The sequence below is a fragment of the Castor canadensis genome, chromosome 1 (assembly GCF_047511655.1).
Source record: "Castor canadensis chromosome 1, mCasCan1.hap1v2, whole genome shotgun sequence".
NCBI classification, from domain to species: domain Eukaryota; kingdom Metazoa; phylum Chordata; class Mammalia; order Rodentia; family Castoridae; genus Castor; species Castor canadensis.
Window position 1 is genome coordinate 192,120,567 of NC_133386.1, and position 144,179 is coordinate 192,264,745.

The 144,179-nt window shown below is 34.6% G+C and overlaps 5 protein-coding genes and 5 pseudogenes across 5 annotated transcripts; 7 read left to right on the plus strand and 3 right to left on the minus strand.

Moving 5' to 3' along the window:
* Window positions 1-7,951: 7,951 nt before the first annotated feature.
* Window positions 7,952-8,878, plus strand: LOC109676754 (olfactory receptor 5T17-like). Its single transcript, XM_074058106.1, has one exon. It carries the CDS (start codon window positions 7,952-7,954, stop codon window positions 8,876-8,878), a length of 927 nt encoding a protein of 308 aa, XP_073914207.1.
* Window positions 8,879-14,392: 5,514 nt separating this feature from the next.
* LOC109676756 (olfactory receptor 8H1-like) lies at window positions 14,393-22,865 on the plus strand (annotated as a pseudogene).
* Window positions 22,866-29,632: 6,767 nt separating this feature from the next.
* Window positions 29,633-30,585, plus strand: LOC109676757 (olfactory receptor 8H1-like; annotated as a pseudogene).
* A 13,195-nt stretch (window positions 30,586-43,780) lies between these two features.
* Window positions 43,781-44,709, minus strand: LOC109702176 (olfactory receptor 5T9-like; annotated as a pseudogene).
* A 4,110-nt stretch (window positions 44,710-48,819) lies between these two features.
* On the minus strand, window positions 48,820-48,941 carry LOC141416698 (small nucleolar RNA SNORA51; annotated as a pseudogene).
* Window positions 48,942-52,254: 3,313 nt separating this feature from the next.
* Window positions 52,255-53,223, minus strand: LOC109676758 (olfactory receptor 5T3-like). The gene has a single exon (XM_020153036.2). It carries the CDS (start codon window positions 53,221-53,223, stop codon window positions 52,255-52,257), a length of 969 nt encoding a protein of 322 aa, XP_020008625.2.
* A 14,147-nt stretch (window positions 53,224-67,370) lies between these two features.
* LOC141421726 (olfactory receptor 8K3-like) lies at window positions 67,371-68,312 on the plus strand. The gene has a single exon (XM_074069135.1). It carries the CDS (start codon window positions 67,371-67,373, stop codon window positions 68,310-68,312), a length of 942 nt encoding a protein of 313 aa, XP_073925236.1.
* Window positions 68,313-90,542: 22,230 nt separating this feature from the next.
* LOC109676752 (olfactory receptor 8K3-like) lies at window positions 90,543-91,484 on the plus strand. The gene has a single exon (XM_074069144.1). It carries the CDS (start codon window positions 90,543-90,545, stop codon window positions 91,482-91,484), a length of 942 nt encoding a protein of 313 aa, XP_073925245.1.
* A 15,637-nt stretch (window positions 91,485-107,121) lies between these two features.
* LOC141421728 (olfactory receptor 8K3-like) lies at window positions 107,122-107,961 on the plus strand. The gene has a single exon (XM_074069151.1). It carries the CDS (start codon window positions 107,122-107,124, stop codon window positions 107,959-107,961), a length of 840 nt encoding a protein of 279 aa, XP_073925252.1.
* An 8,120-nt stretch (window positions 107,962-116,081) lies between these two features.
* LOC141418122 (olfactory receptor 5T7-like) lies at window positions 116,082-118,156 on the plus strand (annotated as a pseudogene).
* The last annotated feature ends 26,023 nt before the right edge of the window (window positions 118,157-144,179 follow it).

The following is a 144,179-nucleotide window of genomic DNA, read 5'->3' on the forward strand; positions in this document are numbered from 1 at the left end:
ACAAAATTTACATACAGAAATCAGTAGCCTTCCTATATACCAGCAACAAAAAGGCTGAGAAAGAAATCAGGCAAACAATTCCATTTAAAATAGCCCCAAAAATAGTGAAGTACCTTGAAATAAATTTAACAAAAGAAATCAAAGAATTTTTAAATGAGCATAATAAACTACTGAAGAGAGAAAACCAAGAAGACATCAGAATATGGAAAGAGCTTCTGTAGATTGGTAGAATCAATATTGTGAAAATGGCCATACTACCAAAAGCAATCTATGTGTTCTATGCAACCCCTATCAAAATTCTAATGATATTCTGCAAAGATATAAAAAATAAGTCTTGAAATATATATACAATCACAAAAGATCTCACTATTCTTTATTCACAAAAGATCTCAAATAGTCAAGCCAAATAGAACTTCAAGACAAAAGTCCATGCATCTATAACAAACTTAACTTCAACAAAGGAGCCAACAACACACAATGGAGAAAAGACAGGCTCTTCAACAAATGCTGCTAGGAACACAGGATCTCCACATGTAGAAAACTAAAACTAGATCCCTGTCTTTCACCCTATATCAAAATTGAATCAAGTGGATTAAGTCCCCAATATAAGACCTGAAACCCTGAAACAATTCCAAGAAGTGGTAGGAAATACACTGGAAGAGATAGGTCTAGGGAATGATTTCCTAAACAAAACTCAAAGGATTCAGCATCTAAGAGAAACAATGAGCAAATGGGAGTACATCAAACTAAAGATCTTCTGTACAGCAAAGGAAACAGTCACCAGACTCAAGAGACACCACACAGAATGGGAGAAAATCTTTGCCAGCTACCCATTCAATAAGGGACTAATATCCAGAATCTGCCGGGAACACAAATAACTCTGTCCCCAAAGAATCAACACCCCAATGAAGAAATGAGCATATGAATTAAACATGGAATTCTCAAAGGAAGAGGTACAAATGGCCAGTAAATATGTGAAGAAGTATTCAACTTCCCTGGCTTTAAAAGAAATACAAGTCAAAACAACACTTAGATTTCATCTCACCCCAGTCCAAATGGCCATAATCAAGGGTAATATCAACAACAAATGCTGGCAAGGATGTGGTGAGACAGGAACCCTTATACACTACTGGTGGGAATGCAAGTTAGTACAACCTATATGGAAAGCAGTATGGAGATTCCTCAGAAAACTAGAGATAGAACTGCCATATAATACCAGTGATACCACTCCTTGCATTTACCCAAAAGAACGTGAGACAGGATACTGTGTAGACACCTGAATGCTGATGTTCATTACAGCACTATTTAAAATAACCAAGCTCTGGAAACAAACCTGATGCCCTGGAACTGATGAATGGATCATGAAACTGTGGTACATATTCACAATGGATATTACTCAGCCACAGGGAATAATGACATGGGGTTTGAAGGTAAATGAATACCACTGGAGGGAATCATACTAAGTGAAGTTATGTTTCCTCATACAGGGAAGATAGATCCAAAGATAAGCATATATACAAAAACTAGCAAGATCATATATACTCTCAAATGTAGAACATGCTTATAACATTGGAACTGCTCTATGGAACTTGGGGAAAGAGGGAAAGGAAAAGAATGATAGAGCATCAGTAATATCTCATGCCATCAGATGTAAAGTACAGGATGTAAGGCTGTGTATTCAAAACTATTGAAAAATGGGGGGAAGGAGGTAAAGAGATAAGGGAGAGTATTTAAAGGATTGAACATACCAAAGTAAAACACAGAGTGTGCCCCCACACACTGCATATATTGAGACACCCCTTTGAAAGTCAACTTAAATACTAATAATGAAAATCAGAACTGAAAAATAGGCAGTGTGTGCAGGGGTTAGTGATACTAGTGGGAAGAGGGAGGGTGAAAGAAGGAGATTAAAATGACAGTATATGGTAGACGGACTTCATGTACCTATATGAAACCTTTTGCAATTGCTTTAAGTGAGGTGAGGAGGGGAGTTGAGGGGGAGAGATGGGGGCAATGTAACTAATGTACAATATTAGTCTAATTGTAATTGTCACTCTGAATCACCCCCCATGAAATGAATATATCCTAATACAATTTTATAAAAAATAAATAAAAGATGAATAGAAGATGCTACCACCATCTCAATAGATGTGCAAAGGACAAACAGCGTATAAACCTGTGTTTGTGGTATATTTATGTAATACCAACCCTGAGGCAGGAGGATCCAGAGATGGAAATATTATGTATTAATGCATGAAAATGGAAAACTGAGACTTGCTGAAACTATTCTAAGAATAGGGGTAGGGAGGGATGAAGGAGAATGATAGAGGGGTGAATTTAAGATATGTTATAAACACTTTTGTAGATGTCACAATGTACCCCCACTACAATAATAATATGACAATAAAAATAAATTTAAAAATAAATAAAAGTAAAAGAATTTTTGTGTCATGTTTATCAGTCACTATCGTTTCACTTACATGTTTTGTCTTCATAGAAGTTCACACTACATTCTCTCTAAAATGTGTCCAACCCATCACAACATTGTACTCATCCCATTTTTATCTTTGTGTCTCTTTTTGGTGTTTATAGACCCTAATATTATTTCTCTATTTTTATCCCACACTGTAAACCTTCAAATGCATTTGTGATTATACATATATAATTTCCTTTTTTAGAGTTCAATTTTGCTTTTCTGTAGAATGAGAAACTATTACTATATGTTGTTTCTACCTTGGAAGCAATGGGAAAATTGATAAAAAAGGCAATTTAGTTATGTGTCTTCCTAGTCTGCTAATGCTAAATGTATATTTTATGGACCTATGAGCACATGTATGTGGTTTTATGTGTCTGTGAGTGCATATGTATTTCACATTGCTGCTTCTCTGTGTATGCTTATACAAATATATACATACTTATGTGTGTGTGTGTCAAGTGAATAATCTATAGATAAGTATTTACAATCATAAAATTGCATGCTTTATAAAATCTTTCTGAGGTTTACATTTTCTTCTCCATATCTCTGGTCTTTTGTTATTTGTCATATTATTTTGTAGTAAGTTCATGTCCCATACCTTAAGATTTCTAATTTTATGTTAAAATATTTTAAGTTCTTTTCTAAGTCATCATTTTAAACCAGAGTGCACAATTAATTCTACAAATATCTTCTTATAATGTCTGTCTCCAGTGCCACGTACTTTTTCTTCACTTAGTAAATCATCATATTGCTTTCTGAATTAGGTAATTGAAGTGCAATCCCCTTGGAACAGCTCCTGCGGGCTTCTTTAATGGGGGAGAGAGTGAATATAAACAATCTCAGTGAATAATGTTCATATTCAACTGAAATTGAATGTGCTATTCCACAGGTATGAGAAATTTCGCACTTTTGCAGAATATTTCAGGAGACCTAAAACTTGATATAAAATGTTATTTTGTATCAAACTCTTCAGCCACTAAATACATGTGATAAAATATTTTAATTTTTGCTATTCAATAGATGACATAGAAATGTATTTACCAAACTGTACTTTATACAAAGTTCTTCCTAAAACTTCAAAATGAGCACATCTTGGAAAGCAACAACAAAAATTTAAAAATACTGAATTTATTTTTGTAGAGATAACTAAGAATGTTCTCAATAAACTATATGCTTTCATAATCTCAATGGAGGATGACAGACTACTTTGAAGTATGATAAATCCAGAATCTAAAAACATAGGGACAAAATATATCAGCCCTCATTTTGATAAAATAAGAAAAGCAATCAATAATTCAGGTTAGTTTGTTCTGCTAAGTGTATAATTTTAGAGCAACTCTACAGTAATATTAACTGCTAATGTTTCCCTCATAAGGCATTTTTTAATCAAAATTCATTTTATTTCACTACAGATGGAGGATGTTAAGGATGTCACATGTAGACATTAACTATGTTCTAAAAGGAGAAAATGCAAAGCACTAAAAAGCATAGGTAATTTGAGGGAGATATGGGATTGAATTTTGCAGTTTACCTTTAGCTTTGAGAGTGACTACAAAAGTGAAACAAAATATTTCAAAAGTCCATTTGAATCAGGAAATCTCAAAATATGGCCTCTCCTAAACTTATTATTCCAACACCAAACCCAAGATATTTGGTTTTTTTCTACCTTCTACTCAAATTATATCTATACATATATGGATGAGGGGACAGGAGTATGAGTTGTTTCCTCATAAAACTTTTTTGTTTTTTAAAGCACAATACATAGAAATAAAGAGACAGAAGAAATAGTCATAATTAAAATAGTAAATCCAGAATTAATTGAATTAGGTTCTGATACAGTAGTGTTTTCATGTGCATTACAAAGCAAATGTATTACGTGTAGCTAAAGCATAAAATATCTGGTATAGTTTTACACATAAGACTAGGGGTTGGATTCTTAAACACAGCAAAAATGCATTAAATTAAATACAAATAAAGAATGAAATATATGATTCAGGAGTCTGGTCATATACATTTTCTAGGGTTTGGTTATAATATACATTTTGTGACCAACTGAGTACTAATTAAGTAAAAGTTTGATGAAACACATTAAAATATGTTCTCACCCTAAATTTATGACCTAAATTGGTACATTAAAATAAATACTTCTGTATATTTTTTCTTTATTTTTGGTGGTACTGAGACTTGAACTCAGGGATTTGAATTTGCTAGGCAGGAGCTATACAAATTGAGCAGTTTCCCCAGTCTGTGTATTTATTTCTTTAAACATATAATTGGTATATCTTCTCATAGGTCATTGGGTGCTGGTTCATTCAAACACATTGTTGTTTTAATGAGAAAAACTCTTTGGAGAGAAAGCCTAATATCACAGATGTTTTAGTCCTGAAGCTTCATGATGCTTCATGCACTTTCAGGTTCCAAATCATTTGTTTCTTATCTTGACTCAGAAATATTGAACTAATGGCAAGAATTACATTGAACCTGACCCTTTTCTTCTGAATGCTAAGCGCATTAAATAGTAAATGCATTTCAATCATATTCAGCAAAGTTTATTTTCTTTTGATTTTTATTTTCTTAATGAATATAATACAGAGGAATAACTGATTTTGATACTCATCCCATATTTGATTCATTTTTACCATAGAAATTCAAACTACATCTAATTGAAACTCTTTATCCACCTTCCTCTTCTTGATAAACATAGTTGGGACCAATCAAATTATCTCTTTTTTAAGAGATAAGCCTATCTATAATTTGCAATTCACATGCAAGTTGTTACTTAGGTATTTATCCATTTACTCACTCAGAAAATCACTAATTTTGTAATTATTTTACCTCATTAATGCAATATAATGCTGCCTTATTCTTCAATATTTCTTGTCATTCATAGGTATGCTTTTGGAGTCATCCTTACTAATGCATTTGACTATACATGTTGTTTCCAGAATTTGTATTTGCATAAACTTTTTAGAAATTTACAAATTGTCTCTTAAAATGGCTTTACTTTATCACCTCATCATCATTTTGTAGTTTCAGAATTTTGAATATTTATTTTTTTAAGTGTATAGGAGAATTTTATATCATTTTACACTTGCCTTTTTCAGATATTCAATGAAGTTAATAATAAGCACTCCCTCTAAGAGATTTTTTTGGTGAATTGACTGTATGTATATATTTATCCGTATTTCTATGGACTTTAGTGCATTATTCTGTAAGACATAATTGTATCTATTGTCATCAAGCCATGGTTTATGTGTTTTCTTAATTTTGATCAGTTTTATTAGACAGGAATTTAAGATTAAAAATATTAAAGTTAACTAGACTTTGTGATTGAGTTTTGTTTGGGAATCTCTTCCATGATGAATCAGACACAAACTCTTCATTTATAATGTTAAATATAGGCAATTAAATATATCATTAGGCACGACTGCTTCAACATTTGAAGGATGAAACCATATGAACTGCAGAGAACAGAGCCATCCCAAAAATAGGAAACAGGCTAGGCACCAGTGACTCACACATTTAATCCTAGTTACTTAGGAGGCAGAAATCAGGAGGACTGAGGTTCAAAGACTGCCCTGGGAAATAGCTTGTGAGACCCTATCTCATAGAAACACAATAAAAAAAAAAGGCCCATGGAGTAGATCGAGGTGTAGGCTCTGAGTTCAAATTCCAGCATCCCAGAACTGCAAACAAAAGAGAGAGAGAAGGAAACAAACACAAGATACAGAGGTAACAATACACTGTGAAAAGAGGTATTCTGTATTTGTATTCATGAGGTGTTATTGAAATATTTAAATTTAATTTTAGGAAAATAACTTTTAAATACATCTGGACTTCCAAAATTATTGTTTTTTTGAAAATATTGATAATGACATCCCTTGGGAAAGAGAATGACTTTTTACAGTCATAATTTAAATATTTAATAAAAATAAGCTAAAGAAAATGCAGGAGGAGAAAAAGAAATATGGTACATAATTTGAGAGTAATTTTTGTGTTTCTCTGCCTTTATTCTTTCTAAACATCAATGGATATATTTAACATTGATAATTCTTCAACAAAATTCTTTCCACCTTCTCCAGAAGACTGTTGGAGTGTGACTTCCTTCTCTTTCTGTTCTGACACTGCTGCTAATCCAAATGCTGGTCCTCTTGCTGAAGGAATTAATGCTGGTCTTCTATAAGGAGGTTGGTGAGTGCTGATGAATTGAAGTGGTGTACGAATTATCCTTGGCAGCATGTCATGTGCCCTCAAGACTGATCCACATTTCCTATGGTTTGTGGGACACAAAAGATTAATCATTATGTGAATGCAATAATTCTATCCTCTAGGTAGTGCTGTAGTTGAGACCAATAGTAGAAACTGAACTTACACATAGGTTATCATTTGATATCCTCTTTGCTTAAACGTAAAGCTAATGAGCAAAGATTTCCTTCATTACATCTTGCTTCTCTTCCTACTTTATTATTCTTAAAGGTTAATTATATATCTAGTAATGAAGATTTTATTTGTTATTTTAACTTTTAGTTAGTAATAGTTATGAATTATCTTGTGGCTTAATATAGTTACTTAGTTGTTATTTCAGGAATCCAGGAACAACACACAGAAATAAAAACTTTAAAGAAAAAATCTCATATATTCTATTTTTAAGAATAATTCTACTGATTTGTACCAGAGATTTGAGGAAGTGTGAAAAACTTGAAGAACTAGCAAGAATTTATATTTTAAGAAGGATTGAAAATGACCTATGATTTGGTTGCATAAAGGTAATGGAATGCCAAGAATTTAAGAAAAAAGATACTGAGGAAACATGCTATCATATAATTATCATGATCCATCTTCTCCCTCAAACAATTATCAATTCTACAAATACATTCACAATTAGAAATTTTCACATAAATATTATCATACAGAAAGTTACTGCTTTCTATACTAATTCAGCATAGTTTACATAAAATATTGCTTTAAACATTCAAATTTATTAACATGTGTTTCCCTTCAATATTTATACTTCTTTTGTAAAACAGGTATTATTCTTACTCTATAGGCAAGAAGATTGTAAGAAATCATTTTACACCATTGCTGAAATAGCTGGAACTCTGACATTTCCATCCTGTGATCCGTCTACTGACATATTATCTCATATGTCTGAATTTCCCAAGGAATTTAGTACCTATTCACTTTGTTTTAATATAATTTACTTTGAAAGTAAATAGAATACAGAGATAAATGAACTAATGGACCTGAGGGAATAAACAATGGCATGAGTTCAATCAGTGAATGCAACCTGCATCTTCCATTTGATCCCTCATGAGATACATCAGTGCTGTCCTATCATCTTGTCATTGCTTATTAATCCACTGCTTGGATATTGTACATTTCTAAGAGATAAATATAACACATTATTCATTATTTTCATAATTATATGAGGAGTAAATTTCTGAATATCTTCAAGTCTGTCCCAGCAATTTCAAAATGACAATTACCACTGCAGTTACCGTATTCATACTCAGGGGCTTTACAGATAACAATCAGCTGCGGATTATTCTTTTCTTCCTTTTTCTAGCAATTTACCTTTTTACTGTCATGGGAAATTTAGGACTGATTATATCAGTCATTAGGGACTCCAGGCTTCACAATCCTATGTACTATTTCCTGAGTGTTTTATCATTCTTAGATTCTTGCTTTTCTACAGTTATTACCCCCAAAATGCTGATAGATTTTATGTCAAAGAAGAAAGCCATTTCATTCCTTGGATGTGCAGTACAGATGTTTCTTGCTGTGGCTTTTGGGACCACAGAGTGCTTTCTGTTGGCTGCAATGGCTTATGACCGCTATGTAGCCATCTACAATCCTCTTCTCTATTCAGTGAGCATGTCACCCAGAGTGTATATGACACTCATCATTGCTTCCTACATTGGCGGGACTCTGAATGCCACTGTACACACAGTGGCCACTTCTAACCTCTCTTTCTGTGAATCCAATGAAATCACACATTTCTTTTGTGATATTCCTCCTCTCCTTGCTATTTCTTGTTCTGACACTCATGTAAATCAGGTTCTATTATTCATCTTCGTGAGCTCTATTGAGATTGTCACTATCCTAATTGTCCTCATCTCATATGGCTTCATCCTGTTGGCCATTCTGAGGATCCATTCAGCTGAAGGAAGGCAAAAAGTTTTCTCTACATGTGGCTCTCACTTAACAGGAGTGTCAATTTATCATGGGACAATCCTCTTCATGTACCTGAGACCAAGCACTACCTATGCTTTGGAGCATGACATGATAGTGTCAACATTTTATACCATTGTGATTCCCATGCTGAATCCCATTATCTACAGCTTGAGAAACAAAGATGTAAGAGAGGCAATGAAAAATTATTTAGGAACAATGATATATTGATAGAGTGAAATCTTCATATCAAACATTAACGTGAATAATTAAGAATGATATTTCAGGGTCTCTTTATCACCCCAACTGTGGAAACATCTTGTTTTGGTTCAATTGTGTTATATGATGCTGGTACTGAAGATTGAACTGAGGGCCTCCCACTTACTAATCAAGAACTCTACCACTTGAACCATACCACCAATCTATTTCATTTTTTGTATTTTGGTATTGAGATAGGGTCTTCTAACTTTTTCCAGACTGGTCTGAAGTAGGTGGGATCACAGATGGGCACTAGGATAACTGGCTGCTTTTCTATGGTTGTTTAAAAATTTCAAATAAATGTCATTGTTCTCTCTCTACCTAGATAGTTTTACATGTGGAAAGGCAAATCTTCTATTTTTATTTTACATATTTTTTATTGCCTCTCATTTTTAGTTTACAAGCTACTTTGTCTATATACTCTGGACAAATATCTATAGATAAGTTATTAAGAGTGTACTACTTGCTTTGGTCAATTCACCCTTGTATAATTTTTTTTCTTCTCTTATATATATGTACTATAGTGTTCAGAGTTATTCCCCTCCAATGTAGTAATCATAAACAATCACAAGAAAATTTCCATATTACTAATCATTTTCTGCATAATGTCCTGAAAAAACTGGACTTTTTCCTCCATCATTCGATCATCACACTTTCCATTGCAAAAAAAAAAAAGAATTAAAATTCCCATGAGGAATGACTGCAACTTACTCTACTCCATCATCCTGACACTCATGGAGAAATATCTACGGCATAGTAAATTCCCAACACTTATTTCTTGAATAAACTGGAGTTATTTATTTCATAAATTTTTTGACATATCATGCTCTGGCATATGTGGGAATGAATAAAAAATGTGTATGTTTTCTACTACAAGTTTAAAAAAAGAGTACATTTTTGAAGATGAGTGGGCCATATAAATATTAGAGATACAGGGAAGTTTTCTTCATGCACAATCCTATGAATTTCTAATAAGATGATCTTTGTCTCCTCAAGCTCTCGTAATACGAGGCTTTAAAAAGTGCAAATAGGCATGTCATGAGAAAACTGATAGTTATGGACAACACTCATAAGAATAAAAATTAGACCATTCTACAATTCCTCAGATTAATATGTAATTGAAAGCCACAGCTTTGTTCCTAGATTATTACTCATGTTTTATTTATACAAAGTAAAGAAATCATTATTTACTTTGCATTTTGTAAATCAACAGAAAACATGATTCATATAAATAAATCAATAATGTGAAAATCAGTATACTAAAAATTGCTATTGGTGGGTGCCTTTAATCCTAGTTACTCAGGAAGCAGAGATCAGGAGGATTGCAGTTCCAAGCCATCATTGGCACATAGCTCCTGAGACCCTCTTGAAACAACCTCTCACAATAAAAGACTGGTGGAGTGGCTCAAGGTTGAAGCCCTGAGTTCAAGCCCCAGTACTGCAAAAAAAAGTGCTATAAATATTTAATAGACTACTATAAAGTCACTCATATTAAAGTTCTACTACTGCCCTAAAAAAGGAGTAAATATTACCATGGAAGAGCAAAATGCTTGCATAATTTCTCAGAGGAAATCAGCAACATAGAGAAGTTATCCCTAAACTGCTTGGGAACCTCAACCAGGCCACTTCCATGACACCCATCACAGTCTGGTTCACAAGATTTGATTACAGCTATTGTACACTTCTGGTCAGAATTAGGACAGGTGGGGTAGAACCTAACACTTTGTTGATCCTTCTAAAAGTGATAAACAGGTAACATCAGTGTCTGAAGTTCACACACATAGTTTTTAATTTCTGCCCTGAAGGAAGCTCAGAGTCTTTTCCCTTCTGAAGTACTTTTAATGATTTATTGCCTGGTAAGTCTCTGAAGTCAACTCTCCCTTAAGCATTTGGATTAACTCCCAGTACTACTTCACTACTTGCCAATCAAAGGAATTTTCATTCTGTGCAAGACAGAAGAATACTTATGATCAACACTTTTTATTGCTTTTATTCAGAAGGGTATATATTTCCCGGGCCATCTCTCCATCCTGCACCCTACCCTCATCCCCCTAGGTCAACTTTGTTGAAGAGAAGGAACACATGATAATAAGAAAGCCATAGCATTTTTGCTAGATTGAGATTAACACAGCTATACAGAGAGATTCCTAGCTTTGCTTCTATGCACATGTATATTACAATCCAAATTGATTCATCTCTACCAGACCTGTTCACTACTTCCCCATCAGCTTCACATAGTGGCCTCTGTCACTTTCAGATTACTTTATTAGCTCCTCTACAGTAGGTACACCAAATACTTTCAGGTTACAGTTTTCTTTCCCTTTCCTTATTCCTCTTGTACATGTTCTCCCCACAGTATGTGACCCATGTCCAATAATATTACTGCAATTGTTTTAGGTCTATAATCCACATAAGAAGATCATATGATTTTTTGCCTTCTGAGTCTGGCTAACTTTGTTTAAGTTCATGTTGTCCAGTTCCATGCATTTACTTGTGAATGACAAAATTTCATTCTTGTTTGGGGCTAAGTAAAATTCCATTGTGTATAAATACTACATTTCTTAATCCATTTGTCAGTAGTGGGGCATCTTGGCTGTTTCCATAACTTAGCTATTGTGAATAGTGCTGCAATAAACATGGGTGTGCAGGTGCTTTTGGAGTAACCTGAGTCGCATTCCTTCAGGTATATTCATAGGAGTGGTATTGTTGGATCATATGGCAGATCTATGTTTAGTTTTTTTTAGAAGCCTCCATATTGTTTTCCAAAGTGGTTGTACTAGCTTACATTGCCACCAGAAGTACGAGGGTTCCTTTTTCCATGCATCTTGCCAACATTTGTTGTTGGTGGTATTCTTTTTTTTTTTGTCTTTTATTATTCATATGTGCATACAAGGCTTGGTTCATTTCTCCCCCCTGCCCCCACCCCCTCCCTTACCACCCACTCCACCCTCTCCCTCTCCTCCCCACCCCCTCAATACCCAGCAGAAACTATTTTGCCCTTATTTCTAATTTTGTTGTAGAGAGAGTATAAGCAATAACAGGAAGGAACAAGGGTTTTTGCTGGTTGAGATAAGGATAGCTATACAGGGTATTGACTCACATTGATTTCCTGTGAGTGGGTGTTACCTTCTAGGTTAATTCTTTTTGATCTAACCTTTTCTCTAGTACCTGTTCCCCTTTTCCTATTGGCCTCAGTTGCTTTAAGGTATCTGCTTTAGTTTCTCTGCATTAAGGGCAACAAATGCTAGCTAATTTTTTAGGTGTCTTACCTATCCTCACCCCTCTCTTGTGTGCTCTCACTTTTATCATGTGCTCATAGTCTAATCCCATTGTTGTGTTTGCCCTTGATCTAATGTCCACATATGAGGAAGAACATAGGATTTTTGGTCTTTTGGGCCAGGCTAACCTCACTCAGAACACCCACAGAGTGGGAGAAAATATTTGCCAACTATACATCAGACAAAGGACTGATAACCAGAATATACAGGGAACTTAAAAAACTAAATTCTCCCAAAACTAATGAACCAATAAAGAAATGGGCAAGTGAACTAAACAGAATTTTCTCAAAAGAAGAAATTCAAATGGCCAGAAAACACATGAAAAAATGCTCACCATCTCTAGCAATAAAGGAAATGCAAATTAAAACCGCGCTAAGATTCCACCTCACCCCTGTTAGAATAGCCATCATCAGCAACAGCACCAATAACAGGTGTTGGCGAGGATGTGGGGAAAAAGGAACCCTCTTACACTGTTGGTGGGAATGTAGACTAGTACAACCACTCTGGAAAAAAATTTGGAGGCTACTTAAAAAGCTGGACATTGATCTACCATTTGATCCAGCAATACCACTCTTGGGGATATACCCAAAAGACTGTTACTCCAGAGGCACCTGCACATCCATGTTTATTGCGGCACTATTCACAATAGCCAAGTTATGGAAACAACCAAGATGCCCCACCACTGACCAATGGATTAAGAAAATGTGGTATCTATACACAATGGAATTTTATGCAGCCATGAAGAAGAACGAAATGTTATCATTCGCTGGTAAATGGATGGAATTGGAGAACATCATTCTGAGTGAGGTTAGCCTGACCCAAAAGACCAAAAATCCTATGTTCTCCCTCATATGTGGACATTAGATCAAGGGCAAACACAACAAGATGATTGGACTATGAGCACATGATAAAAGCGAGAGCACACAAGGAAGGGGTGAGGATAGATAAGACACCTAAAAAACTAGCTAGCATTTGTTGCCCTTAACGCAGAGAAACTAAAGCAGATACCTTAAAAGCAACTGAGGCCAATAGGAAAAGGGGAACAGGTACTAGAGAAAAGGTTAGATCAAAAAGAATTAACCTAGAAGGTAACACCCACTCACAGGAAATCAATGTGAGTCAATACCCTGTATAGCTATCCTTATCTCAACCAGCAAAAACCCTTGTTCCTTCCTATTATTGCTTACTCTCTCTCTACAACAAAATTAGAAAGAAGGTCAAAATAGTTTCTGCTTGGTATTGAGGTGGGGGAGAGGGAGGAGGCGGAGTGGGTGGTAAGGGAGGGCGTGGGGGTAGGGGGGAGAAATGAACCAAGCCTTGTATGCACATATGAATAATAAAAGAAAAATGAAAAAAATAAAAGAGAAACTGCTATCATGTTAATAAGTTATAATTGCTTTCATTGAGTTTTTGGAAGTCTATCATTTTTAATAAGCATATTTTACTCAGGATGGAATCATACTTTTGAATATAAAAATTTTGATTTGAAACAATTTACAATTTGATTATTTGTAATGTCATTCAAAAACCAATTATTTCTCTGAAAATTTCTTCTTCAAACTAGTTTAAAATTATTTGATTTGCTAAGTATACTATATCAAAACTATACTTTAAAAATAAATAAGTCCTTAGGTGTTAAGTTTCATAAGTAATTTGTTAAAAATTATGCCATCAAAAACAGATGCTTAAGTGATCATATCCTTTATTGTGGAAGTTCAATGTGAAAAGGAAAATTCTTTGCGCATTTAGTTCTTGAACTTTTGTCTTTAAAAATATGCCAAGTAACTTTTCTTCGAAATTGTTCCCTGAGATTGATGAACTGTTGCTTGATTTTCAAGGCTATTACATGAGGTTCCCTGGATTTTCCCAGCTGAGAAGCAAGGAGCACACTGCTCTGATTTATTCACAGTAGCTCCTTGGGATTCCTTTGAGACATAACTTCCTGCAAACTTTCCCTTTGATTGACCTAAACAAAATTTAGAGAATGATATAATTTACCACAGAATAAAAAATGAATGTGCAAAAAATGTAAAAAGAAACCTGTATTTAAAGGAAAACAAAAGCTTTGGTTCAAAGTAAGTATTCTTGTTTTAACTGTAAAGTGAAAAGGCTTTAGTTAAGGTAAAATAAAACAGCAGCTTTATAGACTATTGCTACAAGTATCATTTGGTCCTTACCAAAAGTGATCAGCATTTTTGGAAAAAGAATTATGGAGCTGATGGAATCAGAGTCTACAGGCAATGTTCATGTCTTGAATACCATGGAAAACATTTGATTTTGACTGATCCAGATACAAAAATATCATGATTTCCAAAATTAAGACTCATAATACACCCTAATAATGTACCTTGTAAGTTAAATTTATTTGTAATTAGAGTTAACTTATATTGAAAATATTAAAACAATACATGGGTACATTAAAGTTGTTTTCTATCGTTGTTTATTATGTCCCTAGCATTTTCCTCAGGTTTACAGAAGTAGTCATCAACTGGATTACATTATTGTGATCACGCTGTTCAGAATCAAAGCAGAAAATCCTACAAAGAACATGTACTCACACTGACCTTAAATTATTTGATATGTCCTTATACTTTACTACATCTAGAATACATGAACAATAACAGTAACTATGGTATTATAATTCATGTACATTAAATGTGTTAATGGAAGAATGCATTTGGAGCATGATCAAGTCAATTCTAATTATGAAACATATAACCTTTTGCTATGTGATATTTATTTATTTACTGATAGATAGACTGATTGTTATGCTGGATGGGATCCATTGCACTTAACCAAAAGTTCTTACAATGTATCAAATATATAATTCTTAAATGTCATTTGGCCCTACACATATAATTGGCAATTGCTTTTTGAGTGAAAGAGTAAAATTATATTGTTGATTTCTATAAAAAGTGAATTAATTATGAAAAGTAATACTAGACCATTTATATAAACAAGAAAGCTTTTAAAAGTCATTGGGCTAAGTTTAACTTTGAGTCCTCAACAGTTTGGAGGAGCACAATGAGTACGTGAAACAACACATCCTAGTGGGACTGACATGAAGAGATCCAGCTGGTGCTCTCTATGCTCTTTCTCCTGATATACCTGGTCATCGTGCTGGGGATCGTAGGGATGATACTGATCATTTGACTAGATCTCCAGCTTCACATGCCCATGTATTTTTATGTCAAATACCTGTCACTTTTTGACCTCTGGTATTCAAATATCATCACTCCAAAAACCTTCAGTAACTTAGTGACTTCCAACAAGAATATTTCATTCATGGGCTGCTTCACAGAAATGTATTTTTTGTCTTGTATACTGCCACTGAATATTTTCTTCTCTCCTCAATGTCCTATGATAACTACATAGCCATCTGCAATCCCCTACACTATCCAGTAGTTATCTTGGCAAGGCTCTGCTGTGTCCTCCTTACTGGGTCCTATATGATAGGCTTGATGGATTCCTCTGTCACTATGATTTGTATGAGTATATTGCATTTCTGCAACACAAACACAATCCATCACTATTTCTGTTACATGTTCCAAACTTTAGCCCTGTTCTGTGAGGACACATCTGATATTGGAATTGTTTGGTCTGGAGACATAAAGGGCAGATGAGTGAGTATCCTATCCCCCATGGACAGCACTATGATTCCTGCATCCTGAGAAGGATGTATAAATCTGAATTCCTGCATCCTGAGAAGGAGATATAAATCTGAACATTGAAGAGGAGTTACAGGGTCTCATAAATCTGCCACAGGGCTGATAAACAAAATACTCTCAAGATTGCCCACCATCAAAAAGGGCAAACAGACCAGTTCATCTAAGAAAGCCTGCAAGTCCTCAGCCAATGAGAAGAGCCCACCTAAGCCTTCCCCAAACCAAGAGTTAAAACACCCATAAAAGCCCCAGCCTTCACATGAGCAGAGAGCCACCAGTTTCCAGGCTCTGCTGCATGCTCTACTGTAGCCTTTCCTTTCTCTCTAATAACTCCCACTTCATATACTGGCTTTGGCTCACAAGTCAACTAGTTGCCTCATGAGCCAGTTCTCTGGCCTATGAAGACAAGGACCCTTAACAACAGCCCACAACATTTCACATCAGCACATAACATTTTGGTGACCATGAAGGAACATCTCCCCTGGATCAAGGTCTGTATAACTTGAGCACCAAACCAGCAGGGGCATGCCTAAGATGCAGCTGTGATTTTCTCGCACTCTGCTGGATTCTCCTGCTGGGGGAAAACCTCTGCTGAGGAATGGCCAAAAGCAGACTTCCTTGTGCTGCTCCATCTCTCTCTGTTCATATCTTCCTGAGGGATTTTCCAGTCATAGTATCAAACTAGCAGCTCCTAGCCAACTTTGGCCCCATGGCAATTCTGGCTCTGGGGGTGCTTTTGCTCCCTTCCTGCAAACTGAGACCAAGCCCAGGGTTTATGTGGGTATACCTTATGCTACGTTGGAGGAGACCTGATTGGTTGTGACATCTGACAATCTTCTTTATCTTTTCCCACCTGTCAAATACCCCCTTCTGCTGGAGGCAGTGGCCCAAGAGTGGGGATTTTGTGTGGCTGACAGCATTCCAGTACCACTTATTGGGAATGACCTGAAAGCACCCTAATCATTAATCCCTCAGGTATGTGTCCTGCCTCCAGCTCTCTGCCTTCCACTCCCTTACCTAGGATGATAGGTCACCCCTTCTGTCCCTGACAGAAGCACCAGAAATACTTTTACTCACATGCTCCTTCCCCAGTCCCACCACCTTTCTCTTCACCTCTGTCTGCCTTCCCTTCCCTGTGCTTCCTGGTCTCCTATGGAAAACTCATACCATGGTACCTTTTGACTTTCTTAAGTTATTCCCACACCTAGTTTGTCATGCCCCTTGGTCCACAGCACTGCTGAGTGCTGATAGAGGCAAAGGCACCTGTAGAAAACTGCTCCCTCACACACCCTAATTCTGCCCCCATAAGAGGAGGAGGGAAAACAAATATGTGTGTGCATGCAAAGGGACACAGTACCATCCCGCCAGACTTCCTGGGTGCAGTGGTAATTCCTGCCATAGCTCAGGCAATCCATACAGAGGGCTCAGAAGGCATCCATACATGCCAATGAATGGGAACCAACGTTACTCCCCCAAGAAGGAATGAGAGAAAAAATAAATGTGCACAGGTGTGCATACACTGGGGGAGGACTGATTGCCACAGGGGTGGGCATTGGCAGAGAGGGTCAATAGTCTGGGTGTGAGGGGAGTGGTGGTGCATTGTGTTGGGCCCACTCCCAGCCCTACCTCAGCCTGACTGACCCAGTCCTAGGAGCCAATTCTTATCTCAAGATTATGGTCCCAAAAACCACTAATGTAACCTTCCAGGAACAGCAAAAACATGGGTGTTGCTATGGTCTCTAAGCTTCTTATTTAAAATTTCCTAAACTTTTGGCCTCAGCATAAAAAATTTTCCTCCAAATATTACACTAGTTGTCCCTTTGTGGCACTGTTATTGCCCTGGGTCTCCCTCTGAGTACCCTTCTCTAACTTTATAGGCACCTCTCCAGGTGATGCATCCCTTTGCTAAAGAGGTAGCCTTTGTTAAAGAGACTGCCTGCTTTTGGTAATGTAAGGCTAAAAGGCAGGATCCTAGAGTTTTTCTCTCACTGTGTCAGTAGGTGGCCTAGTCCAATCAGTCACTGCATTTCCTTCTGTCCTGGTCACAGATGGGAGAAGGAAATCACGAGACAGAGGTGCCTGTTCTTGCACCCATGATCCCCAGTTGAATGCCAACAAGAGATGAACTTACCCAATTTTTTTTGTTGTTGTTGTTCTTCTAGATGGGACCTGTCCCTTCCAGTCTTTTGGCTTCAGTACCCAAGCAGTCTCCACTGGCCTGTCTACTAAATCCTTGGAAGGACCTTGACCTTACTAATCACAAGACAAAACCCCTCCTCTTTCTTTGTACTGAGGACTGGCCTTGATATCCCTTGGGTGACCAAGAGAAGTGGCCTTCAGAGGGCTCCTTGAATTATAATACCATACTCCAATTAGACATTTTCTGTAAAAGGGAGGAAAAGTGGAATGAGGTCATCTATATACATCATTTCTTTTATCTCTTAGACCACCCAGAATGGCTCCATACTCAAACACTGGCCATTCTTTGTAAACCAGAGGATAAACATGGGGAAGGAGGAGCAGAAAAGCCCCTTACCAAGGACAAGGCCCCCATCACTACTACTTCACCCTCTGCCCTATCTTCAAAGCCACCCCAATATTTGGAACCTCTTAATGGGTGTTTCCTGCTTCAACAGGCAGTGGTAGGAAGAAGGTGAGTCTATATCTACACCCATTTATTAGATCTAAGGGAGATTAAAAAGATCTGGGTAGCTATTCTGATGCCCCAGGCAAATATATCCAAGACTTTAGCTCTGTGATCCAAACCTTTGAATTAACATGGAAGGATATTATGTTTCTACTAGACCATACACTTTCCTCATTAGAAAAACAATGGGTCCTGGCCCAGGACACTCAGTTTGGAGATAATTTCCATCTACAACAATCCCCAATACCTGTGGCACCTGGAAATGAGGGGATGAATATACCTATACCCACAGGGACACAGGCAGTCCTCTTGGCAGATCCACATTGGTATCAAACTGATGAGGAGGATGAATGGCATCCATCTTGTAGTGGAAGGGCTAAAAAGGGCCAAAGTTAAACCTCTAAATTATTCCCAGGTGAAATTCCCTGTTGAAAACTCCCTAACTTTTCTATAGAGTCTTAAGGCTGCTATCAGAAAGCATACCACAGTGGACCCAGAGTCACAGTGGGAGAAGTTCTCTTCAAAGAAGTTTCTAACTCAATCAGCCCCAGATAGCCATACAAAACTCCAAAAGTCTGTGGCTGAAGGGAAAAAATGATTGGACCAACTAATGCAACTAGCTATGTCTATATATAATATAATTGGGATTTCACTAAAAAGAAAGAAAAAGATGAAAGATGACATGACCCAATCGCAGATATCAGGGAGTGCCCCACCTGATGGGGCTTACATCCTGAGGCTGCTGCCATTGTGTACAGGAGGGACACTTCCATAGAGAATGCCTAAAAGGGGGACAGCCCTGGAGACAGCCCCAGCCCCCAACCCCTCTCTGCAAAGGTAACCATTGGAGGTCTAAGTGACCCAATCTCCAGATGGAGGCAGGGTACCACCTCATGTGGATTGATGGGTCCCAGGGCTTCCTGTCCAGCCTCCACTTCTTAACATCAATGTTGAGGAGCCTTGGGTATCCAAGATAGTAGAGAAGCAAGAGGTCATTTTCTTCCTAGACAGTGAAGCTCATTTCTCTGTCTTGCCATCTCCTCCTGGTCCCAGGTCCAATAACAAGGTTATTGTTTGGGGCAAATCTGGCCAGCCTCTAGAGCATTATTTTACTCAGCCTGTGGCCTGCTCTTGGGGAGACCTCCACTTCTGTCACTCTTTTCTCATAGTCCCTGAGACTCCAGAGCCCCTGCTGGGATGAGATTTATTCTCTTCAGGCTCAAATTATTCTTCCTCCAGGTGACTATTTATGCTGCCCTTTCTTCAGGAACAAGTAGATCCCACAGTATGGACCAATGGAATGACTGTAGGGCAAGACAAAATGGCTCTCTCAATTCAAATAAAACTCAAAGATCACTCACAGCTTCCACATCAAAAACAGTACCCCCTTAAGTCTAAGGGATGACAAAGCCTCTTACCTAACATAAATTCCTTAAAAAACAAGGGCTGTTAATTAGTTGCTCTAGCCCTACAATACTTGTATTTGTGCTATCTATAAGGAGCCAAACAAATGGAGGTTGGTTCAAAACCTTGGACTTATTAATGAATTAGGCATTCCCCTCCATCCAATTGTTCCTAATCCCTATACTCTATTGGCTAAAATACTCTCAAAAGCCCAATATTACTCTGTACTAGATTTAAAGGATGCTTTATTTTGCATTCCTCTGCATCCTGACAGTCAGCCTCTGTTTGCCTTTGAGGATCCCACAAACCCTTCACAACAACTAACTTGGACAGTTTTGCCTCAGGGGGTTAGAGAAAGCCGTCATCTTTTTGCACAGGCCCTAATCAGAGACTTATTACATTGGCACTACCCAAAGAAACCATTCTTCAATATGTTGATGACTTATTTCTGTGCAGAGCCACAGAGCCTCTCATCTCCAGGGTGACTGGGTCCCTTATAAACTTTCTGGCCTCCCAGGGATAAAAAGTCTCCCAGAAAAAGGCTCAATTATACCTCCCTCAGGTTACTTACCTAGACATGGTCTTAAAGGGACAGACTTGCTCCCTGAGATATGAGCAGATTGACCCAATCCTCTGTTTCCCACTTCCCTAGACCATAAAGCAGCTTAGAGCTTTTTTGGGACTTACAGGATTTTGCAGAATCTGGATCCATAGATATGCAGCCTTTGCCAGACCCCTTTTTATGCTCCTTCTAATGCTCCTATTTCTGTCTGGAATAATAAATTCTTTCTCCAGATTCATATCTCAAAAGGTCCAACAGCTCAAACTCCAGCTCTTAGTCAAGGAATACTCACATCTGCCTACTCATGAGCCCTACATCCAGTTCCATTGGGAGCCTCTGGAGACTGCATGTGTCAACCCCTGAGAAAAGTACAACCAACCTTACCCCCATTTACCCATTGCCAGCACGAAGCAGGTAGATGAGTCATCACCCCTCTCCTCAACAGCAATTGAGTACTTGTCTCAGAGGGGGGACTTGTTGGGTTTGGAAACCTAAAGAGCAGATGAGTGAGTATCCCATCCCTCATGGAGAGCACTATGATTCCTGCATCCTGAGAAGGAGGTGTAAGTCTGCACCCTGAAGAGGAGAAACAGGGTCTCATAGATTTGCTACAGGGCTGGTGATCAAAAGGCTCTCAATATTCCACCCCCACATAAGGGGCAAACAGACCAGCTCATCCAAGAGAGCCCACAAATCCTCTGCCAATGAGAAAAGCCCACCTAACCCCTACCCAAACTCAGAGTTAAAACATCCATAAAAGCCCCAGCCTTCACACAGGCAGAGAGCCACCAATTTCTGGTCTTCATTACACTACTCTTGCTGCAGCTTTTCTTTACTCTCCAATAAATCCTACTTCATATACAGGCTTTGGCTCACAAGTCAACCAGCTGCCTCACAGCCGGTTCTCTGGCCTGGGAATGCATGGACTCTCGACACTGGCCCACATTTCACATTGCCACACAACAAAATGATGATAATAATCCTTGCTGGTTCTACTCTATTCACATCCCTTATCATAATATGTGTATCCTATGTGTCAGTTCTCTATACTATTCTCAAAATCATTTCCACTTCAGGAAAGCAAAAAGCCTTCTCTCATCTCCTGGGAGTCACCATCTTTTATGGCACTGTGATGTTTACTTATTTAACATCAAAGAAGTGCTACTCCTTTGGAAAGGATCAAGTAGCTTCTGTTTGTCACAGCATTGTGATCCCCATACTGAATTCTCTCATTTGTAGTCTTAGAAACAAAGAAGTGAAAAATGCTTTCATTAGAGTCATGTAAAAGAGAGGGGCTCCACGCAGTTAAAATAATACTGATCATAAACTTTTAAATTCATCTTTCTTTCATATTGGTCATGTCCTTGATCTCTCTCTAAAAAGAATTGAATCATTTGATTGTTTTTGTATGGAGCTGTCAATTCTTAGGAAAACATAATCTTAGACAAATCCTGTGTTATGATTTTAGAACTCCAGGTGGTAAATGGAAGTCTTGAAATATCTCTTAAACCTTTGTGAGAATATATGTGTTTTAAAGGTAACTAATGTGCAAAATATGATAGGGCATGCATACTAATTTCAGACAATGTTGTTATGACAAAGAGAGGTATTGTAGCACAATTTGTGCAATGTTCAAATCATTCCATGAATTGAATTCACACCTAAAAATAGATAAAAAATAAAACTATTAGATGTTCCCCAAGTTGTTTTTAGAGTAAACTATTGAAGTTGCAGTAGGTTAAAGGAAAATGGTATATTCTAAGTTTGAGGAAATTTGGAAAATAATGACATTCATTAAGGAAGAGAAAAAAATGTGACAAGTTGAAACAGTTTTATGCATGTTCTTATAAGTACATAGTTGTATGTATGCATATTGCATATGACATATGCAAACAATATTTTTGTCATATTCTATGTACTGTTATGCAACTTTCTGCATTCACTTAAGAGCCTGATATTTGGCAATCTCTGTGTTAATGATAGCTGTGAAGTGAATGTGTTCTCAATATATGAGCGAAATCAAGACTCTTCTCTTCCAGTGCTTTGAACCTGGAATAATGTAAATATTCCAAGTTACTAATCCACAGGCTGTGATATCTCTTATGTGTGTACTAGTAAACTTTTGAAAACTGTGTTTGTCTGTGACATATCAAGAATTTTGGCAAAGAGCTTCATTGGTTTTCATCTCATTCCTTTTGGTTTGGAATATTCTTTAAAAACTTATTCTTGCATTAGTTGCTTGACTCACCTTATTTTATAATTTTAATAAATGAAAGACATATGGAAGAGTTGAGTTGATAATGAGTTAGGTTTTATAATTTCTCATAAAATTTGGTTATTTAAAGTATTGAAATCTCTTTTATTTTTACATTTTTCTGCATTTTTGATATTTTAGGCGGAATAGTTGCATGTTCTGAGCTTGTTTGCATAGAAGTGCTGTACCACCTTAATCAAACCTCCAGCCTGTTTTGCTTTAGTTTATTTTTTCAAACAGTGAGTTCTTGTTTTTCCCAATGGCCTTAGAACAGCATTCTCCTATTCATGTCTCCTGTGTAGCACACACCATAATTCCTTGGTATTTTTTTTTTTTTTTTGGAGGTAGGGACTCACTAGCTTTTTTCCCAGTCTGGGGAATCCTCCCAATCTAATGATACCTGTGTAGTGGGGAATATAGGGCTGAGCTAACCTGTGTATAATCCATGCTGTTCCATTTGTGAGCATTTAAATTTTTGTTGTTTAAATTTGTATAACAATTACTACATAACCAAACAATGTGATTTTATAAATTATTTATTTTAGTTAAGCCTTTTATTAAAATTGTATTTGCGTAGTTTCCCTAACTGCTTTCTGGGTGCTTGAAACAGAATATGACTTCCATAACCTAGAAGTCAGAAATTTAGTTATTTTAATCAAATTCAAAATTGTCAACTCAATTTTTTTCAAATGTTTTACATATATTTATGTTCCTCTACATTCTTAATCTGTTTTAAAATATTGTCTTATTCACTATTAATACTGTATAAATTACTACTTTTTTTGGCCTTGGTGTTTGTGTGATATAAAAATCTGTATTTGTTGTTATTCTTATTATTTTGAAATTAAAAATAAGCATTTAGTAACTTCTTATCAAATCTTAGCAGATTTAATATTTGGATAGACTATCTTGAGTCTTCCTGATCCTGTAAATTGCTGTTGTCATTGGAGATATTTGTGGTCTCTTTCCACTTCTACTCATTTTGTAACATTCTCTTTTACCTTGCCTGCATTTATGTAAGTTTCTATGATACAGAAAATGTATACCATTAGTTATGTTAGCAAAAATGTTCAGGGGGATCTGTAACTTTGTATTCTGTTTTAGGTTAAGAAAGTTCTTAAATTTTAATTAAAATAAGACTTTTATTTTATTTATAATGTAGACAAAACATTTTATACTGTTACTAAATAATTATATGGTCAATATGAAAGATTAAAACTATTTACATTTGACATATAATTTCAATATTATACCACATCATGTTATATTTCATGTAAGTTACTGTATGAAATAATTTATACATTTACAAAGAATTTTAGATATATGATTAGCATATGTGTTACATAATCACATACTGTGTCACACATCCAGGCTATGCAATGGAAATTGGCAGGAAATTGACCAATATTTTTGAGGTATCAACTGTAGAGTAGAAGACATCCAAGAATGGCTAAGCATTCAGAAAACAGTACAGGGGGTTGTACAATCGGGAATCCCCAACGATCAGAAAAACTGTCTCAAGTTTCCTATCATTGTGAAAAGATGGATGGGAAGAAATAATAAAACTAAGATAACTTGCAGGTAAAAATCTTCTATGAAGCCCATCAGTATAAACATGTTGACGTCAGCCACATTGTACAAATAAATCCTGTATACATCTGGTATCTGATTATATTCCTGACATTTCTATTACTAGAGTTTTTAAGAAAATACATTCTGAACATAGAATACACCAACTTACATCTTCTTGTTCACATCTTATAAAGGCAAAATGACAATATGGCCATTGGTGGGAACAGCAGCATGAAGGCATTGAGTCCAAGTAGACGCATTTCTCTGTTTAAGTAAATTGGAGAAATTATTTTTCAGGTTTTTGATTAAATTTCTTGTGTTAAAAAAATCTGTCAGTATAATTGTTTTATTCTCCATGTTAATTTCTCTTATTCCTTTACCTGTTTTTATATTACATAGTTTTAAATTTCAAAAGCCTTGAAGACTCATCATGGAATGATTGAGCTCATGGAATGATTTTTCTATAATATTTCATTTTTAAATCAGCATAATTACGCTTACAACATAAGAATGGGCTTCATTTAAATGAGAGAAACAATGAAAAAATTATTTAATAAATATTATCATTCTGCTTTCCTTTCCCTCTTTCCCTTTTCCACACAGTAGTCCCACTATTATAAACATGTTCTACATATGAGTTTTTGTATATGATCATGTTGTTTTTGTGTATATGTTTATCTTTGGACCTGCCTTCCTCATATAAGAGAAAAAAGGTGACTTGCAATAGTAGAAATATTCTATGAGACTTGGGGAAAGAGAGAATGGAAAAGACAATGATAAAGGCTCAGTAATATCATAAAACATAACGTCTGTGAAAGTAGAGGATACAAGGATATGTATTAAAAGCTGCTGAAAATGGTGGGTGGGAGGTAAAAGGGTAAGGGAGAGTAATGGAAGGGGTTGAATGGACAAAAGTAAAGCACACCTACAGCAGGGATACATTGAGAAACACTTTTGAACATCAACTTAAATATTAATAATTAAAATCAGGACTTTAAAATAGGTATCGTGCATGGAGAGCATTAGTTGCAGGGGAGAGTTATTGAAGGAGATTAAGGTGAGGGTTTATGGTTGATGAACTTCATATACTTGTATAAAATCGAACAAGGAAACCTCTTGCAACTAGTTTAAATGGAGCAGGGAGAGGGGCGAGGGGGAGAGATGATGGTGGGGCAATGTAAATAACATACAATATAAACTTAATAGGAGTTGTCACTATGATCCCTCCCCCCGTATAACAAATATACCCTAATAAAAATTTAATAGAAATACAAATATTATAACATAACTAGAACATGGGGAAAATGAGACTTACATCTAAAAATTGTCATTCAGATCAGATTTTCTGATCAAAGAATTTCAAGTTTTCTCTCCTAACACATTTCATTTAGTTTCTACTCAAAGGACAGTGATGAACAGAGCAGGTGTTCTTCTGGACAGAACGGTTTGAAAACAAAAACCCTTGTGTGTTATTTAAAATTTTTGTTAAGTTTTACTTTTCTTGTTCCCTTTTATTTCTTGAAACAAATATTATAGTACAATCCATTTCGGGTTTTTTGGGGTTTTTAAATATTTATTTCTAATTTTAACATAATAATCATATCATGTGTTTAATTGTGTACTCATTATTTATACAAAACCCTGGAAATATTTTTTGAGATATATTTGTGTCAGAAATAACTCATAACCATTCCCTTAATCTGTCATAATTCTTATGGGCTTGGCAAAATTATTGCAAATTAAATATCACCCAATAATAACCAATATAAACCAATATAATTATTTATAGAAACTTCTGCTAAAAGAATTAAATTATTTCACAACTGTGCAAAACCCAAAAGATGCAAAGGCAACAGAATCTGGAAAGAATACCTCTGTTATTGATACAGATATTAGAGCCAACATATTTCACACCAATATTTCATCATGAGAGCTCAGGGTATAAAATGCTTGCCTAAAATTTGAGCGCTAAATTCAATTCAAAGAGTCAACAGGAAAAAAGAAAGTATGTCCTATGTCAAATTGTATTTAAAAAAGTGAAATATTTGCAGTGCATAGGGATGATTTGAATATGCCACAGGAACACACTATGTGTGTGTGTGTGGGCATAGCCCAAGGAATCATGGTTAAGCATATAATATTCATACCTGCATACCTATGTTTTTTCACCACCATTCACAGTAGTTAAGTCATGGAATCAGCCTAAGTACCCATCAAGAAGTGAGTGGATAAATAAAATGTGGCATATGTCCATAATGAAGAATTATGGAGAATAAAATCATGTTTTCAGGAAATGAGTGATCCTTGAGATCATCATGTTGAATAAAATAAGACAGACACAAAAAGACAAAGATTGCATGTTTTCTTTCATATGTAGAATGTAGAAAGACATTGAACTACAATGGTAGGTAATTTTGGAAAAAGAAGACAACCAGAAGGAGGCAAGATGAATATGATAAATGTACATTATGTACATGTAAGGTAATATCACAATGAAAAAAATTTTTACAATTAATGAGTACTGTCAAAAATAAGTAAAAGAAAAAACAAAAATTCTTCTCATTTCTAGTGAGCCAATGATACAAAAAATGAGATAACAGTAAAAATAATTCATTAAAAGGGAAAAGTGAGAAGAGCAAATAGAGAAATGAAGATAAGAAAAAGCATGAGGTTAGAGAGAGAAAGAGCAAAGAAAGATGCAAATATCATGGTTTAAAATGTGATGAACTAGGAACTAAACTACAATATTGCTTACATGGAAGAACATTTAAAATCTCTTATCACATTTTGACTTCTGCTATGACACAGTTCTGGAGTAAGAATTGCCTTGATTCCATAAGCTGCTATATACTGCATAATATTGATTTCAATGAGAAGAAAACTGGACTAGAAAAACTGTCCAAGGTGCATTGCCACACCATGCATCATGACCAGGAAAATCACATCTGGCTGCTCATTTGTCTTGTACACACTTTTTCCCATAGTTTGATGCTCCTTTTATAAACTACAGATTACTCTGTGTCTTTCCAAATGTTCCTCAGAGAAATAATGCAAAAAAAATTAGCTTCTTTATCTACTCAAACATATTCTCTCCTGTAATTATGGAGTATGAACATACATATCTACATAGAAATAGATATTATAATCACTTAATTCAAAACTCACAAGGACCTTTTCCTGATTCTCACTGTACAGCTGTTCAGATTTTCCTTTTACTTCCTCATCCAGAGTAAATTATAGTAAAACATTTTATTTTATTAATCATATATTACATTCTTTAGTTCTGTTAATGATCATTTTGACCTTTTTATATACACAGGAAGTGAGGTTTTAGCCTCTAACTTAATTCCAAAATGATTATCTTCAGAGTTGTTTTTGTCATTTTGCTGATGTTTTTAATAAGAAAATGAAGTATAATAAGATAGCATATGATATAGTACAAATATTGCATATGATGAAATTTATGACACTACAAAACCAGAAAGAAGAAGCTGTCATTTCCTGTGATGCCTCAAGATGTTTATCACCTAGTGAACTCTAGGTTCACTTATTGAATTATGGGACACCAAGTAATGCAAACATATGCTTATAAAATTTACCTATAATGTGAGCATGAGATACTGAATATACAGTATAATTATAATTATGCAAATCTTCATGTCCATATAAGTATTATGTGCACAAAGTGAAATGATTGAGAGAAACATTTATTGTGTTAATGGCTTAGAATTGTTTTCACTGACTTTTTGGAAGTCTATCATTTTTAATGAACACATTTTACTCATGAGAAAATCACACTTTTGAATTTGAAAATATTCATGTGAAAAATTTATGCTTCCATTCTTTATAATTTTAATCATAAACCAATCATTTCTCTGAAAACCTCTTCTGCAAACTAGTTTAAAATTGCTTGATTTGCTAAATGTACTATGTCAACATTATAATTCATAAATTTACATAACTATTAGGTGTGAGTGAAAATAATAGTTTATTAAAAAATTAGGTCACCAAAAAAGATTCTGAAGTGATCATCTGATTCATTATGGAGCTTGTATGTGGAAAGGCAAAACTTTTGCTGATTTAGTAAATCAGCCAAGTAAATTTCCTTGGAAATTGTTCCATGAGAATGACAAATTCTCATATGATTCTCATCTGTATTAAATGAGAAGCCCTGGACTTTGCAAGGTAACAGAGAAGGCACACAATGCTTTGAATATAATCACAGTAGCCTCCTCGAATTATTTTGAGATGTAATTCCTGCTAAACCTTCCCTTTTAGAGACCTAAACAAAATTTATGTGTGACTTAGTTTATTACAGAATGAAAAAATTAATGTACAAAAGTGTAAAATAAACTATTTAAAGGAAATAAATGCTACAATGCAGAACTTTTCAACTCCTTAAATGGATTTCATATTCTGTTTGTGAGAAAAATTGGACCTGATGAATTTTTAGGCATATGATATTAGAAGAATTCTTTTGTTTTTCACCATCTTTGGCTCTCAGTAAGTATTGATGCTAAAACTGTAAAATTGGAGTGTTTTGGATACATTAAAATAAACAGAGGCTCTACCAGTAAATGCATCATTTTTTTATACCCTGAGTGATGTCAGCATTAGTGGAAAAATGATGGAATCAGAGTCTACAAGCAGTGTTCATTTCTTGAAAATAACATGGAAGACATTTTTTTAATGTTCAGGTTAGGAAAATATCATGCATTCTGAAATTAAGACTTACATGTGATGTGTACTCTTAATGCACCAGAGTAGAATATCCTGTAAGTCAAATTTATTTGTAATTAGACTTAACATATATTGCAAAGAAAAGAACAGTCCATGGTACATGGTAGTTGTTTTCTATCATTGTTCATTATGTGTTCTTCATTTTGCTCAGGTTTGCAGCACTAATCATCAACTGCCATATAATACTATGATGTTGTACAGAATCAAAGTATAAAACCCTAAAGTCAGCATATATTTACAGTGACCTCAGATTAGTAATTTGAAATTTCTGTATCCTATTCTACATCTAAATTTCGTGAGAAATAGTAGTAAATGTGGTTTAAAGCTTCATGGACATTAAATGTGTAAATGAAGGAAACATGGAACACTACCAGGTCTCTTCTAGTTATGAAAAATGTAACATTTTGTTTTCCAATATTTAAATGTCAGTGTGGGCCTACATCAATATTTGCCAACTAATTTTTGAGTCAGAGAGTAAAAATTTAATGTCAATGTTTAAAAACTAATTATAAAAATTAATACTATGCCATTTATATAAAACTTAAGTCATTTAAACTAAGTTTTGACTTTGATTTCTGAACAGTTAAGAATAGCACATTATAAATATGTGGAATAAAATGAAAAGAAAAGTGCTTGACTTCATCCTAATGGGGCTAACAGACTCTGAGGAGATCCAGCTGGTGCTCTCTGTGCTCTTTCTCCTGATAGACCTGGTCACTGTGCTGGGGAACTTAGGGATGATACCGATCATTTACCTGGATCTCCAGCTTCACACACTTATGTACTTTTTTCTCAGTCACCTGTCATTTCTAGACTTCTGTTACTCAAATGTCATCACTCCTAAAACCTTAAGGAACTTAGTAACTTCCAACAAGAATACTTCATTTGTGGGCTGCTTTATACAGATGTTCTTTTTTGTTCTATCTAGTGGTGAGGAATTTTTTCTTTTCTCCTCAGTGGCCTATAATCACTACCTAGCCATCTGCAATCCACTACACTCTCCATTTATTATGTCTACAAGGCTGTGCCATGCCCTCCTCACTGGGTCCTGTAGGATTGGCTTTATGGATTCCTTTGTCAATGTGATTTGATGAGTAGACTGCATTTTTGAAAGCCTCATATAATCCAACATTATTTCTGTGACACATTCCTAATTTTAGTACTATCCTGTGAGGATATATTTGATGTTGAAATGATGATAATCTTTCCTGCTGGTTCCACCCTAATATTGTCCCTTATCATAATATGTGGTTCCTATGTGTTTGTTCTCTGTACTGTTCTGAAAATTATTTCCACCTCAGGAAAGCAAAAAACCATCTCTACCTGTACCTCCCATCTCCTGGGAGCCACCATCTTTTATGACAGTGTGATGTTTACTTATCTAAAACCAAAGATGTCCTACTCCTTGGGAAAGGATCAAGTGGCTTCTGTTTTTCACATCATTTCCATCCCCATGCTTAATCCTCTCATTTATAATCATAGAAACAAAGAAGTAAAAAATTCTTTCATTAGAATTATGCAGAAGAGAGGGGAATCAAGGCAAATAAAATATTATTGATGTTAAATATTTATACTCATCTTTTTTTCATGTTGGGCATGCCCTTGATCTCTCTCTCTCTCTCTCAAAACAATTGAATCCTTTGCATATATTTCTCTGGAGCTGTCAAATCTCATGCAAACATAGTCTTAGACATAGCCAGGTTTTTGATTTTAGAAATCCATATCACAATTGAAAGTCTTGAAATATTAGTTAATATGTTTTAAGGGTAATTACTATTCAAAATGTGATAACTCATGGAAACTGAAATTTTAGATTTTATTATGACAAAGAGAGGTACTATAGCACAATTTGTATAATTTTCAAATCACTCTGTTTTTGATTCACAAACATAAAAATAGATAAAAAAGGAGACAATCAGGAGACTTCAAGATGGCGATTGAGACAGAACCACAGACCTCGTGAGCTCCTCAACCAGGGACCCTGCAGAGATGTTGGAGACATACTTGGTTGGGGTAAAGCACCAGAGAGAGCCAAAAATATGGCACTCTAAACCCTTAGATCATAGAAGGATTCTCCAGGCCACATCTAATAAAATAACAGCTGGCCTGCCAAGTCCCAACCCCGTAGGCCTGCAGAGCCAGTGCTCAGCTCCCCTGGACTCTCCTTCCCTGGGGCTGTGCTGAGCCACAGCTCCATGACTGATCCATGCACCAACACCACCAAGATCCACGCCCCTCAGGCTATGCCAGGCCCCAGACCTGCACTGTATCCATGCTCCATTGGGACCCCTGCCTCTTGGGCTGCACCGGATCCACACCACACCAAGACACCTGCCTATCAACCCCACACCCCTTAATCTTTTCTGCTCATCAGGTCCTTGTGGGATGACCAGATCCATGCCCTGCCTGGATCCCTGCTTCCTGGGCCGTTTTGGATCCACACTCCACCAGGACCCCAGCCTCTTGGGCTGTTTCTGATCCACGCCCCACTGAGACCCCCGCCTCTTAGTTTGCACTGCATCCATGTCCTGTGGGGACTCCTGCTCCTTAAGGCCCCCACTCCTCAAGCTCTGCTAGGCCCCAGCTCGGTGGTAGATGACCAGAGCCATGCCATGCTGGATCCCTGCACCTTGGGGCTGGGCACAAACTTGGAGTGAGACAACTGCATCCCTCAGCCCGCTGGTATCCCCACCCCTCGGGCAGACCCAGGCCCCAGCTCTAAGGCTTTCCAGATAACCACTCCACCAGGCTCCTGCTCAGTCCACCACTATAGAGCTTGAATTGTGCCTAAGAGACACACAGAAAGGACTGGATGCTAAAGGAGTAACATAATAACTAAGACTGCCTGCAATTTTACTGTTCCAGAATTGGTGATTTTTTTCTTTTCTTTTTTTTTTCTTCCCTTCTTTAAAGATTTGACTGCCTGGTTTGCTGTTTGATCACCCCACACCGCTCCCATTTGTTTCTTACTTTTTCCTCTCTTCTCTCTTCCTTTTATATTTCCTTCTCTTTCTTTTTTTTTTAATCCTTCTTTCTTGGTTTTGTTAGTATTAATATTGCAGCACAGCTAATACTAAATTACACATAGTCCAGGAACAGAAATGGTCCCTAGTGCAAATACGGAAACAAGAAAAAGGGATGAAAACCATTCTCCCCCCAAAAATAAAGTAGTAAAGGATTTAGAGTGAAATGAAGAAAGTGGATACCCAAATCCAGACTCCAGCAAAACAAAGATAAAATTATATCAAGGAACCCAATGAAGCCACAAGAACACTCTGAAAAAAGAAATCCTACAAGTAATTAATGGGAATTTCAAAGAGATGTTACTAGACATGGTCAACCAAAATGTACAGGAGGCATTCAAGAAATTCCAAGACAACAAAAATAAAGAATATGAGAAAACCCAGAAAAAAACAAATGAAATCATAGAAGCCCTAAATAAACACCAAACTGAAACTGAGACCACCATAAACAGAGATAAATGAATTAAAGATAAAAATTTACAATATTAAAGAGGAAGTAACCCACAATATGGAAAACCTCAGAAAAAAGAATGAAACAGAAATCCAAAACAAAATGGAAGGCTATTCCAGCAGAATAGAAAAAAAAGAAGACAGAATCTCAGAACTTGAAGATGAAATGAAAGCTAAAGGAAAAACTGAAGAACTGTTAGTTAAACAACTCAAGACCTGTGAAAAGAAAATTCAAGAACTCACTGACTTCATCAGAAGACCAAACCTGAGAATCATGGGCATTGAAGAAGAAGAGGTGTAAGCAAAAGGAATGCATAATATATTCAATAAAATAATACCCCTTTCACCAATAGATAGGCCATTCAAACAAAAAATCAATAAAAAAACTCAAGACCTAAATTATACCATAGATCAAATGGACCTAGCTGATATCACAGAATATTTCATTCAACTTCTGCACAATACACATCTTCTTAGCAGCCCATGGAAACTTCTACAAAATTGATCATATCTTAGGGCACAAAGCAAGACTCAACAAATATAAGAAAATAGAAATAATGCCATGTATTATATCTGACCACAGTGCATTAAAACTAGAAATCAACAACAAAAGCAGAAATAAAAAACATGCAAACAACTGGAAGCTGAACATCATTTGCTCAATGATGAATGGGTCATCGATGAAATAAAAGAGAAAATTAAAGATTCATGGAAGTTAATGAAAATGAAAACACAACCTACCAGAATCTATGGAACACAGCAAAGGTGGTCCAAAGAGGAAATTTTATAGCCATGAGTGCATATATTAAAAGGACAGAAAGATCTCAAATCAATGACCTAATACTAGAGCTCAAACTCCCAGAAAAACAAGAACAAGTAAATCTTAAAACAAGCAGAAGGAAAGAAATAATTAAAATAAGTGCTGAAATCAATGAAATAGAAACAAAAAAATACAAAAAAATCAATGAAACAAAAACCTGGATTTTGAAAAAATAAATAAGACTGACAGACCTTTGGCAAATCTGACTAAAATGAGGAAAGAAATAACCCAAACAAGAAATGCAAAGGGGGAGATAACAACAAACACTACAGAAATCAAGGAAATCATCAGAGACTACTTTGAGGGCTTATAGTATAACAAATTTGACAATCTTGAATAAATGGACAGATTTCTGGAAACTTACAACCACACAAAGCTAAACCAAGAGGATATTAATCACCTGAATAGATTTATAACACAAAAAGAAATTGAAGCAGCAATAAAGAACCTCCCACAAAAGAAAAGTCCAGGATCTGATAGATTTATGGCTGAATTCCATCAGACATTTAAGGGAGAACTAATACCAACTCTCCTTAAACTGTTCCATGAAATAGGAAAGGAAGGAACATTGCTTACAGAAACAAACTGAGAAGGAATACATGGAAATGTTTCCATTCACAATAGCCTCAAAAACAAAAATCAAATATCTATGAGTTAATTTAACAAAGGATGTGAATGACCTCTACACGGAGAATAACAAATCCACGAAGAAAGAGATTGAAGAAGAATACGGTAGGATCAATGTAGTAACAATGGCTATACCACCAAAAGCAGTTTACATGTTTAATGCAATTTCCATCAAAATCCCAAAGACTTTCATCACAGAGATGGAAAAATCTACCCAAATGTTCATTTGGAAACACAAGAGATGCAAATAGCCAAGGCAACACTCAGCAAAAAGAGCAATGCTGGAGGTATCATAATACCTGACTTCAAACTATATTACAAAGCAATAGCAATAAAAACAGCATGGTACTGGCAAAAAAATAGACATGAAGACCAGTGGAACAGAATAGAGGACCCAGATATGAATCCACAAAACTATACCCGCCTCATTTTTGACAAAGGTGCCAAAAACATACGATGGAGAAAAGACAGCCTCTTCAACAAAAGTTGCTGGGAAAAGTGGTTACCTGTCTGCAAGAAACTGAAACTAGATCCATTTCTATCACCCTGCACTAGCATCACCTCAAAATGGACCAAGGACCTATATATCATACCTGAAACTCTGAAATTACTACAGGAAGGAGCAGAAAACCCTCTGGAACTAATAGGCATAGGCAAAGACTTCCTCAATAGAACCCCAGCAGCCCAGCAACTAATAGAAAGGATGGACAAATGGGACTTCATAAAATTAAAAAGCTACTGTAGAACAAAAGAAATGGTCTGTAAACTGAAGAGACCACCCACAGAGTGGGAGAAAATATTCACCAGCTATACATCAGACAAGGGACTGATAACCAGAATATACAGGGAACTTAAGAAACTATGCTCTCTTAAATTCAATGAACCAATTAAAAAATGGGCAACTGAACTGAACAGAAGTTTCTCAAAAGAGGAAATTCTAATGGCAAAAAAGCACATGAGAAAATGTTCACCATCTCTAGCCCTAAAGGAAATGCAAATCAAAACAGCACTAAGATTCCACCTCACTGCTGTTAGAATAGCCATCATCAAAAACACCACCACCACCAAGTGTTGACAAGGATGTGGGAAAAAAAGGAACACTTGTACACTGCTGGTGGAAATGCAAACTGGTTCAACCACTCTGGAAAAAAAACTTGGAGGCTTCTTAAAAATCTAAACATAGACCTGCCATATGATCCAGCAATCCCACTCCTGGGGATATACCCAAAGGAATGCAACACAGGTTACTCTAGAGGCACCTGCACACCAATGTTTATTGCAGCGCTATTTATAATAGCCAAGTTATGGAAGCAACCAAGATGACCCACTACTGATGAATGGTTCAGAAAAATGTGGTATTTGTACACAATAGAATTTTACTCAGCCATGAAGAAGAATGAAATCTGCAGATAAATGGATGGAACTGGAGAACATCATTCTGAGTGAGGTTAGCCAGTCTCAGAAGACCAAAAATCATGTGTTCTCCCTCATATGTGGACTCAGATCTAGGGCAAATGCAGCAATATGGTTAGACTTGGAACAGATGACAAGAGGAGAGCACATACAGGAGATATAAGAATAGGTAGAAAATCCAAAACATGAAAGTGTTTGATGTCCCCACTCCAGGGGAGCTAATACAGAAAGCTTAAAGTGACAGATGTTAGCATGAGAAGCAGATCAGTTAGAGATGAATTAACGTGGGTCATAACACATGTGTACACACAAGCAATGCCAGGAATATTTCTGTATAGGTATCCTCAATTCAACTAACAAAAATTTTTTTTTCCTTATTAGGCTTGTGTCTTTTCTTCAATAAAATTAGTGATAAAGGCAGAACAGAACCTGCCTGGAACTGAGTGGGGAGGGGGACAAGGGAGAGAAATTACCCAAACAATGTATGCACATGTGAATAAATGAATAATTTTTTTAAAAGGAGACAATCAGCAATTACCCAAATTGCTTTTTGAATAAACTCTTTTATCTTATTTTGTTGAAGGAAAATGGTGTATCCTATGTTTGAGTCCATTTTTTTATTAATGAAGAGGAGCAATGTAAAAATTGGAGACAGTTTTGTACATTTTTACAAGTGAATAATTATGACTATATGTCCTTATATAATATATGCAAACAGTGATTCTGTCATTTCCTATGTTCTCTTTTGTACCTTTCTACATTCACTTAACAGTTTGATAATTGGCAATCTCTTTGCTAATGATGGTTGTGAAGTAAATGTGTTCTCAAAATATGAATTAAATCAAGACTCTCATCTTCCAGTGCTTTGGCCCTAAATAAAATTATTATCCCCAACTTTCTTAATCTATTTCAAAATTTTGCCTCATTCATTATTAATAACATATATTATTACTTTTTTAGCATTTGTATCTGTGTGGTATAGGAACTATATTTGTTGGCATTTTACCTTTTTTGAAATTAGAAAAAAGATTTAGCATATCCATCTTATCTGAGCAATTTTAATGCTTCTGATAGATGATTTTGAGTCATCTTGATGCTGTAAATTCCTTATGTGCCATGAAATATTTGTGGGCACATTTTTATAACATTTGCTTTTATCTCATTTGCATTTATGTCTGTTTCTATGTTACAGAAAATTTATTCTATTTGTGTTAGCAAAATGGTCAATGACATCAATAACTTTGCATTCTGTTTTAAGTTGAGAAAATTCTTAAATTTTAATTAAAATAAGACTTCTTTTCTTTTTCATAATATAGACTCAAAAGCATTTATATACCACTACTAAATAATTACATTGGCCATATGAAAATTTAAACTATTTATGTTTGCCATATAATTTCAATATTACATCACCACATATTATATTTTACATAAGATGCTGTCTGAAATAACTTAAATTATCCTTTAGCTCATGGCACCATGTCAAATGCAATGTAATACAAATATGATTGTAAAAAAAAGACTGCAATGCACAATGTCAAAGTATGAATATTTTTGCTTTGAAAAATTGATGGAAAAATAGTAATTGTAATAAAACACATTGTTTGGCACTTCCCATGCTTCAGACAACATATAAAAGACTTTACATATATAATTAATATATTTTAGGTTTACAAAATTACTGGCATTTGGGGCAATAGCAATAAAAAAGCTTTAATCTAATATAATTTAATGTAATTATTTTTATGTGTTTAAAGAAAGCCTTACAAATTTTATTGAATTTTTTAATTTAATACATCTTACATCTTTTCAATCAGTATGTTGATTGTATGCATAGAATAAAGTTGAACTCTAATTCAACACTTTATCAACATCCACAAACTATTACTTCAGTTTTTTTGCTTGTTTTTGATTTTGCTTTTTTTCATGTTTGTTAGAAATATTTATTATGCAGTGGGAATTAATTTTGCCAATTTTGAATAACCTTCCATTTTACATTCTTTAGATCTACCACACCCATCTCCCCAACACAACTCCTTCCCCACTCCATTTAAAAGAATTACAAGAGGCTTCTTTATGAGTTCTATTTCGTATATGTATATGAAGCCAATCAATCGTATTCCCTCACTTTCATCACCTCCATTCACCCTCACCCCACCCATAAGTACCCCTCCCACACACATGTACCTATTTTATAGTCCTGACTTTCACTTTTAACTTCAAAGTCAAAGTTCTAAGGAGTTACTGAATGTATCATAGCTTCAAGTATACTTTATTTTGGTCAGTTCAACCCCCACTGACTAAATTACTGATTCAGCTGTCTAACTCAATATTCTCCTCATGAAATTAAACTCAAGTAGTGCAAATATAAAGCATAGCATCTAACAGTACAGTATAATCTCCATTATTGAACATAGTTGTAGTGTGAAGTAGTCAATTCAATTTTTTATTTTAAAAACTTACAAGATTTTTTATCTCAGGATGTGCAAAATGCCAAAGCTTTGTTACTGCCAACTGATGGAAATGATATTGCTCTCCTTCCTTATCTCTAGGAACTCATCCTTTACACCCGTCATGCACACTTAGATTTTGCTGCATGAATTTCCTACTACTCTCAAAAAATAATCCTGATATTGTCTGGAAAGATTCAATTTCTTTCTTTCCTGAAACTTCATACAAGTAACTACATGTTTTTTTTTTTATTCTTTTCTTAACAAGTGCATTCCTTACCACTCTATTTAAAATTGTATCCCTCCATTATACTGCATTAATATTTCACAGTAGGTATAACTACCTGTTGTTTTACATGTATTGCACTTGCCTTTTGTTTTTTGTGTCTTTACCAATGGTTATGGAACTATGAGCACAAGATTTTTTCCAGTCTAGAATAGCACCTGCATAAGTCTATTTGGTTGCTTCAATTTATAGAAAATGAAACTGCAACACAGAGAGATTAAATAACTTATCCATGGTCACACAACTAAAGAACAAACACACATTTGAACTCAGAGAGACTTGCCCAAGAGCCCCCATTACTCATGGGCATCCTATTATATGAAAATTTTTGAGAGTATCTTATTATAGTCAGGTTGTTTCCCTTTTGCATCAAAGAAAACATAAACTAAAAATATCAGAAATGATTGGTAAGTGTACATTTCTTCAAATATTATCTAGAGCTCTAGAGGTGATGTAGACAGCTAGTATGATTTTGGCAGTAGCAAATCTTCTCAAACATTCAGATAGTCTAACATATAGAATAATGAACTTGGTAATAGACTACACAACATGAATCCTGGGTGGAAAAGTGTATTAGTTAGGATACAGATTACTCTAGTGGTAAAAAGGATACAACAATAGACTGACTCTGCAAGAAGAAAAATATTCTTACATATAGCCTCATTCTCATTGCTCCTGTACTGAATAAAGTGTGTGGATCACTATTCTTCACAGGAATATCCAGGGTCTCAGGAGCTTCTATGTTATTGCTCTGCAATCTCCCATATTTTGCCCTCTTGTATATGCTTGAAAAGAAGTTCATCCAATATGAGGTAAAGGTCTGCATTCCACTTTGATGAAAAAGCAAGATTTCTACACTTGAAAAATTTTTCAAAACTTTCATATGGATGATCTTCATTAAATAAGCAATCAATTATAGGACTACTCTGATTACCTATCTTCTGATTTATGCTCATTTAATAATTAAATTTATTAGCAAATTGTGTTTATAATATTTTTATTTTTAATATTATGTGGGAACTGAGGCAGGATAGATGAGAGAAAATGAGGCATGGGGAAGAGCAGTCCAGAATTCAGATATAATCATTATATTAATGAATAGATTGATGAAAAGCACACAGGCACTACTTTCTATTTTTCACAATACTTTTTAAGCTGCAATATACAGTTTTGTTTTGTTTTTTTAAAAAAGCTCTTTCTTTCTCGCACCTTGTCAACTTTCACAAATGATTACTGGAAGCAGAGCAAGAATATCTTAAATAATGACCCTTATCCTGGGAAAAACTTTCAAAATGTCTCCTTGTATCACAGAAGTGTTTGCAAATAAGAAAAAAAAAACATCTTACGAGGGACACCTGACTAAAAATGAACACCTGATAATACCCATCATTTTTATAGTGTTTATTCATTTACTCATATGTGTATACATTGTTTGGACCATCTCTCCCATCGGTCCTCCTCCTCATTTCCCCTCACTTCCAGGCAGAACCTGTTCTGCTCTCTTCTCCAATTTTGTTGAAGAGAAATATAAGCAATAATAAGAAAGACATAGCATTTTTGCTAGCTTGAGATAAAAATAGATATACAGAGAGATTCCTAGCATTGCTTCCATGCACGTGTATATTACAACCCGAATTGGTTCATCTCTACCAGACCTCTTCACTACTTCCTGGTAACCTTCCCATAGTGGCTTCTATCAGTTTAAGATTACTTTATTAGTTCCTGTACAGTGGCTACACCAAACACTTGCAAGTTTTAGGTTTCCCTTCCTATTCCTCCTGTATGTGTTCTCCCCTTAGCATGTGACCATATCCAATAATATTACTGCAGTTGTTTTAGGCCTATAATCAGCATATAAATTAGAACATATGATTTTTGAATTTCTGAGCCTGGCTAACTTCTCTTAAGATGTTGTTCTCCACTTCCATCCATTTACTCACAAATGACAAAATTTCATTCTTCTTTGTGGGTGAGTAAAATTCCATTGTGTATAAATACCACATTTTCTTAGTCCATTTGTCAGTAGTGGGGCATCTTGGCTGTTTCCATAATGTGACTATTGTGAATAGTGCTGCAGTACACATGGGTGTGCAGGTGCCTCTGGAGTAACCGGAGTTGCATTCCTTTGGCTATATGCTTAGGAGTGGTATTGCTGGATCATATGGCAGACCTATGTTTAGTTTTTTAAGAAGCCTCCATATTGTTTTCCAAAGTGGTTGTACTAGCTTACATTGCCACCAGAAGTGCATGAGGGTTCCTTTTTCCATGCATCCTGCCAACATTTGTTGTTGGTGGTATTCTTGATACTAGCTATTCTAACTAACAGTAGTGAGGTTGAATCTTACTATGGCTTTGATTTGCATTTCCTGTATGGCCAGGGATGGTGAGCATTTTTTCATGTGTTTTTTGCCTTTCGGATTTCTTCTTTTAACAAAGTTCTGTTTAGTTCAGTTGCCCACTTCTTTATTGGTTCATTGATTTTCTGGGAATTTAGTTTTCGAGCTCCCTATATACTCTGGTTATCAGGCCTTTGTCTGATATATAGGCAGAGAATATTTTCTCCCACTCTGTGGGTGGTTTCTTCAGTTAAGAGACCATTTCTTTTGTTGTGCAGAAGCTTTTCAATTTCATGCAGTTCCATTTTTCCATCATTTCTCCTAGTTTCTGGGATGATAGAGTTGTATTGAGGAAGTCCTTTCTTGTACCTATTGCTTCCAGAATATTCCCTGCTCTTTCCTGTGCTAACGTCATAATTTCTGGTTAGATATTAAGATCCTTGATCTACTTTAAGTTGATACTAGTACAGGGTATAGACATGAATCTAGACTCAGTTTTCCACAGGCAAATAACCACTTTTCCCAGCAACATTTGTTAAAGAAGCTGTCTATTCTCCATTGTATGTTTTTGGTGGCTTTGTCAAAAATAAAGTGGGCATAGGTGTGTGGATTTGTTTCTAAGTCTTCTGTTCCACTGGTCTACATATCTGTTTTTGGCCAGTACCAGGCTGTTTTATTGATATGGCTCTGTAGTATAGCTTGAAGTCAAATACACATCCTTTGTTTAAGGAGATGATCAAGGAAAACAGACATCTGTATCACAGAGACTCAAATTTAGAAAACTGAACAGACATAGTATCTCTAGGCCTGATTGATAATGTCAAAACAGTGTACCCACAAAATTGATTGAATGTACAAGGTGTCCAAAACAAAGTGGAACACCCACCCTAGGGTACATTAAAGCCAAATACCAATCCACTTGTTCTCCATAAGTACCATTAATGTTAGAGCACTCAGTGTGCTTCTTATCAAATGTGCCCACACCTGGGTGTCTTTATTTTCATGTTTGCAGATCCTTTCTTAAACTTTGTGGACTCTACTGAGGGGCTTATTGGAGGAATTATTTGTCTCTGATTCATTCATGTGATTGTGTATGTCTATGTTTATTTCCCATATTACACTGGACACTTTTTTGTAGTTTCCTACTATCTTTTCTTGATGTTTACCCTCTCAACTAGAAATTTATTTAAGCAATTGCAATAGCTTTAGTAAACGATGATGAGGAATATGTGTATGTAAGCCTGTTGATTATTTAAGATATTATTATGAGCACTCTGTATAGTCTTAGAGAAGTCACTAAGAGTAATGTAAACGCTGTCATTTCAGGACTCTTTGCTTTTTCCAACTTCCCACATCTTCCTGTTATTCATACATGCTTGCAGTGTGGCCAAATCTTCCTCATGCCATTTGCTGAAAGTCAAAAAGTTCAAGGGTTTCTTTGTGATCTTATCATTCCTTGGAATTCAGATTGCTATAATGCACGCAAACTCAAGTCTTGCATAGACTCACAGAAAAGAGAAATTGCAAGATATATGAGTGAAGTAGATAGTATGAAGGCATAGGAATAAGGTGAGAGAAGCCAGGTGCTCATAGTTCACACCTGTAGTCATAACTATTCAGAAGGCAGAGATCAGGATGTTTCCAGTTTGAAGCCAGCCTGGGCTAGTGGAGTGGCTCACTGTGTAGGCCCTTAATTGAAGCCCCAGTACCACAAAAAAAAGAAAGGAACAGTGAGAGACACACAATAAAATAAGTACAAAGAAAGATATTTTTAAAAAGAAAGTAATGCAAAGCCAAAGGAAAGTAACAATAACACAAATCCACCAATGAATTATCATTCTTTAGGAGAAAAGCATGAATTCTACTCTCTGTCGTCTTGTCATTTAACATTTACTGTGTGTGAGAAACAACGTCTTATGTCTTTGAGTTTCTTGGTTTTATAAGATAAACTCTTAATAGAATGATAGCCTGTGCTGGGTCTCTTAAAATCAGATTGTTTTATTTTTAGAGGCACTTTGAATATATTTCCTCTAAAAAATATATATTCTGTCAAATACTTACTTGTTCCAGTAGAGATTGTGGCTCCTTTTTGCTTAATGGAGCAGAAAACAAAATCAAAGACTTAATTACTAAAAATTATTATTTTTAATCTCAATCACACATTTACAATTTAACTCCTTGATTTTTATTGTGGGGCTTCAAATGGAACCAAAGGTCTCACTCATACTAAGCTACTGATACACCACTGGGCTACTCAAGTATTAACTCAAAGGAATGTTGTTTTGATTGCTATAATCTGCTGAGATTTTTCTGGTACAGTTACAGGATGATCACCCCCTTGGGAAATGATGGAAAATCTTTAAAAGTAAATATTTAGTCATGATCCTTTATATACAGAAATCTTGGAACAATTGTAAATAGACTATAATAAATGAAATAGGAATATAAATTTAAGTAGAAAACATAGTTTTTAACTTGGGCCTTGGTTACCATGTCTAAAATTTTTCAATAACAAGCAAAAGAACATGACTCACAGATCTAGGACAATAAGGGAACTAGGGACTGAATCATGACTTGGAAATCGGGGACAAGAATCACAGCATCAAAACAGGTCAGTTTTCAAATCTTGGAGAAGTCATGTATAGTAGCCTTTTGTAAGGTATCCTTTAAAATATATTTTTATTTATTTTCTTCATACTTGTGTGTACTCCTAACAAACATTGTTGCCTGTTATCATTGTATTTTCTGGAAATTCACATAAATCTGATCCATTTCTACTAAAATGTTGGATAAAGAAAATATCGGATAGTGGAAAGGAAAAACTTTATTAATGAAAGAAAAATCTATGCATGAGCTAAGCAGGTGTAATGCAGATAGTAATGTCTGGTTTGATCTGAGTATGTGAACAGATGAGACAATTGCAGTAACATCTGGAAGCAGAGAGATTGAAGAAGGAACAATTAAATTCATAGTGAGTCCCAGAGACTAATGACCAAAGTGAAGAATTCTGAACTCAGAGAATCCAGAGGAAATTATTTGCACATAACCATTGTAAATCAAGTTACAAAATGCTCTGAAGGCAGAAATGTGGGTGTATCATTGATTATTTAACGCACATATGCTTGAAGATACTCAATGGTATGTAAATGATGCAATACATTGGCATTTATGATACACTGTATTACAGGAATGGATAATGCTTTGTGTGAAATCTTTAAGGAATATAAGCACTTTTAATTAAAAGCAAGAATTTTTCCTTGTTTTCTAGCCATAAAGATATAGACTTACAAACATGAGTATTAAAATCTACTCAACTTATAAAATGAACTTCATTTATAAATGTTGCTCTTAAATAATTTTCTCATCGTCTCCTTTTACATCTTTGTTCCTCAAACTATAGATGATGGTATTCAACACTGGAATCACAATGGCATAAAATGTTGACACTATCATGTCATGCTCCAAGGCATAACTGGAACTAGGTCTTACATACATGAAGAGAATTGTTCCATAATATATGGATACTCCAGTTAAGTGAGATCCACACATAGAGAAAACTTTTTGTCTCCCTTCATCAGAACACATTCTCAGAATGGCCAACAGGATAAAGCCATAGGAGACCAGAACAATCAAGACAGTGACTATTTCAATAGGACCCATGAAGCAGAAGAGGAGAAGCTGATTCATTTGAGTATCAGAACAAGAAACAGCAAGAAGTGGAGGAATATCACAGAACACACGCTTGATTTCATTGGATCCACAGAAGGACAGGGTAAATGTGCCACTGTGTGTAGAGTAGCATGTAGAGTGCCACCAACATAGGAAGCAATGATGAGTGGCACATAGACCCTGGGTGACGTGCTCACTGAATACAGAACAGGGTTGTAGATGGCTACATATCAGTATATGCTATTGCAGCCAACAGAAAGCATTCTGTGCTTCCAAAAGTAACAAGGAGAAACATCTGTGATATACAACCAGAATATGTAATGGATTTATTCATTGCCAGGAAATTGACCAACATTTCTGAGGTAACAGTTGGAAAATATCAGGTATCCAAGAATGATAAAACACTCAGAAAATAATACATGGGGTTGTGAAGCCAGGAATCCCAAGTGACCAGGACAACCAGTCCCAGGTTTCCTATCACAATGAAGATAAAGATGGCAAGAAATAGTAAATATAAGATGACTTGCAGGTCAAAATCATGTGAAGCCCATCAGTATAAACATATGGAAGTCAGTTACATTGTACAACTGAATCCTGTTTAATTCCATATCTGATTAAATACCTGACAATTCCATTATCAGAGGTTTTAAAGGCAATACCTTGTGAATATAGAGCCCACCAAGTTAAGTCATCGTGTTCCATTTTATAAAGGCAAAATGAAAGCATGGCCATTGGGGGATCAGCAGTGATGAAGGCATTGAATCCAAGTAGATGTATTTCACTGTTAATAAATACCAGCAGAAGCAGCTAGGTTTCAAATGCAAGTTCACTGTCCTACTCAGTGGTATATCAGATCTCCAGCCATACATCATAACTTGGTTCCCAGGAACCCAAACATCTTTATCTTCCAGAATATTTCATATTGGAACAATATCTTGATCATATACTGGATGGACATGTTGAACAAGTAGCAACTATTCTAGGCTCATCAGACATTTTTTGGCATATGGTGGAGAACTATCTAATAAAAATTCATGGGCCTTCTAATTCAGTAGAAATTCTAGGTGTCAAGAGTTATGGAGTATATTGCAAGATCCTTTCTATATTGAGGAACACTTTCATTAAGCCTAGGAGGGTACAAAATACTTAATGGGACTATTTGTTCTTTAGAGACAGGAGATCAAAGTCCTTGAGATGTCGGAGGTGAACAGGGATACTGTTTGGATCATTTTTCAATCCCCCTATATGTGCCTTGAAGATTTTGTATCAGGGCCTGCTCATCATCTATTGATGAACAATCTTTAGAGAAATAGTTTACAGATTGTGGTGGACTTTAATAAATACTCAATGTTTAGCAAAGAACTACCAAGCTTCCACAAGACTTCAGCTTTCCATGGAAAATAAATATTTTCTAATGTCAAATTTTGGTATGTCCAGAAGTACCCCCTCACTGAATCAAAGATGTATGATGAAGAAAGGGCCTTAGCATGCTCCAAAGGCCCAGAAAATTTACATGAACTGTCCAAAGACACCATGGTTCACAGTCCTTTCAGATTGCATTCTCTTTCTCAGTCCCATAGGGAGCTCTCTACCATGTATTAATTAATAGGCTAAAAAATGCCTCCATACTGGTTTATAGATGTTTTTGCATGACATGCAGTCATTACCCAAAAGTGAACAGCTGTATCACTGAAGCTCCTTATCAGAGTGCACAAGCTGTGGAGATATGGTTTCCTCCATTTTGATAGCCCCTTTGTCCAGGAGGAGAATTGACACAAGGCTTGAACTAATGCAGAGACCTTCCACTATGGTAGTGCTTAGTGTAGCCATGGATGCATTGCCACACCTAAGACCTGTGGTCTCTAGAGTCATCAGTGTGCTGCATCATCCTGGGAAATGCACAGTCAAAGGCACAATACTTCAATGCATGAGAGCTGACATAGGCATTTTGGCCAGCAACACCATGCATGAAGGCAGGCATATGGCTATTGGGTCCCAATACCTTGCCCCAATTTTGTCAGTAGGACAGATGTAAAGTCAGGAAAGATCGCTCTCCAGTCTTAAGATTGAATGTTGTTTGGCTATTAAGTCTTAAGGTTAGGCCCTGTTACTCCTTTCATAGTTCTGTTTTTTACCTTTGTGATAGGAATGGTTGTTCTGTGTCTACTTTGCCTCTGTGTTTTACAACCAAAACAACTCATTTGATTGCCTAGGCTAATTGCTGAAGTTAAATTTATCTCAGGATGAATCTGTCTTGCATCTCATGCCTATCTAATTTTAATGAATCTGGAATTTAGAACTTTGAGTTGATGTTGGAATACGCAAAGACTATCTGAAACTATTGTGATGGAATATATTTTTCTATGAGAAGAACATAGGTCAGGTGAAATGGCTTGGATGTATTTAACAAAATTCAGATGCTGTCATTGTGATAGTGGGGTCTTTAGAGGTAGTTACCAAAAAGATTCTTTTCTTATTAGTGAGACTAAGGTCTTTATGAAAGAGGCTTGAAGCATTTGGAATGCTCACTCTCTTGTCTTTCCACTTTTTACCACATGAGGACTCAGTAGAAAGACTCCTGCCAGAGATTAAATACTGGTATTGTAATCAGGGGTTTCCCAGCTTTCAGAACTGAGACAAAGTGAATTACTATTCTGCTGTTTATAAATTACACAGTCTCACCTGGCTAGATATATAGATTAGTGGTACAGCACTTTTCTAGCATGCATGAAGTTTTGGTTCTGAACCCCAGCATGGCAAAACTAATTATAATCAAATCACAATCATTAAAATACTTAGTCACAGATATTCAGTTATGGTAGCTCACAACAGACTATGACACACAGGATTTATTGATTTATATCAAATTACTTAAATATTGTTAACTTGACATTTAAGTTTTAGGATATCAAGAAGAATAGATATCAATTAAGGATTTCACATTTTCTTTTGCAGAAAGAGGGCTAGGAGATTTTTGGCTGTAATTAGAGTAGAATGTCATATTCATCAGAAGTATGACACTATTTTCTTCATTTGGAAATCAAATATGGTTTAAGTATATCCATATGAATGTTAGTTTACAGGGGTTAGATTTGTAATGACTGATTTTAATGTGTCAACTCAAACTGGTCATGGGTATTCATGTTTGGGAAAAATTAATCTGTGTGTAGCTGTGAAGATGATTTGAATAACATAAATATTGAGGTTGGTGGAATTTGAGTTGTCCAACACACTGTAGATGAGGATCAAGCAATCATCTGAAGGACAGAATGGAGCAAAAGATCAGCCTCTTTAGAGCAAGAGCCAATGCCCCAGCAGCATGCCTTTGAACTTTGTTCATATCAGCGACTCTCCCTCCTCTCTAACTCACTGCCTTTAGGCTAGAAATAACTTGTCAGTTCTGCCTGTTCACCAGTCTACTGACTATCTGAGGAATGTAGAATTAGCAGCTACTATATTCACAACATCCAGTTCCTTATAATAAATATTTTTCCTCTCTGTATAATAAAAACTCTGTTTCTCTTTAGAATCTGATCTAATATATCCTTCATGCTTCCTTGAGGCTTCTGATTTTTTGGTACCTATAGTTTCACTAGAAATGAATTCATAATATTGGGTGGTCAGTAAAGAGATGACACAACTCAGAAGCCACTGGACAAAGCAAAATGTACTTCTTCAAAACAGTGTGCAATCAACAAAGAGTGCAGTAAGTAAGCACACTGGGCAGGAAGTCCTCTCAGATTTTATCTCAAACATAACACTGTTCTCCTACCTGGATTGCGGAGTTTCAGGTTCACAGTCTACACATTTGGGTAATTTGAATGCTGACAGATCAGGTAAAGAGCCTTAGAGGCAAGAAGTTTAAAGGGTCAGTAAAACAATAGCTGTTTCAGGTCATAAACGTCAGAACCAGGACATCTGTGAAGATCAGAACTTGTTCAGCTACGAAAAACAGATCTTTGTTCATAACCAACTTCTTATGAAGTCAAGTGGACCTCATAAAGCATATGGGAAACAAGTTAGGGAGACTAACATCTGTAACGGTAGCAGTTATTGATTAAACTCTTTGACAGAAAAGACCCAACCTAAGTTCATTCGTACAGTTTGATGTTTATTTTTAGAAATGTTTGGCTGTTATATTTTCAAATACTTCTACTGGAGTCTCTCTTTTAGTCTTCTTATGAAAATCAGATTACATGTTCATGAGACAGATTTTTTTTTGTAAAACTATTGGGGATATATTTATTTCTGCTTTGTTACCATTAAATTAATTGCTCTGATTTTCTTATCTTCAAGTTCATTGATAAAATGAATCATCATATAATTACTTTCATCATCATATAATTACTGATGATCCCATAGAAGGAAAACTTTTTCCTTAAATATTGTAAGTGTGAAAATGTGTTTTTATTTCTAGAATTTCATTGCATAATTCCTCATAGTTTCCATTTTTCTAATGGAAAAATTGATAATTTATACATGTTGGTTTTCCTGTATAGTTGAACTTTCATGCCAGTACTTTTGAAGGGTCTATAGTCACAGACTACCAGAAACACCTCAATTTATAAAAGCAGATTTTGTAATTTTTATAAGGATTCAGTAAAGGTATGCAGAAAAGACTTTGAGAAAGAATGTATATCCTTTCATTGTAGGGATCTCAGCTTTTTCCAGTAGTTCTTGGTCAGTTTATTTATTTATTTAGTTAATTTATTTTACTTTTTTGTCACCAATTCACAATGCAGAACAATCATGGCTGAGGTGAACATAGCATAGGTATACTTTGCCTCCAATTTCTAAACAGTCAGTGTAAGAACAGAGTCTGAGATAATACCAGGAAGCCTCCATGGTCAGTTTTAATAATTCTATATGTAAGTTGATTTCTCCTTATCTGTTCATAGGATGAACAAATTTTCTCCTACACTCTGTTCAAAAGAGTTCATGTATCTTATATCCATTTGAAGAGGTTTATCTCCTAGGAAGGAACTGAGATTGTGTGTTTTTGACACAGATATCTGCTAGACTCACCAAAAGTCAGTGTTTTGTAATTATCTGGCTTTTGAGATGATTAGATTTGGTGGTATATACTTTACAGCTTTCCAAATCCTGTGAGGAAGTAGAATTTATGTAAGCCCCTTTATACCTTATCCAGTGGTATGATTTCAAATACGTCCTTTCTGGGTAGCTCCACTTCCACCATGCAATGTTTCTGAGGTTCTTGGTCTCCTCGTTGGTAAAGCAATGAAATCTCAGAATCAGTATAGTTTAACTTCTCTCAAGCACTCAGCTCCAAAATGATGTTCTTCTCACTTTCCTTTGTTCCCTCCCTCCTTTCTTTTTATTCTGTCTTTCTTCTTTTTCTCCTCACTAAAAAATTTGTCTTTGTGTTTTTTACTACACAGACTCAAAACTTGAAAATTCTTCATGACTCAATTAGTAAAACAGATTATCAAGTCTTGTCAAAATGACATTTCTAATATTTTAAATGTAAACATTTTCCTCTTTCTTTCTGCCATTTATTTAATGAGGCCATTCAATACTTCCTAAAGTACATTTAATGAGGCTGAATAGTGAGGCTGGAAAAGAAAAAAATAAGCCTCTTTTTTCATTTAATGAATAGCATGCTCAAAACAGGAACTCAACACTCAGGTAGCTTGCAATTGAATCCTTGTTAAATCCAGAGCTATGTGTATCACTGAACAAATTCCTTCACATTGGTGTGCTCCTGTTTCCTCATCTGTGATAAAAAGGAAATACTGCAATTGCTTCTAAAATATTTGGACATGGATATTTAGCCATGTTTTTGAAGTACTTACCTTTTTCTTCCAGATAATTCTCCTCAAAATATAATAAATAAAAGCAATCAACAAATGCTGGCAAGGATGTGGTGAAAAAGGAAACTTCAGAGATGATTGAGCAGAATGTAAAGTTGTCCAGCCACTGTAGAAATCAGGATGGAGATTCATCAAAAAAGCTAAAAATATACCTACCTTATGATCCTACTATATAATGCTTGGGCATATATCTGAAGAAGTATAGATCAACATATGAGGGAGAAACCTTCACATTCATATTTATTACATTCATATTTGAGCATTATTCACAATAGCCAAGTGATGATCAGCCTAGGTGCCAAACAACCAATGAATGGATAAAGAAAATGTGGTATATATACACAATGGAATATTACTTAGCAATAAAAAGGAGTAGAATTATATTGTTTGCAGGAAAATGGATGGAACTGACACTTGATCATATTGAGTGTCATAATTCAAGCTCTAATAAGCCAAATATCATAAAGTTTTGATATATGTGGAACTTGGATCAAAATGATAAAAATAACTTAAGGGTGTTCAATGGGAGGGGCAAGGTAAATGGAGAGAGCACCAGGGGCTGAAAAGAATTCAGGTATGTTACTTGTATATTCATGGATATCACATAAAGAAATGCACCAAATACTGTTTTTAAAATTGAGGATGGGGCAAAGAAGCTTGGTATAATATAATAGAGGGTAGAAATGCTCAAAATACACTGTAAGCATTATGTAATCTTCATGTGAAACCCCTTTATACTATTAATTAATCTTACATAAAAAAACAAAGTAAATATTAAGATATAGTAGTCCATGTAGTCTAACATTTTACACTGTGTTTTAACTCTGTGCCTCACTTTTGTTAGACAGACACTCTACCACTTGGGCCACTCCACTAGTCTTTTTCTGTGATGGTTTTTGTTTACATAGGGTCTGGTGAATTATTTGCCAGGGCTAGCTGTGAATTGCAATCCTTCTTATCTCTGCCTCCTGAGCAGCTATGATTACAAGGATGAGACAGTGGGGCCCTGCTTGACTTTCATAAAACAAAATGTTGTCTATAAGATAGTATGACATCTCTCAACCCAATTTTTTTGGTGATGAGTTTAAAATGTATATTCAAACCATTTGCAGATGGTTGAGCTCCTTTTGCATAATTGGTTAGGAAAGGTTAGAAACTGATGCATGAAAATTATATGATCTCAAATTCACAATTCAAGTATAATTCTTAAAAGGAACATTGTTCAATCACTTATGCTTTGAATGGATTGTTCTGGTGGATTCAAAGAAAAATAAGTTTAGTGAAAAACAAATGTTCATTGAAAGGAAAGTGAACTTATATTCTTTTCCAATAAACAAGTATTAGGATAAAGCTAAGTCAAATAGGATAAAAAAAGTAGACATTGATGGGAGTAGAAGTGCAGTAAGACTGTTTTCATTCTATTGGCTTGTTCCGTTGGCATATATTTTTGAGGCATGATAAAAATGCAAAATCATTTTGCATAAATAAAGATAGGCATGCCTGTGACTGAACAAGAACTACGATCAAAGGGTTTAGCATAAGAGAAATTCCAAAGGATGTTTAATTTTTCAAATCTTATGGTAGCCAAACATATTAGTGTGTGTGTGTGTGTATGTATGTATACACACAAATATATGTACACATATACACACATATACGTATAAACACACATGCATATTTACATAAATGCTTGTTCCATAACCAAGTTTTATTTGTTTTTCTGATTCTCCAGAACATGTTCGATGAGCATCAAATTATCATTTCACTACATTTCTGGTAGTTTCAGAATGGGTGCAGTTGATTTCTTTGATTAAAAAAGGTGAAGAAAGTATAAGAAAATTTATGAGGCAGAGATACACAGAAAGAGATGTATTCATAGCTTAGATATATGTCATCATGTGAGGACATGTTTTGGTGGAAAAGTAAGAATTGAGGATCCCTTAACAAGGATTCTAGAATGGGGAAATATCTCCATCACAAATGTTGACAATTTACTACAAAAAATGTGAAAATTCAATTTTTATTACACAATCTTGGGAAAATGACCACTACTTAAGGAAAGTTCAAATTAATCACAAGACTGAAACAATAATAACATTTATACAAAGTATATTAAATATGAATTGTTTTGAACAACATAGCACATAGGAATCACAATTTTTGAAAAATACTGTATGGGAGAGCTGACTAAAGCTTTATTTAAAAATATTTTAACACATATAGCACTGTTAACCAAAACAAGAATATTTTCCTCTCTGGTTTCTGACCATGCATATTTGCACTGACATCCAACATTTTTATACATTTCTAAAAACTTATTAATTATGAACAAAATTCTCTCCACAATTTTTTTATTGCCTCTTTTACATCTTTGTTCCTCAAACTATATATGATAGGATTTAGCATGGGAATCACAACAGCGTAAAATATTGATACTACCATGTCGTGGTTTGAAGCATAGCTAGAACTTGGTCTCATATAACTGAACAGAATGGTTCCATGATAAATGGGCACTCCAGTTAAGTGAGACCCACACATAGAGAAAACTTTTTGTCTTCCTTCATCAGAACGCATTCTCAGAATAGCCAATAGGATAAAGCCATAGGAGACCAGGACAATCAGGATAGTGACTACCTTAATAAAGCCCACCAAGTAGAAAAGTAGTAGTTCATTTGTGTGAGTATTGGAACAACAAATAGCAAGTAGGGGAGGGATATCACAGAACACATGCCTAATTTCATTGGATCCACAGAAGGATAGATTAAATGTGGATGCTGTGTGTACAGTAGCATGTAAAATGCCACCAACATAGGAAGCAATGATGAGTGGCACATAGACTCTAGGTGACATGCTCACTGAATACAGAAGAGGGTTGTAGATGGCTACATAGAGGTCATAAGCCATTGCAGCCAACAGAAAGCATTCTGTGGTACCTAAAGTAACAAAGAGAAGCATTTGTGTTGCACATCCAAGAAATGAAATAAATTTATTTTCTGCTAAGAAATCGATCAACATTTTTGGAGTGACAACTGTAGAATAGCAGGCATCCAAGAAAGATAAAACACTCAGAAAATAGTACATAGGGTTGTGGAGCCGAGAATCACCAGTGACTAGAACAACCAGTCCCAAATTCCCTAAGAGAGTGAAAAGATAGATGACAAGAAATAATAGAAACAAAAACACTTGAATACCAAAATCATCTGTGAATCCCCTCAAGATAAACATGGTGACTTCAGTCAGGTTCTTTAACCTAGTCTCATATATATCCAACTCTGATAACAATTGTTCCATTTCAGTTTTGATTACAGATTCCAAACTAAGTAGCTTCAGTAAACAGAGGTCTTTTAATTATATCTGCATTTGATTCTTAGGACATCTTAGCTTCCTTAATAATAATGAGATAGGCCATGATGAAGAATTTGATGGATCCAAGCATATGAATTTCTCTATAGAAGGGAAAGGAAGAAATAATTTCATTTACTTGGCCAATTTTATTGTGTTAACACATCCTGAAATTAAAGTGATTTTATATTCCCATTAATTGGGGGGATTTCCTATCTCTTCTTCCTATAGCATATTGTCCTAAAATTTATCAATATGCATGAATATATCGATACTTGAATAAAAAATGTTACAATGGAAAACACACATGATTAATGACCTTGATATATCACAAAGTACATGAAATACTTTTTACTAATGGATTACAATTTCCAAACTAGAAAAACCACACTTACCTCACAGGTAAATTAAAATGTGAAAAAGCATATCAAAATTCCTGAAAAGTGTTCTCATATAACAACAATAGATATGTTAGACTAACATCTCAACTTGATACATGAAGTGGCCATTTCAAATAAAACAATTTCATGTCTTCTCTTTTTGGCAACTGGCTTGTTCCACTAAAGAGAACCAGAGATTTTGTTGTGGAGACAGATGTGCCTTGCTTACAAACAAAAACAGTAAAATATTTTGTTTACAATTTTATTTCTACCCTGGTATGTATAATCTGGCTGCCAATTTTTAGGCCTGGTTACTTAATTAAATTACTGCCTATCGAATTTTAAGTTAATAACCATGAAAGACATTTCTCATTTATGCTTACCTACAAAGTCATTAGAGACATATCTCTGTTGAAAATAAGTCATGACTTTTCTTTTAATATGCTATTAGTTTTTATAAGAGTTTCTAAAAATACTATGAACTAAAAGTCATTGATAGTGGCTAATAAAATTATTAAAACTCTTGCTAAAAGAATAAAGTCACTAACTGGCCACTGGTTGCCCATGCCTGTGATCCTAGCTATTTGGGTGGCTGAGATCAGAAGGACTGTGGTTCAGGCCAGACTTTGTAAGCACATCTCAGACAATAGCTGGGTGTGGTGATACATGCCTCCCATCCTAATCCATGTGGAAGACAAAGATCAGGAGGATCACAGTTCCAGGCTGACTTGTGCAAAATGTGAGACTCTTATCTCCAAAATAACCATAGCAGAAAGGGCTGGATGTATGGCTCAGGCACTAGAATGCTTGCTTGCAAGTGTGAAGCCCTGAGTTTAAACCCTAGTACCTCCACAAAAGAAAAAAAATAGTCACTATATTTTACAAAATCAGCCTATAATTTCTGGACATACTTCCTGATATATCACTCTTTTTTCATTCAGTGAGTGTGAAGGAAGAAAACATATGACCGAAATTTAAAAGTGAAGAAAGAAGGAAAATAAAGTTAGAGTCACATGTATCTGACCTAAAAGCCCCTTTTATTAAAAAATAATTTATTGGGTACACTGAGCTGTATTGAGGAGAATTCTATATAGTGATTTTTTTCTTCCATATGTCATAGACTGAAAATATTTTTAAAGGATATTTTAAACTCTGCCATACATAGGAGCAAACTAAATTCAGTGATTACAAATGGTTGGTATTAATAATGCGAAACCTGATAAGTTTTGCCATCTTAAGATGAACATACTCCCAGAAGAGAATAAACTGATAAGATTTAGCTACTTTTGGAAAGAGAAGGAAGCCATGTAGTTATACTACCCTAAGAGTGTCTTCAAAATTGCATGCGAAAGATTTTTTTCTAATACACAGAATAGGTTCATAAATCTAGAAAAACAGAACCAAACAAAACAATCATTTATTTCTTAGAAAATTCAGAGCAACCTGCATAAATAAGGTAAAGTTTAATTTAAATACAGATAATTTACATATTAAACATGAGTACTCAGAACTTTATTAATGTATAATTTTGTATAATTTTGCTTGAATATTCAAGTTAATAAAATAGCTTCTAAAGACAAATTTATATAAATGTGCATTTAATGCGTTTTTGTTGGCTCAGAAAAATACTTGTTTAAATTATCCCTGTGCTTTGTCTTTTCTTTCCTACTTTCTTCTCTCTCATTCTCTTGCTTTCCCAGTCCCCCTCCCCACAAAAAGAATTTATATATATATTATATGTTATATTATATATATAATATACATTATATTATATATATTATATATTATATTATATATAATATACATTATATTATATATTATATATAATATACATTATATTATATATATATAATATTATATATATAATTGTTTACTAAAGATGGTCAGAGGCAAGTAGGAATTAGGAATAAATAAACACAGAGCAAAGAATAATTATGCAACAAATGTTCAAAGATTTACTAATAATCTATGAAGGGAATTCATTATAAAATGGATGCTGATCATCATGTACAAGAAAATGTCAGCTACATTACAACTCAAACTAATGTTTCTCTCAGTGTCTGATGTAAAGCAATTGTGGATAATTAAGAATATATTTGTCTCTCATCTTAAACAAAGTTAGCGAGACTCAGAAGGCCAAAAATCACATTTTCTGTCTCATATGCAGATAATAGACCCAAAACAAATGCAGTAATATTATTGGACATGGGTCACACACTAAGGGGAGAACGTGAAGGGGAGGAATAAGGAAAGGGAAGGAAATGTAAAACTTGGATGTGGTTGATGTGCCCACTGTATAGGAGTGAATATAGCAATCTTAAACTCCCAGACGCCAGTTTGGGAAGGGGACCAGGAAGTAGTGAAGGGGTCTGGTAGAGATGAACCAATGTGGGTTGCAATAATACACATGTGAATGGAAGCAATGATAGGAATCTCTCTGTATAGCTATCTTTATCTCAGATTAGCAAAAATGCTATTTCTTTCTTATTATCCCTTATGTTTTCTTTTCAACAAAATCTTAGAACAAGAGGGCAGAACAGGTTTTACTCAGAACTGGGTAGGGAGGGGGTCCTGGGGGGAGGGCATGGCAAATAATATATACACATGTCATGTGAGTACATGTAAAATGATAAAATAAAAAATAGAATATATTTGTCTGTAAACCATGATTCTAAAATCTCATACTCAACACCTGGTTAATATGAGTTTGGAAGCATTATTTCCTATTCTAAATAAAAGAATAAGATTAAACTTTTCAACTTCATGCGTATGGAGTAATCGTAGAATGCCATTTTATGAAAGGTGATAATATTTTAGTGAATGAAACATTTTATCATCTGTGAAGAGTGTGTACACATGAAACATGTCTTCCAAGTTTTATTCATGTAAAAATGGTAAAGATGTACAAAATGATTGTTTTACTAATACTTTGGACAATGAATGAATGTGCACAAAATTGGAAACATTTTTGTTTTTATGTTTTATATACATTTGCTATGTGACTATAAGTTTACAACTATTAAATAGTATCCCATTGAGAGTAAATCCAATGACTCTATATCACTACATGCCAAATTTAAAAAATGTATCTTTTTCATTTTTTCTGCCCAAAGATGTCATTAAAATAAAAGTATGTTTACTTAACTTCCTCTGATACTCTTGCCAATACAATTTTCTAGTTAATTTAATGTCTTTGATTTTGGATGTAAAACAAGAGGATGTTTTATGAATTGACATATAAATTACACCAAATCATGTCTCATTAGAGAATTTATCTACTTCCTGATGGGAACAATAGACATGACAGGGGAAATATCATATTTAGTTACTTTATCCAGCATACCTGTTAAACATATATTTCTATTAACTTATATTTAACAATTTCAGAGATGATTTATTTATGCCTACCTAATTTCCTTTAAAACAAATAGAGTAAAAATGCAAAGTTTATGTATAAAGAATTTTTAACTATTATATGATCAATACAGAAAACTAAAATTTAAAAAATCAATTTCTCAACTTTGCTGGTCAATCTTATTTCTCAACTTTTCATAACAATCCTATTGCAGACAATATACTTACGATACACAGTTCAAAGAAGTCACGGCATATTATTAAACCACTATAAGGGGCAATATATTGTGTGTAATTTTCATCTGTGATCTACATACCAAACTTCAAAATGCATCATATAACATATTTTGTACATAATAAAACTGAGGCCCACTGAGACATGTAATTTTATCAGGTCAAATTGTTGTTTAATAAAAACACAGAATTCAAACTTAAATTTCTCTTACTTCACCCCAATGTAATTTCTTCCTTACCATATTTCCAACTCACCATTAAAGCTGAAATTATGGAATAATTTCCCTGAAAAATTATATTAAACAGCATACCTCTTGATTTATAAAAACATAATAAGCATAATAAGGTATGGAATGTGAAAGAACTTTAGTTGCTTTCAAATTATCAACCAGTAAAATAAATTTAAGATTTGAATTACTACATAAGAAAACAAAACTAAAGAAAAATGAACCAAAAGTGAAATATAACCAATGGCTCATTTAAAGTTAATTTTATCCCTCATTATCTTAATGGCTATCTTTCATCAAAAACTTAAAGCACATTTCTAAGTTACAAATCTATCCATTAGCCAAAATGTCTAGGAACTCTTCATCTTTTTCCTTCTATGTTTCCACAATTTCTTTGAATTTGCAATTCAAAACTTTGAGCTTAATAGAATCTTGCCTGTTATATATATATATATGTAGGCATATATTTACTTTCAAATGCACTGCTATAACTTTTAAAATATTTTAAAAGTGAAGCAAAGTCCCTTCTCTTACCCATGAAAAAGAGCTTCTCACTCAGTTAAGAAATGCTATGTATACTACACAATTGGATTCTTCATCCTAACTCCTCAAACACCTGAGGTCCACAGGGAGTCCCCAGTGAGGAGAAATATTTTATTCTGCGAATGTGTCAAGATGATTGTGTCCTAATAAAAAAGTGAGTGGTTCCAGAATAATGAACTACAGGTTGAAAATGATTACCTAAAGTAACTTTGGATTTCAATTTTTTTAAAGATTCCTTAGTGAGAAAATTATAATTATACATGGCAGACTTTTTCTTAACTCTAATACTTTTTTTTATGGTATTAATTTTCTTTTTTTTATTGTTTTATTATTCATATGAGCATACAAATATAAGGCTTGGGTCATTTCTCCCCCTTGCCCCCAACCCCTCCCTTACCACCCACTCCACCCTCTCCCTCTCCCCCCAACCCCTCAATACCCAGCAAAACTATTTTGCCCTCATCTCTAATTTTGTTGAAGAGAGAGTATAAGCAATAATAGGAAGGAACAAGTGTTTTTTGCTGGTTGAGATAAGGATAGCGAAACAGGGATTTGACTTACATTAGTTTCCTGTGTGTGTGTGTTACCTTCTAGGTTAATTCTTTTTGATCTAACCTTTTCTCTAGTTCCTGGTCCCCTTTTCCTATTGGCCTCAGTTGCTTTTAAGGTATCTGCTTTAGTTTCTCTGCATTAAGGGGAACAAATGCTAGCTAATTTTTTAGGTGTCTTACCTATCCTCACACCTCCCTTGTGTGCTCTCACTTTTATTATGTGCTCAAAGTCCAATCCCCTTGTAGTGCTTGCCCTTGATCTAATGTCCACATATGAGGGAGAACATGCAATTTTTGGTCTTTTGGACCAGGCTAACCTCACTCAGAATGATGTTCTCCAATTCCATCCATTTACCCGTGAATGACAACATTTTGTTCTTCTTCATGGCTGCATAAAATTCCATTGTATATAGATACCACATTTTCTTAATCCATTCGTCAGTGGTGGGGCATCTTGGCTGTTTCCATAACTTGGCTATTGTGAATAGTGCCGCAATAAACATGGATGTGCAGGTGCCTCTGGAGTAACCTGTGTCACAGTCTTTTGGGTATATCCCCAAGAGTGGTATTGCTGGATCAAATGGTAGATCAATGTTTAGCTTTTTAAGTAGCCTCCAATTTTTTTTCGAGAGTGCTTGTATTAGTTTAAATTCCCACCAACAGTATAAGATGTTTCCTTTTTCCTTGCAACCATGCCAACACGGGTTGTTTGTGGTGTTGCTAATGATGGCTACTCTAACAGGGTGGGGTGGAATCTTAGTGTGGTTTTAATTTGCATTTCTTTTATGGCTAGAGATGGTGAGCATTTTTTCATGTGCTTTTTGGCCATTTGAATTTCTTTTTTTGAGAGAGTTCTGTTTAGTTCACTTGCCCATTTCTTTATTGGTTCACTAGTTTTGGGAGAATTTAGTTTTTTAAGTTCCCTATATATTCTGGTTATCAGTCCTTTGTCTGATGTGTAGCTGGCAAATATTTTCTCCCACTCTGTGGGGTGTTCTCTTCAGTTTAGAGACCATTTCTTTTGATGAACAGAAGCTTTTTAGTTTCATGAGGTCCCATTTATCTATGCTATCTCTTAGTTGCTGTGCTGCTGGGGTTTCTTTGAGAAAATTCTTACCCATACCTACTAACTCCAGAGTAGTTCCTACTCTTTCCTGTATCAACTTTAGAGTTTGGGGTCTGATGTTAAGATCCTTGATCCATTTTGAGTTGATATTGGTATAGGGTGATATACATGGATCCAGTTTCAGTTTTTTGCAGACTGCTAACCAGTTTTCCCAGCAGTTTTTGTTGAAGAGGATGCTATTTCTCCATCGTGTATTTTTAGCTCCTTTGTCAAAGACAAGTTGGTTATAGTTGTGTGGCTTCATATCTGGGTCCTCTATTCTGTTCCACTGGTCTTCATGTCTGTTTTTCTGCCAGTACCATGCTGTTTTTATCATTATTGCTTTGTAATATAGTTTGAAGTCAGGTATCATGACACCTCCAGCATTGTTCTTTTGACTGAGTATTGCCTTGGCTATTTGTAACCTCTTGTGTTTCCATATAAATTTAATGGTAGATTTTTCAATCCCTTTAATGAATGTCATTGGAATTTTGATGGGAATTGCATTAAACATGTAGATTACTTTTGGGAGTATAGACATTTTTACTATGTTGATTCTACCAATCCATGAGCATGGGAGCTCTCTCTACTTTCTATAGTCTTCCTCAATCTCTTTTTTCAGAAGTTTATAATTTTCCTTGTAGAGGTCATTCACATCTTTTGTTAGGTTTACACCTAGGTATTTGATTTAATTAAAAACACAATATCTCATTCCATACATAGCATACAATATTTTCAAGAATTCATTAAAATTGTATGGGAAAATATATATAAATATGCACTTCACTAAAAAACAGAGAAAACAAACATGTGAAATTATAACCAATGTCATTTTTTAAATTTTAGTTTTTCTTTTATATATTTACTTACATGTGTAAATGTTGATTGGGCCACAAACCCCCTCCCCTCCACCCCTGTGCTTCCAGGCAGAACCTACCTGTTCCACCCTCTTATTCTACAATTTTGTTTGAGAGAAAACATAAGAAATAAAAAAGATGTAGCATTTTTGCTACTTTGAGGTAAAGATAGCAATATGGAGAGATTCCTAGAAATGTTTCCATGCACATGTGTATTACAATCCACATTGGTTCATCTCTGCCAAATCTCTTCACTACTTCCTGGTCCCCTTCCCATAGTGGCCTCTGCCTCTTTAAGATTATTTTCTCTCTACAGTGAGCACATCAGCCACATTCCAGTTTCAGGTTTTCTTCCCTTTCTATTACTCCTTTGAATGTTCTCAGCTTAGTGTGTGACCCATGTCCAATAATGTTACTGCACTTCTTTTAGGTTTATAATCCATGTATGAGGGAGAACATGCTATTTTTGGCCTTCTGAGCCTGACTAATGTGGCTTAAGATGATGTTCTCTAGTTCTACCCATTTATTTGCAAATAACAAAATTTCATTCTAAATTGTCAAAGTATCTCTACTTGCAGATGACATGATCCTATACATCAAAGACTCAAAAGAAACTCTACCTACCCCAAAACTCCTAGACACCATAAACAACTTCAGTGATGTAGCCAGATATGAAATCACCTTAGAAAAAAGGAAAAAACAAAAACAAAGACAAACTTTACACCTTAGAAACATGTATACCCTTTCTATACACCAACAATGAACAAATTGAGAAAGAATATAGGAAAAAAATTCCATTTACAATAGCCACAAAAAAAATCAAATACTTAGGAATAAACCTAATAAAGGATGTAAATGACCTCTACAAGGAGAACTACAAACCACTGAAGAAAACAGGAGAACACTACAGAAGGTAGAAAGATCTCCATGCTTACGGATTGGCAAAATCAACAGTAAAAATGGCTTTACTTCCAAAAGCAATTTGCATGTTCAATGCAATTCCCACAAAATCCCAACGGCATTCATTAAAGAGATTGAAAAATCTACCTTAAAGTTCATTTGGAAACACAAAAGAACACTTATAGCCAAGGCAATACTGAGCAAAAAGAGCAATGCTGAAGGTATCAGAATATCCAACTTCAAACCATAGTAATAAAAACAGCATTGTACTGGCACAAAACCAGATATGAACACCAGTGAAGTCAGATTTGAATCCATACAACTATGCCCATCTTATTTTTGACAAAGGCTCCAAAAACATACAATGGTGAAAAGACAGCCTCTTCAACAAATGTTGCTGGGAAAAATAGTTATCTCCCTGCAGAAAACTGAAACTATATCCCTCCTGTCACCCTGAACTAGTATCAACTCAAAGTGGATTAAGGACCTTAGTATCAGACTTGAAAACTTGCAGTTAGTACAGAAAAGAGCAAGGAATAGTCTGGAAGCAATAGGTATAAGTAAGGACTTACTAAGTAGAACTCTGGCAGCCCAGCAACTAAGAGAAAGGATGAACAAATGGGACTACATGAAATTAAAAAGTTTCTGCACAACAAAAGAAATGGTCTCTAAACTGAAGAGACCACCCATAGAGTGGGAGAAAATATTTGCTAGCTAAACATCAAAGGACTGATAACCAGAATATAAAATGAGCTCAAAGAACTAAACTCTCCAAAAATTAATGAACCAGTGAAGAAGTGGGCAACTGAACTAAACAGAACTTTTTCAATGGAAGAAATCCAAATGGACAAAAAACACATGAAAAAATGCTCATCATCCCTGGCCATAAAAGAAATGCAAATCAAAACTACACTAACATTCCACCTCACACCTGTTGGAATATCTGTCATCAAGAACACAACTACCAACAAACGTTAGCGAGGATACAGGGAAAAAAGAGCCCTCATATACTGCTGGTGGTAATGTAAGCTAGTACAACCATTTTGGAAAACAATGTGGAGGATTCTTTAAAAAACTAAATACAGATTGGCTAAATGATCCAGCAATACCACTCCTAGGGATATTCTCAAAGGAATGTGACTCAGGTTATAACCAATCTCACTTAAAATTAATTTATTGAGGTCAAATTCCTTTGCCCTAAAATTATCTAATTTAAAGGGAATGAATTAGTGGCTACTGCTAAATTCATAATATAACAGTTTCATCTAGTTTTATCAATGAAGGAAGAAATTAAAACAGCCAGGATTCAGACTTCCATTTTTATTTCACTTCAGATGCTTCTTTAGTTTTATAATGGCTATAGGTGTTTTTGACATTCTCTTTAAAATAATTTAATATTAAAGATTAATAAATATTTTAAAACCTTTCCACCACTACAAATATCCATTACCTCATTTTTTTCCCAGTCCTCATTTCCTTTTCATCTTTTCTTTGAATCTACATATTTTCTGTTGTGGAAATTTCTTGTAAAAGACTTATAGTCAAGGTGACTATGCAATTAGGATGTATTCAAGATTCCTGCTTTGTAACATATATAGTCTTGCTGTGCTGAGACAATGAGACAGAGGAAATAGCAGGAGGCAGATATGAGAAATAAGGTTTATCAGAATGTACTAATAGGGATCCTAACAGAGGATAAATACTTCCCAATAGGAAGATAACATGAGGAGTAGCTAGGAGATCATAGCATGACTCTGGAGGTCAAAAGCCTAATGGTGTCCAGCTGGAGAAGGAACATTTGTTCTCTGTACAGTTCTCACAAAAAGTTCCAGCAGTGCCATAAAAGTCCAGTGGTGACAGGCTCTCCAGGAAACTCACTCACCAGGGTGTCCAGTGGCAGAAGGCTGCACCAGGAGCACTGGTCTTCTCCATGATGCTCCCTTTCTATTGCCCTATTTAACACTGGGACAGAGATTTTGTAGGTCAGGCTGCAGAAGCTGTGACATCATTAGCTCATTTTTCCCTTGTATGACCAGCATTATAAAGAGTAGCCAATACAGTGTATGACCAGAATTTAGATCAGCTCTACAGAGAATGCTTGCCTTATCTAGACATTCCAGTCCTGGACCACTCTCATTGCTTCTTAGCCACACTTCATGTAAGCTGGATCATGTAGTATTTGTCCTGTGACTGATTTATTTCGTTTAGCATCAGTTCTCCAGGTTCACCCTTGTCATTTCATATGCAGAATATCATTTTTTAAGGCTGAGTAATATTCTGGTGTTTATTTTTTAACCACCTTTTTTTTTATGAGTGTAGAGAATGTGGAAAATCCTTTATTTTTTATTTTTTTATTGTTTTATTATTCATATGTGCATACAAGGCTTGGGTCATTTCTCCCCCCACCCCCACCCCCTCCCTTACCACCCACTCCACACCCTCCTCTCCCTCCCACTCCCTCAATACCCAGCAGAAACTATTTTGCCTTTGTCTCTAATTTTGTTGAAGAGAGAGTATAAGCAATAATAAGAATATCTGCTGGTTGAGATAAGGAAAAGGGGACCAGGAACTAGAGAAAAGGTTAGATAAAAAAGAATTAACCTAGAAGGTAACACACATGCACAGGAAATTAATGTGAGTCAAATCCCTGTTTGGCTATCCTTAGCTCAACTACATTTTGTTTAAACATTCATTCAGTAATAGATGTTTAGTTTGCTTCCGAATTTTTTTTATTTCAATTTATGCCACAGTGGACCTGAGGAAACTAACAACTCTTTGAAATCCCAACACCAATATTTTGAATGAAATCCAGAAGCGGGTTTACTGTTTCCTGCAATAAATAAAGTCAAAGTTGAATACAAATCGTCCTTGACAATTAGTGAACAATCTCCAGGCATTTCATTTAGCATTCAAATGCTTTAGGGATAACCAACAAATTTCTTGTCAACTCCTCAGGGAGTATCTCAAAAGTTAAATAAAATATATAAATTGTCCTCAAACAACCAATGCTAAGAAACACATGGAAGAATCAAGAAAGAGCTTTCATTACAGGTGACAAAGACAGACGTTTTCAGATAGGGTCATAAGGCCGGACCAGCTGTAACACCTCTCTCCTTTTTTTCATAGTAATTTTTGCATATTTTTCTCCTCAGGTGATAGGATAAATGATCATAAGCACCTTTGAAACACTACCTTGTATATGTGCTTAGAAAATTTTGTGTATACATATGATTTTATATCTAAAAGAAGATAAAATGAGTGAAGATGAAGAATAAGTAGAATGGCATGGATACATTTTTGGAGACAGTAATTGCAACAGAACCCACTGTCTCACTTTCATACCCTTCCAAACACTTAGGGATTCATGCATTGTAGGCTTTCATGTGACCCTCTCATTTATCATTGAAATAAATGTATGAGTGAGATTTAATACAGATCTCTGATAAGAAAAAAGGAGTTTGCATTTCACATTGAGATATTAAAGGTTTATGGCTGTTATTTTTTTTCCCTGAATGTCAGAAGACTACTGAGTACCCAGTTTTATGGTGATGGTAAAATGTTCTTCATTTAACAGTGGGATCTGAGTAAATTTTTCTAGAGTATAGGTTTAAAAGTAAAAGAGTATTCAGTAATTATATTACAGTATGCAAAAAGAAATTTGTTGAACTTTAAAACTGGTGAGAGGAAACAACTTTCTTTCTTTACCTTACAGTAACTTTGGTACTAATTTTTATATGCACTTTATTCTGTACTATTTCATGATTACAAGCCAAACCAAACCAAAATAACAACAAAGAAGATTTAGATTCTTCTGATTGAAATTACTGAAGATATTTATGTAATTTTATAAGCTGATATATTTTGTTATATTTAGTAGAAAAAGATGTTTGAATGTGGCAGGGCAGGATATCAAGTAGCAACAGTGATGCAAACAACATGGCATATGACTTAAGTGCAATTTACAAGTGATTAGCTTCATATATAATATTGTATAATTATTTGTTTGCAGCTCACACAGAGATTCTGGTACTGCAATTTCCATAATAAAGTTTTCCATTTCTATTTTTTTTAATTTTAAGACAATTGGTGACCACAATTTTTTCACATCATAGTAATTATCTTATCTTTAGATTCTGTGTTATGTTTTTTAATCTCTGGAGCATAAGAAATATCCAGGTATGTTTTATTTGATTGCACACTTCTTTGCAGAATGTGCTGCATCATATTTGGAAAAATTTCTTGTGGCATACTGCACAGACGATTCCAAAAACACATCTAAGGATCCAGATGTTTATCATTCTTTGTGTATTGTATTTTTGTCTGAGATATTGTGTGCCATGGTACCACTGTGCTAAAATGCACCATAATAAATGTTTTTAAAATGTAGAATTATAAAATAGAAATGTCCCAATTTTTCTCTTTTGAATATAGCATCCATTGCTTTATCTATAAGGATATTTGTGAATCTTCATTGAATAAATGCAATGCCAGAGACCTCCGTTTCTCCTAATTTGCTCAGATTTCTTCATGCCCGATCAGGTTCAGCCACGATAAAGGGTATCTGATTGGCTAATTTTGATTAAGATGAAAATGCACATGTAGGGTGAATAATATTTTTATTAAATATGTGCCAAGATAACTCATGTGAAAATGTATTCAAATACTTACTGACAATAAAATATAAGTAATCCAGAGCAATATCATGTTCTTAGCTAGCCAGCCATGGAGTGGAAAACAAGGTAAAGTTGAAATTGAATTCATCACATTTATTATAACTTATTTCACATATTTTTCATCTATTCATTATTTTATCCCCCAGAAAAAGTTAGGACTCTGTGCAGGAGAATGAAAACTGCTTTCAGGTAAGTTATTATCAACACTTACAAATAAAACAAAAGCAAGATAAATATGTACATGATCATTGAGAACAGTTCCCAGATATCATAGAAACATTGAACTACTTAATCATCCTTCATCCTTCCCAACAACACTGCAAGAGCATGTTTGTTTTAGATATGAAAATAAAGATTTTTTGATAAATTATTTGCCAAAAATAGATTTGTAAACACTAAATTCATATATAGAACAGATGACATACATATATTTCCGGTTTTTTTCTTCCTGTAAAAATGAATTCCAGTGTGATCAATTATATTTTTCCATTTATACATCAGGCTAACTTCTACTAAGTGTTTTAGAATTCCTAGTTCTCTTATTTGTGATTTTATACAGGACTATATTTTAAATAATGGAATTTCACGTACTTTAGGATATGTCCTTAAAATTCTTCTTAATTAATTTAAATATCCATTATATCAATCTATTAAATGAACTTGACAAATAACACTATAAAACTGTTGTCATGTGAATGAGAAATGGAAAACTTAAGAGGAGTACAATAATTAGACTGTTCTCTGAAAAATAATAAATAAGGTTTACATTTATTTTTATTCTTATATCTGTACATATCTATATGTCTGTCTATCTGCATGGTTATTTATTTTTTTCTCTCTACCTATCTTTCTATCTATCTACTTATCTACTGGGGTTTCTCAACCTTGGAACTATTGGTATTTGAGCTAGAATTCTTTGGGGCTGTAATAAGATATAGCAGTAATGTTGAGCATTGTAATTGGACTTTAGCCATTAGCTGACAGAGGCATCCCTCCTCCGGCATGGGAAATAAAGTAACTTTGCACAGCATAGTTTGTTTTGTGAGTAAAATTGCCTTTATTTAAAACCACTGATCTTTATCAGTATTAATCTGTATGTTTATCACTTTGTCAAAGATACATTCATTTATTATCAAGTATTTTAATGTTGGAAGTTTGTATGTCTCTTATTTAAACCAGCATTCCATAAGAAATGTCCCTGCGGTGATGATATGTGAAATCTATTCACTATGATAATGTCTTTATCAAGCATAGGTTTTCTGATAAACCAGGATGGAGAAGCACAATCTCACAGCGGTGAGTGAATTCATTCTGATGGGCATCACAGGTCGTCCTGAGCTGCAGGCACCATTATTTGTTTTTTTCCTTATCCTCTATATGATCTCAGTGGTGGACAACTTGGGCATGATCATCCTCACCATGGTGGACTCCACGCTACAGACCCCAATGTACTTTTTTCTCAGACACCTGGCTCTCACAGATCTTGGTTATTCTACAGCTGTGGGACCCAAAATGTTGTTGAATTTTGTTGTAGATCAAAATACAATCTCCTATTGTTTTTGTGCTACACAGCTATCTTTCTTTCTTGTGTTCATTGGTAGTGAGCTTTTTATTCTGTCTGCAATGTCCTACGACCGCTATGTGGCCATCTGTAACCCATTGCTCTACACAGTCATCATGTCACAAAAATTATGTTGGTTACTGATGGCAACCCCTTATCTCTACTGCACGTTTATTTCTCTACTGATCACTGTAAAGATTTTCACTTTACCCTTCTGTGGCAACAATGTCATCAATCATTTTTTTTGTGACTGTCTCCCCTTGATATCCTTGCTCTGCTCTAACACTAAGGAAATCGAATTTATCATTATGATTTTTGCAGCATTTGATCTGATTGTCTCTCTTCTGATAGTTCTTGTATCCTACTTGCTCATCTTTATAGCTATTCTCAGGATGAACTCTGCAGAGGACAGACACAAGGCTTTCTCTAACTGTGGGTCTCACCTGACTGTGGTTATTGTCTTCTATGGGACGTTGATATCTATGTATGTGCAGCCCCAGTCCAGTCACTCCACTGATACTGATAAAGTGTCCTCCATATTTTATACCCTGATAATTCCAATGTTGAATCCCTTGAGCTATAGCTTAAGAAACAAAGATGTAAAATATGCTCTAAAAAGGACATGGGAAAATAAATGCAACATTTTTTCTTAAAGGTTACATACTCTATGAGTCCCACAAATCAGAACTGGATATGAACTTGGGTTCTTAAAAATGTATAACAAACACAACTTGAATCCATACATATTTAAACATCAGACTTCATTGTACTAGTCAAAGTTCTAAATGTCAGGAGTACTTTGTGAACAAAACAGTAAAAGACTTTGCCTTCCTTGAGAGGAAGTGACTGTTTATAGTATAATAATAGAGGAAATTCTCTAATACAGAAAATTATGTCAGGATATAAAGACCAGTAGACCAGGTAGCAGAGTTGTATACTATGTGTCGGTGAGGAATAGTCTATATGATACAAGTATGAAATATTTTTGTGGGTTTTTTTTAGTATTACAATAATCTTTCCAGTTTCCATGTATGCATTTCTGTATGTGACTGTGGGTTCGTGCAAATACAATCATTCTGTTTTATGCTTCCTCACCTCTGTGGGTTGTGTTAAAATCAAACTTCATTGTGGAATCATGAGGCTCATTGCAGCACAATATTTGAATAAATCAGTCTATCAGTGAACTCAAATTCTCATATTCTACACTGAAATCTTAGGCTCCTCTTTTCTCACGAGTGCCCTTACTTTCACTTGAGCCCAAGAGACTCTACTAACTCAACATATTTTGCTATTCAGCAGCCCAAAGCTTCAGCACAGCATCTAATTTTATTTAACTCAATGAATATGTGAATATGAATAAGTACAACAATTAAGTTATACTTCTTGGCTTCTGCCACAGAAGCTTCCAGTGTTTTCACTTTTTTACTTGGTTGGTTTCCTTCCTGTTTTGATCATGATTCCTTAATGCCACTTTTTGTCTTGCTTAAAAGTCAAAATCTACTTGCTGCCTCATTCCTGCAAAAAATGCTTGTTCTATGGTATAATAGTTCTATATTTATTCCTTATTATGGCTGACATTACATATATTCATTCAATATGACAGTTTACTACTTTTTGATAAGCATCCATTTTTTGATGGCATAGAATTGACAATCCAACCTGGAGGAAGCAAGTACAGATACTGCCATGATTTTAACTGCAGTGTGTTCCTAATGAGGGTGGCTTGTAGTATGCACTGATGCATGAACTTCTCATGTACTTCATGTATACACCTGCCTAAAACTTTAATTTTTTTCATTATTTTCATTATTCACCATTCATGCCATTTTATTTACATCATTGAGGGACTGATTGTTTATTTATAACAGTAAGATGCTATGAAATTATCCTTATAGGCAATCAAAATGAGTAAAAATTATTCCTTGGAAATAATAAAAACATGTAGATGTCATGTGATAATGAATGTGAGGATAACTGTAAATAAATGGTGTGTGTACTTGGTTTTTATGGTGAAATTGCAGAGCAAAGTTTCAGTGTTTGTTTACATGCAATACTATTTTACTTTCTAAAAATACATTTGGGATAAAAACAGCAAGATATTAATATTACAAACCTGTTTTCCATTGAGTTTGTATGCTATCATGCTTGTTTTTGTATATGTTTATCTTTAGATCTACCTTCCATGTATGAGAGAAAGCATGTCTTTTGTGTTTCTGATCCTGGCTTGCTTCATTTAGCATGATGTCCTCCAGTTGCATTCATTTCCCTTCAAACCACACGTCATTATTCCTTATGGCTGAGTAATACCTCATTGTTATATTTACTCTATGGAACTCGGGGAAAGAGGGAAAGGAAAAGGGGATGATAGAGCATCAGTATTATCATAAAATACAAGACATGAAAGTAGAGGATATAAGGATGTGTATCGAAAGCTGTTGAAAAATGGGGGCTGGGAGGTAAAGGGGTAAGGGAGAGTAATGGAGGGGTTGAAGTAATGTATACTCATAGTGGTTATACATTAAGACATCCCTTTGAACATCAACTTAAATATTAATAATAAAAAACAGAATGGTAAATAAGTACAGTAGGGGGGTTACTAGTGGGAAGGGGGAGGGTGAATGAAGGAGATTAGGGTGATTGTATATGGTAGATGGACTTAAAATACTTATATGAAACATAACTAAGAAACCTCTTACAACTGCTTGAAGTGGAACAGAGAGCAGGTAGAGGAGGGGAGAGGATGGGGGAAAAGTAACTAATGTTCAATGTAAGTCTAATCAGAATTGTCACTATGAATCCCTCTGTATAATGAATACATCTTAACAAAAAATTCTGAATTCTCCTACAAGAAAGAAATGTCTTGTTCTGGTTTGGAATATGAAAATTGGGGGAAAATGTTAGTAAAGAATCAGAAGCAGATCTTCCAAAAATATCAAGAATTTTATCTTTTCTGTAATGTTTTCTTTTCTGTAAAAGAGAGCTGTGAAAAAGCAGTAAGTTTGCCCACTGTTGGGCATAGGAAGTTACAGTGGTACCTAGGCTAAGTATGATGATGTAAAGTGCTGTTTATGTCTCTCCCTCGCTGCCTGTGAGGCCACATTCATGTTTCTTAGCCTCTGGAATAGAGATAATGATAGTACTTATTTTATATAGCTCTTGTGTTCATTTGTGGGCTAGTGAATGTATCTAACACAAAGCCTGGCACATATTTCACTTAAACTATTATATTTAAGCAGCTATTAAAAATAAACAATATTCATTGGTATAATTATTAGGCATAAAACTTATACCTTTCCTATACTGGAGTTAGACTTTTTACATTACCTGCATAGTGCCTTTACCAACATTTCAAAAATAATGTTTGTCCTAGGATTTCCTTTCTCAAGCTTTAGATATGTCCTCTGAGAAGGTGCCCATCGCACCAGCCACACTGGAGATCAATGTAAATGCTAAGGTAAGGTCCACAAGGGCTGAGCATGACTATGATGATCACTGAGCTCCTTGATACAGAGCTGTTAATATATTTCCCAGAGCTGGATGGAGGCCTATTCTCTTCTTTAAATACACAAATTTAATAATGATCATTTATAAACCTTAGCCATTCATATCATAGACTTGCAAACAAGATGACTGCCCTGGGTGTGTATTCTTGTTTGTTTCTATGTTTCTGTGTTTATATACAGATGTATATGCTTCAGCATGTAAAAAATTAATTCTTAACCACAACTGAATATCAGCAAGTTTCATGTATTAAAATGGAAAAATAACACCTGTTAAAACAATCTCAAGAATGGGAGAGGAGGGATAAAAGAGAATGATGGGGATGAGTTTAACTAAGACATATTGTCTGCATTTTTGCAAATGTCACAATGTACCACCTGTCCAAATCTAATATGATAATAAAATTTAAAGAACACCTCAATCTCAAAAACAATGATGAGTATGATAAAAAGTAAGTTTGATAGACACATGCATAATGATTTTAAACTCTGGGCAATGAAAATGATCATAAATGCAATAAAAGAAATAATCTACAACCTTGATAAATTAGGTACTATTGTTTATTTATGAAAATAATAATTAATAAGCCTACAATAAATGGAAAGAATGAACAAAGTATATATACAGGAAAATTACAAATATGTGATCGCATGTTCACACCCTTTAATAATAATCTGAAAATTATAAATGTGAATTTATTTTTCAAAACCTTCCTACAATGTTATAAAGTAAAGCTGACAGTACTTTAAAAGAATAGGGCTACAAAGTAATGGTAAAGAGATAAGGTCAAGGAAATATTCCCAGTTTTCATGAAACAGTGTAAAAGTATTAGCCATATCACAAGCAATTTATGAACATTAAATAAGCTTATATAGCTTGAAATATGGATGAAGGACTCATATCTAAATGGATTGACATGGAATAATTTAAAAATATGTCTGGCTGAAAAATATTTGTGGAATAAGACAGCAAGCATTTAAATATAATTTTAAATTTTAAACATTTGAAAACTATACTGTATATTGTTAATAAAGACATAAATATATTTAACAATGATAACATCCAACTAAATAACAAGTGGTAGTTAGGGCTTAATTCTTAAAGAAGATAATGTGTTACTATCAGACTTAAAGAAAAAAGATATTATTTTATACATAAGTAATCAAAAAATAAGCTGACTTAATAAAGGCAATATTAATCCAATGAAATTTTTATTATGAAAAAAAGTGTTACTTAATACAAGAATACAAGTAGTCTCCCTCCTTAAATGCTAGTATAGAATTCCATCTACTGTGCCATGCCAACAATTAAAGATTAGCTATTAATTTCCAAAGTCAGAAATTAACAAAGTAATATATTCTACATTTAAAACAAGAGATAAAATTGCAAATGATTATCCACCTAAAATATTTTAAATATTATAAGGCACAAATAGGTTTCTTTTAAAATATAGTCCCTGATTGGCAAATATTAAGCATGGTAGTATTATTGAATTAAAGGAACTAGAGTAGGAAAAATCATAATGAGTAGTTATTATTTCCCTATGCCTTGATCATATCCTAGTTGCTACCTGTATTGCATGTTTTCCAAGATATGTTATCAGACAGTCCAAATTCTAATTTCAGCTTGCTCATTACTTCTGCCTAGATTTGCTTAAATAATTAATACCTTTATTCAAACTAAAAATACATTATAGTAGGGCTATAGTAAGACTTTACTTCTGTCTCAATAAATAGCATTAATGTAAGTGGATAAAATGCTCCAATTAAAATAGATATGCTAACTGAATGGATAGAAATGACAACTATGTATTACAAAAACATCACTTATATCTAAGGAAATGCATAGGTTGACTTTGAAAGATTGAAATAAGAATATTACATGCAAGAGGAATCCATAAGAAACCAGGGAATGCTGTACCTACATCAGATATTGTAGATTTTAAATGAAAAGCAATCAAAACAGACAAGGAAGTTCAGTATAGTAAAATAAAGGGGTAATTCGGCAAGAGGAAAGAGCAACACTGTATATATGTGCACCCACACTTGAAGCAACCAAGTGTTAAATATTAATAGGTCAAAAGGGAGAAGTGGAAGCTAATATAATAATAATATGGGAATTGAACACAGTCACTTTTAGTAAGGGACAGATCATCCGGACTGAAAAATATAAAAGAATCATCAGTCAAATTTCACCTATACTGAGTGAATGGAGCAAATCTAGAGAACATTCCGTCCAACAATTGCAGAATACGTGCACTCTCATCAGCATATTTGAAATTTTAAAAAAGAAAGAGACATTGGAAATGACACCACAAAAATGCAAAGGGTTTTAGAGATAATTATGAAAAACTGTACATCAGCATGTATGATAACTTAGAATAGATGGAAAAAATCCCTGGATGAATAAACGTTATCAAAATTGAATCACAAAGAATCAGAAAACCAGAACAGATCAATAGCAAGCAGAAATTTGAATGACCAGATGTATCCTTTCAGAGTTCTATTAAACATTTAAAGAAAAAATAATACTATTTTTAAATAATGCGAGAAATGGATGGAAGAATTTTTTTTCAAACACATTCTATCAAAACCAAATAAGAGCATAATTAAAAGAAAAGTGCTGAAGTACTGGCCAACAAACAGCATCAACATTGATGACAAAATCCTTAACAAAATACTTGAAACCCAAGCATAATAGCATGTTAAAAAGATTATTCACTATCAAAACAAAAGCAGGGCACATTTCATCTAGGATGGTTCAATATAAGCAAATCAAGAAATTTAATATGTCATATCAACAAAATGAAGCAGAAAAATATTTTCAACAGATCCATAAAATTCTTTTCATAAAACTGTATACCTTCCTGGTAATAACAGTGGTAAATTGTGTATAGAAATGGGTCCTTGTACACGAGAAATGCAATTTCTTATATGCCAACAACTAACATTATATTGAAAGAGAAAGCACTGAAAGTTTCCTCTTTAAGATATAGAACATGACAAGGACACCCAATTTCTCTTATATGTTAAGCATGTTTCTGGAAATCCTAGGCAGACCAATCAGTCCAGACAAAGAAATAAAACGCAACCAAATCGGAAGAGATGAAATCCAATTTTAACTTTTGTGTGAATGTGTATGCATATATATATATGAATATATGTGTATATACACACAATTATATATGTGTATTTTGCTTGTATGTTATTAAATAGAATATTTCCTTAAGCACAAATTATAAGAATGATGATTTTATTTTTCAAATATTTTAAGCATGCATCATAGGTATCAATCACAAAAATAGTAAAAGAACAAGTCACAGATTTGAAAAGATGTCACAACTATATATTCATGTAAATAAATGGTCTCTTATATAATATATATTTTGAAAACATATAATTTAAGAAAAAGGTTTCACTTAATATTAACGAGAATTTTATAAGACTTTGTAAAATCACTCTAGTTCAGTATACTTTTTTTTAAAAAAATGGATTATTTTCAAATACAAAATCTTCCAAGCATATCAAATGTCAAACTTCACTAAACCAAAAATTGTCACAAGCTAATTAAAAATAATAATTTCATTGTATATAATGTACAAAATTTATTATCAGGAATGCATACAAATTATCTGTGAAAATATAAAATAGGTACTTCTATAAAAATGGAAACAGCCAAAATGCCCCACTACCAATGAATGGATTAAGAAAATGTGGTATTTATACACAATGGACTTTTACTCAGCCACAAAGAATGAAATTTTTTCATTTGCAAGTAAATGGATGGAACTGGAGAACATTCATCTTAAGCGAAGTTAGCCAGGCTCAGAAGGCCAAATATCACATGCTCTTCCTCATATGCAGATTACAGACCCAAAACAAATAAAGTAATATTACTGGACATGGGTCATACACTAAGGGGAAAAAGGATGTGGTAGGAATAGGGAAACGGAAGGAAACCTAAAACTTGAATGTGGTTGATGTGCTCTCTGTAGAAGAGCAAATAAAGTAGTCTTAAACTGGCAGAGGCCATTATGGGAAGAGGACCAGGAAGTAGTGAATAGGTTTGGCAGAGATGAACCAATGTTGGTTGTAACACACATGTGCATGGCAGCAATGCCAGGAATCTCTCTGTATAGCTATATTAATCTCAAACTAGTGACAATTGTGTTTCTTATTCTCTCTCATGTTTTCTTAGACAAAATCAGAACAAGAGGCCAGAACAGGTTCTTCCCAGAAATTGGGCAGAGGGGGACCCAAACAATGTATACACATGGAGTAAATGTAAAAACAATACAATTTTTAAAAGGCTTGCAAATTATAAGCATATAAATCTTATCTAAGATCACTTAAAAATAATCTGTTTAGATAAAATTCATGTGCCATAAATTTGACTGTTTAAATTATTGCACTCACAATGTTGGGAAACCACCACTTATATGTAGATCTGTCTCTCCATCTCTACAAAGTATGCACTAAGTAGCTCTTCCCACTCCTCACTCTCTTCAACTAATCTGATTTCCATTTCTATATATGACTCGATTCTGCTTATTTCAAAAGGATTCATAATAAAGGCTATCTCTGTTTCCTGGCTGCTTTGAAAAAGAGTAATGTTTTCAACATTCATGCCTGTTATAGTAAGTATTGGGATTACATTTGGTTGGATTTTTAAAATTATTTCATGAGTTTAACATGAAATTTGTACTATTAATAATTTAAATGCCCCATAAAATACTGTTATAAGGACAATGTTTTACAGCAGAACTCTCATACTTATTTATTATGTAGCATAGAGATGTCATGAATTTTTATTAGCAGTTCCTCATTTCTCCTGCTTCCCAGCCCTTTCATTCTACTTCCTGACTATATAAGTTTGAGCATTTTTTATACTTCAGGTTACTGGGATCCTGAACTTTTTCATATTTCTGTGACTGCTTTATGTTATGTCACACCATGATCTCCAGGTTAATCCAAATTATTTCATGTTGTAGGATACCATTTTAAGGCTAATTAGTACCAGTTATGCCATTATTCCAATTTTATTTATCCATTCAACTTTGAATGAATATTAACGTCACCACCACTTCTTGGTTATTTCAAATTTGTTTGCAAGAACGTGACCATGCTAGTATTTCTGAGATCTTATTATCATCTCTTTGTACAAAACTGGATATTCGATTGATGGCTCAGATAGTCACTTAAATAAATAGTTGCAATTCAATACAAATTTCTCCTGACAATTAGTGGACAATCTCTAGGCGTTTCATTAAGAATTTAAAGTTTCTTTTTTAAATAACAACACATTGTTTGACAACTCCTCAGGGAGAGTTTCTAAAAAAAAAAATCTATAAATTGTCTTCAAACACCCCATGTTAAAAAAAAATGGGAGAATAAAGACAGTGGTTTCATTACAAGAAACAAAAGAATGTCTCACAGTTACCTATGCTACCACTGTCTAATAAAACGGTCTCATTGCTCTGACTCAGTGATCTAATGCGTGTGACCATTTCTGATCCAGTGTGATTTATACTATGCCATGGAGCCTGAGAAGCAAAAGGACTCTTCTTTTTCCTTAATATTGATTTTGAATATTATCAAATAATTTGAGAAAGTAAGCAGTTAGAAACACACATTGTGTTTATGTGCTTAGAAATTGTTAATTTTCAAGAGAGGTACAGTAGAGCATGTTTTACCCTAGCACTAAGGAGAATGTCAACTATAAGTCCAGCCTGGGCTATGAGATGCATTATCCCTTCTAAAAGTGTTAAAATATTTCTGTATATATACACACCTGAATTCGTATAATTCATTCTGTATAATGGAATGAATTACAGGAAGTCATGAAAGAGAAAGGAAGATAGATATCATTATAATGACAGAATTTGAAACTATACAGATTCAGCCTTTCATTTTGACATCTTTATAAGTACTTGCTTAGTGACTATAGGCTTTGTTTGTAATATTTTCAAAACTAATTTTATTTTAATGGTCATTTAAGGTACACATACAAATGTAATTTATTCCTGACTTCTTGATCAAGTAAAGGGACTGTCAGCTTCACAATATGGTGTGAAAAATATCATTTGAATATTAACAGGCCTTTAAATTCCAAATTATATAGTAATGATAAAATGTTCTTCATTTTGCAGTGAGATCTAAGTAATTATTCTTAGTGTACAGTTTTTGAAAAATGAAACTCTAGTAATCTTTAAGCATATTAAATTATGAAAATGTGTTTCATGCCATTGAACTCCAGAGGTTGTTGGCTGAGAGGTTTTTCTTTCCATATTGTATAGAAATGTTTATAATTCTAAATTCTATTTTCATTTCTTAATATGACTACATATTAAACCAAACAAAAACAATAACAAGCAATATATACACAATTTGTTATTGGAATTACTGAAAATATTTCAAAATTTTACAGTCTGACACCTTTTCTCGTGTTTCTAATTTAGGAAGTACATACAAGGGCCAGAGTAGGATACCAAGTAATCACAACAAGATAAGCAACATTTAATACAGTTGAAATACAAATTATATGTAACAATCTTTATAGTTAATGTTGTAACTTGAATGACTTGTTTCCTTTTTGCTTACATATGGACTGTTGTCATCATAATTTCATTATAAAATGTTTAATTTCCATTTCTTTTTTATGACATAGAAAACATTGTCACTTATAACTCTTAGTAATAATTGTCCCTGAGTTGTTAGAAGTATTCAGTTACATTTTATTTGTTTATATACATGTGTGCCCTCATTATGTGTTACATTTTATTTAAACGAAGTGCTGGTGGACATAATGCACATGAGGACTTCAAATCCTGTTTATGAGCCCATGTATATATCGTCTTTACTATATTTTATCTTGTCTCTGTGGTGTTGTGTATGGCACTAAAAGTTTTAAATGCTATTAAACTTTATAGCATTTATTTTAAAATATAATGAAATGCATCGAAATCTGCTTAATAATAGGGGGTAGGAAAGATAAAGAAAAAGTAACAGAGGGGTTTAAACTGATTAAAATACAACAGCATTGAAGAATTAACTTCATCCTAATCAAGGCCTTTTATGAAAAGCTCATATTATCTGCAGGTAATACAGACACACTGAATCATGGAATCAACCTTCAAGTTTCTCAACAAGCTTGAAAAGGTATTTTGGTTTTATATATAAGAATAAATAGTTTAAGTTAATTTTACATAAAATAATCACTGTAAGCACTAAAGTAAGGTATAAAATAGATAATATTAACTTACATACATATTTATACTGTTTGTTTCTTCAGGTAAGGATAATCTTGAAAGTGACCTCTTACAGTCTTCAATTCATACATTTCTACCCTTACGTCAAAAGTTGCCATTCTGACACCTGTAAGAATAAGGATTTTCAGGACTATATTTTGAAGTAAGGAGTTGCTTATAATTTTGGAACGTGCAGTTGGGAAATTTTAATATGTAAATTGTGTGTGTATTATTTATTATAGCAAATATGCTTAATTAAAGTCACTATGTGATTTTCATTATATAAATGACAAAGAGAAAACTAAAGCAGAATAGACAACTTGTGAATTATGACAAACAAAATATCTCTAGTTCACGTTTATTATTGTTTATTCTGAATTCAAATGTTCAGCGAATGTTCAGCTGATTACTTATACCACACTTGCATAATTTATCTGCTATGGGGTAAACTTTGAAATGTATGGGCTTTGCTATTGTGTCTATCCATAAAAGATTTTGTAATAAAATTGGATGGAAGTATACAATGTCACAGAGGTGAAGGAATCCATTCTGATGGGCACCACAAATCGTCCTGAGTTCAGGCTCCATTATTTGGGCTGTTCCTCATGATCTATGTGATCTCAGTGGTGTGAAACTTGGGCATGATCATCCTCACCATAGTGGATTCCAGGCTACAGACCCCAATGTACTTTTTTCTCAGACACCTGGCTCTCACAGATCTTGGTTATTCTACTGTTGTGGGATCCAAAATTTTGGTAAATTTTGTTACTCATCAAAATAAAATCTCATACAATTTTTGTGCCACTCAGCTAGCTGTCTTTCTAATGTTCATTGCTTATGAACTTTTTATTCTTTCTGGAATGTCCTATGACAGATATGTGGCCATTTGTAACCCACTACTCTATAGTGTCCTCATGTCACAAAGGGTATGTCAAGTGCTGGTGGCAGTCCCTTATCTCTACATTTGTGTCTCTTCTAATAACCATAAAGATTTTCACTTTATCCTTCTGTGACTATAATGTCATAAATCATTTGTACTGTGACAGTATCCCCTTATTAGCTTTGATCTGCTCTAATACTCACGAAGTTGAAGCAATCATTCTGACTTTGGCAGTTTTTAATTTGCTTTAATCTCTTCTTGTTGTCCTTGTATCCTACCTGCTCATATTTGCAGCAGAAAGACACAAGGCTTTCTTCACCTGTGGGTCCCACCTGACAGTGGTCATAGTCTTCTATGGAAATTGTGATATTCATGTATGTGCAACCCAAGTCCAGTCACTCCTTTGACACTGACAAAGTGGCTTACATATTTTGCACTATGATCTTCCCCATGTGGAATCCACTGATCTATAGCCTAAGTAACAGGATGTAAAGTATGCCATACAAAGAACACAGAAAAAGCCACTCAACATTTTTTCTTAAACTTTACATAAAATATGAGTTCTATAAATCAGAGTTAACTGTGCATCGATGTGTTGTCATTTAGATTGTATTTTTAAGACGGGCTTTCCAGTAGTAGCTGTACTTAAAAATGCTATCAATGCTTCAGTGAACAAAACCACATAAGAAGCTTTGAGAGACAGAAATTCATTGTGGTAAAATAATTAAAGACTTTCTCTAGTATGTAGAAAGGGTTTAGTGTATATAAGCCATAGGACTGGGGGTAGAGGGTATATATAAATAAAAAAGAATAAAAATTATAGAAAAAGACTTCAGTGTTCTTTTGATATTACAGTGTGATGTCCAGTAACCATGTATGTGTTCATGTAGATTTTCCTCTTTTGCATAGCACAATCATTCTGTTTCAGGCTTCATATACTTCTATGGGTTTTCTTGAAATCAAACTTGATGGGGCTATTATGATAATAAGTGAACTATAATGATTTGAGAGAATCAGACTTAGGAATGTGCTCATACGCCCAATCCCTCATGGGGTTCCTGGGGTTCTTTCTATTTTTCTCACCTTTACCTTTACTTTCATATATAAGCTTAAGGAATTCTATTAATTTACTTGTGTATTCAAGAATCCATAGCTTCAGTATAGAATTTGATTTTTATCTACTTAAGTGCATTGTATACAGGTGAATATATCAATTGCAATAAATTTCTTGACTTCTCATGGAAAATTTTCCAAGGATTTGCTGTTTTCCCCCTTTCTGGCTTGATTTATGTTCCCTACTGTATGAGCGATGGATGCTGACAGTTCCTTACTTCTATAAATATAAAGAATAATTGTTTGAAATTTATAGTTTTATGCTTAAAAAATACAAGAAAATAGAATGAGGAAATTTGGGAGGGAGAAGTGGGTGACAGAAGGGGATAGCGGGGAAAGAGGGGAAAATAGTTTAGGGGTGGATATGTTCAAAGTACATTATATACATGTATGAAAATGTCATAATTAAGGGCATTATTTTGTACAATTTTATATACCAAAAAATAAAATGTTGAAAAAAGTCATAGTGTATTTGTCAAATTTTTTCTTGAGTAAAATGACTATTCTGATGAATTAAACTTACTGATCTTCTTTCTTCAGGCTGACTTTCTTCATATTTGGTCAATAGGACAATGCACTGATTTTGGTTAGAATCCATTATTTGCATTAATCCAATAATCCAATTTGAAAGGAACAAACAAATACTTCCATGGTTTTAACTATGCAATATTTCTAGTGAGTTACTATGACTATGTTTAGGCTTGTCATGTGTTCGAGGTATATTCCATCTGTAATCCTCTGCAATGTTCTTCATGATATTTTTCATTATTTATCATTCATAACATGTTATATATGTCATGGAAAAACTTATGGGATTTCCTCTTACAACATTATAAAATAAAATTAGCTATGCAGCCAATCAAATGTTAATAAAATATTTCTTGGAATAATTAAAGTATAGCTATACGTTATATGGAGATAAATATTGCTAAAACTTTTTTACATTTCATTTATATTCATTATGATAATGTTATATACCAAAGTTTCAGAAATATGTTCACATGTATAAGAAAATATTTTAGTTTCCTATAAAGCCTATATTGGACTGAAAAAACCAAAATGCTAATACTTGGTGAGTACAAGTTATGGAAATGTTTAAGGTCATATAGTTTGAAATTATTTTTTCTTTCCCCAAATCAACTTTAGTGGACAATTACAACTTTTTAACAGGGAAAGGTAAATTTTTCCCATGAAAAACCAAATTGTATATCTAATTTCTGAAATGAATGTTGGTAATACATTTTCTTTCTGTACTCAGAAATGAATTCAGATCCTTGAACATGCTAGGCAACCACTCTCCTACTTGGGACATCTTCCAGTCCTTTTGGTTTTTAGTTTCTTTATCAGATAGAGTATCGTTCTTTGCCATGGCCAGACTTGGACTGCAATCGTCCTGTCTCTGCCTCCTGTGTAACTGGGTTTGCAAGCATGAACCTCCACTCCTGGTTAGTCCCTCAAATGATGAACTGAAACAGAACAAAATATGTTGAAGTTTAAAATATGGTATAACATCCATTTTAAAGATTAACCTTTATTTCCTCGCTCTATGAATTTTTTTAGATGTCTTATATTTTGATCTTGTATGTCAAGTTTTAAAACCAAGACTGGCATATGATTGAAATAATACCTAAGATAATTGGATTCAATATAAACTCATAGTTATACAGTAATGATTCTTAAAGGTCATTAAAATTTACAATAAGAAAAAATGTTTAAAATAGAGGAAATTGAATATCTATAATAGTCAATCTGTTTATGCTCATAAACAGTGCTATTTTTTTTTATTGACACAGGTATTAAGAGTCACATTAAGAAAAAAACATGGATGAAGAGGCATTCAAAATGAAAATATGTATTAAAAATAACTCCTCACCTTCACTTTAAAATGAATTTCCATTGACTTGACTGGTGAATTCTACTAAATATGTGCAGGGAAAAAGAGTAAATAATTCTTAGAAAAATTTTCCAGAAAATTAAAGAGGCATTTTATTTTCTAACTTTATAAGGAGTACTACACAGATATCAAAGGCAGATAAAAACATCATATGTTTGAAAATTCTAAACAAAATTTCAGTTATAAATCTAGCAACGTATAAAACTGTGACACATCATGGTAAGATTTAGAAGGAAGTAATGTTTGATGTATATTTAAAACCATGACACTCACCATATCAAAAGTTATGATCTCTATGCAGGCATGTATACCAAGTTTGCATTTAGTGGGCGTGTCATCCACTGTGCCTCACTTAGTTGATTCCTACTTCTGCATGCTATTTTACATACAGTGGTTTTCAGCTTATTGTTTTATAAATCCAATGTAGGTTGACAAACTTTTTGCAAAATTCTTCCTCTCTTCACAATTTCTTACTCTGATGCTCACATAAACCCACTATACTCTTCTAATTTGCTAGTGGATTCAGATATACACTATACAAATCACCCTGATCTCCTATGGTTTCATCCTATCTGCTATTTTGAATATTCATTTTGCTGAAAGGACATGAAAAGACTTTTCATATGTGACACTCTCCAAACTGGAGTGTCCATTTCTCATGGTAGTATTCTTTTCATGCATGTGAGAGCAACTTCCAGCTATGGTTTGGAGTATGACATGATAGTGTTGACATTTTGTACCATTGTGATTCTCATGCTTAATCTTATCATCTACAGTTCAAAGAGCAGCGATGTAAAAGAAAATGCAAAAATAGTTGGAAAATAGTTTATCCATTAAGTATTTTTTAACATTAACCAAAATTGGTTAAGAGTTCCAACTAAATTAAATTGCATTGGATAGTTGTAATTATAAATAATCTTAATTATATCTGACTTATGTGATCAAAAACCCTCTAATCCTAAGAATAACCACTGTTTCCATAAGCCCAAATCATTTTACATAGAGTCATAAGTACCTGGCCTCAGTTTAAAAATTCTGCTCCATTCCTTGGTCAGTGAATGATCTAGTCAGAGCCTATGGTTCAGACATCACAGATAATGCACGAACTTTGGGGTATCATCACTATGCTGATTCATGAGAGTAAATTATTTCCTGTTTCATTATTTCTTCAATAGCACAAGCATGAAGCTCAACCATTAATTCTTCACAGAGTATAGAGACTAGTCATTAGCATTTATAAAGATTACATTTAAATTTAAAATAATAAAAAGCAAAATTCAATGAATAACATAGAACTGAATAGCAGATTTGACTCCTTCCAGAACAGACCACCTCCATCATACTGAGATGCCCTACTGGCCTGGCCCTACTCAGCTTTTGGATCTATTGTCTTTTGACCTTCACAATTTTGTGAGGCTCTCCCTTCCTCATTTCTCTGGACCTCGAAGGAAAGAACCGAAAAGGATCTTTGCTACCTCATGAAAAACCTTTAGCCAAACACACCTCATTTTCATTGCAAAGAAACATGTACTTCAAAGATATGTTAGTATGGTTTTGGTTTCCCTTGCTCCCCTCATCTTTATTTTAAAATGTCCTCCTTTATTATTTTTAAACATTTCATTGTAAACTCTTTTTCTCCCTCAAAGTTTTCTTTTATTCACTAAATACAGAAGAACAATATTCATAGAGCACAGAGTCAAGGGATATTTTCCTAAAATATGATTAGATAATTTAAATAATATATCAACAATACAAATACACATAGCATCTCCTATCAAAACACATTACTAAAATACATTTGGATTTTTTGTTTGTTTTGGCAAGCTCCTTCCTATAACTTCACAGTGTTTCTTCCTTGAAATGTCAAACTAAGTTATGGCCATTGATATCCATTATTAGTGCACATCCAAACAATGATTATCAATACTGACCTTCTGTGTTTATGTATAAGCATGGAGGAATTTTTCTAGACACATCTGAGTATTTAAGGAATGATGAATTTTATGCTTTAAAATTTTTCAATCTATATCATAGAAATCAATCACAAATATGGTAGCAGTACAACAACAGACTTAAGAGAATAGAGAAATGTAGCTGTTAAGTTAATCAATAATAGACTCACAATCCATAGGACACTGGACATAGACTATGAACAAAAAATAAAACATAGAACCCTTATTATGTGCCATACTTTAATATTGTAAAATGATGTGAAATATTCTTAAATACTAAAAAATTGACTCAAATCTATATCAAAGTGACTTTAAAAACTTGTAAGGAACAGGTATAATGAAAACATTTCTCCTTCATCATTGGAAATACAAAGGTAACAAACATTCTGGAAAATAATTTGTAACTTTCTAATAATTTTATATATTCAGCGGAATCAGAGAATAAGACCTAATTAAATGAATTAACATTGATAGGTCAAAAAATCAATAAATTTAAAAAAATTGTAAGACTTTGGTAATAGAACATATTTTTTAAAATACTTAAAATTGTGTTTTGATATACACATGTTATTCAGCAATAGCATCTTGTAGGTCAATGACAAACGGTTGACAGTTCTTAAGTCCAGTAAAGAAGAAAACCTGGGGATGAAGACCACAACTGATAGGAAGTGGAATTTTATACAGAAAAGCAGCTTAAATTTCACAAAATATGATTTTTTGTGGTAAAAATAAAAAGTAACATGAATATGGCAAGTCAGTTGAACTTTTAATATTATGAAAAATGAGTATGCCTTAATTTAAGAAATGCCAGCGTGATAATATTCATATTCAAAAGAATGTTCAAGGTTAGTAGAATTTCCTATTATACATTTTCTTAAAGTTGTGTAATTTGTAAATATGAACTATTTTGAATATAACAAATTGGAATGTCTATAAACCAAAATCAGAATTATCTTACTATATATAATACACAAATTATTTGTCAAAATGCATAAATATGATATGAGCAAAATAGGCAATTCACTAGAAAAGATAGGTAACAAACATAAAATTATAACTACATACATCTGAAATTAAATTTTTGAGAAAAATTCACATGCCCCAAATTAAATATTTTAAAGGGAACGATTTATTGGCAATTGTTACATTTACAAGGTTATGCAACCATCAACAATATCTGGTTTTATCAATCAAGGCAGAGATTAAAACAGTAGAAATTTTGTCTCTTATCTTGGCCTCCAAATGTTCAGTTTTTAGTTGTTCTTGGATTTGTTTGTAACACTGAAAAGTAATTTAACACTTAAGATTTTCTTTAAAAAAAAGTGTTCTAAACATTTCCACCACCACAAATTACCCATTCAATAATCATTCCTGGTTTCTAAAATTGTTGCAAAGTGACTGCAGGAGAGAATGGCTCAGGGTAAAGATGCAGATACAAAATAGAGGCTGAAATGCCAGGCTTTTATTCTGCTTTCATTTATTTCATGGGCCTAAATAAGGAGTCAGTCAGTGATTTTCAGCAGAAGCACCTTTTGAGAACCTATTACATTAATATTTCCAAATATACAATACAGTACTATTAACTACAGGCACAATAACTTGCAGCAGACCTCTGGAACCCATTTATTTCGCATAGTTGAAAATATTTACCAGTAGCTTCGCATTTCCTCTGTGAGAATCAATTTACCATGGGTCTTTTCTGTCAAAATATTTAACCAGTAACCTCCTCTGTTACAAAGGTTAGTCTCACTAAGTCACTTCCCATAAGCTCACTTCATGGACTCTCCTTAATGTGATACAAGTTTCTATTCAGCCAAGATGGCCTGCTGCCAATGACTGGATTAAGATAATGTGGTATTTATACACAATGTAATTTTACTCAGCCATAAGAAGAACGAAATTTTGTCATTGGCAGGTAAATGGATGAAACTGGAGAACATCATCTTAAGCGAAGTTAGACAGGCTCTAGCGGCCAAAAATCACATGTTCTCCCACATATGCAGATTACGAACCTAAAACAAATGCAGTAATATTGGACGTGGGTCACACACTAAGGGGAGACCACACACAGGAAGGAAAGGGAAAGGGAAGGAAACCAAAAACTTGAAAATGATTGATGTTCTCACCATAGAAGAGCAAATACAGTAATCTTAAACTGGCAGAGGACACTATGGGAAGGGGACTAAGAAATAGTGAAGAGGTCTGGTAGAGATGAACCAATTTGGGTTGTAATACACCTGTCCATGGAAGCAACACCAGGAACTTCCCTATATAGCTATCTTTATCACAAACTAGCAAAACCACTGTTTTCATTATCTTTTATGTTTTTTCTTCAATAAATCATAGAACAAGAGGGCAGAACAAGTTCTGCCTGGAGGCAGGGTTGAGGTGGTGTGGTCCAAATAATGTATACACACATAAGTAAATGTAAATTTTTTTTAAAAAGTAGGTTATAAGGAAGGAATTAGATATTAAAAAAAAAAAGAAAAAACAAGGGATTGCTATCCTCAGCGGAGCAAAAAATCCACTAGATGCCATGTTTCAAGAGCTGATAACCAAAAATAGCTGTTGCTTCTCTGAACTTGTAAACTTCTTTGTTCCCAAAATCCTCTCCTAACCGACCGCTTTCTAATTAGCCACTCATGGTAGACTGTGAACCCAAAACCTGTCTAATCCAGGGATAGGAGAGGGACAGTATATCTTCAGATAAAACCCCTGCAGTGTACATACCTCCCAGATTTCCTGACATGGCACACATTGCAGAAATAAATTGTGCCTTGCCTATTGACTTCTGAGTAGTGTCATCTTTCTTGCAATATCTTAAAGATAGTTCCAACACTTCATCTCCAACTTTTGCAACCACCACTCCAATATCTGATTATATAAGCGTGACTCTTTTGTGCACCTCATGAAAACTGTCATGCAAAATTTGTCCATCCATGACTGGTTTAAGTTTTCCTCATGATTTTCAAGTTCATACACGTAATTTAATATTAGAGGATATAGTTTTTTAAGTTTGACTAATATCCCAGTGTATTATTTATGCATTCATAAATGCATGGCTATTTTGCTTGTTTCCACATCTTGGCTATTTTGAGTTCTGCTGCAATGACCACAGGAAGACCAGTATGTCTCAGATATGCTAATGCCATTATTTTAAAATTAAACCCACAGTGGAGTGGCTGGTTACTCCAATAAATTGATAAATTCTAATTTAAATGTAAATTCTCCCTGACAGTGTACAACCTCCAACCATTTCACTAAGTCTTCCAATGCTGTTTGGTTAATCAACAGATTGCTTGACACCTCCTCAGGGAGAATCTCTAAAGTTAAAAAACATTTATAAATTGTCCTCAAACACACAATGGTAAGAAACTCACTGAGAATCAAGAGAGGTTGTAACAAAAGCAGAAGTATTCCTGTAGTCCTACAGCCTGAACAGCTGTGGGAACGTTCTCCTTTATTCTTCACATAAATAAATAATTATTGAATAATTTCTACTAAGGTGAGAGGTTTAAGGCTATTAAGTGTCCTTGAAAAACTATGTTATATTTATGCTTAGAAAATATTTGAATTCTCAAACATACTGTTTTATATCTACTATAGGTGGTACAACATGAAAGGACATGGATTCATTTTAAAGAAGAAATTGAAAGAAAAGTGATTTGACTCTCTTGTTTCTACTTCCTCCCAAATACTTATATAATTATAGGATCTAGGTACTTTTATGACCCAATTATTTATCATCAAATAAGTATAACACTGAAATTCACTCTTGATCTGCTGATAAGGAAAAGGAGGGTTTCACTTCATATTGAAATATGGAAAGATTTGTGTGTGTATGTGGGTGTGTGTGTGCAAGAGAGAGAGAAACAGAGAGACAGAGACAGAGAAATAGAGACAGGGACAGAGAAAGGGGGAATGAGAGGAGGAGAGAGAAGATTTTTAAGTACAAACTTAAATGGTGATGGTAATATATTCCTATTATAGTAAGATCTGATGAAATTTTTTAGAGTGTTATCTTTAAAAAACTCAGAGTAGGTCTGGCAGAGTGGCTCAAGTGTGAAAGTGTCTGCTTAGCAAGTGTGAGGCCTTGCGTTCAAATGCAAGTACCACGAAAAAAAAATCAGAGTATTCAGTAATGAAAGTAAATATGAAAAGACATTTTGTTTTCTATTGGTGAACCTCACAACTGCTGAGAAGAACCTTTATCATTCATTGCCTTAAAATATTAATATACACATATACATTTTATTTTGTAATACTTCATGGTTGCAAAACAAAACCACAAGAAACAGGATTTAAAATTTTCTGATTGCTTTTAATGAGGATATTTATCAGAAGTTCTAAGCTAATATGCTTTGCTGTATTTAATATAAACAAGATGTTTGGCTAGGACAGGGTAGGATATCAGCAACAACTATATAGACAACATTTTGTGTGAGTTAAATATAACTAACATGTAATCAGCACCATATATAATATGGTAAAATCACATCGTTTCATATATTTGCTTGTAATTCAGGTACAGGTTTTGTCCTTACACTTTCTTTATCAAAATGTGTCATTTCTATTTTTTTTAATTTAAAAAGAACTGCTGATTATAACTTCACAATAGTAAAATTATCATACCTTAAATTGCTATTTATCTGCTTCTCTGCTATACTTATTAATCTTAGGGTTAGTATAAGCACTTAGATATATGTTGTTTAGGTATATATGTGCTGGTTAATATGCTACACCATATTTAGAAAAAGTTCTTCTGGCACATTGCATAGGCTTCCAAAATATATGCAAGAATCAACAGTAGGCCATTGATTATGTAAATTTATTTATGGAATTGGAGGTACAGTGAGGTAGAGATGGGGAAAGTTTGCATACATTATTTCCTAATTCTTCATCTATTCATCATTTTAGCCCTGACAAAGAAGTTAAGATGCTGTGCAAAAGCATGTACATATGCATATATAAAGAAAAGCTCTTGCAGGTAGGCCATTGTTGCTATTTGAAAAATAAAATATGCTAGTTGTCTATGGCTCACACCTGTGTCTTAGCAACTCAAGAAGCAAAGATCAGGAGAATCATGGTTCAAAGTCAGCAAGGCAAACAGTTCACAAAACTCTATCTCAAAAAATGCCGGACCCATAAAAGGACTGGTGGAGTATCTCAAATAGTAGAGTGCCTGCCTAGAAAGCCTGAGTCGGACCAAGCTGGGCTACCTAGTAAGTTCTAAGATAGTCAGAGCCTCAGAGATAGTCTGTCTCAATAAACTAGGGCATGTGAATACAGTGCTTCCGTAACACCCATGACCTAGATTGGATCCCCAGAACTGTCAATCAACACTAAATAAAGAAACAAACAAAGAAATAAAGAAATAAAACACACATACAAGCATGCTCTGACAATTTCCAGATACAATAGAAACACTGAATTAAAAAGTACAATATTTTTGTCTTTCTGTGGGAATAGAGTTAGAAAAATTAAGCCAGGTTATTAGTGAATTAATCTGCACTCATTTAATATACATATCTCGGGTTTCTTTCTTCATTTAAAGACAATGTTAGTGTGAGCTCTTATAGTTTTTTTTTAATTTATACATGTATCCAATACTTGCCATGTATGTTAACAATTTTGGCAATTCCATCTGAATTATAAGAAATTTGTAGGCATATACTTTCTAGAGTTTTGGATGTATTGTTGGTATTTGTCATTAGAAAACCTTATGTATTTGAAAATGTATCACTTAATAGTATTAAATGCAATTATTACCAAAGTTAAATTGTAATGATATGAGAACAACTAGAACATTTAAAGAACAGCACAAAAATTTATCTGACATGAAAATTTTAATAATATTTAAACATTTTCCAGTTTGGTTTTATGTACCTATATATATTCACATCTCAATGTATTACCTATCTTTCTTCTTTCCTTCCTTCCTTCATCCCTCCCTCCTTCTCGTCCTTCTTTTCTTTCCTTCCTTCCTTCCTTCTTTCTTTCTTCATTCCTTCCTTTCTTCTTTCTTCCTCCCATCCTCTCTTCCCCCCTCCCTCCCTGCCTCCATCCCTCCCTCCCTCTCTCTCTCCACTCCTTCTTGCTTTCTTACTTTCATTTACCTGACAGAATTCTTAACTGTGGAACAGGTTATTGGTGTGGATATTGTTTGGAGTTAGACATTGGACATAGTAGAGTATTTACCAGTTTAAATGGCATGTTATTATTCTTCAAGTGATAATATATGAAAGCTAATTAGTGCACTGATGTCTCGATCCAGAATAGGTTTTCTGATAAATCCAGATGGAGCAGCACAATCTCACAGTGGTGAGTGAATTCATTCTGATGGGCATCACAGATCGTCCTGAGCTTCAGGCTCCATTATTTGGGCTGTTCCTCATCATCTACATAAGCTCAACAGTGGGCAACTTGGGCATGATTTTCCTCAGTAAGGTGGATGACAGGCTGCAGACTCCAATGTACTTTTTTCTCAGACATCTGGCTTTCACAGATCTTGGTTATTCTACAGCTGTGGGGCCAAAAATGTTGGTAAATTTTTTTGTAGATCAAAACACAATCTCCTATCATTTTTGTGCTACCCAGCTAGCTTTCTTCCTTCTGCTAATTGGAAGTGAACTATTTATTCTTTCTGTGATGTCCTATGACCGCTATGTGGCCATCTGTAACCCACTACTCTACACAGTCATCATGTCACAAAAAGTATGTTGGGTACTGGTGGCAATTCCCTATCTCTACTGCACATTTATGTCTCTTCTAGTCACCATAAAGATTTTTACTTTGTCCTTCTGTGGCCACAATGTCATCAATCATTTCTTCTGTGACTGTACCCCCTTGTTATCTTTGCTTTGCTCAGATACACATGAAATTGAATTGATAATTATGATGTTTGCAGCTTTTGATTTGATTTCTTCTCTTCTGTTCATCCTTGTTTCCTACCTGCTAATCCTCATAGCTATCCTCAGGATGAACTCTGCAGAAGGCAGACGTAAGGCTTTCTCTACCTGTGGATCCCACTTAACAGTGGTCATCATCTTTTATGGGACCTTGATATTTGTGTATGTGCAACCCAAATCTAGCCATTCCATTGATACTGATAAATTGTCATCCATATTTTATACCTTGATTATTCCAATGTTGAATCCTATGATTTATAGTCTGAGGAACAAAGATGTAAAATATGCAATACAAAGGACATGGAAAAAAGTAGGCAATGTCTTCTCTTAAAAGTTACATACATTATGAGTTCTTTGAATCAGTTTGGAATGTGAGCCTGATGTTTCCACCAGAATGTAAGCAAGTAACAATGGGCATAACATGTCTTAAACCAGTGGCATTCTTGATACTAATCAATATTACAAATGCTATAAATACATTTGTGTTCAAAAGAGTGAACTTTTTCTCTCCTTGAGGAAGGGAGTTAGTATGTAAATAGAATTATTGAAAAAAATCAATTGCAAAGTAGAACATGTTTAGGTTTTATGAATTGTGAGATCAGGTAACAGAGTCATATGCTGTAAAGCAGTGAAAAAGAATAGTATACATGAAAGAAAACTTAAAATATTCTTTTTGGCATTCTCTATTATTAAAATAAACTTCCTAGGTGTCATGTTTGCTTTTGTATGTGTTTCTTTTGTGTGTGTGTGTGGAAATACAGTCTTTCTGTTTTAGGCTTCATAGACTTGAATAGATTATATTAAAATGAACCTTGACTGAGGTGTAGGGAGGCTCATTGTAGATTGATGAATTGACAGAATCTGTCACATGAATGTGCTCAAATGCTCCCATTGCCCTTGAGGATTTTAGGCTCCTTTTTTTCCTCATCAGTGCTCTTTCTTTCACACAGGAAATTAAATTACCTGAACATATTTGTCCTAACCACAACTTATAACTTCAAGTCAGCATGCATGTAACTTTCCTTAATTAATTTTTGTTCATACAATGCATACATTAATTAAGACAATGTTCTTACATTGCGACATAGAGGATTTGGTGGGTTTTTTTCCTTCGCCCTTACTGGCTTCATCTTGATTGCTTGCTATTTGTTTTGAGCTAATGGTCATTATTCTACTTATCACTCTAAATGCAAAAATAAATAATTCTCATTTTTAAGACATAATCTATTTGTTTTTTAACTATTGTGCAAGATGCCTACTCTTTTTCTCCTTTTTTGGACTGAGTTTCCTAATATGTACACATAGTATACTTTCATTTTGATAGAATCTGTTATTTGATTGCACCATTTTCATTTTCCAATTTGTAGGAAGCAAACAGAGGTCATTCTGTAATTTGAGCAATTCTGTGTTTCTAGTTAGTGTAGCACACATAGTATTGATTTATAAACTTTCCATGTCTTGTATAAATTTGTCCTCTATAACACCCTCTAAAATTTTCCATGTATTTGCATTATTTTCAATATTTTAAATTCTGACATTTTATTATATAAGATAAAGATTAATGAGGTAATAAAATTATTTGTATAGCAAATAGTATATGAGTAAGAATAATTTATAGGAATATTAAAAGCATGTTTATAATTTCATTTGTAGATAAACATTACTAAGGACTTTATAGAGTTTATTTTTGATATGTAGTGACAATGTTACATTCCTAATTTTAAGCTATTCTTTATTCATATCTATATGTAAGGAACTAGTTCCATTTTCTATAAAGTATCTGTGGAACAGATGTAAAGTGAAATGTTAATATTGGTTTTATTGGGCACGTGATTATAAAAATGTTTAAATTAATGTAATTAAATTATTGTATTTGTTTCACGAATTAACTTCCTTGAATAATTGTAGCTTCATAGTAAAGGTAAATATTTTAAATTAATTTTAAAACTATGACTAAATGAAACATTATATCCCAGTTCTGAAGTTAATCTTGGTTAATCTGATAGTCTTTCTGATGATAAAAATTGCAATATCATTTCCTGGTTTTTCATATTTGATAGCATATTGAAGTTATATCAAATGTTATTCTCATTTTTTTTATTCATAGACATACTGGGTTTTTTTTAAATTTTACATTTCTACTGTGGTATGTATATATTATGTAAAGCAAGAGTTGTCATATGATTTCAGTGTTTGTTAAAATATTCTGAATCAGTAGAATTTCATATTTTACAGGATAATGATTCAAAAACTTCAATAATATTTAGAATAATAACAATACATAAATTGTTGGACACTCAGAATATCTGTACAAACCTGGTTGTGGTGTATTTCAATTTTCACTTTCACATACACTAAGAAACACACCCCCCAAAACAAAACAAACTAAAAAACCTCATAGTGAATTGGATCACAAAATGAAATTTGAATTAAAAATAACTCCTGACCACACCCCAAAATCAGGTCTAGGTAACTTGATTGGTGAATTCCTTTTTTACAAAATAGAGAAATTGAAGTGACCATTCTCCAAAAACCTCTGCAAAATTTTAAAGAAAAAGTGTATTTTCCAACTTTTTAAGGAGCACACCCCTGAAATTATAAGCATATAAGGTCAACATGCAGGTGAAAATACTAACAAAATATTGCCTGATAAATCATTCAACATGTACAAAGTTTATATACCATTGTAGCTTTAAACAAGAAAGTTATGTGTGATTTAACACAAAAAATTATAATTGCATTTACCATATTAAGAAACTGAAAAAAAACAACAGCAAATGGAATCTCAATAAAGGCAAATAAAAAATTTAAGTATGTGTTAATAAAAATGACTTAGTATACTTATCAAAGTGGAACTTCCAAAGGAAGATAGGGTTCTCACTATTTCCTTTTATACTTCATTTTGGTTTATATATTTTTCTGAAATTGTTTGACTAATAAGTTCTCTCAAAGTGCCTTATTCTTTAATTCCAACAGGAAAATCTCTTCATAAAGCAGAATTCAACCAAAGAATATTTTCCCTAAATTTAGATTGCTAATTTTAAGTACAATCCCCAAAGTTTATACACAGAATATGGCTGCCCAATGTATCTTGCTACCACAATCTCTATTTTTTATTGGAAATATCACTTCAGTACTGTTCACATGGCTTTTCCATGCAATGTCTAAACTTAATCATAGTCACTGGCATCATATCTGATATAACTATCAGTCATATCTTAGACTCACAAAGACTGTACATATTTGTGAATGTGTGTGTATGCGTGTATGTTTATGACTCATCATGGAAAAGATACTTTACACACCTGAAACTCACAAAGATTGATAGTTTCCTAAAAGATTTTGACATCTACACAATAAAGACAATCATAAATATAATGAAAGAAACAAGCTACAGACCAAAGAAAATAGATAAAAACAATGTATCTGTGCAATTAATAATAGGACTAAAATCCATAGAAAAAGAAACAATGTATATACAAAAAATACAAAATTAGAAATATCTTTGTCCTATGCATATACTTTAATGTTATCTGAAAGATGTAAGTGTGAATTTATAAAATAAATCTTACCAACTCAGAAAATTTTTCAAAAGTTTGAAAGTATAGTTATACCAAGTAATGGTGAAGTGATGTTTTATGATAAAACATTCAACATTTTTTCTTCTGGTTTGTGAAAAATACATTATTTCTATATAGAATCACCCTACTGTGCAATAAAACAATAAAAAATCTTATTCCTGTGTTGGCCATGGTGGCTCACACCTGTGTTCTCAGCTACTTGAGAGGTACATATCAGGAAAATTGCTGTTCAGTGGCAGCTCATGCAAAAATTTAGGGATACCCATCCCAACCAATAAACTGGGTATAGGCGGTGCATTCCTAATATTCCAGTTATGTGGAAGGCATAAATAGGTGCATCTTGATCCCAGGCCAGCCCCTGGCCAAATGAGAGATTTTATTCCAAAAATAACCAAAGCAAAAAAGGGTTGGGGCATTTTTCAAGAGGTAGAGTGCCTAGCAAGCAGGAGACTCTGAGCTAAAACGATAGTACCACCAAAAAATAAAGTTGTTATGCCTGTCTAGGTGTTAGTAGTGCACATTGATCAACATTTCCCCAATGATATTTTCCTCTATTCTTCCAGTCCCTAATAACCACCATTTTACTCTCAACTTTAATGATATTTTTTTAATTAGTGTTTATTAATTATGCAAAGAGTTTCCATTGTGTTATTTCCATACAGGAATATAATATACTTTGATCATATTCACTCTTCTATTACTCCTTCTTATCCTTTACCTCCCTTTTAGAAACACTTTAACAGGTTTCATTATTCTATTTTCAAATGCATCATTTTATTTATCACATACATGGGAGAAAATATGGCACTTGATATTATACATCCTGATTTATTTCAAAGAACACAATCATCTTGACATCCACCTATATTGTCATAAATGACAAGATTCCATTCCATTTTAAGGCTAAATGTGTGTATCTAGCGTATTTTCTTTATGCATCCATCAGTGAATGGAGATTTTGGTTATTTCCTTTTCAAGTCTATTGTGAAAAGCATTGTAATGAACACAGCAACAGAAAAGTCTATTGAAATTATGGATTTAAATTAACTGGATATATTCTTAGTATAGAATAGTCAGATCAAATGATAGATGTCTTTTTAAATTTTAGGAAACCCAAGCTTTTTTTCTTAATGGTTTTACTAGTTTACATGCTCACCAACAGTATGTAAGGGGTCTCTTTTCTCCACATCGTTGCCAACTCTTGTAATCCTCGGTCTTTCTGATAGTAGCTATTCCTACTGACTGTGGGATATGTTTCCATATTTTGACACTTCTGTTTGTCATTATTGTGTTGTTGTTTTCATTGTAGATATTTTCACTTGGTTGATAGAGTTTATTCCTAGATAATTATTTTCTTTTTCTAGTTAAGTTTGTTCTTAGGCAATTTTTGTGGTTTTCCTAAATTGGACTGCTTTCTTGATTTCAATTTCAGATGGCTTGCTATTGGTATATACCAAAGATCCTGAATTATATATGTTGATTTTGTACTCTGCCAGTTTGTTGAATTTAATTATTAATTCTAATAGTAACTTCATGGAGTTGTTGGGATTTTTCTATGTAAAGATCATGTCATATCAACAGTGATAATTTGATTTCCTTTTTTACAATTTGGATTCCCTTCACTTTTTTGCCTTGTGTATTTACTTGTTTGACTTCCTGAACTATGTTGACAGGATGAAGGTGAACATCCTTATTTTTTCAGATCATAGAGAGGAAGATTTCAACACATCTGCTTTTATTGCTGTGTTATCTATTAGCTTATTATCCATGACCCCATCATATTGAAATATATTCCTTATATATGAAATTTATAAGCTTTTTCATGAAGGGACACTGAATTTTATTAAACCATCTTATATATTTATTGAGAATTGTTTTTGTCCTTCATTATATTGAAAAGGTGTATCATATTTTCTGAGTTGATATTTTGAGCCATCCTTCTATCCCTAGAATGAATCTATCTTTATTATAGCAAATGATCTATTTAGTTAGCTGTTGAATTTTGTTTGTGAGAATTTTGTTGAGAATATTTACAAGCTTGATAATCAAGGTTATTGGACAATAGTTTTCTTTTTTCCATAGAGCCCTTGTGTGTTGTTTTGCATAATGTCAGGTAATGCTGGTCTCGTGGGATAGGATTTGAACAATTCCTTACTCTTATTCTTTTTATGAGTGAGTTTAGAGAAATTCATGTTCGTTCTAAAAAAAAATGTGTAGTTGATCTCAGCAGAGAATTATTTTGTGCTGGGCTGTCCTTTCATTGTATACTTTTTGTTACTAATTCAAACTTGTTCCAACTTATTGGTCCATTCAGGTTTCATATTTCTTCATGGTTCCATCTTGGTAAGGCCTGTGCTTCCAGGAATTTGTTCATTGCTATTAGGTTATACATCTTGCTGATGTAGAATTGTCCATAATAATCCCTAATAACTCTTTCATATCAGTAGCAATATCCCACTCCTTTTTTCCCTTGTTCTTGTTGTAACCCAGGCCTGCACTGCACTAATGAGCTTTATTGCCATCTCTCTTTTCATTTCTTCTTTTATTCACTGTGTCTGCTCTGTCTCTTTTTAGTTAGCAACCAAAGTCTTGTCAATTTTGTTTATATTTTTGAAGAATGCACACATGGTGTTTTAAATCTTTGGACTTTGTTACATTTATTATTGACTGATCTTTATTATTTCTTTCCTTATGCTAACTTTTCATGAGATGCAGTGGTACATTGTTCAAATGAGTCCACTTGACTTTTTTCAGGTAGCTGTAACTTGCTATAAACTTTCCTTCTGTTCTCAATCCTTTCTTTCTATTCACTGTCATTCATTTCAAGAATTAAAATTTTCTTCTTGATGTCTTCCTTGGTCAACTGGTTTTTCAAGAGTAATTTGTTTAAATTGCAAGTGTTATTAAATATTTTTTTAATCTCTGTTTTATTAATTTGCAGGTTAATTGAGCTGTGTTTGGAAAAAATAGTCAATATAATTTTAATTTTAAAAAATATTGAGACATTCATTTTCAATTTTTTTTCCATGGTTCTGGGGATTTAACTCTGGGCCTCATACTTGCTAGGCAGGCACTCTCCCACTTGAGCTGTCTGCCAGCCTAGAGACACGTTTTTTGAGCAATTATGTGCTGTATCTTAGAGAGTGTTCTATGTGCTGATGAGAAAAATGTGTTATTCTGCAGGTCTTCTGTGGAATGTTCTTTAGATGTCTGTTAGGTCTAATTGGTCTGTGGTACAATTTAACCCCGTTTCTTATTTTCTAATTTTCTTGCAGGATAACATGTCTCTCCCTGCAAGTATGGTTTTAAATTTCGATATTATTATTGTATAAGAGTATGGCATGCAGAAACTTCTTAATTTTATGCTGTCCCATTTGTCCATCTTTTCGCTTAGTTGCTGAGCTGCTGACATTTTATTGAGGAACTCCCTGCCTATATCTACTACTTCCAGAGTATTCCCTGCTCTTTCCTGTACTAACTTCAGAGTTTTGGGTCTGATATTAAGGTACTTGATCCATTTTTAGTTGATACTAGTATAGGGTAATAAACTTGGATCTAGTTTCAGTTTTTTGCAGACATTTGTTAAAGAGGCTGTCTTTCCTCCATTCCATATTTTTGGCATCTTTGTCAAAAATAAGGTGACATGGCTGTGTGGATTCACATCTGGGTCTTCTATTCTGTTCTACTGGTCTTCATGTCTGTTTTTGTGCCAGTACCATGCTGTTATTATTGCTGGCTTTGTAATATAGTTTGAAGTCAGGTATTGTGATACCTTCAGCATTGCTCTTTTTATTGAGTATGTCTTGGCTATTCATGGTCTTTTGTGGTTCCAAATGAATTTTAGGGTAGATTTTTCAATCTCTGTGATGAATGTCATTGGGATTTTGATGGGAATTGCATTAAACTTGTAGATTGCTTTTGGTAGTATAGCCATTTTTATACCCACAGTGTGGGAGAAAATATTTGCCAGGTATACATCAGACAAAGGTCTAATAACCAGAATATACAAGGAACATAAAAAACTAAACTCTCCCAAAATCAATGAACCAATAAAGAAATGGACAGCTGAACTAACTAAACAGAACTTTCTCAAAAGAAGAAATTCAAATGGTCAAAAACCACATGAAAAAATGCTCACCATCTCTAGCCATAAAGGAAATGCAAATCAAAACCACACTAAGGTTCCACCTCACCCCTATAAGAATAGCTCTCATCAAAAACACCACCACCAACAGTTGTTGACAAGGATGTGAGGAAAAAAGGAACTTTGTACACTGCTGGTGGAAATCCAAACTAGTACAACCACTCTGGAAAAAAATTCAGAGGCTTCTTAAAAAACTAAACATAGATCTGCCATATGATGCAGCAATCCCACTCTTAGGGATATACCCAGAGGAATGTGACTCAGGTTACTCCAGAGACACCTGCACACCCATGTTTATTGCAACACTATTCATAATAACCAAGTTATGGAAACAGCCAAGATGTCCCACTACTTGAACAAATGTATTAAGAAAATGTGGTATTTATAAACAATGGAATTTTACTCAGTCATGAAGAAGAATGAAATCTTATCATTTGCAATTAAGTGGATGCAAATGGATAACATCATCTTGAGGGAGGTTTGCCAGGGTCAGAAGACCAAAAATCATATGTTCTCCCTCATATGTGGACTTTAGATCTAGGGCAAAGGCAGTAATGTTGTTGGACTTGAGTCACACACTAAGGGGAGAGCACATACAGGAGGAATGGGGATAGGTAAAAAATCCAAAATTTGAAAGTGTTTGATGTCCCCACTGCAAAGGAGTAACCTTAAAATGACAGAGGTCAATATGGAAAGGTGACCAGGAAGTAGTGAAGAGGTCATGCAGAGATGAATCAGTTCAGGTTGTAATACATTTGTGCATGGAAGCAATGCTAGGAATCTCTCTGTATAGCTATCCTTACCTCAACTAGCAAAAATGCTTGGTCTTTCTTATTATTGTTTATGTCTTCTCTTCAAAAAAATTGGAGAAAAGGGCAGAACATGTTTTGCCTGGAAGTGTGCGGGAGTCAGAGAGATAAGGAGGGGGCTGGGAGCAGGTGGGAGAAATGGCTCAAACAATGTATGGACATGTGAACAAATGAATAAAAAATTTTAAAAAAGAATGAGTCTATCCCTCACTTTAGGTCTATTAGTATTTGCTTTATATATTTTCAATCTCTGCTTTTTTGGTGCATATGTTTTTAGAATTATTATTGCTTCTGGCTCAATTGACATTTTTACAGTCTTATACCAGAATTTGTTGTACATTTAATGCTTTTCATTTAAGATCTATTTTTTCCTGATATATATATTGATGCTCTCCCTTTCTTTTAAATTTAATTTACATAGAATACCTTATTTCTTTTTTTTCAATATTAGCCTATGCATATTTTAAGGTGGAAGGTGAGTTTTGTATAAGCAGCTTATAGTTTTTCTTCCTTTCAGTGATTCTATGTCATTTAAATATAAAATTTAGTCAATTAACATTCACTACAATTATCAAGAGGTAAATTTCCTTATGCTATCATATTATTATATGTTTACTAATTTTATTGTAATTAATTTCTTTTTTGTTCTTTTCCTTCAAGCTAAATAATTTACTATAGCTGTTTAATTACACATGCTTTTATTTTGTTTTTTCCATTATTAAATTTAAGATTACTTGAAAAATTATTGTTTATGTAATGTTGTTTTGAAGTAATACCAACATTACCTGATCACAATGGTAATAAAAGAAATAGAAAAAGTATACCAATGAAGAACTCTATACTTTCACTCCATTATTTCCATGTCTTGAATTTTTAATATGCTATTTTCTGTCTCTGCATTGCCTGTCTCAACATATTCATTTCATGATTTCTATTTTTTGGATGTGAGGGCGATCTGGCTGCGACATCTGTCACCCCATTGATCGCCAGGGCTGATCTGGCTGGCTAGGCGGGTGTCCCCTTCCTCCCTCACCGCTCCATGTGCGTCCCTCCCGAAGCTGCGCGCTCGGTCGAAGAGGACGACCATCCCCGATAGAGGAGGACCGTTCTTCGGTCAAGGGTATACGTGTAGCTGAGCTCCCCTGCTAGAACCTCCAAACAAGCTCTCATGATTTCTATTTTTCTTTTATAATTTTTGGATTTATTTCTAAAGCTATTAATAATTAATATATTGTATTTACAATATCAGAAATTTTAAATTTTTCTCTTTTGTGACTCTACCCGTGAGTTTTATATCTTCTGATGCTGTAGTCTACTGCATTAACATTTCTTTCAGTTTGAAGAACGTGAGCTAGCATTTCTTATATGGCAGTCTGATGAAGATGTATTCTGTCAGCTTACATTTGTGTGGAATATATTTATTTCTCCTTGACCTGGACCATAGTCTTTTTGCTGAGAATTTGCTATTTGGTGAATTGGAACACCCTTATTTTTTTTCCTCTTGCTGCTTTAAAATGGCAGACCTTTAGATACCAATGGCAATGCTAAGAAAGGTCCTCTCTGATTCCCATAAACACAAGGATCTAGAGTATTGCAGGGGTGCACAAAGACCCATCCCACAGTTCATAGTGAAGTATGCTAAGACACCTTTCTGTCCTACTGAAGCACATATCTTTTGCCTGGTGTCAAGGCAAGTCTCTAGCCTGTCCCTAAAAACACTGGTCTCAGGATAGCCGTGCTGCCCAAGGTTAACAAGTTTGAAGATATTCACTTGTCCAAAAATTCTGATTCTAAGCTGGGTCACCATGGATTCTCACAGCACAGGCAGTCTTGGAATAAAATATTCTTCTCCTTCTAGTGCCTGTCATGCCAGGGCTGGTTGCAAGATTTGTCTTTGGGCTCTTGTCTGGGTATAAAGCCCTTAAGTTTTGCCTCATGCAGTCTCTCACATCAGTGTCTCTGGCACTGAACTCTAACATAAAGCTTTCCCACTCATCTTCCTAGTAGGTCAACTGTCACTTCCTGCTCTGCTGTCTGAGGTTGGGAGAGTGGAGGTGGAGGACATCTTTTTATATCCTGAACAATGCAACTGCAAAAGCTCAGTATGCAGGTATAGGACTTAGGGTAAGAGCATGAGACTCTGCTTGGCTCTTGGATTAATATGGAAGGCCTGATACTAGATTTCAAGTGTGATACTTGGACTTAATTCCAACCACTGCTCCCACGCAAGTGGCAGACTGATCATGCTTAGACTTGGGGAAAGAATATACCGATCATTTTCTTCCTGCTTTCTTCAACTTACTCTTATTATACCAAACCCAGTCTCTCTGGTCTCTCACCTGGCTTCCTTAACATTTAAGAAAGTAGATTGGTGCTTGAATAACTTCCCTTTCTGTGACTGTGGGAAGAGGATCACTGCAGGGTATGTGTTGGAGTGGAGTTTACTCAGTGCTGCGTCTCTCTGTCTCTTCAATTTTTAAACTGTTTTGAGGGGTGGTGGTAACAAATTGTAAATTTCTAATAAGTTTATATATTTAGCAAAAAGTGAGAATATGTGCAACTTAGAGAATTAACATTCACTTATGAATCTAAAATCATCAACCATGTGAAAAAATCAAATGCATAGTAAGATATTCAGTATCATACCAAACAACTTTATTTCAAGTATCTGCAAACTCGTGGTGTATTTTGTTGAGAAGTACCTAATTGTTGCTGATTGCCCAGGAGAAGATTCCTTGTTATTTTGCCTAGGGTCCTTTAGCTGCTTAAGTAATCTTTCATTATCTTTCTGAGATGGCAAGGGAGGCAAAGGTTGAAAAATAAACTCATCGGCAGAAGCACAAAGTCGGGAAATAAGTCCCACACATAAGTGTATGGTTCTTCAGTGATAACTTGCATGTGTATGGTAAATAATAAATAGTATTCACCTTCAATGACAGAGGGGACTTGACAAGGTGAAATCATTACTACAGGAAGAGGGAAAGTGTACAAATAATTTCAATTTTTATGATAAAATTTTTATGGTAAAAATAAGTACCTACTAAGGTGACTGTATAAAGTTAATTATATTATAGTACAATGTCATGTTCATTAAGAAATCAAGCATGTTTAAATTTAAGAAAATACACAGTAATTTTGTTAATACTTAACAGAACATTAAGGTTAGTAGTATCTCATTAGTTTCTTGTTTATTTTTTAAAGTTCAGTCATTTGGAAAAGCAAAGTATTTTTAGCATGCTGAATTTGAACAAATCCTATCATAAATTAATTAAAAATTGGGTTCTTTTATTGGATTTAATGGACACAATATGTTCTCAAGAATACACACAAATTATAGGAACAAAATATAAAATTAGACACTTCACCTAAAAAGATACACTAATAAAAATTTAAAATTATATGTAAGCTCACTTAAAAAATGATTTACTGATATAAATTCACATCATAAGATTTTTTAATGAGAATATTTAATGATACTTATTGAATTCACAATCTTGAACAACTACAATAAATAAAGTCACAATAAAGTCAAAGTTGAAAGCCAACTGTCTCTGACAATTACTGGATAATCTCCAGACATTTCATTAAGCTCTCAATGCTTTAGGGATAATCAACAAATTATTTAGCATCTCCTCAGGGAAAGTCTCAAAAGTTCTAAAAATCTGGCATAAATTGCTCTCAAAAACCCCACTTTAAGAAACACATGGGGAAATCAAAAGAGTGGATTCTTTACAGGTAACAAAGACAGTTTTCTTTTGATATCTAATGTTACCAGAATGCACAGAAATGCTCACATTTTGCATTGGCTTTGCCACTAAATATAAATAACCATTTGTCATTCAGTTTCTGTGCTTTCTACTACACTATGATTCCTGAGCAGAAAAAAGATCTCTCTCACTTTTCCTTAATGCTGAATTTTGAACATTATTGTTTAGGCTGAGATGATAAATGCTCATATGGATCCTTGAAACACACAGTTTGTATTTTCATAAAAAATATTCATATATATGTATATAATTTCAAATATAATGGAGAATTGAGAGGTGATGAAGGATAAATAAGGGGGCATGGGGTTTTTTTTTAATGAAAAAAGAATCTGAAATAGCAGTGATTCAACATGTCCTCAGTGATTTTTCCTTCCTGTAAACCTCTGAAAAAACATAAAGTGCTAATGGTTATGTGAATTTACTCATAGATGTAATTATTTCCAGACTTATTGATGAAGAAAATGGAGTTTTCACCTCACATTGAGTTATGAATGTGTTATTTGAGTATCAGGAAGTAGTTAATTGTCTAGTTTTATGGTAACGATAAGGTGTTCATTTTTCAATGAAATCTGACTGAATTTTTCTGAATGTAGTTTTTAAAAATAAAATTAAATTCTTTAGTAAAGATAGTAAACTATGAAAAAAGTAATTGGTTTCTTTCTATTGAACCTCAAGACTTTTACAAACATTTCCATATTTCCTTACTTGTAGGAAAACTGATACTTGAGGTGTGTTCTTTAGTTCTTAACTTTTTATAACTGCAAATCAAACTAAACCATTACAAATAAATCAAGATTTAGATGACTTCTTATTGTATTTATTGTAGGTATTTCACTAATCTAACATGCTTTTCTGTATTCAGTGTAAGGAAGAGTCTCTATGAAGTAGGAGAGTATATTAGGTAGCTACAGCTTTAGATACAATATTTAAGTGAACAATGTACAAATTACATGTAATAACCCTCACACATAATCTTATAAAATTCTGTGTTTGTAGATGGTTAATCAAACACTACTGTTCTTACTATAAAGTGTATCATTTTTATTTCTGTTTTTTATTCAGCAAAAAAAGTTACTCAAAATTTTATACAAAATTAATAATAGTCTTACCTTAAGGTCCAATCCACCTGCTACTAAGCTATTCTGTAAGTCTTTGGATTGTTGAGGATATTCATATATCCTCATATATATATATATATATATATATATATATGAGGATATATATATATTCATATACATTTTCTTTGATTATGCCATGTTATCCTGCATTGTGTCTTATATTGTATTTGGATGCTGTTCTCCTGGAATTAATAGAAAAAAGGATTTCAAATCATATCCAGAGATCCATGTTCATGTAATCTTTATTTTATTTTGTCTCTATCGTATAGTATACCATAATAAAGTTTGTACACAATATTAATCATTAAAATTTTAATATAAAAGTTGTCAACATTTTTTTTATTTTATTGTTTTATTATTCATATGTGCATACAAGGCTTGGGTCATTTCTCTCCCCTCCCGCACCCCCTCCCTTACCACCCACTCCACCCCCTCCCTCTCCTCCCCATGCCCTCAATACCCATCATAAACTATTTTGCCCTTATCTCTAATTTTGTTGAAGAGAGAGTATAGGCAATAATAGGAAGGAACAAGTGTTCCTGGTTGAGATAAGGATAGCTATACAGGGAGTTGACTCACATTAATTTCCTGTACGTGTGTGTTGCCTTCTAGGTTAATTCTTTTTGATCTAACCTTTTCTCTAGTTCCTGGTCCCCTTTTCTTATTGGCCTCAGTTGCTTTTAAGGTATCTGCTTTAGTTTCTCTGTGTTAAGGACAACAAATGCTAGCTAATTTTTTAGGTGTCTTACCTATCCTCACCCCTCCCTTGTTTGCTCTCACTTTACCCTTTAAAATGTAGCATCATTTATCCTAAGAGAAATTGGATATTTTGTTATATAAATCAATCCTAATTTTCTCATATTTACTCTTTTTTTTTTTAGGCTCTTGAATCTAACGTATATCTGACTTGAATGAAAATGCCAACAGAGTAACATAAATTATAAGTAAATTTATATAAATGTAGACATGAAAATTTCCAATAGTAATAAAAATAAAAGGAAAGAAATCCAAAAATAATGCACTGTCTAATTTTACTCTAGGGGTAGTGGATGTAGAGATTGGGATAAGTTACACATAGTACATCCTATTTGACCTATTCTTCATCTATTCATTATTTTAGTCCTGAAAAAGAAGTTAAGACACTGTGCAATGGGATATATACATATAAAAGTTAAGGTAAGTTACTGTCACCGTTTAAAAAATTATACATGTATATGACGCTTGGGAATAATTTTCAGATAGCACAGACTTAATGACTATTCAATACTCTTTCATCCATTACTCAACCCCTGCAATGATATGTTGGATTTGTATATATGAATAGTTTTGGAAAACTTCTACTTGGGAGGCTGCGATGAGGAGGATCACACGTTTGAGACAACTCTAGCACAAAGTTTGCAGACCCCATCAAAACCAACAGCCATTTGAGGTGGTATGTGCCTATCATCCCAGCCATGTGAGAGGCTGACATTTATGCCAGCCAAGGCAAAAATAGTTTGCAAGATCCCATCTCAAAGAAATAAATCTGTGCATGATGGCTCACATCTTTCATCCCAGCTATAAGGAGAAGCTTAAAATAGAAGGATCATGGTCCAACATGGCCTTGGCAAAAAAAAAGTGGGACTCCCACCTGCAAAATAACCAAAACACAAATGGCTAGAGGTGTGGTTCAAGCCATAGAGTGCTTGCCTACCAAGGGCACATCCACCAGTAAGCCAGTGGGATACTTCAAACCCCAGTACTACCACCAAAAAAAAAGTTTTAGAGAATTTATATTGTTTGCAAAATAATGCTTGTATACAGTATATGGTAAACTAATAAGATTGCTTGTACATATATATTTCACTGTTTTCTTTCTTCTGACAAAGACAATTACCAGTGTCATCTGTTAATTTTCTTATTCATACATCTGTCCAATATCTGTCAGGCATATGTCTGTTGTTTGAATTAGGGAAATAATGAATTTTTTAAATTTGTCATCAAGTACACATGTAACTGTGGAATGTATTATGCCATGGTTTCAAATGACATTATGTAATTTTAATTACATATGTGATAAGTAGTAAACTTGAAGAAGTATAGTTACTCAAAATTTTGACACCCAAAATTTCTACAAATTTAAATCTTTTATATTTATCTATTGCTATAAAGCTACATCTCAATCTCTAACTATTTATATATACCAATTGGTATGTAAAGTAGATATTTGCTATTTTGTATTGAATATTGTTTGGGCTTAGATATTGGTTAAAGTAGGATTTATTAAACCCCAAATTTCTCTAGGCATTGAGCAATCTTGAGAAATGTTGCTTTGTGAGTAAAACAACCCTAACTGAGAACCATTAATCTTTCTCTCTTCCTCTCTCTCTGTAAATATAAATTATTACAGAAATTTTAATGATGACTGTTTTCAAATAGTCTAAATATAAAAGTTTAGCTGTATCTTATTTACATCAATTTGCATAATAAAAGTCCCCCAAGTAATAATACTTGAAAGTTATTGACTATGCTGATTTAGCAATCCACAATAGGTTTTCTGATAAACCAGGATGGAGAAGCACAATCTGACGGAAGTGAGTAAATTCATTCTGATGAGCATCACAGATCATCCTGTGCTGCAGGCTCCATTATTTGGACTGTTCCTCATCATCTACATAAGCTTAACAGTAGGCAACTTGGGCATGATCATCTTTACCAAGGTGGACTCCAGGCTAAAGACTCCAATGTACTTTTTTCTCAGACACCTGGCTCTCACTGATCTTGGTTATTCTACAGCTGTGGGACACAAAATATTGTTGAATTTTGTTGTAGATCAAAACCCAATATCATATTATGATTGTGCTACACAGTTAGCTTTCTTTATTATGTTCACTGGAAGTGAACTTTTTATTCTGTCCGCAATGTCTTATGACCACTATGTGGCCATCTGTAACCCTCTACGCTATAAGAGCACCATGTCACAACAAGTATGTTGGGTACTGGTGGCAATACCTTACCTCTACTGCACATTTATGTCTCTTATAGTTACCATAAAGATTTTCACTTTACCCTTCTGTGGCTACAATGTCATCAGTCATTTCTACTGTGAGAGTCTCCCCTTGTTATCTTTGCTTTGCTCAAATACACATGAAATTGAACTCATAATTTTGGTCTTCTTAGCCATTAATTTGATTTCCTCTCTTCTGATCATTCTTGTGTCCTATCTACTCCTTCTCATAGCCATTCTCAGGATGAACTCAGCTGAAGGCAGGCGCAAGGCTTTCTCTACTTGTGGGTCCCATCTGACAGTAGTCATAGTCTTCTATGGGACTTTGATATTTATGTATGTGCAGCCCAAGTCCAGTCACTCTACTGACACCGATAAAGTGCCTTCCATATTTTACACCTAAGTCATCCCTATGTTGAATCTTTTTATCTACAGCCTGAGGAATAAAGATATAAAATATGCCCTTCAGAGAACTTGGAAAAAAGTATACAGTATCTTCTCTTAAAGATTACATGTAACATGAATCCTACAAATGTGATTTGGATATACACTGGTCCAACTTTACTCCATTATATATAGAAAATATAAGTAAAATTATATAAATTTAAGTGTTTGCATTTTTCTTAAGAGTAGTCAAACATTTAAATGTTTATAAATACCATTGGAAAAAATTAAATGCTTTTCTTTCTTTGAGGAGGAGAGATGAACTATGAATGTAATCATTAAAGACATGTAATAATGCAGTAAATGGGTTTGGAATCTACAGACCATAAGAGCAGATAGCAGAATTGTATGCTTTATGTGAGTGAGGAAGAGTAGAAGGTGCCAAAGACAATTTAAATAGTTATTGTGGTATCCTCCACTAGAGCAATAAAATTTCCACTGTCCATAGGTGTGTCTGTGTTTTTCATATGTTAATACACAGTTTTCATTTAAGGATTTCTGATCATTTCTATAGATTTTATTTAAATCAAATTTGATTACCATATCCATTTCAGTGCATTGTCTTGGTTTTAAGAAATCAGTAAACCAGTGTGCTGAAATGGCCCTATTCCACATAGGGATTTTAGATTTCTTCCCTTTACTCTTCAGTTTCCTGACACTCAAAAATGAGCCCAATGGAGCCAAGTATCTCTACTTCTGTGGCAATGAAAGAGCCCATCACTTAGTTGCCTCATCTAACACTCTGTATTTAACTGCATGTGTATGAGTGGCTGTAACAATTAAGATAAATGGCTTGAGCTCTCTGAGACATGCTTCCATGGATTTGTTCTTCTTGTTCATTTGTGCTGTTTTCTTCCTGGCTTGTTTTTGGTTCCATACTGCCTGTGTTCTCAATGGATTATTTCTAATCCTTTCCCCTCTACAGGAGAAACATAACACTTTTTTTCAAAATCATATTCTATTTTTCATTCTTGCATGAGTTACCTCATTTCTGATGTAGTAGATTTATTGTTCTGTTAGGGTACAAACTTTAGGGTACCTTTGAGGCTTGCAGCCCACTCAGCCTGAAACCTGCCATGGCTAACATTACCCAAGCCACCACTTACTGGAACAAAGGGAGGTGGGACGATTTCTGGGAACAAGGACTGTTTCTGGTTAATCTTGCTAAAACGGTATGTGAGTCAATGAGTTGAGACACCTGGTGTTTACCAAATTCCTGATAAATAATCTTCAAGTAATCTGGCCCCACCACCAGGATGTGGGAGATATCAGAAATATGTGACCCCACGGACCATAAAAATTGCTGTGTAACCGTGACTAATGTCTAAAAAAATATAAAAGCAGCCTGAGTTTTGTATTCGGGGTCCGTGTTGAAACCCACTGCGTCGGGCGGATACCCGGACCCCAGCTGGCTGGAAATAAACCTCGCTTTGTGGCTTACATTATCGTGAATGTCTTTTTGTTCCTCTGAGGGGTGGTTAACTCTGGACCCCAACAGTTCCATCTTCCTTATAGCTGAATTTTCTCACATTTGTTCTGTAAACAATTCAGTATTCCTTCTCAGGATCCACTCTTTGCAACAATTTAATAATCTGACTTGGAGAAAGCAAACAGTAATCATCCTATACTTTGAACTATGCTATAATTTTAGTGAGACTGTATTATGTTATGTGTTGAAATACATACTTTTCATTTTGTCTGTAAATACTTCATTCATAATCTTCCTTAATCCTCTAAGTGTGTTCACTATTTATTATTCAATATTCATGACCTTTTATTTCATATTTTGTCTCATATTTTATTCATATTTCATATATATATGAATACATGCATTATATATACATGTATATGTATATATACAGAGAGAGAGAGAGAAAGAAAATTAAAGAAACTGAGATTGTCTGTAAAAAGCTACCTTTATTTGATTTTAGGATCTTAACCAGTGGTGTATTGACTTATTCATTTACCGAGATACTAAAACAACTGTTAGAAAAAATCATGGAAACTCAAAATGGAAATTTCATCCAGGATGCCAGAAAAAGGAAGAACCCTCATATACTGTTGATGGAAATGTAAACTAGAGTCACCACTATGGAAATCAGGGTGGTGGCTCCTCAAAAAACTAAAAATGGGGATGGAGAACATGTCGAAATGATAGAATTCTTGCCTAGCAAGTGCATGATTCTGAATTCTAACACAGGTACAAACAAAATACTAAATATAGAGCTACCTTATGACCCTGCTATACCAACCATCCTTGAGTGTATATCAAAATGAGTATAAATCAACATACAAGAGATGTACCTGCACACTCATGTTTACTACAACACTATTCTAAAGACAAGCATTAGAATCAGCATTGGTGCCCAGCAACAGATGAATGGAAAAAGAAAATGAGTTATTTATACAAAATGGATTACTTATTCAGCAGTAAACAGAATGAAATTATGTTGTTTTCAGGGAAATGGGTAGAATTGGAGATTTTCATGTTGAGCCAAACACGAAAAAGCCAAATATTACATTTTTTGCTCATATTCAGAATCTTGATGTAAAATAAAAATAACACAATAATAATAACACAATAATAGATATGAATGTAAAAGGAGGCTGTCTTTGGTGAGTGAAGACAGCATAGTGAAACACACTTCATACTCTTTTAAATAGGTGAGCAGGAAAGAGAGTCAAGGGAATACAACAGAAGAAGTTGAAGTGGTTCAAAGTACAGTGTACACATCTATAGAAATATTATAATGAAACTTGTACATTTAATGTAGGATAACAATAACTTTAAAATGGAGATTTGTATTAAAATGACTGCATTGCACTCCAAAGTCAGGTCCAGATGTCTTGATTGGTGAACCCTACTGTAAGTTTAAGGGTAAGGTCTTGCCACTTCTTAGATGTTCTTACAGAAAACAGAGATGATATATTTTCCCACTCTGTAAGAATAATTCTATAATATAAAAGGCAGATTAATGCATCATATGTGTATAAATAATAAATTTTTATCTGATGAATCTATCAACTTAAAACACAGTAAAATTTCAAGTTGGAGTTTTTGTTTGGTTTTACATTGAAAAAATAATGATCTTACTCACTATATCAAAAATAATAATATCAGGAATGTACCTGTCATCTCAAGGGAAGAATTTTCAATGTTTAAATAACAAAAATTTTGACCAGACTAATATTTAAATGGAGCTTCCTAAGGCTGTTAGTATTCTCCTTTCTCTCCTTCTTTCTCTCCTTTTAAAATAATATTTATTTTATGACATTTTTCTTCCTCAAGGTGTGACTTTTGTCTTGAATTTGAACAGTAACATTTTCTAGAACAAAATTCTATAAAGCTTAACTCTAACAAGGGAGAATAAAGTTTAAACAAAACCTTAAAAGTGCAGAAGAAATGCTAGGCACCAGTGGCTCATGGCTGTAATCCTAGCTACTCAGAAGGCAGAGATCAAAGCCAGACTCTGTCCAACAGTTCATGAGCCTCTATCTAGAAAACAACCAATACAGAAAAAGGTTGGCAGAATGGCTCAAGTGGTAGAGCACTTGCCTTGCAAGCATGAGACCCTGAGTTCAAATTCCAGTATTGTCAAAAAGCAAAATGAAGAAAAGAAAAAGAAAATTACAGAAGCAGAGTATCTCTTCCTAGCATACATTCATACCATAATATTCTGCCTTTGATTGGAAGACTCTTCACAATTATTCACATAATTTCTTCAAATGTCAAAATTAAATAATGATCACTCAAACACATTATTCACATAAATCTTCATGTACCCCAGACATGCATAGGAATGACTGTGTGTGTGCATACACACACAAACACAGATGTGCAATTCAGTATGTAAAAGATCCCTGAACACAACTGAAAATCATGTAGATACATTTTATTCTTTGAAACTTTATGTCTCCACAACAAAAACATTCATAAATATAATGAATGAAAAACCTACTGGCTGGGGAAAATAGTTAGAATTGTTTATTTGCTGAATTAAAACCATTTCTTTTGATATTTTTCCTTAGTTTGGAGGGAAATATTACTTGAGTAAACCACACATCTCCACAAAAAAAGACACAGAATAAGAGAAAAAGAAAGGAAAGAAGGAAGGAAGGAGAGAAGGAGGGAGGGGGGAGGAGAGAAGACAGAAGAAAGGATAGATGTTAGATTAGATAGATGATGATGATAAAATAGAAAGATAGATAGATATAAAGAGATGATAGACAGAAAAGGAAAAAACATGTAAACAGGTATGGTAGTAAGGGTATTAACACTTCAGGGAGAATGATATTCTGCTTACCACATATATTTTATCGCATTTCATGAAACTGCACAATCTAAAATCTTCTACCTGTCTCATTCATTAGAGATTAATATTATATTTTCACAAAGATTGCATCCTGGGTACTAAGTATGTATGTATAAGTACAATATTAGTGCTTTAAAAACTATAGAGAGAGTTTTTTATATGAAAAATAAAACTTATTTGCTTCAAAGCTTTTAGAAGGTAGTATAGAAATAAGCACATACATACTAATTACCACACTTTTACTCAGATATGATGAATCAAACTCTACCAATGGAGGAAGACACAGCTGTCAAATTTTTATGAAGCTAGATAGCAAAAAATAATTAACAGCTCTGATCTATCAGTCAAGGTGAGGCACTGTGATGTTCCATGGCATCTCATGTCTGAGCAATAACAGAAAATTGATGCTGGGACTAGAGAAGGGAGATGCTGGACAGGGTCACAGAGCCTGGTACTGCCTGAGAATAAATGTGAAATATGTGAAGGACCTGGAAAATACACAGGGCCTTCTAGCTGAAGCTGCAACAGAGGCAGTAGCTCTGGAAAACATCGTGACATAAGGATGCCATAGACAGAACACACTTACAGGTGAAACACATTGAATTCCTTCAGGAACTTGAGCATATGATACACCATTCAAATTCAGAAGAATGGTAAATTCCACATTAAAAGTTTAAAACCAAAAATTAACTGAAGAACCATACTTTATCTCTTAAGAAATCCATTTTTTTTGAGACAGGGTCTTGCTATATATTGCCAGCTGACAAAAACTCACTATAAATCTTAAGGTTCCTCAAACTCATAAATCCTTCTGCCTCATCCTCCTGAGTGCTAGTATTATAGCTGTGGTCCACTACACCTGGCATTTGCATTTTGTTTGGAAAGTCTCTGTTCACATACCTCAGTGTTTTGCTTAAATCTAATACTACCACTGTGATCATTTTAGAAAAAAAGTAGAGCAGACAAACTTCAGGACATTAGAATGGTGGAGAATGTTTTCTATATGAACCCAAACACAGAAAACAAAACAAAAAAAATTGGCAAATAGGACTACATAAAACTAAAAAAGAAACAATATTTGAAAACTCTATATTTAATAAGGTATTAATATCCAAAATGTGTAAAGAACTCTGTGGCAATAATAATAATAATAATAATTAAATGAAATCAGACTAAAGATCTGAATAGTACATTTCTCTAAAGAGAACACACATGAAAAATACTCAATATCACTAATTATTATGGGTATCCAAGTAAATACCACAAGGAAATTTCCATCTCTTTCATGTGAGAACACAATTAAGAAGACAATATTCAAAAAAAAAAAAAAAGAACACTATAAAAAACTGGTGAGGATAATCAAGATGTGGAGAAACAACTCATGCACAGTTGGTGGGAATGCAAGTTAATAAGGCTTTATGAATAACAGTATGGAGGCTTCTAAAAAATTAAGGAGAAATAGAAAAATCTGCACAATTCTGCAGTCCCACCATCTACAAAGTAAAGGAAATCAATACATTGAAAAGACACATGCACTCCCTTGTTTACTGTAGCACTAGTCACATTGGCCAGGATGTGGAGTCAACCTAAATGCCCATCAGTACATGAGTGGATTAAAAAAGTTCGGTTACATAACTGAATACAATTAACCCATAAAAACTTGAACCCCAGTCATTGTGATAATGTGAATAGACCCAAGGTCATTATGTTAAGTGAAATAAATCAGGCACAGGACCACAAACAAGGCAAGATCTCACTCATGAGAAGAATCTAAAACCTGATTTCTTAGAAGTTGAAAGTAGAATAGGGAAAGCAGTTTGTGGACAGAATATTAAGGTAGGAAACCAGGGAAATGAAATGAGACCTTCCTTTTACACAATTTTCAAATAAAGAAATTCAAAATAGATTAAAGATTTAAACATAAGATCTGAAAGGAAAATACCCATCACAAGTCATTAGGAAAAATTTTCAGGACTTTTGTTTAGTGATTATTTCATGGATACAACTCAAAAGTCCAGCAACAAAACCAAAATTTGATGAATAGAAGTACATCAAAGTACATAGCAATGAACACAGCTAACAGGAAAAAAGGGCAAATTACAAAACTGAAAATAGTTGCAAATACACTACAAAACTCCAGATTAATGTGGGTAATAAATAAGGAACTGTAAAACCCAATAGCAATGTATATCTAACTTATGCAAAAATTAGAAAAAATAACTTATGCAATATAATATACTTGAATATTCTTTGCTGAAAAGAAAGCGACCAACATGCAAACCTAAAGCAGATGCCAAAGAACACTGCTAACTCAAACAGCAACAGGACAGCATTATGCCAGACCATTTGACTTTTGTTTATTATGAAGTAAGTCATTATGTTGTTATTTTGAAAAATAAATTAAGTGGGTCATATTTCCCCTGGGGCATCTCCTGTGGGCTTCATCACAGTTGAGTGAATGAATATAAACAACCTAAGTTAGCCATATTCACATTGGACTAAAACCTGCATATGTTGATTCGTGGGTAAGAGAAAATCTTAGATAATTTATTAATAATTTGGAAGATAGAATGTAAAAATTTAAGGGTAACTCCATTATTTTGGACTTGACATTTTAGCCAGTAAGCACTGTAGTTCTTGCTTATTTCTTGTGTAAATTGTGAATTTTTATTTCCCTCCTTTTTTGCAAATTTAGTACTTCATCACAAACCCTCAGCTATTACAATATTTACCTTTTATTCAAATTGAATTTGTAGAAGTAGATTCATTCACATTTCATAGTGATCCTATAAAATATATAAAATATTATGTTATGAAATACTTATTTTTCTCTCAATGACTCTCAATCCTTTGAACACATGCTGGTCTTGACTCAATCAAGCAAGTACAATTTTTTCTTTCAGTATCCAGTATTAAGTAGAGATGGCTATAACAAGATACATTTAGTCAAAATATTTCATTTTCACTTATTTTAGGCAAAAAAAGTAAACCTACTGTAATGTAGAAATTGGGATTGTGATAATGTGCATTTTTAAAATATCACTAGAGATCTTTTTTGTTCTCTAAAGGTAAATCAAAGAAAATGTCATAATCCACAATGTATTTCATTGAATTTAATGCAGAGAAAATTTTGTACAATCAACCAAATACAGTGCATTCTATTTTTATTTATTTTCTTTTGGTGGCTCTGGGGTTTGAACTTGGGGCTTCACACTTGATAGATAGGAGTTCTTAGAGCTTGAGTTATTCCACAGCCCTTTTTTAGTTTGGGTTTTTTTTTTTCAAGATAAGGTCCCAGGAACTATTTACCTGGGACTGTCTTCAAACTGTGATCCTCCTGACCTCTGCCTGCTGAATAGCCAGGATTTAAAGCCTGAACCACCCACACAGGCTATTATTAAAGTTATTTGAGTCATATTTTAGCAAATTTATTCCAAAATATTTATGGCAATTTTTATAGTAAATATCCATGTTTATAATCTTCTGGTGTATAGATTATAATAGATGATTCTACACAATCACAATTGACAAATCTTCAATTCTACTCCCACGGTCTTTCCTAATATAATATCTGAAGTATTTGGATGACAAAAGGAATTTCTAAATTATTCTCATGTGATTTAACAGGAAAAGAGCTAACAACATTTAATAACTTTCAGTGATGGATTTCACAATTGTCTTGATGATTTCAAAAATGGCACAATTTCAGTCGCTGCATAACTATCATATTACGATTATTTTGTAGTGAATTCTATGAGGTTTCAGCATGAAGAATGTCACTGAAGTCACTCTATTTGTGTTGAGTGCATTCACAGACAACACTGAGCTGAAGATCATCTTCTTCCTTCTGTTTCTAGCGATTTACATTTTCACTCTCATTGGGAATTTAGGACTGATTTTTCTGGTCATTGGAGATTCCAGGCTCCACAATCCTATTGCTATTTTCTGAGTATTTTGTCTTCAGTAGACAACTGCTATTCCTCAGTTGTCATTCCAAATATGTTAGTAGATTTTAGGTCAAAGAAGAAAGTCATTTCATTCCTTGGATGTGCAGCACAAATATTTCTTGCTGTCATGTTTGGGACCACAGAATGCTTTCTGCTGGCTGCAATGGCTTATGACCGCTATGTAGCCATCTACAACCCTCTTCTCTATTCAGTGAGCATGTCACCTAGGCTCTATATGACACTCATCATCAGTTCTTATTTTGGTGGAATTGTGCATGCTACTATACACACAGTGGCTACATTTACCCTGTCCTTCTGTGGGTCCAATGAAATTAGACACATCTTCTGTGATATTCCCCCTCTCCTTGCAATTTCTTGCTCTGACACTCACAAAAACCAGCTTCTCCTCTTCTATTGTGCTGGTTCTATTGAGATAGTCACTGTTTTCATTGTTCTGATTTCCTATGGCTGCATTCTGACTGCTATTTTGAGGATTCGCTCTGCTGAAGGGAAATGAAAAGTCTTTTCTACATGTAGTTCTCACCTCACTGGAGTGTCTGTTTTTCAGGGTACTGTTCTTTTCATGTATGTGAGACCAAGTTCTAACTATGCATTGGAGCATGACATGATAGTGTCAATATGTTACACCATTGTGATTCCTATGTTGAATCCTGTTATCTACAGTCTGAGGAACAGAGATGTCAATAAAGCAATGCAAAAAGTGTTTAGAAAGAACCTGTTTATAAATAAGCATATTTTTCATACTAAAATTCCATTGAAAAATTAAAAGCAACAATCTATATATAAATATTAACAGGCTATAATGAAATATTTGTATCAAATTACAGGTGCAATTATTTTCTCTGTGGACATATTTTTTAAAATGCCCTCTGTGTTGTTTTAAATGCAAAAAAAATTTGATCACTCATTTGCTTTTCACAATATTCATATTAATATATGAATACTCATAGGAGCTGATACTACCTGTAATAAACAAAATTGCATACATAGAGTCATATATTTATATAATCTTTACCTTTCTTTATATTTGCATAATACTGCAAAGACTCTTAAAGGTGCAATTAGAAAAAAATGTATATTCAATTGGTTTGTACAAACACTATGGTAACCAAATAAAGGAAAGAGCATTGCTCCTACAACTGAGACCATATCTATGGGATCATTGGTACCTCATTGAAGCTCAAATCATCTGCCCCATATGTAAGTCTATGACACAATCTAGTCACACTGTACTTCAGATACCACAGGTAATGGACTCATCATCCTGAGTGTCCTCTCTAGTCCAATGCATAGGGTGAATTTCTTCTTCTTTTCTTATATCATATGTAGCATAGGCCTAAAACCCATTCTTTAATTGCTTGCATTATGTATAGACATGACATTCACAATCCTAAGATTATTTTTAAATTCATGAATGAAAGAAAAGCACAATTCAGAAAGTAATGTATATGACAGGCTGGCAGATTTGGTTCCTGCAAGAAGAGAACGTCCAGCCAGCATCACTGGAATCCTCACAGGCCTGACTCATATTCAGCTTTTGTCTAAATTTTCTTTTCATCACTAACTCTGTAAAGCTCTTGCATATGACACCATTCCTCATTACCCAAGTACAAATATAATACGATGGAAAATTTTCTCTACCATGTTCATGTTTACCTCTGTTTCCAACACATCTCATTTCAGTGTAGATATGTTTACCCAACCTATCAGTTTTTGGGTGCTGTTTTCATTCCTTTCTTCATCTTTGTTAATTTATTTCATATTAATTTTTTATGAACTCATTGTCCCTCAAGAGCTACCTCTATTCATTAATTACATCAGGACAAAATCCCTAGTGCATAATATGCAAGTAAATGGTATTTTTCTTAAATGAGACTAATAAATTTAAACAACACTACAACAGCATAAATACAGTACACCTCTTACCATAATATCTCCTTACATAATTCCTTTCGATATCTTTTCTTAACTTGAAAGGTTCCTCCTTGTTATATGGTTTCTTCTTTCAAATGTCAAAACTATGTCATGGTAATTGATACTCTTTGTCTGTATACATGTAAACCATTACAATTACTGCTGACACCTGTAGGCGCATATGTACACGTGCACATGTGTGTGTGCATATATTTGTGTGTGTTTATATTATTTACCATAGAATAGTTCCTCAAGCACAATTCAAAACAGCAATAAATGATGATTTTATACTTAAAATATTTCAAGTCTGCATCATTGCTGTCAATCACAATTTTAGTAAAAGAACAGTCACAAACTTAAGAAAACTGTTGCAATTATACATCTTTTGAGTTAATAATAGATTGTTAATCTATAAGAGTCCAGATAACACATATATAAAAAAGAAATCATGACAGAAACCTCTTATTGTTCCAAGTATATTTACTTTTGCTTAGCTGTTACTAAGCTGTTACTTGACAGAAACAACATAAAGGAGGACAATTTATTGTAGTTCACAGTTTAAGAGAGCTCAGCCCATGGTGCTTGGCACTATGTTACTGGGCAGAAAATCAATGCTTCAGGAACAAGTGGGACAACAGGAACTAGAGAGCCAATAAGGAGGGACCAGGGACAGATTTCCCTAAAGACCTATCCCCAGTGACTTGGTTCCTCCAGCTAGATTCCAACTCTTAATGTTTCTAAAACTTCCCAAAACAGTGCCATCTCCTGGGGAGCAAACCTCCAACACACAGTCATTTGGAGAACACTTTATATTCAAACCATAAAGTTAGTATCTGTATTTTAAAAATGACCAGAAAATTGTGAATGTAAAATCATAGCAAGCAATCTTACTTATCAATAAACTAACATAAATTTTAAAATCGAGGTCTTTAATATGGTGGTGAAGAGACTGAGTAAAGCAATAAATTCCACTCTCTTGAATGGAGCATAACAGTAACAGATATTTTGAAAAACAATTTGCAAATATCCAATAAAATTATGCATTCAGAAAAATCATAGAAGAACCTCAGACTAAGTGCTGGTGACTCATGCTGATACTACCAGCTACTTGGGAAGTAGAGATCAGAAGAATCAAGGATCAAGGCCAGCCCAAACAAAATGTCTTTGAGACTCTATCTCAACTCATAGCTGGGGGTGGGGGAGTGTGCACCTGATATCCCAGCTATTTGAGGGGTGAGTTTGGGAGGACTGTCCATGGTCCAGGCCAGCCTGGATGAAAAGTGAGACCCTATCTCAAAAATGACCAAAGAAAAAAAGGCCTGAAGGCATGGTTTATGTGGTCAAGTACCTGCAAGTGTGAAGCTTTGAGGTGAAACCTCAATACTTCCAAATTAAATAAAGTGATTAATATTGATATATAAATAAATGGCACTCCTATATAACATTCATTATGAAATCAAGTGCACAATTTAAGAAAAATATTTCATTTTTGGTATTTACCAGAACTCTTTTTTTTTGAAATTTTTAATTATTCATTTATTCACATGTGCATACATTGTTTGGGTCATTTCTCCCTCCTGCCCCCCCCCCCCCCCCCGTCTCTCCCCTCCCCTCTCACTTCCAGGCAGAACCTGTTCTGTCCTTATCTCTAATTTTGTTGAAGAGAAGGCATAAGCATAATAAGGAAGACAAAGCATTTTTGCTAGTTGAGTTAAGGATAGCTATACAGAGAGATTCCTAGCATTGCTTTCATGTGCAAATGTGTTACAACCCAAGTTGATTCATCCCTAACTGATCTTTACACTGGTTCCTGATCTCCTTCTCATGTTGACCTCTGTTGCTTTAAGGTTTCTGTATTAGTTCCTCTGGAGTGGGGACATCAAATGCTTTCATGTTTTGGGTTTTCTACCTACCAGAACTCTTAATGTTTGTAGATTTCCTTTAATTTTCTGTATTTCTTTTTTAAAATTGGGTCATTTCCAATCACGAACTACTCTGCCAACACCAAATGTGAAATTTCTATCAAACAAAAACTTTTGTGGGCTAAATAAAATTAATTTACTGCATGCAATAAGCACAGGTTATTATCAAGAATGTATGGAAATTCTATGAACAAAATATAAAATTGAGAATAATGAAAGAGGACACACAAAAAAATAAACAAGTAAATCATATCTAAGGTCACTTAAACATATTTTAATGAGATAAAATTCACATGCCATTAAATCAACTGTTTTAAATTTAAAGCAAGCAGTTGAATGACCATTGCTACAATCTCAATGTTGGGAAAACACCTGTCTGGTTCTACAACATTTTTACACTACAAAATACACAGTAAGTAATTCCCCCATGTTACTCAGTTCTTTCAGGCCCTCCTAATGTGATTTCAATTTCTAAATACTACTTTATTCTGAATATTTCAAGAAGAACTCCCAGTTAAAAATGATTTTTTTCACCTAACTGATTTAAATTAGTTATATTTCAAGATTCATACTCTTTGTAGCATGAATTGGTACTTCATTCTTTTATTTTTCAAGTATTTCCTATGTGAAACATGTATTTTGAATAGTTTTAAATGTCCACTACAGTTAACCATAGGCATGACGTTTTCCAAAATCTCTCTCTAGCTAATTTTTTTCCATAATTGAGACATCCTGTCTATTTACTAGCAACTCTTTGTTTCATCTAACTCCCAGCCCCTTGCATTCAGTTTTCTTACTCTATAAATTTTCAGTTGTCATAGGACAAAATGCAATATTTGTCCTTCTGTGACTGGTTTGTTTCACTTAGCATAATGTTCTAAGTTTAATTCATATTATAACACATTGTACCATATCATTTCAAGGCAATTTAATAGTCCATGGATCTACACACTGTGGCAAGCTAGAAGTAGGAAAAGTTTAGGGCTCATATAGGTGTTAGGGTCCGAGAATCCTATTTCTCCGAGAGACAGAGAGTCACGCGTGAATGCAATCAGCAAAGCAGAGTTTATTGAGCTGGAAAGCCAGGGTCAAGCTCCCACACAGACACACAGGTCCGATTGGGCAGACAAGACCCCGAGCCTCTTTAGGGAAGATCTTATATAGGCCCCTACCGGCCGTTACAGCAAAAGCCCGCACAGTACATAGCCAATGAGTTTGTAACACCACATACATTTCCAGCCTATCCATTTAAGAGTACATTACTTCTTAGCCTATAGATTCAAGGGTCAGTATTCGCGCACACGGTTACATTTAGCAAGCAGGCAGGGCACATCTTGCACGTACTTCTAGTCGTCTTTCGCAATCTGCTCACATTCCTCACATTCCACCTGCCCCCATCCTGTTTATCTTATCCTGCAAGGGGCAGGTTTCTGCTATGGGGATCTGCTGGGGCAAAGGGCACATCCTTTCAGTAGGTTGTACAGGGATGGGCTAGACTACTCTCACCTGGCTGGGAACCACCCTTGCCCCTCCCCACCAATTCATTCCTGGGTGGGAACCTACTGGGCCTGCCCTCCCATGGGGTAGTGTAGGTTTTAAAGGCACCTGAAAAAGAAAAGCACTCTCTCTCTGCCACACTGTGGCCCCTTCTTCTTCCCTTTCCTGACGTGACAGAATAGTTTAGTCCACTTTTCACAATAAATCTATCAGACTTCATGCCATCCACTTGCTCTTCTTAGATTTTTCCTTTTGGAGCACAAAAAACAGGGTCTTCAGATCACAGACTGCACCAACACCACTAACATTTGTGGCAAAGACAGTCAGGAGAAAATGACCTGTGAGATCCTAATATGCTATCTCTGCCAATCTTTATTTTAATTCTTCTTTCTCTGAATCACTGTTTTACCTGCCTACCTGCTCATCTTGTCCCTATAGCCTACAGGAGTGGAAGAAATGCTGACCCCAAGATCACACTCCCTTGTCCCAGGGCTGACAAGACAAGTTTAGCCTTGGGACATTTGAATTGATTCTAAATTCCATTTGAATGGATTCTAAATTCCATTCAAAGATAAAATCTAAATTAACACATAGGTTACATCTGTGTAGATGTTGTGTTAATTGTTGCTGTCCTTAAATATTAAATTCATTTAACATTTAAATTCCGTAAGGCATGTTTTCTAAAATTAAAAACAGTGCCATTTAAGGATTTAACATAGGTCACCCCTAAAGTATATCTATAATTTTAAAAAGCATGGTAACTTATTTAAAAATCATTTACTCTAAAGGCAAAATCAAAAGGGAAAATTTATTAATACAATGTCATCTTTTTACACTAAGATGTAGTGCCAATTAACACTGTCCATCATAATTATTATTCTAAAATGCAAAACACAATAAACTAAAAAACATTCTAGTCTTAACTGTTCTCTGCTGATAAAACTAAGCTTACACCCAAAAGGTTAAAGAAAATGCATTTTTGTACATGGACATTTTAAATAGGCAACTTAATTAGCAGTTTTATTTTTAATAATTATTTTTGTTTTAAAATTAATAGAATTTTGTTCTCCATAGTTCAAAGTAGCATGTCAAATTCTAAACTTGTTTAAGGTCCTTTCCAGGCTCTAGATATGTAAATGGCGGTGTTCTACAAGGTTTAGATTCTTGGCTTTCTAACTAATAACAATGCCCATTTATAAGAAAATAGAAGATCTAATTATAAACACCTGGACCAAACTGAACAATAACAAAATCTTTTAAATCCCACCTTAGCTTTCTTCAATTTATCTGGTCTTTTCATTAGCATGCCTAGATCATGGACATCTGTCTCTCATGGGGAGATGTCTTTTATTGCTATAACCGACTCTATTTTGAGCCTGTATGTTGCACGAAACATGTCTTTGTGTTCCATTTGAGAGACCCTTTGGAGAAACCATATGGTCACAGGAAATGACACCATGATGGAGCCACCATGTGTCCAGTGCCATCTTGCCACTCCCTAGGAATAGGAAAATCATGGGTAATGCCATCGTGCCATCCTTTAGGAAAATTATACCTAGCTTTAGGTTAAAATTCTCTAGATTAATATAGTTTCTATACATATTTGTTTTTACTGCATTAATCTGTTAAGGATTGGGCCAAAAAGAGAGTATTTATTGTAAAGATCTATTATAAACTTTTTAGGAATCTAGCTGACTAATCTTCTAAAAATAATGAAAAATAAATGGTTTAAGAGAACACTCTGAATTGATGTGAAACATTGTGTGTGTTTCCTGTATGTTTTTATCTCCTACCAGTTGTGGCCACTTAATTTTCTACTTTTTTGAGCTCATTATACACGCTTATTTCTTTGGAATGCCTACATCATCAAATCTGTGTGTCTGTGTGTGTGTGTGCAGATGTCTTTAGGATGGTTCCTAAGCTACTTTTATAAAGCTAATGTGCACAACTATCTCAAAAGTTATCTAAAATTCTAATCCCTGCCTGACCTAATTATTCTCTGTTTTAGGAATGAAGAAATTTTTATAAACAATAATCTGATTCTGTCTCATCCTATCATGAGTGCAATTTAATTTTAATTTTCTCACTAATTCTTTAAGGTATAAGGTTCCTAGGAGTTTTATTTAAAAAACATTATCTAAATTAAGGTTTTTATGAGGTTATTTCAAGACACAAATTAAGAACACAAAGCTTATAAATTTATAATTTAAAATTTGCCTAAAAGTTTTCTGAGGTTAAAATTTAAGGTGCCAATATGTACTTAAAAATTAGTTTCTATTTTATCAGAATAACTATCAATATCTTTTGGTACTGTAGGCTAATCCAAATGTTACCAAGACCAAACAAAATCTCACTCTCCAGATATAGTAAAATATTTAACCCCTTATCTCTGTATCTAATTATTTGAGATATTAATCTTAATTGGTTATTATTTAAAATTACACATGTTTTCCCATTTTTCTCAGTTAACAGGCTAACTATAATCCCATGGCTTGATATAAAAACTAACCAACCACAGTGATAGGTTTGTATCAGCCAAGCTTACTTTGGTACAATTTTGATTCTGTACTGGTATTAATAGATCTGATGTTTTAATACTTGGGTCAACATCCAGGATCAACATCCTATCAAAACAACCTATGTGCTGGGGATGGGTGACACTTCCCCTTAGGAGACCTGTTGACTCAGAAGCCAGGGTACCCTGCCACTCACTTGCTCTACAGACATGTGATGGAAACAGGTTGAAGGGACCTGTGTTCAGGCTTTCAGAAGGTTCAAGAAAGATGCTTTGAGAATCTAGAAAGTTCTCCTTTTTCTCTCTCTGAAAGAGCAACTATTCACCTCCCCTTTCCCTCTCTCTCTCTTTCTACCAGACAGAAAATGGAAAACCAACATATTCATTTGGCTATACCTTTAAGTGTTGGGAGATACTTTGATCCTGCTAACCAAAAAAAAGATGACTAGTTCTCTTCATAGCCCATTTAAGATCATTTGCTAGTCTTTAAATCCTGCTTAAATTAGTCTCTTGCCAGACTCATAAACTAATAGTATTTTTTTCAGTAACAGTAAAGAAACTAAGCTTAACCTAGTAAAAATTCCTTAAATGGTTCTAATACTCCTAGTGGATTATACATGTATCTAAATGTGATAAAATCATTTATACAGTTAAAAGTGTATACATACATGTAAGGAGGTATCATTCTTTTATCTAAGGTACCCTCTAAAAAGTTCTTTCACATTTCTGCTGTTTATGACAAACACTAAAAGTTCTATCATTTAGGCCAGACATCTGTTTGTCAGCTAAACATTGGTTTATCTGACATTTGTTCATCAGATGAACATTGGTTTGACTAGATAAACATCATTTTTGACATATATAATGTATAGTTGAGACTCAAAACAGGGGCTATTTAAAATTACTAACACTGCTTGAATTTAGAGTTTTTTATTGTCAGTATTTACAACCACAAACTTGTTACTTTACAAACCAAAATTCAAAGTTTAAATAGTAATTAACCATAGTTACTTAGAGTTTTGTCATTAAAATTCTGATCCTTCAAGAACACAGACAAGCCAATGAAAAGGGCCTATCCATCAACCAGGACATTCTGAAATATTGGGGTCATTTTGTATTTTCCTTGTAAAACTTTGTAACTGTTACCTACTAACTTTTTACAGCAATGTAAAGGTGTCAGTACATCCCCCATGGGAAATGCAATTAGATTAATCAATCCCAGACTAAGTGCCACATTTTTATAAATCTCTTTGTTGCTAAATTTGGACAAAACATTGCACTGGCACTAACTTCTGATCTGTTTCTCCCTACTCTCTGGGAAACAATCTGAATTTCTGGACTTTCCAGGGGAATACTGTGCACTGAGGGACAGAACTGCCAAATTGGCAAAATCCTCAAAGACAATTGTTCAGAGAAACAGTTTAAAAGGACACGACCCCCAAGGGATCAGGATCCCCAAAATTTTAAGAGGAACAAGTGGCATTTAGCCACCTAAGACAGTTCAAAGGGACTGCAAAAATGAGGGGGCTTCTCCAGATCTAGATGGATTCAATCATGCCAGACCTCTAAAAGTAACCAAAACTGAGAGATTTTTAAAAAGGAAGCTCTTATGCATGTGCTTTAATATTTAAGCCTTCTAGGCTTTTGGCAAAAGGCAAACACGTCTTTAGCCAAGGCATTCTATTTGAAACAAAGGCAATATAACTTTCAGTGATATTTAACTTCCGTTTAAGGATGCTGTGAGCTTTCTTTCTGTACAGAACTGACTCATTGATGTCTACTCTCTAATTGTACCAACACCTGGTCCATGTTACACCTGTCAGCTAATGTAATCAGCCTTTAACCACAGTCCAAAATGCAGGGCCATTTAAGAGTTAAAAATAGCTATAGGTATAAACACCTACAGATAAAGTCATCATAAGACTCCCTGTCAATTTTCAAAATTGCTTTGTCCTTCCTGCCACACCTGGCAGGGCCCTTTCTAATGCTGTTGTCAGTGTTAAATGTTCAGGTTATGCTTTCTAAATAAGATTTGTCTCTTCCAGAATAGAAGCTTTTAGAACCTAAACCATGAGACAACAAGGCTAGAAAGCTCAATACATGAATGAGATCTCTAGGAGCAACTCAGATCTCCATGAAAAACCTTTACTATGCTGTACAATAATTCAGACACCTTGAGTCCAAATGAGCCCCAAGGGAAAGAAATACAAGAGACAATTTTTCTTTATAGGTAGGGTTTGCTGACCCTTGTTAACTTGAAGCAGATGCTGAAAATGGAACGTCCCCATTCACCAATCCCCCAGAAAGAATTTTTTTTGGAATATTTTCTCTCAGAGGGAATTTGAGGCAGGCTAGAAATAGGAAAAGTTTGGGGCTCATGTAGGTTGTCTGGGAATGGCCCAGACCACCCACATCTGTCTGGGAACTGCCCATGCCCCACCTTACTTGTTCATTATTCGGTGAGAACCTCCTGGTCCTGCCCTCCCATGGGATAGTATAGATTTTAAAGGCACCTAAAAAAGAACACTCTCTCTCTGCTGCCAGACACTACCTGCACCCACTATGCCCCTTTCTTCTTCTTCCCTTTCTTCACCTGTGGAATGGGTAACTTCTCTTTTCTCAATAAAGCTATCCTACCTCACCCCATCCATGTGCTCTACTTGGTTTTTCCATTTGGAACACAAAACCACGGATCTTCTCATTACAGACTGCAAGAGTCCTGTTCACATTACCATATCCTATTTAACCATTCATCCTTGAATAGACATTTACTTCATTTCCACATCTTGTCTGATTTCAAATTTTGCTGCAATGAATATGAACCTTGTAGTATATCTGAGATTCTATTACTAACCCTTTGGACAAACCTAGAAATTGGATTGCTGGCTGATACAATCACTCAATAAATAAGTAAAGTTACAGTTGAATACAAAATATCCCTGACAATTGATGGACAATATCTAGGTATTTCATAAACTATTCAAAAGTTTTTGGGATAACAACAACTTGCATGTTTAAAGGGTCTTTTCTTCTTCTTCTGGATTCCTGTACAACTCCATTACCTGACAACTGTATGCCCTAACCCATCCCCCAAGCCTTTTAGCCAATCAAGGGAGATTGTGAACCTTTGATCTGCACAAATCCCAGATGAGGGGCAGGTACCACTGCATCAGGGATATAAAAAGAAGCCACTGTCAGCCAGTTTGTGCTTGTGTATTTGCTTAGCAGGAGTAAGCACATGCTTGCACCCTCTTGATCAAGAGAAATTGCCTTGTCAAGATTTTCTGTTTCTTGTGTGTCTGTTTTCAGAACCAGAGGGTCTTTAATTCCAACAATTTGGGGGCTCATCTAAGATTTTACATTCTGCCTGGGAAATGGTGACCCAAGGCCTTTTCCCAGGGAGACAGGTCCTGCTGTCTAGTTGTGGCAACCCCGAGGTTTGGAGGATGGTGAGAAATTTCCAGATCTGCGAGTGAACTTGGACTCCAGAATTTCTTGACAATGCAGGTAAAAGAGCTCTGAAGACAGGAACTGTGGTGACCACGTGAGTTTTGTGCACAAACCAAGACAAGAAATGTCACTGTGGTGACCAAGTAATGTATTGGTGGTCTGGATATTGGGGCTGTTTGATGTGTGAATGAGACGTGTCAGGTGACACATGGCAAAAGTGGAGTCTAGATCCATAGTTCTGAGGCAACATCATACTATTTAAGGCAGGTTATGGTTATATTTTTAAATCTACTCCAGGTCAAGAGATTATACTGACTGGCAGGTTACTGAAAGGTGCCTCAAGCTGCCACGAAGGACGTGGGTAAAGACAGATGAAACAAAAAAGAATCAGAGTGCAAGAAAACTCCAAGGCAAGGGGGGGCAGGATTGAGCTCCTGATAGACAGAGGTCCCTTCAGCCAGAAGGGAGAAGTGGTAAATAAAGGCACCAAAGGGGAGTAGAGGGCAGAAAACAAAGGCCAAGGATAAAATGCCCTCTAGGAGCCCCTTAGGGAAGATGTTAAAATATTGGGGTGATAGCCCCCATACTATATGGAAAAAGAAATAAAGAATGGTTAAATATTGTTATTTTATCTGGACCCAAGAATTGTTCTTAAAGCCTTTGTTTTTGTTGTTTTTTTTTTGTCAAAATTTGGGTCTGATGAGGACTGGGTCTGTCAACTATTAATTGAGCATGTTAACAACAAGAGCTCAGTCACTCAAGAGGAGAGGGAATATGCCCTCTTTTGGAAACAGAGTCTGGTAGTCCTTTTTCCACTTAAAGAAAAGAAAAAAAGACAAAAAGAAAAAAATTCCCAAAACCCCTTCTTACTGGGATTTACTCTCCTCCTTCCCTCTCCCCATAAGCCTGCTGTTCCTCCAGTTCAGGCATCAGAGTTGGTCCCTGTGCAGCCACCCCAGGCTTCCTCCTCTCCACCTCCCCCTCCTTACCCTTCCACCTCTACCCCCTCCAACTCCCTGCCCCCACTCCCCTCCTTACCCCAAACCAGTCCCTACCATCACTCCAAAAGGAGTTAGAGCAATGTCATCTGAATATTGAGAATCTACCTTTTCCTCAGTCCCAAGGGGGAAGACCATACTCCCTCTTTCCTCTCAGGAAGGTCCCCCTTGGAGGGGGTGAAATTGGGTTTGTAAATGTCCCTCTTACTAGCTCGGAGGTCTAAAATTTAAAAAGGAGTTGTGACCCCTTCTTGAGGATCCCTTTTGGGATTTCAGAACAGGTCGATCAATTTTTGGGACCACTGATATATACTTGGGCTGAGTTAATGTCTATTTTGGGAATTCTTTTCTCAGGGAGGAAAGAGCCATGATCCATAGAGCTGCGATGGCTATCTGGGAATGTGAACATCCCCCAGGACAGAATGTCCCGGTGGCTGATGTTAAGTTTCCTAACCAAGATCCCCAATAGGATAACAACACCCCAGTACACTGAGAAAATATGAGGGACTTCAAAGATTTAATAAAATGGGGAATTGGGAATCAATGCCAAGGTCACAAAACTTCTCTGAAGCCTTTAATGTCCAATAAGGGAAGGATGAGGGACTGATTGAGTTCATGAGCCGCCTCAAGAACCAGATGAGAAAGTATGGTTGGCTAGACTTAGGAGACATTTTAGGACATGGAATGTTAAAATTCCACTTTTTTACAAACAGCTAGTCAGAAAAAGCAAGGAAATTACAAAAACTAGAAAATTGGAAAAATAGATCCATAGAGGAATTACTAGGAGATAAACAAAAGGTATATTTAAGGAGAGAGGAAGAAAAACAAAAACAAAAAGCAAAGATTATGCTATCCATGATTGAGCAGGCTAATAGGGGAGGGTCAAATCAGTACCCTATTGGACAGTGTGTTAATAGGGAAAGGCCAAACCAATATCTCATTGGACCTCAGCTGGCCCAGCCTCCTTCATTGGGGTATAAGAGACCAGAAAGTCAGAAGATGAAACAAAGAAGAAGGGGAAATAAGTGTGTAAATGTGGGGAGACTGGACACTTTAAGAAAGAATGTCCAAAATGGGAAAGAGAGCATAGGGAAACTGTTCCCTTAATAACCTTTACTGAAGAATAGGGGAGTCAGGGGCTCTTTTATTTTGAAGGGTCCCACTCAGAGCCCTTGGTAAATTTAGAATTGGGACCACAATGTGAAGTTGCAACCCTCCTGATTGACTCAGGCACTTCCAGATCTTCCCTCTGTGTTCTGCCCAGGGGCTTAATCTATTCCCCAGAGAGGATACTAATTTCTGGGGTAAAGGAAGAAAGCTTACAGTTAAAAAATTATAAGAAACAGATGTTTTTTTCCAAGACAGGACTGAAGAGGAAGATAGCCTTGAAACAGGGTTGTAAAACATGGTAAACTGTCAATTAAAAGCTGTAACCTTGGACAGAGCTGTGAGGAATTGCCCATTAGAGCCATGCCAAAGTTTGGGACCAAGATGAAAGGCACCATGCAGAGATAAGCACCCATTCCTGCCTTCCTTTGTCTCCACTTGTAAATAAACTTTCCAAAGCAGGACTCCCCTGCTGTTCTTATCTAAACCTTAGGTCTCTAATCCAGTACTAGCCCTACTTTATGGGAGAACACATTCCTTGTAACCTGATACCCTGCACTGCCTTTTAAATATCTTGTGAATCCTTTGTTAGGGGCTCAGACACAGGTATACATCTGGGCCCCCTAGCGTAAAATTAAAATCTGAGTTCTCCACTCCTCCGAGTGTCTCTTGGTTTCTCCTCTGACTATATTGTCATAACAGGACCACTAAGATACAATTTCTCCTAGTCCCTGAGGCAGGTACCAACCTGTTTGGAAGAGACCTAATGACCCAATTAGAAATTGGTTTACATGTAAAAAGAGATAAAATACAAGCAAACCTAAATCTGCTTACTCCATGGGCTGAGAAACAAATTAAGCCAATAGACTAGGATAGAAACAGGAACTGGGGGGGCCTCCAGGTTACACCTATCAAAGTTCAATTAAAGACCAGGGAGGTTGTTAGAAGAAAACAATATCCTATTCTTATGGAGGGGAAGATAGGTTTGAAGCAAATTATTGAGGGATACTAGATGGGATCCTTGAACCTTGATCATCTCCTTTCACTACCCCAATCCTTCCAGTCAAAAAGATGGATGGGTCTTACCAGTTAATTCAAGACCTTAGAGCCATCAATCAAAGAGTCCAAGCTAAATACCCAGTAGTCCAGAACCCCTACACTATTCTCAGCAAAATTCCATATAACCATGAGTGGCTAAGTGTAATAGACTTTAAGGATGCATTTTGGGTCTGCCCATCAGATGCAAACAGTTGGGACATATTTGCCTTCGAATGGGAGGACACCCACTCAGAACGCAAGCAACAGTACAGGTTTACTGTCCTTCCCCAGAGCTTTACTGACTCCCCTCACCTCTCTGGCAAGATTTTAGAACAAGTCTTAGAAAAGTTCATATTAGATACCCACATGTGTCTCCTTCATTACATGGATGATTTACTTTTGTCAGAGGATAATCAGGAAGAAGTGAAAAACACCACCATTAGCTTTATAAATTTCCTGGGAAGCTGGGGATTTCATACTTCAGAGAATAAGTTACAGTTTGCTGAAAATACCTGGGGCATTTAATTAGTAATGGCCAACGAAAGATTGGTCCAGAAAGAATAGAAGGAATTACTGGTCTCCCTCTCCCAGGAACAAAAGAAGAATTGAGAAAGTTCCTTGGTTTAGTGGGATATTGCCATTTGTGGATAGACTCATATGCCATTAAAACTAAATCTTTATATCTCAAATTAACCCAAGAAGGACCAGACCCCCTCCTTTGGACTCCTGAGGAAATAGAACAAGTAGATGAGCTAAATAAAGGTGCTAGCCTTGCCCTCTCTTGAACATCCCTTTCACCTCTCTCTGAATATAAGTAAGGGGACTGCTTTTGGGGTGCTAACCCAAAAGCATAGGGTCAACGTCAACCTGTGGCCTTCTTATCTAAGTTCCTGGATCCCATCACCCAAGGCTGGCCTGAGTGTATTCAGGCAGTAACAGCTACAGCTCTTCTAACTGAAGAAAGTAGAAAAATCACCTTTGGGTGAAACCTAATTATTAGCACTCCCCATCAAGTTAGGACAATTTAAATCAGAGGTGGGTAGATGGCTGACAGATTTGAGGATACTAAAGTATTAGGCTATCTTGCTAGAAAAGGATGACCTAACTTTAACTACTGATGAGGCCCTAAATCTAGCCACTTTCTTAGCAAGAAGGCAAGAGGGAGGAGCCCCCAAACATTAATGTTCAGATATTATTGAATAGCAAACAAAAGTGAGGCCAGATCTCAAGGAAACTCCTTTCTAGACTGTGTCCTATTTCTTTGTGGATGGATCCTCTCAGGTAATCCAGAGAAAAAGGCATAACGGATATTCTATAGTAGATGGGGAGGCCATGACTATGATAGAATCAGGCCGACTCCCTAACAATTGGTTGGCACAGACTTGCAAATTGTTTGCCCTATATCAGGCCTTAAAACACTTAAAGGACAAAGAAAGGTCCATATACACTGATTCAAAATATGCATTTGGTGCAGTCCACACCTTTGGAAAAATCTGGATGGAATGGGGCTTAATTAATAGCAAGGGGCAAGACTTGGTATATGAAGAATTAATTCACCAAATATTAGAGAGCCTAAAACTACCTGAAGAAATAGCCACGGTCTATGTGCCCAGTCACCAAAACTAGGTAAACTTTGAGACTCAGGGAAATTGTTTTGCAGATGAGACAGCTAAACAGGCTCCTCTCACCTCTGAGGTCCTGGTCTTTTGTCTCATTCTGCACCACCCTGCTCCTCACATCACCCCTATCCTTACCCGCTCTGAGGAAGAACAACTAAAAAAATTTTGGGGCAGGCATTACAATGCCCAACTTTAAACTATTGTACAGAGCCATAACAATAAAAATAGAATTGTTTTGGCACAAAAACAGACAGGAAGACCAATGGATCAGAATAAAAGATGCAGAGATAAGCCCACACATCTATAGCCAACTGATGTTAGATAAAAGAGTACAAAACACACAATGGAGAAAAGATAGCCTCTTCGACACAGGCTATTATCCACATGTAGAAGACTCAAACTAGATCCTTGTCTTTTACCCTATATCAAAATAGAATCAAGTGGATCAAAGTCCTTGATATAAGGCCTGAAACCCTGAAACAATTCCAAGAAGTGGTAGGAAATACACTGGAACAGATAGGTCTAGGGAAAGATTTCCTAAACAGAACTCAAAACGTTCAGCATGTAAGAGCAGCAATCAACAAATGGAACTGCATCAAACTGAAGAGCTTCTGCACAGCAAAGGAAACAGTCACCAGACTCAAGAGGAAGCCCACAGAATGGGAGAAAATGTTTGCCTACTACTCATTTGATGAGGCACTAATATCCACAATCTACAGGGAACACAAAAAACTCAGCCCCCAAAGAATCAACATCCTAAAGAAGAAATGGGCACAAGAATTAAATAGACAATTCTCAAAGGAAGAGATACAAATGGCCAGTAAATGCATGAAGAAGTGTTCAACTTCCCTGGCTTTAAAAGTGTTTTAAAAGATCAAAACACCTACATTCAAATGGCCACAATCAATAGTAATAACAAAAACAAAAGCTATGTAGGATGTGGTGAAACATTAACACTTACATACTGCTGGTGGGAATGCAAGTTAGTACAACCACTATGGAAAGCAGTACAGAGATTCCTCAAAAATCTATGGTTAGAACTGCCATATGATCCAGCGATACCACTCCTGGGCATCTACCCAAAAGAACGTAAGACAGGGCACTGTAGAGACACCTATACACTAATGTGCATCGCTACACTGTTCACAATAACCAAGCTTTGGAAACAACCCAGATGCCCTACAACTGATGAATGAATTATGAAATTGTGGTACATATACTCAATGGAGTATTACTCAGCCACAAGGAATAATAACATGGAGTTTGACGGTAAATGGATTCAATTAAAGGGCATCATGCTATGTGAAGTTAGCCAGGATCAGAAACACAAAAGACCCATATTTTCCCTCATACAGGGAAGATACATCCAAAGATAAACACATATACAAAAACAAGCATGATCATACACAAACTCAAATGTAGAATGTGTGTAACAGTGGAACTACTCTATGGAACTTGGGGAAAGAAGGAAAGGAAAAGAGAAAGATAAAGCATCAATAATAACTCATACCATAAGATATAAAGGTAGAGGATACAAAGATGTGTATTGAAAACTGTCGAAAAATGGGTAGATGGAAGTAAAGGTATAAGGGAGAGTACTCAAAGGACTGAACAAGCCAAAGTAAAGCACACCCACAGTGGGCATATATTGAGACACCACATTGAAAGTCATCTTAAATATTAATAATGAAAATCAGGACTGATAAACAGGCATAATGTGTGCACGTGGGGGATACTAGTGGGAGGGGGGAGAGTGAAGGAAGGAGGTTAAGGTAACAGTATATGGTTTATAGACTTCATATAACTGGAGGAAACAGAACTTAATAACCTCTTACATTTGCTTTAAATGGAGTGGGTAGGGGGCTGAGAGGGAGAGACAATGAGGGGAATGTAAATAATTTACAATATAAGTCTAAAAGAAATTGTCACTATTAATCTCCCCTGTATTATGAATATTTCCTTATTTTAAAACAATCCTCAAAGTACATCTGCAGAGAATCACTGTCCAGCATGTCTTCCTATCACAAACTCTCTCTTTTTTGTTAAAAACTTCTGTTATTCACACAGTTTCTCCATGCAATGTCAAAATTTAATCACTAGTCCCTGACACATATTATCAAGGCATATCTTAGAGTCGCAAACAAGAAATGAGTGCACACATGTGTATGTGAGTGAGTGTGTGTATGTGTAGATGTGTATGATTCAATATGGAAAAGGTCCTTTACACAAGTGAAAATCATAAGGTTTGATAAATATATTTCTAAAAACTTTTGGCATCTGCATGATAAAAATAACCACAAATATAATGAAAGAAACAAGCTACAGACCAAAGAACACACACGCAATCATGAATCTATGGAATTAATAGTAGGCCTAAAATCCATACAAAAGGAAATAATAATACACATACAAAAGATACAAAATTGCAACTATCTTTTGGCCTATGCAGATACCTTAATGATAATCTAAAAAATGTAAATGTGAATTTATTTAAAAAATCTTACCACGCCATAAAATTTTCCAAAAGTTTGAAAGTGTAGTCAAACCAAGTAAGAGTGAAGAGATTTTGTTAAGATACAACATTCAATATTCTTTCTTCTAGTGCAGGAAAAAATCCATTATTGCCATGTAGAATCATCATCATATTCAATAACACAATAGAAATTCTTATTTCTGCACTGGGCATGCTGGCTCATAATTGTAATCCCAGGTACTTGGGAGGTAGATATCAGAGAAATTGCAATTCAAGGCTGGGCCATGCAAAAATTTAGGGAAATCCATTTCAACCAATGAATGGGCATAGTGGTACATTCCTGTTAGCCTCGATATGTGGAAGATGTAAGTAGGTGCATGCTGAGTCAATATCAGTCCTTATCCAAATGAGGGACTCTATTCAAAAAATAACTAAAGTGAAAAAGGGCTGAGGCATTTTTCAAGTGGTAGAGTGCCTAGCAAGTATGAGGCCTGAGTTCAACAGCACCATCAATCAATCAGTCAGTCAATAAAAACTCTATCGTTCTAATTGTAATTTTGTACACATTGATCAACATCTCTTCAACTATCTTTTCCTCTATTCTCCCAATCCCTAATAACCACCATTTTACTTTCAACTTTTATGATATCTTTTAAAAATTACAATATTTTAATTATGCAAAAGGATTTCATTGTGATATTTCCATACATTCATACAATGTACTTTGATCATATTCACCCATCTATTACTGCTTCTTATCCTGTATCCCCCTTTTAAAAACACTATAACAGGTTTCATTTTTCTATTTTCATAATACGTCAACTTTTTAATCACCACATATGAGTGTGATAATATACTCTTGACATTATACATCCTGGTTTATTTCAAATAACACGAATATCTCCACTTCCACTTATGTTGTCATAAATGACAGGATTCTATTCCACTTTAAGGTTAAATGTGTGTATCTAGCATAATTTTTCTTTATGCATCCATCTTAGTATGGGATAATCAGGTCATATGGTAGATGTGTTTTTAAATTTACCATCTATCCAGGAAACCTATGCATTTTTTTCATAATACTTTTACTAACTTACATTCTCACTAACAGTAGGTAAGGGATCTCTTTTCTCCACATCTTAGCCAACTCTTGTAATCCTCAGTCTTTCTGATAGCAGCCACTGCTACTGAATGACAGAGGAGGGGAAATATTTTTTTAGTTTTCATTTGCATTTCCCTGGTAATTAGTGATTTGGGACATTTTCCATAAATCTCCAGTTGTATGTGTTCTTTTGAGAAACGTCTATTTAAAGCTAGTGACCATGTTTTAATCAGGATATTTGTTTCGGTCATATCTGCCCTATTGATATACGACTCTGTTGTAATGTTAATTGTGTGACTTGATTTCTGTAGTTTGTGGTATCTATTGAAATAATGTAGTGCCATGGCTTATTTATTTATTTAATTTTGCTTTTTATTGCTCAAGTTGGTTTTTGCATTTGTTTGTGTGTGTGTGTTTGTTTCCATATAAAGTTTACATTTATTTCTGCTAGATGTGTGGAAAAAGTTGTTGCTACTGCAACAGAGATTGCATTGACTTTATAGATCATGTGGCATAGTATGGATATTTTAATTACATTAATTCTTTCAATCCTGAATGTGGAATATATTTCCATTTTTTGACATTTCTGTTTATGTCATTAATGTTTTGTTCTTTTCATGGTAGAGATTATTCACTTGGTTGCTAACATTTATTCTTAGAAAATTATTTTATTTTTTATAGTTCAATTTGTTCCTAGGTACACACAATCAAACCTTCAAACAACTAAGACAACTAAATTGCAGGAATCACCACATACCTATCAGTACTAATGCTTAATGTTAATGGACTTAATTCACCTATAAAAAGACACCGTATGACAAAATGGATTAAAAAAGAAGATCCAACAATTTGTTGCTTACAGGAGACTCATCTCACCTACAGAAATAAGCATATGCTTAGGATGAAAGGCTGGAAGAAGATTTACCAAGCCAATGGCCCCCGAAAACAGGCAGGAGTAGCAATACTTATCTGACAAAGTAGACTTCAAACCTACATTGATCAAACGAGATAAAGAAGGACATTCCATACTAATAAAGGGGAAATAGACCAAAAGGAAATAATAATCATCAATCTGTACGCACCCAATGTCAACGCACCCAATTTCATCAAACATACCCTGAAAGACCTAAAAGCATATATAAACGCCAACACAATGGTTGTGGGAGACTTTAACACCCCATTATCATCAATAGATAGGTCATCCAAACAAAAACTCAATAAAGAAATCCAAGATCTAAAATATGCAATAGATCAAGTGGACCTAGTAGATGTCTACAGAACATTTCATCCAACGTCTACACAATATACATTCTTCTCAGCAGCTCATGGAACCTTCTCCAAAATAGATCATATCCTAGGGCACAAAGCAAGTCTCAGCAAATATAAGAAAATAAAAATAATACCATGCATACTATCTGACCACAATGCAGTAAAAGTAGAACTCAACAACAAAAGTAAAGACAAAAAACATGCAAACAGCTGGAAACTAAATAACTCATTACTTAATGAAGAATGGATCATCAATGCAATAAAAGAGGAAATTAAAAAGTTCCTGGAAGTCAATGAAAATGAAAACACAACCTACCGGAACCTATGGGACACAGCTAAGGCAGTCTTGAGAGGAAAGTTTATAGCCATGAGTGCATATATTAAAAAGATTGAAAGATCCCAAATCAATGACCTAATGATACATCTCAAACTCCTAGAAAAACAAGAATAAGCAAATCCCAAAACAAATAGGAGAGAAATAATAAAAATAAGACCTGAAATCAACAAAATAGAAACCAAAAAAACCATACAAAGAATTAATGAAACAAAAAGTTGGTTCTTTGAAAAAATAAACAAGATCGATAGACTCCTGGCAAACCTGACTAAAATGAGGAGAGAAAAAACCCAAATTAGTAGAATTAGGAATGCAAAAGGGGAGATAACAACAAACACCATGGAAGTCCAGGAAATCATCAGAGACTACTTTGAGAACTTATATTCAAATAAATTTGAAAATCTAAAAGAAATGGACAGATTTCTAGATACATATGATCATCCAAAACTGAACCAAGAGGAAATTAATCACCTGAATAGACCTATAACACAAATGAAATTGAAGCAGTAATCAAGAGTCTCCCCAAAAACAAAAGTCCAGGACCTGATGGATTCTTGGCTGAATTCTATCAGACCTTTAAAGAAGAACTGATACCAACCCTCCTTAAACTGTTCCACGAAATAGAAAGGGAAGGAAAACTGCCAAACACATTTTATGAAGCCAGTATTACACTTATCCAAAAACCAGGCAAAGACACCTCCGAAAAGGAGAACTATAGGCCAATCTCCTTAATGAACATTGATGCAAAAATCCTCAACAAAATAATGGCAAACCGAATTCAGCAACACATCAAAAAGATTATTCACCATGACCAAGTAGGCTTCATCCCAGGGATGCAGGGGTGGTTCTACATATGAAAATCAATAAACGTAATAAACCACATTAACAGAAGCAAAGACAAAAACCACTTGATCATCTCAATAGATGCAGAAAAAGCCTTTGGTAAGATCCAACATCATTTCATGATAAAAGCTCTAAGAAAACTAGGAATAGAAGGAAAGTTCCTCAACATTATAAAAGCTATATATGACAAACCTACAGCCAGCATTATACTTAATGGAGAAAAACTACAACCATTCCCTCTAAAATCAGGAACCAGACAAGGATGCCCACTATCTCCACTCCTATTCAACATAGTACTGGAATTCCTAGCCAGAGCAATTAGGCAAAAAGAAGGAATAAAAGGAATACAAATAGGTAAAGAAACTATCAAAATATCCCTATTTGCAGATGACATGATCCTATACCTTAAAGACCCAAAAAAGTACTCAGAAGCTTCTAGACATCATCAATAGCTATAGCAAGGTAGCAGGATATGAAATCAACATAGAAAAATCATTAGCATTTCTATACACTAACAATGAGCAAACTGAAAAAGAATGTATGAAAACAATTCCATTTACAGTGGCCTCAAAAAAAATCAAATACCTAGGTGTAAACCTAACAAAAGATGAGAAAGACTTCTACAAGGAAAACTATACACTTCTGAAGAAAGAGGTTGAGGAAGACTATAGAAAGTGGAGACATCTCCCATGCTCATGGATTGGTAGAATCAACATAGTAAAAATGTCTATACTCCCCAAAGTAATCTACATGTTTAATGCAATTCCCCTCAAAATTCCAATGACATTCATTAAAGAGATTGAAAAATCTACTGTTAAATTTATATGGAAACACAAGAGGCCACGAATAGCCAAGAAAATACTCAGTCAAAAGAACAATGCAGGAGGTATCACAATACCTGACTTCAAACTATATTACAAAGCAATAACAATAAAAACAGGATGGTACTGGCAGAAAAACAGACATGAAGACCAGTGGAACAGAATAGAGGACCCAGATATGAAGCCACACAACTATAAGCAACTTATCTTTGACAAAGGAGCTAAAAATATACAATGGAGAAATAGCAGCCTCTTCAACAAAAACTGCTGGGAAAACTGGTTAGCAGTCTGCAAAAAACTGAAACTAGATCCATGTATATCACCCTACACCAAGATTAACTCAAAATGGATCAAGGATCTTAATATCAGACCCCAAACTCTTAAGTTGATACAAGAAAGAGTAGGAAATACTCTGGAGTTAGTAGGTATAGGTAAGAACTTTCTCAATGAAACCCCAGCAGCACAGCAACTAAGAGATAGCATAGATAAATGGGACCTCATAAAACTAAAAAGCTTCTGTTCATCAAAAGAAATCATCTCTAAACTGAAGAGAACACCCACAGAGTGGGAGAAAATATTTGCCAACTATACATCAGACAAAGGACTGATAACCAGAATATACAGGGAACTTAAAAAACTAAATTCTCCCAAAACTAATGAACCAATAAAGAAATGGGCACGAGAACTAAACAGAACTTTCTCAAAAGAAGAAATTCAAATGGCCAGAAAACACATGAAAAAATGCTCACCATCTCTAGCAATAAAGGAAATGCAAATTAAAACCACACTAAGATTCCACCTCACCCCTGTTAGAATCGCCATCATCAGCAACACCACCAACAACAGGTGTTGGCGAGGATTCGGGGAAAAAGGAACCCTCTTACACTGTTGGTGGGAATGTAGACTAGTACAACCACTCTGGAAAAAAATTTGGAGGCTACTTAAAAAGCTGGACATCGATCTACCATTTGATCCAGCAATACCACTCTTGGGGATATACCCAAAAGACTGTTACTCCAGAGGCACCTGCACATCCATGTTTATTGCGGCACTATTCACAATAGCCAAGTTATGGAAACAGCCAAGATGCCCCACCACTGACGAATGGATTAAGAAAATGTGGTATCTATACACAATGGAATTTTATGCAACCATGAAGAAGAACGAAATGTTATCATTCGCTGGTAAATGGATGGAATTGGAGAACATCATTCTGAGTGAGGTTAGCCTGGCCCAAAAGACCAAAAATCGTATGTTCTCCCTCATATGTGGACATTAGATCAAGGGCAAACACAACAAGGGGATTGAACTATGAGCACATGATAAAAGTGAGAGCACACAAGGGAGGGGTGAGGATAGGTAAGACACCTAAAAAACTAGCTAGCATTTGTTGCCCTTAACACAGAGAAACTAAAGCAGATACCTTAAAGCAACTGAGGCCAATAGGAAAAGGGGAACAGGTAGTAGAGAAAAGGTTAGATCAAAAAGAATTAACCTAGAAGGTAACACACACACACAGGAAATCAGTGTGAGTCAATGCCCTGTATAGCTATCCTTATCTCAACCAGCAAAAACCTTGTTCCTTCCTATTATTGCTTATACTCTCTCTACAACAAAATTAGAAATAAGGGCAAAATAGTTTCTGCTGGGTATTGGGGGGGAGAGGGAGGGGGCGGAGTGGGTGTTAAGGGAGGGGGTGGGGTCAGGGGGGAGAAATGAACCAAGCCTTGTATGCACATATGAATAATAAAAGAAAAATGAAAAAAAAAAAAAAAGCAAAAGTGAAGGGATGAGACACCAATCAAGATAAAAGGACAAACCTGGGATTATCTCTTTTAAATTATCAAAATCAGAAAAAAGTAATCTAAGTACTGAATTCATGTATAATGTTTAAAAGAATTTAATCCTGGAACAAGAGAAGAGTTTTACAGAAACAGAGTAACTAGAAAAATGAGTAATGAGTTATAGAAATGGGCTGTGTACTTATTTATCAATTTAAGGTCAATTAAAGAATGTTGGAAACCAATTTTGTTCACATAACCATGTCCTAATGAGTATTACTCTCAGTTGTTATCACTGAACTGCCTAGAAGCCAGAAAATAAATACATTCCTTAGAAAAAAAAATTTGTTCCTAGGCAATTTTTTTAGTTATCATAAATGGGGTTGCTATCTTGATTTCCATTCCCGATTATTTACTATTGGTATATACCAAAGCTCCTAATATTTATATGTTGATAATGTATTCTGCAAATTTGTTGAATTTATTTATTAGTTCTAATACTAACTTCATGAAGTTGTTAGGATTTTTTTATATAAAGATCATGTCTTATATCAACAGTAATAATTTGATGTCTTTTTGTCTATTTGTATTTCCTTTATTTTTTGCCTCAGATAATTACTTCGGCTGACTTCCAGAACTATGTTGATGTGATGGTGGTGGTAATCCCTATTTTTTCCAGATCTTGGAGAGGAATATTTCAACACTTCCCCTTTCATTGCTGTGTTACCTATTAGCTTATTATCCATGGCCCTTATCATATGGAAGTATATTCCTTACACATCTTATTTGTCAGCTTTTTCATTAAGGGACACTGAATTTTATTAAATCTACTTTATATATCTATTGAGAATATTTACCTATGTATGTATCTATCTATAATGTCCTTCCTTATATTGAAAAGTTGTATCGTGTTTCTTGATTTTTTATTTTTGAGCCAGCCTTTTATCCCTAGGATGAATCATCTTTATTATAGCAAATACTTTTTTTAACATGCTGTTGAATTTGGTTTGTGAGAATTTTGTCAAGAATGTTTGCAAGTTTGACAATCAAGGTTATTGGCCAATAGTTTTCTTTTTCCATAGAGTCCTTGTGTGTTCTTTTCCATAATGTCAGGGTAATGCAGCTCTCATGGGATAGGATTTGAACAATTCCTTACTCCTCTTCTTTTTATAAGTGAGTTCAGAGAAATTCATGCTAGTTCTGAAAATCAAAAATGTGTAGTTTTAACTCTGGGCCTCACACTTGCTAGGAAGGTTTTCTACCACTTGAGCCATTACACCAGCCTGGAGACTTGTTTTTGGGACAATTATATGATGTATCCTAGAGACTGTTCTATGTGCTGATAAGAAATGTGTATTCTGCAGGTCTTCTGTGAAATGTTATTTAAATGTCTGCTAGGTCTAATTGGTCTGTGGTGCAATTTAACCCTGTTCCTTATTTTCCAATTTTTTTTCAGGATGATCTGTTTGGTCCTGCAAGTATTGTGTTAAAGTTTGATATTGTTACTGTATAAGAGTAAGTCTATATCAAGTTTTAGGTCTAATATTTGCTTTATATATTTTCAATCTCTACTTTTTGGTTCATATATTTTTAGAATTATTATAGTTTCTGATCCTATCAACCTTTTTATAATCTTATAACAGAATTTGTTGTACATTTTTAATGTTTTTCATTTAAGGTCTATTGTTTCCTGATATAAATTTGATGTTCTCCCTTTTTTGAATTTCATTTACATAAAATGCCTTGTTTCTTTTTTTTCAACATTAGTCTATGCATATCTTAATGTGGAAGGTGAGTTTTGTATAAGCAGCTTATAGTTTTCTTCCATCCTGTGATTCTATGTCTTTTAATTATAAAATTTAGTCAATTAACATCACTACAATTATCAAGAGGTAAATTTCATTCTACTGTCATATTGTGACATGTTTACTAATTTTATTGTAATCAATTTCTTCTTTTTGTTGCTTTCTTGTATTCTATCCTTCAGGCTAAGTAATATGTTGTAGCCGTTTAACTATTCATGCTTTTATTTTGTTTTTTTCCATTATGAATTTTAAGATTATGGTTTTTATGAGATTTGAAAAAGTATTGTTTATATATTGTTGTTTTGAAATAATACCAACATTACATTATCACAATGGTAACAAAAGAAATAGAGAAAATATGAAGAACTCTATACTTTCACTCCATTCCTTCCCATGTTTTGAATTTTTAATATGCTATTTTCCATCTCTGCATTGCCTGTGCCTTAACATATTAATTTCATGATTTCCATTTTCCTTTTTTCCTGTTTGGACTTCCTTCTAAAGCTATTAATAGTTTATATATTATATTTGCAATATCAGACATTTCTGAATTTTTCTGCTTTTTGATTCTACCAGTGAGTTTTATATCTTCTGGTGCTGTAGTCTACCTCAGCAATGTCTATTTCAGTTTGAAGAACATGAGCTAGCATTTCTTGTATGGAAGTCTGATGGAGATATATTCTGTCAGCTTATGTTTGTCAGAAATATATTTATTGCTCCTTCACCTGGACTATAGTCTTTCTGCTGAGAATTTGCTATTTGGTGAATTGAAACACCCTTATTTTTTTTCCACTTTCTGCTTCAAAAAGGAAGAACTTTAGTTATCAATGCAGATGCTACAAAAGTTTATATCTGATTCCCACAAACACAAGGATCTGTGGTATTGCAGGGGTACACGGAGACAGTTGATAGTGAAGTAGGCTGAGACACATTTCTCTTCTACTTAAGCACAGGTCTTTTTCTTGGTGTCAGAGCAGGTCTATAGACTGTCCCCAAAAACACTGGTCTGAAGATAACTGTGCTCCCCAAGGTTAGTAATGAGAACAAAGTATAAATTTCTAATAAGTTTATATTGTTAGCAGAAAGCAAGAATAATGCCTAAGTGAATTAATTATCACTTAATGAATCTAAAATCATCAACCATGTGAAAACATAAGTTGTGTAATAAGATATGCAGTATCATCCCAAACTGCTTTATTCCAAGTGTCTGCAAACTTGTGTCGTATTTTGTTGAGAAGTACCTAAGCGTATGGTTCTTCAATGATAACGTGCATGTATATGGTGAATAATAAATAGCATTAACCTTCAGTGGCAGAGGGGACTTGACAAGGTGAAACCATGTCTACAAGAAAAGGAAGGGTGTACAAAGAATTTCAATTTTTAAAATAAGATTTTTAAGGTAAAAATA

Coding starts and splice junctions, on each gene's coding strand:
- LOC109676758 (XM_020153036.2), bottom strand. CDS start 53,223: ATGGAACAATTGTTATCAGAGTTGGATATATATGAGACTAGGTTAAAG.
- LOC141421728 (XM_074069151.1), top strand. CDS start 107,122: ATGGAGAAGCACAATCTGACGGAAGTGAGTAAATTCATTCTGATGAGC.
- LOC141421726 (XM_074069135.1), top strand. CDS start 67,371: ATGGAGAAGCACAATCTCACAGCGGTGAGTGAATTCATTCTGATGGGC.
- LOC109676752 (XM_074069144.1), top strand. CDS start 90,543: ATGGAGCAGCACAATCTCACAGTGGTGAGTGAATTCATTCTGATGGGC.
- LOC109676754 (XM_074058106.1), top strand. CDS start 7,952: ATGACAATTACCACTGCAGTTACCGTATTCATACTCAGGGGCTTTACA.